Source organism: Mytilus edulis, chromosome 13 (genome assembly GCF_963676685.1).
Source record: "Mytilus edulis chromosome 13, xbMytEdul2.2, whole genome shotgun sequence".
In the NCBI taxonomy this organism is placed as follows: domain Eukaryota; kingdom Metazoa; phylum Mollusca; class Bivalvia; order Mytilida; family Mytilidae; genus Mytilus; species Mytilus edulis.
Window position 1 is genome coordinate 33489854 of NC_092356.1, and position 144179 is coordinate 33634032.

Genomic DNA, 144179 nt, shown 5'->3' on the forward strand with positions numbered 1-144179 from the left:
TGCCGGTAATTCCAGCATTCCATAATTTAAACAAAAGTCCGTCTTGCCAAATACGATCAAAGGCCTTTTCGTTATCTAAGAATATTGAAAAAACATAAGAGCAACGTTCGATATAGTACCTTATTGATTCTTTTAATGTATAAATAGCAGGAATTGATCCATGTTCCTTTACGAAACCAAATTGTAAGCCATGAGGTACGACATTGTTTATATTTTCCAACACATTTTGAATACGACACAAAAATATCTTTTCTAAAAGTTTTCCTAAAACGGATGTTAATGTCACAGCTCTGTAACTGTTGGGATTAGTTTTATCTTTATTACTCCCTTTATACAGCGGAATAATAATGCCATGTCTAAAACAAACAGGTAGATATTCAGTTTTCAAGATCATATTGAAAAGTGTACACAAACATTTAATCACTTGATCACCGCCATATAGTATATGTTCGTTAGTAATACGATCCGGGCCCGGTGCTTTCCCACACTTTAAAGTATTTATTTGTTCCCGAATTTCTTCTAAGGTAATTTCTTTTTCAAGTTCTGGAATAGATGCTTTATCACTATTTTCAAAGTATGTTTGCACTTTTGACGTAATTTCATGGAAAAAAGTTTCATTAAAACATTCAGTTGGTTGCTCAGAGTATAGATCGCGAAAATATTCACCCCATAATTCACATATACTACTATCGTTTGTAGCTTCAGTACCATTGTATGACAACTTTGTAGTTGATGGACCGCTTTTTCGCATACGGCGTACTCGTTGATAAAATTCGCCAATATCCATTTCAGCAGCAAGTTTTATATCCTCGAATTTTTCCTCTTGCCAAAGTTTTTCAGCGATTCGTTTTCGCTTACGAAATTCTCGTTTTTTATTTTTATATTCGATATAGCTGAGATCAGTTGTTTCCCTTGTTTTATTGTTGTTTATCCATTTACGTCTTGCATTTCTTTGCTCGAAATGACAGTTATTAAGATTTTGATTTTTCCAATAAGGTTTTAAGTACGGTCGGAATGTTCCAACTGGAATACAAGAATTTGCCGCCATATGAAGAGCGTTTATTAGAAGCGAGGAGAATCTATCAACGTCACCTTTTGATAAATTATCAGAGTTTGTCTCAAAGTTTAAAAGTTTATCGATTTCAGTTTGATACATCTTGAGTTCAAAATCATCTGCATTTGACCATTTCAATGTCTTTTTATTTATGTTGTATGTGTTTGACGTCCTACTTAGCAGATCAATATTCAACTGTACAAAAACTGGATAATGATCAGAAACTTCATAAGGACAATTTGATTTAACCTCTAAGGTAAAAATATCATTTGACAAATATTCAGGAACACAAATATAATCTAATAATGATCTTTTGGTTAAATCTTTACTTCTAAAAGTATATTTAGGACCGACTCTGCCCTGTAGTAATGGTGCAGGACATAAATTTCTATCATTCAAAAAATTTGAAAAGCATGTTAATTTACCACTTGTAGACATACTAGTTAAGTCAATATTACAGTCACCTCCTACAATAGTAGTACAATCTTCAGAATACATGTCATAGCATGTACATAACTCATCAATATAATTCATATAAACCTCCGAAGAAAAATTTGTGGAGGGTAAAAGTACACATATTAGGCAAATGTCATAATATTTATCTGAACAAAGTTTTACTCCGCACATTCTATCATTAATAATATTAAGATTTTGTATTTTAAAATTTAATGATTTTCGTACTAAAATAGCCGTTCCACCAGAACCTTTAACTGTTTTATTACAATTAATTCCAATACTGTATATCAAATGAAAATTATCTGCAAAAGTGCTCAAAAATGAAATATTGTTTTCGTTTAACCAATGTTCTGTTAATAAACAAACATCTGATTCATTTAAAACAGACTGAAAGTATGAGGTACCATACATTGCACCTCTCATATTCCATGTCGAAACCCGCAACATATGAGTAATTACAAAAAGTATTACAAAAAGTATAAATATTAGTTTAATTAGTCCCATTGTGAGTCTGGTTTGTTGTTGTTTGTATTTGAGTTGTAGGGGACGTAATCCCTCCAGTATATTCCTTTTGGCCAGAACTGATTGTCAGTTTCAATTTTATTGAAAAAGTCATCTTCATTTATATTCACACGCATTATATAAGTAGATTTACCCCTACTTTCTCGCTTTTTAAGCAGTTTCGTAAACGTAATATGTACATCTTTCTGTTCCGCATACGTTTTCACAGCACTACTTACTAGTTCGTATGGCTTGTCGGCAATAACATTGTATAAAACAATTCGTTTTGTTCGTTTTCTAACAACACCTCGGAATATAGCTGTATCATTGTCAGTTACTTTTGTCTCTATTGGTCGCACCATTTCATCATATTGGAGGTCATTTGTTAGTGTAGAGTAATCAACGTAATTTTTAGACGCAGTGTAAATTTTGTTGTCTTCTGTGTAATTATCACAATCATTTGAATTACTTTCATGAAGTACAATGTTATTTTCGCTTGTTATCGGTTGCTTGCTGATATACACAATGTCTGTCGATGTGTCATTTTTCGTTGATTTTTTTTCTGTTGCATTTTGTTTCTTTAATTTATTGTCTATAACGTCCAATCGGCTTATTATTTTGTCGTTAAGCTGCCTTTGTTTTTCGTTTTCATTAATGTTGTCGTCTTTGTCTTTTATCTGTTGTGCTTGTAACTTTACTTCAGCTTGAAGTTTACCAATTCTGTCCCGACTCTCGTGGATTTGGCTTTGTAAGTTTGTTATTAATATGTCTTTTTCGTATAATTTGTTTTTCAGCATTTTTGTTTCATTTTCAAAGTTTTTGTTGAGTTTGTCAATTTTGTCATTCATAGGTTTCATATTATCTTTAATCATCTGTTTAATTTCCATTAACATTGAAAGCACAATAGTATTTTCATTGTTTGTACTGGTTGTTTTGTTTGATAATTTGTTAAGAATATCGGACATCTTCGAATCCGTTTCATCGGATACTGTAGTCGTTCTTTTGCTCTTTGACACACATTGTCTCAGTTCAGAAGCATTATTTGCTCCTTCAAGATATTGATAAATGACATATATGTCATCCGCTAATTTTTCACCTAGTGGCTGACCATTGTCACGCTGTGTTCTTTCTACTAGTTTTGTATCACTGTATGTTTGCTCCCGATTCCGAATTAAATCAAATAAAGAATTTCTAATAGGACGGAGATCATCTGTGTCTGTATGTTTCAGGAGGTCGTGTTTAAATGTTTTTCTATCAAGTTGTCCAAAGCTGGATTTTATTAAATTAAACATGTCTTGGTCATTAAATTGGCTATCGGTAATACCATTTTGTGTATTGTCAATCATATCATTAGACAAATCGATTTCATTTTGTTCCGTTATAAACGAATCATTTTCACCTATGTCACTCATGTTGTATACACTGTCTACCTTGATTTCTACTCACTGTGTAGATAGTTTAAGATGTTATCATTTTACAAAACACTTTTACGTTGTGTTTTATAATTAAATGTTCATATTTCTACGAATATTGCTTCTTAAGCTATAATCTCGGAAAGTTTGAATATCTTACAGGTTATAGTTTTCGTGATATTTGAGAATAACTTACGGAGACTTTTTCAATAACATCTTCTATCAAGGGACATAACCCAATCATCGTCTCCTAAATCGCTTCTTGTATTTATAAAGCGAAAGTTAAAATCCCACCAATAAGATTCGGTATAATTATTTTAAAAAAAGAGACGCGAGATACAAAGTGGACTTTCAAACCTCGATGAGAAACTGAAAACACCATGTCAAATGCAAAATAAACAAGAATGTGTCCATAGTACACAGATGCCCCACTCGCACTATGATCATTTTTATGTGTTTAGTGTACCGTGAAATTGGGGTAGAAACTCTAATTTGGCATTAAAATTAGAAAGATCATATCATAGACTTCAACTTCATCAAAAACTAACTTAACCAAAAACTTTAACTTGAAGTGGGACGAAAGGACGGAAGGACAGACGGACAAAAGGGCGGACGAACGAACGAACGGACGCACAGACCAGGAAACATAATCCCTCTCTACTATCGTAGGTGGGGCATAAAAAAACGTCTACAGATCTGCGAACAAGTTTACAAAAAAATACATGAAACGTAACTTTATTAAAGGACTAAACGACACTGTTTGTATGAAATATTAATAGGGTGTATACAACTTGAAATAATGATATATCTATTAATATTTCAAAAGCCAAGATTTTCTTTTTCAGAGAAACTCAATCTAGGATTCGATCTAGTTTCACACGTCATCAATCAATCGTGTTTAGAATCTATTGAAATACAAACAAACTAGACAGGGGTATTGTACAGTTCTATTCCTCGAAATACAAACATGAAAAATCTATGATTTCCATACATGATATATTCCAAATTATAACAATGTATTAAGAAATGACAACTTATTCAGTGTAAAACTAATGAACTGATTCCTATATTGATAAAATGGACAAAAACATTCAAGGAACGAGATATATTTAAAAGTTAATATATGTGAAATACCATTACTTGAAACAACATGCACGAGGGTGTGGATGGGTTTCACAGAACAGAGAATAATGGGCAGATTGTGCAAAATAAAACGCATTAAAATAAAGAATAGAGAAAAAGTGCAAACCACTTAAGAATAGAAAATACTGGTTTGCTAAAATATGTAGAATAGAGAATAACAGGCAAAATTAATAAAGAATACAGAAAATGGCACAGAATTTTTAAGGGTAGAGAAATGAAGCACCCCTTTAAAATGATGGCACTGTTTTGTTTATGTTGTCCTTGTGAGTTTTGCTTTAGATGACATGCAATCTTTGAAAAAAAATTAACTGAACATTTAGGATCAGGTATTTCGTAATATGGATATAAAATTTCCATGACGTTAGAGCTCGTAAAAGTTTAGCGACTTTTCGGAATCAATTCCACGTGTATCTACAGATTAAATTACAACCGCTCAGACGAACTGCAAAAAATGGCAAAAGTCCAAAAATATATTTGTTTCCAAGATCAGATTCCGTTAAGTATGACGTAGTTATAAACCAAATTAACTTTACAAGAATTAAATGGATTGTTTTAATGCTCCCCAGAATCGATCTCTATCTTTTGAAACCCTTCAACTTCGTACTTTATTTGTTTTTCTGTCTAGCCTTCGGCTTTTGTCGAAAAAGCGAGACATAGTGATCCTACATTCCGTCGTCGGCGGCGGCGTCCACAAATATTCACTCTGTGGCTAAGGTTTTTGAAATCTTAATAACTTTCTTAAACTATCCTGGATTTCTACCAAACTTGGACAGAAACTTGTTTATGATCATAACACAGTATCCAGAAGTAAATTTTGTAACAAAAAATCCGTTTTTTCCGTATTTTATTTATAAATGGACATAGTATAGTTAAGGAATACAAGCAAGCAATTTTTATCCAAAGGTTTGGTTGAAATGTTTCACCCAACAAGGGAAGTGTGGGATTCCAAATCAACCAAAGGCTACGAATGAGTCTGAAATGACAACGAATTTATGTATGACGGTCGACAAATGGAGACATACCCAACATGCAGGTTGCAGTCGGGTTTTGAAAAAGTATTCAATATATCAGTTCTGTGAAACAAACATTCCGATTTCCGGTCAGATATGGGATTTACACGTAACCCCCCCCCCCCCAAAAAAAAATAAATACGCCAGTTTTTTATTCATCATGTTCATTTAATGCTGAATAATTCTGTTGGAATTTTTTGTTTCTAATAGCAAAAAAGTGGACAAGAGTACTGTTTTCGAACCAGATACGGCCAGAATATCTGTTTTCAAGGCAAAAAACAGGGTCAGAATTTTTCTCTCAAATATCTTAGACAGCCACTTCAAATCAAATGGTCCGTACGTTTGACTTTAAGTATATCTAGAGCTTAAGCCCCGGTCACAACAGATCGTACGATTTTTTGTCGTTGAAGATCTATTTTAAATAGTTGTCGTGGAAGTGTCGTGAAAAATGTCAAAAATATTTTTCTAGTGGTCATATCAGCTACGACATGTCCACGATGATTCCACGATGGGTACACGACAGAAAAAAAATGTAATATTGTACTGTCGCGGGTTTGTCGCAAGACGATCGTGCGACAGTCGTTCGGCAATCGTGAGTTGTTTGGGCTATATTTTAGGTTTTCATGTCATGGGATGCGCGTGTTACTATCGTGTCACTGTCTTGCCACTGTCGTACAACTGACGCACAACATTCGTGGGTCCCTCGCCCGTTGACACCGAACTACTAGTGATATAAAGAAGGCCCGATCTATAGAGTTAGTGGTGTGAGGGACGACTCTCAGCAAAAGTTTTTGAAACATACGAGGCTACATCCGCATGAATATAAAGAAATCACCGGCAGATTCCCGCTTCAACTCTTGCATCAGTGTACTAAACTGCCGAAACATCAGGCGCAGTTCGATACATGGCCTAACCCACCAACTTCGGACGTTTCCCTGGTTCCTATGCTGTTCACGGGATCGAATCAACGCTAATAGGACCATATTTTGCTCTTGTTGGATTCCGGTAAGGCGCCTATTTAGCAGGGCCACGCGTAATCGTTTTTGTGGAATAACCATCCTCTTTAAACGGCAGACTGTATGTGTTTTCCAAACATTCATTGCCGCCGAATTGTATTCTTCTAAAAAAACCAAACACATGTTGTTCGACAGACAATCAATGTTGTGCGAGCATCGTACGAAATTTGGTATTCATGAGACAATCGTGCGACTGAAAATTAAATACACGGGAAATGGTAAAGGTCAGAAAGTATGGTCTAATTTATCAATTTACAAAAAAAAAGTGCAAGCCAAGAATTTTGATAGTCGTGAACTATTGTAATTCAATGTTACAGATATAAAGGAAAGAACAGTGAGCAGTGGCGGATTCAGAAGGGAGGCGGGGGTTGGGACCCCTCTTTTTTTTTACGATCAATGCATTTGAATGGGCACATGTAGTTGGAACCGCTCCCCCTTTTTGCCCTGGGATAGGACCCCTCCTTTTTTTAAAATGGCTGGATCCCCCCCCCCATTTGTTCTGGGTTGGGACCCCTCCTTTTGTTAAATGGCTGGATCCGCCCCTGGACTGAGTTCGTACCAAATGTAGTTTATTTTTAGAATTGAATGCTTGATTTTTTTTAATTCATAGTGTATTGTTGTGTGTATATAAATGGCATTCTACCCATTAAGGGCCCTTAATTGGACAAAATATTTTTCTTTTAAAATGCTTAAGGGTAGTAGTTTTAAGCGTTATCCATATACTTCTTCGAATGTGCTTTTAGCAGTCTTTGGTCCAACAGAGACGAGCACTCTAATTGATTTTGCATTTACTTTATTTCCTTTACCACACAAGTATTCATGTGCAGCGGTATCAAATAGTTTTAACCATACGGTCTTCAACAATGAGACCGCGTTCTGCATTTTAGAACAGCCCGACCTATATTTGTTATTCTAAAACTAATGGTCAAAATATTATAATTATTGTTCAATATTTATCTATTGTTATCATAAAATTACCTAACTTACATTTTTAATTATCAAATTTAGTTGTTTTGATAAACTTTATCTATTATTTGTAAAGAAATGCTTTTCTTACCTGCATAGACAGATAAAATTAAAATAAGAAAAATCAAGGGAGATAATCCTATATTTTCAAACTGACAAAAATAAACTGAGTCGAAAATATGTCATCTAAGATCTCGAGTCTAATTAAGATTGTCGAATGTCTCTGAAGGTTAATGATACCACTTACTATACAAATCCTTGATGATACTAATATATAAAATAATTTCTGATCGGGAAACAAGATCGACACTAATTCATCATATAATTTGTAAGTGTGATTTTTTAAAACATGTTTTAATCTCGGTTTTAATCTCGGTTTTAATAGTTTTATAATTTTTCTTTCGTGTGCCCATCATTTTTTTTTATATAAAGTTTATTGTATTATTGAAACATTTCTAATACATATTTAAAACAATACCTATATGGTTCAAATACTCATATGCTCTATGGTCTGGCCCGTTAATAACCAAAGGATTATACACATTATAAGGTCTGACCATGGATACGCGCACGATCGGACCATATATGATTATACCGTTACGCATATATAATGATATGATATAGAGCATATGAGTATTTGAACCATATAGGTATTGTTTTAAATATGCATCAGAAATGTACATTGTGTATATAAATTTCTCAGCAATGAACTTGCACGCAAATCTGGTGACATGGCAATTACGAATGTAGGACAGAAAGTCACAGGACAAAAAGTCACGGACAAAAAGTCACAGGACAAAAAGTCGCAATTCATTTTTTCTGACTATTTTCTTTGAATAAAAAACGCTTATTTCTACAAAAATATTTTTGTTGAACTATTGTATAAAATCTAACTTTGTAAACAAAATTTAACAAAAAAATGTTAAAGTAAATTAAATAATTGTTAAAAAAAACAAAATGTCAAAGTGGCTTGGCACTTAAATGGCTTCATGGTGCCAAGAAATCTTTCTTTTGCATGATTAAAATTAAATACATCTTCATTTTTCAAGTATAATGACACATTTCCTAAACTTTAATATGAATATATGTATTAAAAAGTAAATATTTCAAGATATTTCTCTTATATATTAAAACAATTGTCAGAATATTATTTGTGACTTTTTGTCCTGTGACTTTTTGTCCTGTGACTTTCTGTCCGTTTACCGGCAATTACATGTAGGCCCCTACTCTATTGTACATACTGAGTGTACTGGAGTGGTGAATTATCATTTATAATCCTATCAATACAACTCGAATGACAAGTAATTTACTATACCGGATTAGCCTGGTACTTCAAATACTGACATGACATATACTGTACTAACTAGTACAGAGGATTAGCTAAAAGTAAAATATCATTGATATTCCTACAGACATGGCAAGTATTCACTGCAACAGTACCAATTCGAATTCAGGATGGGTGAACTGGTGGATTATCATTGTTATTCAAACTACGTCTGTTATTGCTATCTACAGGATGAGCTTCATTTGACATATCACTTGATATTCCAAATACGTCCTACATTTCAAGTACTGTACTAACTAGTATACAGAACGGGTGTACTGGTGAAATATCATTGATATTTCCTATAAATCCGACATGGCAAGTTTTTTTTACTAACTAGTATATAGGATGAACTACTGGTAAGATATAATTGATATTTCAAATAATTCTAACATGGCAAGTACTGTACTATACAGGACGACTACGCTGGTAAAAAAATTTGATATTTCTAATACTACTGTCACATCTAATATTGTACAGTTATACAGGATGAGTATTCTTCAAATATCATTGATTTTCCTAATACTACTGAAATGGCAAATACTGTACTTTACAGCATTGGCGTACTAGTGAAATATCAAAGATATTCCTGATACTGTTGACATTTCAAGTACTGTACTACACAGGATCAGTATACAAGTGAAATATCATTCATATTCTAGATACAGGTGCGTGGGGACATGACAAATACTGGACACAAACTATAGAGGATGGGTGTGCAAGTGGAATATCATTGATATTCCTAAAACTTTTAATTCTGACATGGCAAGTACTGTACATGACTGTATTACAAAGGATGGGTGTACTAGTGAAATATAATTATTTATTATTATTTATTATTATACAGTATTTATAACAGCGCATTATATAATATTAAAATTACCCTAAGGGCTTTACAATATATTTCCATATACATATATAAGTATTAACAATAAAATATAAAAGATATTCTATATATATATATATATATATAATTGATATTCTATTACTTAGAATTCTGACATGGCAAGTACTGTTCTACACAGGATTGTTGTACTAGTTAAATATCATTGATATTCGTAGTTCTGGTGAGTTGTGACATGACAAATACTGTACTGTTCAGGTTTGAGTATTCAAGTATAACATAATTTATATTCCTAATTCTGGTAAGTGGTGCCATGGCAAGTCTTTTATTATACTGTTATTGCATTGTCTTTTGATTGAGTTTAGCCATTTTAATTGATATTTCATAGTCTGTCTTTCTATATATGTTGGGATGTTACACTATTGTTTGAGATAAGGGAAAGTTGATACCTAATTAAACGTTTTCAAGAACCCGCTGCAATTATTTGCACCAGTCCTAAGTCAAGAATCTTCAGTAGTTATTGTTTGTTGATGTGGTTCATAAATGTCTCTCGTTTCTCATTTTTATATAGATTAGACTGTTAGTTTTCCTGTTTCAATGGATTTATACTAGTCATTTTTTGGGGTCCTTTATAGCTAGCTATTTGGTGTGAGCCAAGGCTCTGTGTTGATGACCGTACTTTGATCAATAATGGTTTACTTTTATTAATTGTGACTTGGATGGAGAGTTGTCTCATTGGCACTCATACCACATATTCTTATATCTATATATACAGGATGAGTGTACTTTGTAAGTATTAGCTAACTGAAACATTCAGTATTTTTCTGTTAGCTAAAATAATAGACAGTAGCCTGTAATGTTTGTTTATGGTTGTTGTCTTTCATATTATTTTTTTTTCATGGTTTATTGTTTCATCAGAATTCAAGCTGTTCTTTTAACTCTTTGTCATGGGTGGGCCTTTCATTATTAGAATCTGAAATGGCAAATTAATCCAACTTATACCCATACCTCAAAAGCTGAATGACTCTGGTATTAAAAATGATGCAACACAATATCAATTTCATCTTTTAATATTTTTATGAATGGTTTTTCATAATTTTTTTATATTCATTGTCCAGAATATCCTTCTGGTCAATTACATGTTTAACAATGATATGAAAATACAATAACTCTCTCTGCACTTATCATTCATACAATGAAAACTGGAATAAAATTATACACGTAAAACAAAAATGAACTTTTTTCAATAATACATTTGAGAAGTATTATTGTTGTCTTAAAATAACTTAACTGTTAAAAAATGTCAACTAAAATTCAATTTTCAATACTACTTTTGAGAAGAATTTTTCTTGTCTTAAAATAAATCAACTGTATGAAATTTCGACTAAAATTCAGCTTCTTATGAAAATTGTTGTTATAAATAACATAAAAGTTTCTATCTTAATTAAAACCTGTTAATTCTAAAGTCAAAAGCAAAAAGTGAAGTTTGTTACTAATTTAAATAAAGCGCTCGGTACTTTCCCATCAAACCTTAATAAAAAATATTTTTTCTTGACCTTGAAAAAATAAAATTAACCTGTTTTGAAACATAAGTTTACACCAGTCTGTTTAAATTCAGCTCATTCAACATATTCTACAACCAAACGATTAATGAGTATAATATTTGTTTGCATGTCAACGACAGCATTTGAAATATCAGTAAAAATAAAATAATATTTACATACATTTCATAGTACATAAACCTTTATATCTTTTTTGGGTTAAAGTTACACTTGTAAATTGATTATCTAATGATGTATAAAAGATACTGTTACAAAAAAATGAATATTTTGCAATTTTTTAAAATTATCCAAATTAAAAATTTAATTTTATCAAATTTTAAAATGTATATATATCTTAATTGAAAATTTACACAAAACTTAAAAAAGTTTGATTATAAAATTTCATAGATCAACCAAGAATGAAAACAAAGTTCAATAATTTTTTTGGAAAAAAGCGACAATAGGTTAAAACACATTTAGAGAAATCTACAGTAAAGCACCATGAAAAATACAAAGAGGTACAGAACTGGTTTTATAAACATAATTGCACAATAAACCACAAGGGTCTGGATAGGTTTAGAGAATTGAGAATGGGTCAATACAGAATAGAGGGGGAAATGGGGCAAGAAAAAAAACCAAAGAAAGAATTGAGAATAATGGGCAACAAAATGATGAATAGAGAATAATGGGTCAATAAGATAAAGAATTGAGAATAATGGGTCAATAAGATGAAGAATAGAGATAAATGGAAAACAGAAATTTATACCCAAATCTAGACCCTTAATTATCCATAACCTAATGTGCATTGAATACACACCATCAAATTGGTTTTCTGTAATCTGAATTCGCTTAAAACATCATTCAGCAGGTTTCGATATTGATAAAAAAATGTTGAAAGTAGATGAACAATAGTACATGTTCTTGTAAGTATTATCGAAAGTAGTGAATTCACAGTAAATCACAGGTTCTGTGAAGATTAAATCATGAGTAAAAAAAATACTTTTATTTAATAATGCTGAAATATACTTTTTCTTTAAATCTTTAAAATAAAACAAATTAAACTTGAACTTCTATAAATTCCTCACAACAGTATCATTGTTAAACAGTCCAAAAACCTAAGAACGATTTATTGGGTGCTGTTAAAACAAATTATCTAATAAATATTTAAAACTGGAGAATTTTATCAGCATTTTATATATAATTGTCACTTCATATTAAAACTGACTGCAGAATATAATCTGCATTTTATCACTTAATTTAAAAAATTATGATCATGTGATGTAATGATATATGAACAATTGGTAAAATATATATGGTAATGAAATCACTGATAAAAATGATTGGAAATAAAAATATTGATATGCTTACGATAAAAATAAAAAGAACACAATATATATATTATATTGTCAGCATTGTTTAGTAGTTCAGAACAGTATGAAATATGAGATCAATTTCTTAACTAGACATGCAAAAGTCTAAAATTTAAAATATGTGCAAATTAACTTATTTTATGAATTAAACCATGGCTACATGTATGAACTCGTCTTGTTTGTTGACATAGCAACTGTTCCACACCAGAGAAACATGAAGGGAATGACAATGGTTTCATTCCTTTTTTTTTAATTTATAAATTGCAATCGAATATCTTTACAGATTTTAATAATATGGACCCTCCAATTCTGTTACATAATTTTATTTTCATGTTAAATAAACCTCTTTTTTAATATTTAAATAAAACATTTGGATGATCCTCTCAACCATTTCAATTTATGATGCTTTATCTAAACAACAGTAGGCACCTAATGAAAATTTGTATTAGTGAAAATCGTTACAATCGATTGCACTTTGAATTTACAATCTATAAATCAATACTTGACAAAGTACTAAATATCAACATCACAAACTTTGAGTTGAAAACCAGTCCAAATAAATAAAATCCTTTCACACTGTCCTGAACTACTATATATAACAAATGACAGACACACGATATGATGACCCAGCACTGCATGTGCATTAAAATATTACAACAACCAAAACATACATTGTTTTGGCTCAGGCTAAATAAAATCAATACCTAGATTTTCATCTTAACCCCCCCCCCCCCCTAAACCATGCAGATGATTTATTACCATTTGGCCATAGGCATAGAGATGCTTACAGATTTTTTTTTTCTTTAATTTTTGCCATGAAAAAATAGATTCCCATCTTAGTTACATCCTAACCTTTCAGATTATTTACAACCTTTTCACCATCGACATGTCTAGTTTTGTCTGCAGAATTTTTCTGTTCGAAATTTTTACCTTGTAGAGAGGTCTTCTGTATTATATAAATGTACAGAAAATTATAAGATCCATTGCCTACTTTAAATAATCTGTTCAAAACTTACGACAGGAAAGGAAAAAGAAAAACAGCCGATCCACTGAAATTTAACCCAAAAAAACACAAAATACCCAAACCTGATGAAAATCTAGGTATCATAATAATATAGCCTATTTCAACAACCATTGTTAAATCACAACCATTTACATAAAATCACAGCTTTGTTAATGAATTATTTACAACATTGTACTATTTCTGGAAAATTATGCTACAGTGACCTACATATAATAGAAAATGCAACTGATGTTGGTCACCTTAACCTTTTCTGTATGTACATTTACAGCATTTATTACAATAACCTGAATTGTTGACATGACGGCATAAGCTTCACACAAACAATTTAAAAATGCTATTAAATTTTGTCCTTTTAGAAAATCTTAAGTAAAAACTAGGACTTGCAAGTGCAACATGTATAATGTATGTGTTATCCGATATTTTAGCTTTTACTTTTCAAATTGAAGTAATAGTTTAAAGAATCTAGCTCATTCATTTTATTTTTGTATTTCATGTATGCAGTCTTTCCAAACAATATTTTTCCAATCTTAATTGACTGATGTTTTATTTCAACTAAAATAAATTTAAAAGTGACATTTTATTTCAACCATAATAAATTCAAAACTGATGTTTTATTTAAACCAAAATAAATAAATTTTAATGTCACATGTAACTATTAAGATATAATTACCTCCCCTTTCACAAAGTAGTATTATCTCCCCTTAACTGAGATCAATTCAATGATTAAAGCTTTGTAGAATGATACATGTACATGTAAAATAGTATTAAATTATACATCATAGTCACAGGTTAAATATGGAATGTTAATATTACATAATAAACTCAATAAATAAGCCATAAATTTTATTTTATTTTTGATTTTACCTCACCAATTCAAAATTTAATTTTTAAAAAGATGAATTGGTGAGCTTAAAATATTCAAAGAAAACATGTTCCTATGTTGCAATAGTTCTAGGAATTAGAAAGTATCGTGAATTATCTCCCATATGCATGATATGACGTTAAACCAAAACATACCTGACTTCATGTTTCTCATTAGTTCTTTCAAATGACTTATTTATCAGTTTATTATTCATGCATTATTTAATTCTATGGCACTATATTACTTAAAATATTTACAACTAGATTCACAACTTAGAAACTGTACAACTATGTACAAAAGAGGACATTTACATCATGAACAAAACTAATGAATAAGCAACTAAAAGGTAACTAAATTACCTCTTTCGTTATAAATGAGGTTAACAGGAAATAAAATTATTACCCCCTTTTGTCAAATGTAGAAGTTTGTGTGCTGTAATATTTTTCTTTTTGTTTGAACTTTCTTCTAGCAGAGTTAATTTTTTTCTTTAATATCACATTTTGTATTGTAAATAAACAAAATCATCATGGTTATTAGTTGAATAATGGCTATTGGTCCATTACTTATGCACATCAAACAGTCTGTGAAAATAGCAAAAATGTATCACCATTGCAAAATCCCTCAGTTCAAATGGTACTTCAATATTCCAAACAAAAATTTAAGAGCAAAACTCTTTGTCACTAAAAATATTGATCAATTGATTAAACCATATAAACTACAATTTTTGACATTCAACTTGGCAGCACCATATTAAAACATATGTAACAAATCTTCATAACACATTAAAAACTTTGACATCAATAACAAATTATGAGTACATGTATAGCTACTTCACAATATAAACCAAAACAAAACAAATACTTAACAATAATTAGATGCAAGAGTTAGAAATCAACATAATACAAACAACAATTTAATGTCTGATCAACATGCAAATGAAAATGAATGGCTTAGGCTCATGAAAAAAAATGCTTAAGATCATGAAAACTACCATGTACACAATGTATATCGAACTACTATATTGTTCAGAAAAATGTAAGATTTCATTTACTTATAAAGATGTTAAACATTAAAAGATTGCTATTTTTCTCAGTAATCATGGTAATAGACATTTGCACATTTTTTAACCTTTCAGTCATAAAATTTTTATTTTGGTTTCTATTAATATTGCAGATATAAAGTTTTGTGCCATCCATGATGAATTAAATTTGTTAAAAATACACTTTGTAAATGTATAACTTTAAGTTTTATATTTCGTGTAGCAATTTCCAACATACATCATTTACATTGTATGCATAATGTTAATTTCTATCTCATGATCATCATGTAACAAAAAAAGTAGGACTACAGCACATAAGTAAACAGTGAAAAATGGAAGTCTTTAATTATGCGGTGATAGCTTGCCCTTCATGTAGTCTGTCCATCTCTTCGCCGTTGTTGTAAACAAAGGGTCATTGTCAATTAAACTAAGTAGATTAAGTTGATTAATATGCACTGTATGGTAATCCCATCTTGCACGATTAGGAGCTCCACCTAGTGTCAAATGTCTCAAGTCATAAAACGTCCCTGAGCCTGAATCAAACATTAGTAACATGTTTTTCAATGTCTTCATGCCTACATCAAATAGTCTTGTGGCATGTGCGGCACCCTTGCCCGATGCCACTTCCTTTAAGTCATATAATCCTAATAATGAATATATGAATCCATTTAACACATAACTTGAGGGTGTTGTTGGGTATTCTTCGTACCAATCATACACCCCGGCAAACTTTGTCAACACACCACCATCACCACTTTTAATTTCAAACACATCTAGCGCTCTCTCAGCAGCGTCTAAATATTTTTGGTCTTTTGAAACAATATATGCTCTCACCAACAATGATATTGACTGACCTTGACCCATGGCAGAGTACCACCCTGCATCAAGTTCAAGGACAGCAGGAACAAGCTTCCTTTGGACCATGATAGGCCAACCTCCCTGATCATCTTGTTGATTTACTAAATAATTAGCAGCATCAAAGAAATGTTCCAGATGAGCTGCAGACGACAGTGTAACATTATCAACCAATCCATGTCCACGTAAACAAATCGCTGCTATTCTTGCATTTCTTTTAAATTTTGCTACTTTCGATTTAGACATTGATAGAGCTAATCCTTTTTGAAAGTCAACCATTACCATTCTAGTAATATGTAGCCATTTACCTCTAGCCTTTGACCCCAAGCCATAATAAAGGTCACGTTTTTGAAGGTAAATTAAAGTATCTCCCAAGACGTAATGAATTCTGAATAAATTTCCATCTCCTGTCCGTAATAAGACAGTTAAACTACCGTTTGAAATAAATTTAATGTCTAAAGATAAAGTTGTCAACTTCTTCTCGTCCATAGAAATTGTAATTCCAGGATTCTTTAGGTTTTCTACAAAATATGAAAAAAATAAATGATTTTGCATTCAATAATATTCTTTACAGACAATGAAAGAATAAAATAGTACCACAAATCCCATCCACATTCAAAAACAAACCTGTTTTAGAAAGTGTCAAATTATGAAAATTTGGGATACAATTATTATAACCTTAAAATATTACAATAAAGTTCTTTTTGTGATCTTTATATATCTTTATGTTTTTCTCTCAACTCATGAGCCTGCTAATCAGTGGTTGTTGTTCATTCATGTCATTCATATTTCAGTTTTTTCATAAATTGTATTTATATAAAAATTAGTCTGTTAGGTTTCTCCTTTGAATTGTTTCATATTTTTTTATGTTTTGGCCTTTGAAAACTGACCATAGTATATATAATATAGTATGGGGTTTTCTTATTGTTGCTTTTACTTTGTCAATTTATCTCCAATTGAAATTTTTTCAATGAAAATCATACCACATCTTTTTTTTATATGTATTGTACAATACAAATCTCCAGTACGAAATGCTGGTTGTGACAGATCATAACCAATTTAACTGAAAATGCAAATTTCTTTTAGTGTGATGATTGTCCTGTAATATTTTTTGCATTACCTAAAACATCATTATTACTTTGGAATTTATATAAATTGTATCATCGCTATTTAGTGCATTTTTCCTTTGATCTTTTTTTGTGATAATTTTCATATCATGCTACTCGCTTGAGATGGAAAATTGTCGCTAGAAACTAAGCAGGCATGTGGCGTTGCTAACGAAATTGACATGAAATTGACAACGTCGTCATAGTTAAAATAGCAATAAACAGATTATCATTGATCTCAACTGGATTGCCTTTCTCGCTTTCGCCGTCCCAGCTTAAGCGAGAAAATCAATCTCGTTGAGATGACCAATGATAATCTTTAATTACGGGTACCATAAGTACAAAATGTATAAACAATTTTTACAATAAATAAAAAATGAAAGTATTATTTTTCTTTGAATCTGGTTTAAAAAAAAAACAACAAATAAACAGTATAAAGAGTGACCTTTCTTTACATGAAAAATGTTCAGTTAAAATTGTATTAATTTTACTATTTCTATACTTCACAAACAAGTACCTGATGTATCAAATTCAATGATGCTATTATCAGTAAAATCCACGTCAGTTTTAACAGCTAACTGTGATCTTCTGTCCGGTAAGAGCCATTCTGATGTATCGCCAGACTCTCCGTCTTCTAGGACCTGGACCTTTGGTTTAGGTCCAGCTAGGTGTTTACTGTAATGACTCAGACCAAACTGGGCTATCTGTATTGGATAGTAATGGCCACTTGATGTCCACTGAGTCGACATTGGGACACCTGTTTAGAAGAGTGTATTAAGCTTGGATTTAATTTATTAATAATTGAGGTATGGTCTCATGTATAGAAAAATTGTAACCTTTAAATTCAGAAATTATTGCGCTGTTTATATCATTGCGAAAAATGCAACAGGGTTATAATCGCAATAATTCAAACTTACATTTAAAAAAACTTTTTATATGAATTAAACAGGATTTGTCTCAATATCGCAAAAATATTTAATCCAATTTTGGTCTAAAATGACAAAATCGTAACAATAAATGCACACAATAATTTCTGAATCAACCAAAAGGTAATATTAGTGCAGAAAAAAATGATGAAAGATAAACAATAAGTATTCATGATAAAAACTCTCCCATTGGCACTCATACCACATCTTCTTTTTATCTATTTTGATTTTTATCATGTTTATGTTTAGTAAGTCTTTAATTTTAAGCTCCTTATTGTGATATATATAGGTACATTCAAGAATGAATTGAAAATACAAAGGAGGATTACCTCCCCTCACACAGTGTGAAAAAAATAGGGTATTACTAATAATTATCCATCTTGTATGGGAATGGATTTATATAGGCACTGGCTGAACCGTTATCCAATCCTTTTGTCTAAATCTAATTGATTTAAGCAATAAAATCTTTGAATTGAATTGTAATATTTAACCGATTATAAAGTGACATAACTAAATATGTGGTAAACATTTCTGGTTGATGAAACTAAGTTATCTTTCCTGCAGCTGACACACAATAATAAATGATTGAATTAATTTACACTCCAACAGGCATTGAAATGATCAAACATCTGAATGAAGGGCTTAAATATAATTGTGAGAACAACATTAAGTTTGATCTATAATATTTTATTCTCATACAAGTAGTTTACGGTAAACCTACTTATTTTTGTTGACGTTTTTTCCGCACTTGCACATTTAAGCCGATTTTAAAGCAGAATATTTTCATTTACTAGTGTTCTTGATTTTTTTAAAGGAAAATCAATTTTTCATTTATTAATCAACTCACAAAAGTTGCTTGAATAAAATGTTCACAAATACTAGTTGGTTCACAGTATCAAATTTTACCTATACAATATATTACAGTAGACTCCATCTAATCATATATCGATTAAATGGATATATCAATTTTTGTAATTTTATTTCAAAAAACCAAAACGTATATTTTAATTTTTTTACCATATTGGCCTGTGAGACATTTCACTCTGTTGCGCTCCTCTACATTATAGAACTCAAACGACATGAAGATGCCACCTGGCGAGTATTCTTCTGGGATGGGATGGACTTTGGAATAACTGTGCTGGAATTCAAATCTTTCATATCCATCATATGATTCTATGGATCCATAAACCTAAAACAAATTTTAAAAACATAATTTTAAATAAAAAAAAAATCTAAAATTTTGAAGTATTTGAAGGAAGTACAGTTTCAAAGTGATTTAGAGATTTGTTCATTATTGAGTACAATTTTTACCTAGATGTCATTTTATCTTTTTATATTGTTCAGTTCCTGTCTTTTTTTCTTGTCTGCACTGCTACTTTTGAATAGGTACTCTTTCTGTACTAAAAATCTGTAGTACTTGAAATTTACTTTTAATATTTAGTACCATTTCTTTACCTTAAAATTATTGTAATATTTAGGTACCTGTCTTTTACAGTACTTGATTTGTACTACAAACTATTGGTACTGATATAATACCGACAGTGATCTCAATATTCCATGTTCATGATGTTTGAAAATCATAATTTTAAGAGATTTGAAATGTAAACACTTTTAAAATGCTTAAAGTGTAATGATCGATGTAACCAAAAATCTGTACAGTAAAATACAGGTACCTATATATTACAATAATTTTAAAGTAGCACAATAGTACTGAATATTAAATGTATATTTCCAGTACTACAGATATTTGGTCAAGAAATAGTACCTATGCAAAAGTAGATGTGTACCTCATTATATAAATGATACTATAATTTAACAAAGTGTAAAAGCAAGATTGAATTATCTCCCTTACAACATAAAGAAATAAATCTATGCATGTGAAGTATTGTACAGATTGAGCACAGTTCTTTTTCATTTACTGCAGCAATTAGATTACTAGAGTTGTAATAAAGAGTCTACATTTTGAGTGTATTACACAAATGTACCCGTGGTATCCATTTCAGGGATTCTATTGTTCTTAAGTCTTAAGATCCCTTAAGATTAACAAGAGATGGAATCTGATGTTCAGTGGTTGTCTTTTGTTTATGTGATTCATAAGTGTTTCTTGTATTGTCGTTTTTTTTTACAGATTAGACCCTTGGTTTTTCCATTGGAATGGTTTTACACATGTCGTTTTTAGGGCCCTTTATAGCTTGATGTTCGGTGTGAGACAAGGCTCTGTGTTGAAGTCCGTACTTTGACCTATAGTGGTTTACTTTTACAAATTGTGACTTGGATGAGAAAGTTGTCTCATAGGCACTCATATACCACATCTTCTTGTAATATAGATGGTAACTTTTAAGTTTAAAACGAAAAAGTTGTTTACCTCAAAATATTTCTGAATAAATGAAAATGGCATGTAGACTTCTTTAGCTTCTCTGCGACATTTCTGTGAATCTTCTCCATTGATGACACATTCTATTTCCTTATACTTCAATGTGTTCTTGTTACTGTTTTCTTTAAAAGATTGTGCAACACGAGGTTGGAATCCGACATTTTCCCTGCAATTAAATAGTGAAAATTAGAGATTCTGGACTTAAATCATTACATATTGTTTCAAATCTCCTTATAAGTTTTCCTTACATAACTACAGGTACAAAATGTACAATTGTGTCAGGATAGATCTTAATTAACATTGTGTTGAACTTGGTAGGCAATGAGAGGTTTACCCTACATGCCCTATCAGATGGATGAAATTTGTTTGAAATACTGAAAATTTAGAAATTATTGCAAGGTTCTTATTAATGCAAATAATGGGACTCTTTGAATATTTTAAAAATAAGATGTCCTACATATGTTCTGATAAAAAATAACTAAGGTACATAAAGTACACCAACACATGTTGCCACAATGCAGGCTTTTTAAATTAATCCTACCTATGTCCAGTTTAACAGGCGTGCACTGATATACAGCAACTGGAACAAAGAAGTCAATAACATGTCTTACCATGCAAGACTCTGATCATGGGTAGTCAGTTTGTTAATCCACAAGGTCCAACAACTCTTCCCAACTAAGGATAATAATACTTACCGATAGAAATTATCATCCCTGTGTCCAATGTCACAGCTCCCCCATTGATAAACAGTGACCATCACAGAAAAAAAACCTAAGGATATTATAGCACTTTTTATTGACACCCGTGCCATGGTATGCTTATATACATCAACCTGAAAATAGAAAACAAATTCAAACTTGAGTAACAATGTATGCTTATATATATCATGGGAATGAATATTTTTGTTGAATCTAAATTTCAAGAATTTAAGAAGTAAAATTTCAAACAATAATCTCAGATAATATTCATGATATTAATGAAACATTCATGACGTTCCTTATCAGGCATTAAGAAAATACTGAGTTTTTAAACTTTATTTCCTACAATAGGGAAAAATCTTTTATTTAAGGTTGGCTCATACATGTATTTGTTAAATTCATAAGATTAATTGTGAAGTTAATTAACCAACTGTGTAACTTACTTACAATATACATGATGCAATATAAATGACGTAAAAGTTCATGATGTACATGTACATAAAAACATCATGAGTATGTTACAAAAAATGTGTATCAAGTATGTACATCTTATCGTGAAGAAACTATATTAGAAATGAAAATTTCATCATAAGTTTATTTGTGTCAATGACACTTGACATGTCAAGTGTAAGCATGATCAGTTAAAGTGGCTCAATAGGATAACTCTTAAAAAAAGTGTTGAATGACTTCCTTATATTTTTTCCTAAACATACTTGTTACAGTACACATGCATTGTGTCATTTCCTACTTGGGTTACTAGCTAGGTCAAAATGGTCTGTTTATTTTCAGACCAGGTTTTGTGAGTGATCGCTTGAACCAGAATACAGATCAGTTTCAGTACACAAATAAACCACAACATGTTAAATTTTTATGTGTTGCTATAACCTCAGTATTATAAACAACAATGAACAATATATAAACATTTTGTTTAAGTTTGTATTCATTTAAAAAATTCATATTTTATAATCGTTTGAGAAAGATGATGAAATAATATTTTGTAACTTGTTCCTTTTGACATATTTGACAATTACTTAATTAGTTACTTTCTCCATAACGAAATAAAAGTTTCTTTTTATTTTCTTGTTTCAAATGGAAGAAGTATTTAGGAATATTTATATTTCCCCTAAATAAATATTAAGTATTTGTTCCCGACGTATATATAATATTTGTTCCATCGGGAACAGATATATATACAATGTACAATTTTTACATGCGTACATTGTACCACATCTTCCTATATCTAAATGTATTTACATGTATCATAGACTTCTTGATTGTTTTATTGCAATTTTTCAGAGGAACCTCGATTTTCTGTTTATATTGTCTGTCATATACAACAATGTAAGGTGAAACAAATTTATCTGTTTATGTTGACGTAAATATAATATTTGTTCCATCGAGAACAGATATTCTAAATGTTCCATAGAATTCTGAATTGATTTATAACAATTTTTCAGAGGAACTTCTGTAAGGTAAATCAAATTTATCTGTTTATTTTGACATACATCATTTGTACATCACTACTTTTAATATTCTGGATGTCCCAATGAACACACTTATTATCCTAGACCACAGAATATCTACTTGATATACATTTCAAAATGAAAACAAACATATGATGCTGGAAATAAAATTGGAAACACACTTTTGACAGATGGTATAAATCTTCAAATTGACTGAATGTTGAATGATAACTGTATAATTAGAGACATATTATGTCCCTCTGGTATAATATGGGGACGAAGTCCCCAATAACAGTAGAAAATTCAATAAAAAAAAAAAAATCGGGAAAATTTCCCGAATTTTTCATTGTACTAATGAACTCAAAATCGTTCAATTTTTTTATGTCATGTTTTGAAATCCCGGACCTGCGCAGACATGTACAATGTACTTCCTTTTTCCGGTCTCGTTTGTATGAAACTTTGAGTAAAATATATATTTATCAGTCTAGTATAAAATAGGAAGGAACGCGCAATACCAATTTCATTCCTTGATATGAAAAAAACGTTACCTGATGATAGCGTTTCTTTGTTTACATTGCATATGACGTCATAATTTAAATAACGTCACAACTAAAATCCCTAACAACAGAACCAAAATCGGAAACGTTACGGTATTTCCGTTTCTTTTTTTTAACAAATATTTAGTTACAAAAAAATAATTCATACAGACTTCGTCCCCATTTACAGGTAATGCCTGTCTCATATTATTAATGTACACATCAAATGTAGTGAAATATAATGAGAAATACAGAAAAAAAAGTATTTTGTGCAGAGCAAATACATTAATATTAATGTACAGTGTATGTAACAGTGTCAGTGTACTGTAAGTGAAAGGTGTAAAGTTCATAAAGTTCAATATTCATTGATATAAATTTGTTCAATCATAACAACCATCTAAAACAGTGAAACTTAACATTCATAATCTTACCCATAGTAACATTGATTATCTGTCAAAATTTCAAGTGAAATAAAACCATCCTTTGTTCTTAATTCCTAATTAATTCGTTCAAAGAAAGAAATATTCCGCAAATATGTAATCCAGATGCCAGACATAACTTATACCTCCTTTACAGAAGAGTAAAATCGAAGGGAAGTAATCCATGTAGAAAAATTTACCTGCTTGAAACAGCACAGGTGTGGTCTTTTCACATTATGATGATTTTGGTAGAATGAAAACAAGTTAAATTTTCACAATAGCTCAAATACAATATAAAACATTTTAAATATATCTTTATTGCAAAATTACACCCATGAGGGTCAAGCAATACAATGAAACAATAATTTTATACTATACAATGCAATACAATGAAATACAATGTAATACTTATAGATTATTACATGGCATTTTCCATATGGCCCTGGTATCAGCCCTAGACTCCCATATCAAGCCAGAGGGCTTTAGCCCGAGGGCTTGATATGGGTCGTGGGCTGATACCATGGACCATATGGAAAATGACATGTTATAATCTATTTATCACATATTTTCAAGCAGGAGAAAACAAATAGCTTACAACAAATTATGTTTGATATTTCATCAAAAATCAAAAGATATTTAACGAAAAAAATAAATAAATGTATCAATGTGAGTTAAAAAAAAAAGTATCACAGTAGGTTAACAACGTTTTGTGAAAAGTTTCAGAAATAATTAACAATAAACATATTAATTCTAAGAATTGCAAATATTAAACGACTTTAAAGTGTTAAATTACAAATGTTAAAAAATGCTTAGGAAGAATCCTATATCGATACTCATTCTAGTGTGGCGTCATATATTTTCTAAATTCTTCATGACGTCAAAATTTTACGGGAACTTTTGTGATTTCTACTTTTTTCTTCTACAGCACATTTGTAACTTTTTAAATTTCTTTTCATTGTGTTCAACTTGTTTACAAATAGCCTTTGATTGACAGATTATCGGAAGTTAAACTCGGGGGCTTGATATGGATTTCGAGGGCTGATATCGATATCGGCCCCGAGGGCTGATAACCAACCTTGACTTCCGGCTATTATTGGCCATGCAAAAACGTACATATCAGTACAAAATATGTGATAAAATGAAATACAAAATAATACAATACAATATATAGAATAATAGAACATTAGAGTTCAATTATAAATGTATGTAAAAAACACCATCATAACCTTGCCTGACACGGGTCTGACTCCCTCAGTTCTAAAGACTGTTTAATGAAGACTCCAATATGACAAACAAGTTCAGGGATGGGGTTTAGAATGCGTTTAAGTTTATTGAATGCATCAAGATGCTGAAATAATGGTACATAGTCTTTTAGATAAGCAAAAAGATTAGAACGCAAAGATATGTTAATGTCACAATACAAAAAGAAATGATATTCATCATCTAGGACTTCACATTTTTTACATAATCTTTGTGCTCTTGGAATGTTTCTGTACCTTCCTAATTCAATGCCTAGGGAATGATCACTTAGTCTAAATTTTGAGAGTAACTGCCTATGTATAAAATTATTGCAATTTAAATATTCCTCAGACTGACAATTATTTTTTAATTTCCCATAAAGACAAAGTTTGGATGAGGAATCCATTTTTGAAAGTTTAATTAAAGTATTTTTTTCATATTCCTCTGAAACACACTTCTTTATATTACATTTTAACATATTTTTTGATTGTTTAAAAGGTACATTATTATTAGAGTAATTTTCTGGGTTAATTTTCATTTCTTTAAATGCCACGAAAAACTCAGGTTATATTAAATTGAAAACATTCTATTTTGTAATTGAGTTGAATGAAATAAACAATAGATGTTCTAATATGATAATGAAGGGGTAATTATACAAATGATTTTTATTTTTTGTGCAAGGCACCACTGTTGTATATTATTAGCTTTATCTCATCTGCTTGTCACCATATATCATAAGTAATAGATACCCTTTAAATAATCAATTAAATATGTAAAATAAGCAAATAAAGTATGACAAATGTTGCCTGCATCAAATTACTAGATATTTTAGCTGTTAACAAATGGTAATAATTAGTTGATATTACATCTGCAGTATTATGTTTTTATGGGACATGTTTTCTGAAAAGATTTATTTTATTTATTATGCATTAGATTATAACTGAAAAGATTAAAAAAAAATCAATTAATTTGATTTAATACCAGGTTTCAACTGATATTTAAATTAATCGTTTTTACTGTCCTTAAAATATTTCAAACTCATATCATTCACTTTGTTTAGGTAACTGTTTAGCTTTTTGTTTAAGAACTCAGAGCTAAATATAATTTAATACCCTTTTGTACTGAGCTTTTGTAGTGGATTTTTGGTCAAATTCATGTTTAACCCTTCAAAAATGTTTGCTTTTAAATTCCCTTTCAGATATATATTGGTATAAATATTTATTAAAAATAAATAAAAAAATGGAAATAAATAAATAAATTGAATTACTTAATAAAAAAACCACTTTGAAAGACTATGGTCACTTAAGTACCAATATTAAATATTACAAGCAGATATATCATCCTTAATTTGTCTGCTCCTGAAATATCTCTATACATATTACATGTACTAGTGTACATGTAGAGCTCTGCAATGCGATGAGACGAATAACCTGTTAAAGAACAATAGCTAGGCAAAGTTATTTCAATGACTGACCTCTGAATGTCTTAGTTAAGCGAACTTTTCAGTTACTTTCCTGCGAAACTTCTGAAAAGACATTTATCCATTTGTATGGTGACTTCTATCTTGGAGACTCTTGAAAATGAATTTCTCTCAATTGCCAGATGTTTTTACTTCTTTTACCAACATTTCAAAATTGTAAGTAAAAAATACTTCAAGCCTATTTTCAATTCAGCGCTACCGTAAAGCAGGGTCAGGGCTGCTTTTACTTAGTGACAAATAGGTGATAATAGGTTAGGTGGGAGGGGTAGTGTTTAATAACTTTCCAAACTTAAGATCAATTGAACTATTTTATCAGAGAGATACCATTTTTGGTTTGTGGTTGTCCCACAATATTGTTGACCAAATTTTACTCACATCAAAGGGAATATAATCTAACAATGATAGAACTTATCTTAATTTTCAAAATGATACTCAGAAAACTCCATAAAAATGGATAAATAGTTGTTGGCAATAATATGATATCTCCTTCATTTTACAAACAGTAGCAATGGTCAATATTTAATATGTTACATACAATCAAGACAAGAATTACATTTATTTATTTGAAAATATAGCTATATATGATTGAAATTAGATATTTATTTCTCTTAGGGGGATAAGAAAAATTCTATATAAATGCAACATTGCTATTTGCAAGCTAACCTTATACATTTTGTAATTCCTTGTTTGTGAATTTTATTATTCCATTTAAAAGTAATACAGCCTTTCAAAATTTAAACAAAGTTAGTTTTATGTTCATAATTTGCAATTATCCCTCTTAAACATGCACAATAAAAAATCTACAGATGAAATATCAACTTAATATTATTACCATTTGTTATTTTTTAGTGACATTCAGCTTAAATATCTAGTAATTTGATGCAGGCAACATTTGTCATACTTTATATGCTTATTTTACATATTTAATTGATTATTTAAAAGATATATCTATTACATATATATGATATATGGTGACAACAAGATTAGATATAGCTATAAATATACAATGATGGTACCTTGTACAAAAAATAAAACCATTTATATAATTGAAGATTATCATTACACCTTCATTATAATATAGGGCATCTTTTGTTTTATGGATCCAACTGAACTATTAAAAATAGAATGAATTCAATTTTATATAACCTTAGTAATTCATTGCATTTTCAACCTACATATATAAAGTAAAAAGCCGTAGGAGATGTGGGGATATTCATCCATGATTTTTGGACAACACAAAATGATTTGTAAAACGGAGATCATAAATTTATGTCAATTTTGCTCTTCTCAAAGTTAGAAAGAGGCAGAGACCTATCAACAAGAGTTTGACTTATGATATCACACAGCTTTCATGATTTGTTTGAAATTAGGAAAGTAGAAACAAAATTTTATAAAAAAAAACCAATTCACAATTTTTTTTTATCATGAGTGCAATATATCTAACAAAAAATTGTTTAGATTTTCCAGGTTTAATTAAATCATATGTGTACTATTAACTGCCTCATCCCTGTTGCAACTTTATCCCGTTGACAATATCCTGATGTAAATTTTTGACTTATATTAATAGTTCATAAAATCTTTTATTTAAAAAGACAAATTTTTCAAACCTTTTAAACCATAATATGCAAAAAAATTATAAAAATGAGGTATAATTTATTAAATGTGAATATGTCTACACATGAAAAAGTAGTTAGAAAAATAATGAGAGAACCAAATGCTATATGACTATTGAATGGTGTTACTAATCTCTTGTATTGTATATATCTCTGGAAGAGTACTTGAGTTTAGTTTGAAATCTTATCAATGAATTTTCTAGATAGTACATATTTTCCATATAGAAACATAATATATAGTCTCTCCATCATGAGTAAAACCCAGCAACACTTCAATAAATGATAGTTAAGAATTACAGGTAGCTTTTACCTGTCAATAATGACCTATTACTGATATATCTAGTAAGATAAAGTATACAGTGAATTATCAATTATTGTTAAAGTGGAGATAACTCCTCAGATGTTTAACATGGTCAATTAGGACCTAATTGACCAATGTTTAGTCAGACTGTAATATAAAAACGCTTGGCCTTGTGTTACCTTTCACTGTGTACTTAAGTCAATTAGTAGGTAATGAAAAGGTCAAGGAATGCCATAGATACAATATATCATGACTTCCTGTCTAAGAAGATTGATTTTTTTTGTAAAAATGTCTTGAAGAAGATATAGAGCTCTGATTGTCTTAACAGCTGAGACTAATTCATTAATCTTCCTTTTATACAAGTATTGTTAGACGTAAAGGTTACATTGAGATATTCTTGAAATATGGTAGATCTGATTGCTAAATATTATATTTGAAAATCATACATCAGCAGTTTATATAGAATTTTGCATTTATACATGCAGTTAAAATTGATGTAAACTTATACAGCTGGTGTAAAGGGGTAGATACTATCCCCGAAGGTATTTAAACTTTTTATATAAAGGTACATTTTCTACATGATACCATGTATATGATACGAAGATGAAGTATGATTGCCAATGAAAAACCTTTCCACTAGAGACAAATTCAAACTACATCAAAATTAGCAGCCCATTATAAGGTCAGCATGTAAATAGCCTTCAACAATGAAAAAACCCATGCCCCATAACAAACTGTAAAAGTCCACAACATTACAATTCTATTATATTATTATTTTCCTATTTTCCTCAACATCTGAAATTTCATCAATCTTCTCAAATCCTTCCCCCTGGTCCCTCCCTGGATGTGTATTGTTGTAACAATTTAATTTTGGAAAAACTTTGACCTGTTGACCTTGAGAAATCAAACATTGATACAACTGTCTACATGTCTTATCCTGAGACGGCAATCTAATAACAATCAGAATGAAAAAGATATTTTTTAAGGTAGATATTGACCAAAAACCCACACATTGAGTCTAAATAAATGAGATAGTGTCATATCTATTCATTACTCTGGTGTAGTTAAAATAGATACAAATTGTTTAATTATTATCTAATCCAGAATTGGCTCATCTAGTTCCCCACAATGTACCTGAATGTTTTTATGACACACACAGAGCTGTCATGTTTAGTTACATAATTTATTGATAGATTGTTTAAACATGATATAGAGATGTCAGTCAGAAACTGTTGGTCTGTTTACAAACTTAAACTTCATAACAATGGGAGGCAACTCTTCAACTGTCATATAAATTAAACAGTATGATTAATAAATCAAATTTAAGTCCCAATAAAATGCATGTGGTAAGAGGAAACTTCAGCGATTGTTATATAGTATAATAATTTATATTCTTAATATCTTTACATGAAATATTTTGTTGTGGCTGCTTTTTATTACAATGGCATTGACCTTAATTGACTTAAATGACCCAAATGAAGAAGGGAGGTATTTTTATCTGGATATTACTTTATCTAATACCAGGAAAGAATATATGTCTCCTAAATTTGGCAGTATCCTAGTCAGATTCAAAACCCTGACAGTGCTATTTGTTTAGGTCAAGATGACGACCATCTACTTTGACCAATTGTCACTTGAGCTGACCATTGTTCGTTTATGCATTAAAATTTATGAAGTTTGAAAAGAAACAAAAATAGTCAATAATTTTTATTGTGTAGAAATTTAGTGTGTATTTAGTATGCCAATATTGTGTTTCACTTTATACCATAATGGATAATTTTTTATTATATGACTAAAATTGTACTCAAATATGAATGTTTTCTCATTTCTGTTATTTTATGCAATCCTAAAAATGTTATATCATTTCAAATAATGGAAAGAAAATCCAACATTTTACAATGAGCTTCATAATCAGATGTATTGTAAATAAAAAAAAATTAAAGAATGCAAACCACTATTCATGATTGCATTCTAAATACGTACAATCGAAATGTATATCAGATGCATTCTTTATTATCGCTTCCATAGTATTATATCAATTATATCGCATAAATCAATGATGACTCAAATTTGTTTTCAATAAAATCTTTACATACATTCCTCAATCTTCTTTTCAAAAGCTTTTAAATGTGTTTACCTTGTATAGGTATGAATGTATACAGATCATTTCAGATATAATGTTGTTGACATATGCACAATTGCTGTGGACTTTATTAAATTACGTGCACATTTTTGTTTTCTTTCCAGGAAGAATAAAAGATTATATTCGTGGCCAAAGATATAAAATTTCCTGATAGAAAATTGAAGATGCGGTTAGAGGTCAAGATGAAGATGTAGAGGTCATGATGATGGTATAAGTAGGGTACTTCAACATTAATCTTATATAGCACAATAAAATAAAAAAATGAAACTTTCTGTACATATACTGTACAATAAACTTTAGTCGTTAGCATTTGAGTTGTGCTGCTTTTGTGATTCGAAAGCATTAATAGTGACTAGCTCACGATAGTTTTGAATGCATATTTACCTTAAGGCAAGGTATACCAAATTATTCATTCTAAAATAAAAGGAGCAATCAGTGGCAGATCCAGAGAAGGGGTTCCAGGGTTGAAACCCCCTTTTTTGGACGGTCAATGCATTTGAATTCCAATCTAATGGGGACATATAGTGAGATATAAAAAAGAAGATGTGGTATGATTGCTAATGAGACAACTGTCCACAAGAGACCAAAATGACACATACATTAACAACTATAGGTCACCGTATGGCCTTCAACAATGAATAAAGCCCATACCGCATAGTCAGCTATAAAAGGCCCAGATATGACAATGTAAAACAATTCAAACGAGAAAACTAACGGCCTTATTTATATAAAAAAATGAAACTCCTTTTGATCTTGAGTTTGGAACCCCCACCCTTTTCAAAATGGCTGGATCCACCCCTGGCAATGCACAAATCCTATTAATGTAAGATTTTTTTTATTATGAGAAATGCCTCATACCTTGAATCAGTTCCAACACAACCTAACAAAAGTTTACTTCATCATAAAAAAGAAACCTCTTTACAGCCACAGAAAATTAAATATATCAGATATGAGGAAATAATTATATAATAAATATATATTTATTATTGAAATACACAAATAGTTTTTTCTCAGTACTCGGTCGTAAATAGATTTACAATCTCACAATAAAAATTGAAAAAATACATTTTTATGCATCCCAACATGTTTTTACGATACTAGTATATAAAAGTAAAAATCAAAATATGTTAAGCTGTAATTATTTGTATTTAAGCATAAGAATTGAACCATTTAGAATAAATGTTAAATAATAAAAGTCAATAATGTTATATTATTACAGAATCAATGGAAGCGACCTTGTAAGAAGATTGAACTGTTGGATAATTCTGATGGTGAGCATCAAGTGTTTTGAAGCAGTTAAGAATTTGATGAGAACATTATAGTTTCTATTTTGGTTTTAAGAAGATCTGAGGTATATTTGTTGTGAGAATTTTCTGTTTTTCTGTTCTTTTTGTTGAAAAATAGCAATTTAAACGAAAATTGAGCTTTTAATTAAGTAACCAGTGTGATGGACTGACTTTATATTGCAATTAAGTTTTCGTTCAAATTCCCGATTCGTGTTTAAATTTGTGGAGAAGGAGTAATTGTAAAACTCATAATTTTCTGCAATCTGCATTTCAAAGATTGTTTGTTAAATTATCAAATGATAGCTTAGCATCTAGGATTTTCTTCAGAAATTAGTTAGAAAATTGGAGGCATTTTGTTGAATGGTTGAAGGCATTAAAGTTCTTTGAGATCAATTACGTGATAAGTGCTGCAAAATGCACTTTGGGTTTTCCCAGATTTCACTGAAATTCTAAATTCGTACAAGTGTTAACCTATGTTACAGCAACTGATAAATTTAACTTTACTTTTATCTAGAGCAAAAACATTTTATAAATTTGACAATGGAAACTGGGAAATCGTGTCAAAGAGACAACAACTGACCAAAGAGCAGAAAACAGCCAAAGACTACCAATGGGTATTTAACATAGAGAGAAATCTTTTTTAAGATACTGTAAGTCATTTTAAAATGTCAGTACTTTGTGGAAGGAGCAGTTGCTTTGGGTGACCGTATCCTTCCACCTAAAGAATTCCGGTTCTTGTGCACCAGGTTTTCTAAACAACTAAATTTAAATGACAACTTTCCAAATCTATGGTTTTGGTTGGAATTTGCCAAATCACATATTAGTTGACTTCTTATTGCTGCAAACAGCATGTGCATTAAAATTCAGGCTTTTGGTTTTAGTCAATCAACTTTTTTATTTTTTATGCAATTAATGTAATTTGAACATGATAAACATGAGAATTTAATGAGTTAGTTCATTAGATTTGTAAATTCAATATGAAATTTCAATTTAGCATGTCCATTATTGAATACAAATAGATACTGAATTCCTGATCTGAATTAACACATGATTTATAATACCCTTTTGTTTTCAATGTTTTATAAATAAAAATAAGCAAATAACATGCACAACAAGTTTGTTCCCATTTATCAAACTGTCAAATCTTAACAAATGCGCTTTTTTCAAAAGCTTGGATAGGAGCCAGTATAATACTTGTAGTTTAATAGGCTGAATATTAAATTTTGATAGGGTCTAATATTACACACCTAGACATATAGAAATATACGGAGATCCTGAAAAATGGTTTTATTATTAGGTATAAAGATCATCTTCAACATGCAGACAAAAGAAAAAGCACTTTAAAATGTTACACGTATCCGCTAACTTTTTGATAAATGTTGACAGGATTCCATAAATTAAATGCCTCATAAATTTGTATAAATTTGAATTAATAAGCTTGCAATTCAACACAGTTTTGAGTACCATTTAGATTCACGTTTTTGTTAAGATTTTAGCGAAGTAAATAGACAAGATACCCTTTTACCAACAGGGAATATCCATTAAAATGTTTTGAAATATTTGAATGTATGAGTCAAAGGTCAATTAGCCTTAAAATATATGTTTTAAATGACGTTTAAAATGGGTCTTTTTATTCTTTTAAGTTTTGTCATGTCCATTAAGCATGTAGAAAAGATAATTTATTATTTTTTACCTTAAAGATATTTTGTTGTGTAAACAGTTATTTCCTTAACTTGTAACACAGATTGAATATGTATAGATGGTACAATTTAAAACTGTGACTTTACATATGCTTAACTCATATTTTCCGATCTCTGCCTCTATTTTACTTCCTTAAAATAGTCAAATCAAAGTCTATAGAATGAACATATAAGATGTTACAATTTCAAGCTGTGACTTTACATATGATTAACTCATATTTCCCCATCTTGACTCGACCATTCTTCCTTAACATTATGAGTCAAGTCAGTCAAAATCTATGTAGCAGATATTTCATTTGGTTTCAGAATTTATTTCCCCCAAAAAATAATTAGGTCCTGATTGACGTATTTTTAGTACAAAATAAAACTTTCCTGAGAAGGTATTATGGTAAGTTTTCATGAGAGGATACACAGTTTGATGAAAAATATAATTTACATTTAACAATGAGCAGTAGCTCAATTGCTATGGAATTAAACTTTCTTAAAGTTCTTAACAGGTCCCTCTTTCCCTAAATTATGCTGTTTATTGTACTTATAATGTGTATTGGTCGATTGTTAGTGTTTATTGGTTGATTGATAATGTTTATTGGTCGATTGATAATGTTTATTGGTCGATTGATAATGTTTATTGGTCGATTGATAATGTTTAATGCTTGTTTCAGTACTTTTGGTTATGTCATGGCATTTGTATTTGTGGAAGAATCAAGAGAAACAAGAGAGTACCAAAACAAATGGCAACAAAATGGCAATTGTTGTCAATTAAGATAGGAATTGAACACACCTCGCCACGAGCAGGTTTAGGACTCGCAACTTTGGTGTTGTCTGGCTCATAATCACTGTAAGTGAACTTCTACACCACCAAGCACCTAGCAATATTGTTAGTTATATATATTTATTATACTTACAGTTCAAAGAATGAGCATAATTTCTTTTCTTTTCCAACTGAATTATTCCGTTTCAACTTAAATTGTCATATCATTTCTGTAAAGAGAAAGAGAGTAATGGTCAAGCTAGAATTAACATAAAACTTTAAAAAAAAAAAGACCTTTCAGATACCAAGTCTCAAGTACAGTGTATTGTATTCAGAGACATTTCAGTATTTATATATAAATGGCAAGGTGTACTCAACTGGTATAAGAAAGAAGTTGTAACTAATTTCTATGTTATTTTACACCTCGTAGCTGGGAATTGTCTCTTGTGGGTGGTTATTTGGGAATCATTACACTCCCAACTTTAACAAACGTACTTCAATCTAAATCTGGACTAAGATTGTCTTTAATAGTTTATATTTCATTTAATATCTTTTCTTTTTTTAGGGGGTGGGGGGTTGCAAACCCTCTGGCATGGGGTGTGAATTTTCCAAATTTATTGTCTGCCATGACACCTCTAGCTAATTTGCTCATCAAACTAATTAAATCTAAAATAAACTGCTTTGAGCTTCTATTCTAAACCTCCTTTTTCTTCTGCGATGTACTTAATTAGTGCATTGAATTAGTCTGGAAATTAACTAAGTAACCTTGCATCATAAACCAGATATTTGTTAACCAATTATCTTCCAAATGGTCAGTTCTATTTTTAGTTTCTGCTGTAACTCACCAAAGAACAGTTAGAATCATTCGCCTTAGTCAGATTTTAATTATTGAAAAATAATAAACCCCCAATATTAACTAGTAATTGTAGAATTATAGTCTATATGGCTCTCAGGGTGCCGAGAGATAATTGTTTTACTTGGTAATAAATTTGAATAATTGTTTTCAGAGAAATTGTTTTGACAAAGTAAAAGGGAAGCAGTTAGTGCAGTTGAACATAACACCCATTGCACAGTCTAATGCAGTTGTTTGAAATCACTTTTACAACAGCTGTAAATTCAGATGAAGCATAATTTCTTTAAAATGGCTAATATTTTCTCCATTTTCCAAAAGAAATGATTTTTCAGCATGGAAGAGTTCTGAAACTATATTAGCATGTGAAATGAAATAATGTATAGCAGGCATATATCATAATGTTATTAAATCATCCATTAGAAAACAGTCTTTTGTAGCATTGATATCATGCAATATAATCACTTGAACATTAATGGCATGAACATATTTCTTTATGAGCTGAGATTGTGACTTTTAAATTTCAGAAGACTGATAAAATGTCTTGCAACGGAGGATAAATTGTTATAAAGTTTGCTCTACTATTTTTGTTGTTGACCCTTACTCTTGGTTCCATAACCATCATGCAAGGCTTGCCAAAGGCCTGTTTACACTTTCTCCACCTTTTTTTCACCAAAAATTTTCAATATTTATATATAGAAATTAAATCATACTGTCTGTAAAGGCATTTCATTCTTCAATAATCACTAGACAATACTTGTGTCTCTTTTTAACTTAAGTTGTATAATCTCCTCTCCCCCTTTTTTCACCATTATTTCTCAATATATAGAAATGAATCATACCAGCTGTTCAGGCATTCCATTCTACAAATTATCACTGGACAATACTATCCACTTGACACATACCAACACAACCAAGTTTATAAATTTTCAAATAAATACACTACTTCACAAGCAATAGAATGAAAGGTCAGTTTAAGGTAAATGACCATTGAAATTGACCAGTGAATTGACCATGTAATTTATGTTAAGTCCATTTTGTTGTGATAAGATAGGCTCAGTAGATAATATACTGTTGTAGGTGTCCTATTAAGTGTTGACCAACAGGTCAGTTAAGAAGAAATGACATGATTAAAAAATTATGGCACATACAGAAGCTCAAGAAATATTGAATTTGATTACTGAAAATATTATTAATTTTACATGTATTGAAATATAATTGCAGGTTTCCACAAGTTTAATGGCACGTAGAATTTCCTTGACAGAAAAAGAAAACGTTATTAGAAGAAGAACTACCAGTATCCTATTTGCAGAATAATGAACAGCCAGAATCAGAATATTTGTTTCTTCTGTTGGTAATATCATATATAAATATCATTTCTTCTGAAGTTTTGTTTAGTTAGATCTGAATTTTACATTAAGTTTTACAATTTAAAATATACAAGTACTGTATTATAGATAATTACTTCAAATTCAAATTTGTATTGTCTTTAAACTTGAAACAATATTTTTGTGGAAAATTTTAAAGAGGTTGGGGCCAATAAATATTGTTTTTCTGATACATTTGTAAATGAGTAAAGATTTTTTTTAAATTTTTTCTATTCTATTCTACATAGCCAAACAGTTTGTCTTAATTGTCCATCTATATCCTTATCTGCCCTTTTGACCTTGACTTCCTATATTCTTGACAGAAGATTGTTTCATGTTTTATACTGTGCCAGATATGATAGCAGAAGATATCTGTTGTTTACAAAGTCTGCAACTTAATTAGTTTTCAAAACATCAGTTTGATTGAAGGGATGAAAAATGCATTAAATGCACAATATATCTGTTTGGTATTTCCTCCTGTGTTGGTGTAATATGTTTTCAATCTGTCCTGTCCTTGGAAAACTACCATGTGATATTATTGTATTATCCCATAATTTGTAGTCAGATATAGATATTGACAGATAATTTATAACTCAGGGCGATAATTTTGATTACTGGGCGATAATTATTACAATGTTACCCTGGAATAACCTCTTAGTGACTTTAATTATATAAATATGATGGATTGAGAAATTGGGCATCTTAAGATAAATAATTATAATGTTAACCCCTAAAATATATTGTCTAAGATGTAGTCATTGATGGAGAGATATTGGCAAGTCATCCAGTACGATTTAATTAGGTTAAAGTGATCTAAGAACATGAACATGTGAAGTTCAAATTTGCACTAAATCATTTTACAAGTTGTAGCTTCAAAATATTATGTAACTTGATTATTGTGTTCACAAGGGAGGCCAGTTTTCAGATTTTCAGTTCTAAAAATGTTACACAATTAAATATTGCAGCACTTCAGAAATAGAATAGATATACATAATAAGCTGTTATTACAGCTTGCGTTATTGCCCTTAAACCAATGCAAAAAATGTTACAAGATATTTATCTGATCTGATCTGTGGGAAACCATATTGTATTTAAATCGGTAGGATAAATGAATCTGTATTTTTTAAAACTGCTTCACCGTGAAAATATTATCTGTGGGAAACCACATTTTATTTTAAATTCCTAAAAAATTAAATAATCTGTACTTCACCTTGAAAAGGAAAATTACAAAAAGAAAAACAATATTTTCTTGAACTCGTAGAAATACGTAGATAATCATATATATATATTAGATTTACTTACATATCTCCATCATTAAGTCAGTCAATTTCTTAATCAATTAATTCATCAATGATAAATTTCTTAACCATCAGGTATATGACTTTACCATCAACAATAATTTTATAAAATTCCGATAAGCTGAACAACTAATTGCAAATTACCTAAAGACCTTTGTATAACAATAACGATTCTGCTGGTATAGTGACTCTAATCGATGCAAGCTTGATAGGTAAAAAAATATGGAGAACGATTCGATCTTATATTCAGGTTTCTATGCATGTTCGTGGTATATCGGCTCTGATTGTTTTTTTCTTAATTGTCTATCACATTGAAATTGATCTAGGATTTAGGTCATGGTGATATTGACTTTTAGAGATCACAGTCCATGATCAAAGAGATTTTTTTTCAGTATCTAAAAATGTTCCATTTACATAATTTTATCTAGGACAAAAATCAGAGGTTGTTTAATTGTTAATAATGGAGAAAACAAGCAATACAGGACAGATTACCAGTCAAAAGCAAAACAATAGTCATCCTGATTTTGATCTTTGATCTCAGGTAAAATATGTAATATATGTATCAACAAATTGAACATTTGGTTTGTCAGCATTTTTTCACAAATGTCATAACAAAATATTTACAGAGTCAAACATGAACGTGTCTTTCAATAGTTCATTTCAAATTAAGGATCCCCATTTGAAACCCCCTTTTTTTTAAATTTTGAATTTGATACAATTTTGTAGTTACTATTGTGAATATAAAACATCTGAAAAATATATCAGATTAATTTGGGTGATGTGATTTCTGTAGAAGAATACCAGCAAAAACTAAGATGTAAAATATTTTGTTATTTCATTGTTAGTACCGTAGCAGTGTTAGTATTCTTTTCACATTAATATATGACCATGTATTACAATTTTGACTTTATATTATTTTGTAAACCCGGCCTCTCTATCATAATACTTCCTTTTATAAGTTCAGTGTTTGCCTTTCTATATGGCTCACATCAGCAACCATGATGTTATTATTATTATTAAAAACAAGAAATAAGTTAATAAAACATGTATAATTATTTAAATCAAGGAAGTAAATGAAACAGGAAGGAATCAGGAAGGTTCTATTCCACCCCCCCTTTTTTTCCTTTTTTTTTTTAGTTTCATACCGTTTTGATATTTAACCATTTTCAAGAGCATTGTTACTTTTATAGAGAAACTTTTCATATAAAGTTCAAACTGACCTGATCTTGTTGTTACAAATGTCCTCCAAATTAAATCACAGTTCAAAAGTCACTACTAATACAACAACATGTGAACTCAGTACTGAATTGTATACATCCTAAATATATATTTTGATAAATCATAAATTTGACAAGTATACCCCTCAAGGTCATACAAGAACAAATGAACAATCCTAAAAGATGGACTATCATCAATTTAATTATTTTTTGGTCTTCAATTGGCCTTGAGTTAAAAAAATGTACTTTAATTGATTGTTAGTTAAAGTGACAGTAATTTTTCAACAGGTTGTCAAAAAAATTGAAATTGAGTACTAATTGCCTTTAAAAGTTATTAAAAGTAATTTGTTGCCAAAAGTGAAATATACATTTTTGAGCTGAAGGTGTTAACATAATTCTTTTGTTATATCATTTAAATAAATATAATGTGAGGAAATATTTCAACAATCTATTGTTGGTTTTAATATTTTATTTACACATTGCATTTATTTGTATTTTAATCCAATCTTTCATATAATTTGATCACACATTTAATAATTTACAAAAATGGAAAATATTTCACCTTTAAAAGCAATATTGGTTTAAAATCTGAAAAATTAATTTAACGTTTACTTCAATATAAAGATCTTATTATTGACACTAATTCAAGTACTCTTTTTAAATTCCAATGTATTTATTATTAAAAATGTTATAATATCTAAATATTGTAAGCATGCAAAGGTGAAAATGAGAATGAAGATTATGAATAATTTATGATCACATCTTTTTACACTGCACAGCAGCAGCAGTTACACAAAAATGTAGCACCAATGAATTGTTGCATAATTACTATGGCTGGCAAATATTTTCCTTGCTAAAATTTTAAATTTCCATGACAACTTATTCATATAAATTATATACAGTATCTAAAACAATCTTTTGTCAATGAAAAACTTACCACAAAATTTGTTTTAAATCCAGATATTAAATCCAAACATGTAACCAACTACAAAAAAATCTTTTCAATGTAAAGTTTCCTGTCAGAACTTTGCACTGAAGTCAATTTTGGACCTCTGTAAATTTAAATGATTATTTGAACGCATTCACTGACCCTATTAAGTAGTAGTTATGGCTTTTTAACCTGTAAATCTTCATCATGAATTCAATAATATAACCTTTTTAAATTTTTGGGAAAAAGATGAGTTTTTAATCCAAAGTCCTTATCAGTCAAAGCCCAATTCAACCTTAAAGCTAACTATGAATCCTGAACACTCTCCCTTTGACAAAGTATGTGTAAATTACTAGTTATTACACGTTTTATACAGTTTTATAGGTTTATATTCTATAATCCACACAGTCGGAGGCTTAATTTCGAATAAATCTCAAATTTGTACGGTCATTCAAAACTACTTACGTCCATCCCGACATCCCCAGGCTTTAAAAACCAATAAATAGATGTGTGAATTTGCCACCATAACCAGCAACTTAGTAGAGATTTAAAGAATATAAATTTGTTTGTGATTTTACGACAGATTTTTCCTTTAATCCTAACAATCCTTCCGGTATTAAATCGGCATAAACACATCTTTTTATGAGGCATTACATGGTCATGAAGTCTACAAGTTTGTGGGGGGACAAACACCGCTTGATATATGGTGACAAAACTTGATGACATTGATAAAGTATAAGACCTATAGTGTCACAAGGTTATTAGATGAAAAAGTACAAGACCTATAGTGTCACAAGGTTATTAGTTTAACTCTCTGGAGTTTTGTAAGATATGGTGTTATGGTGTTACCATTGTGTTAAAGGACCCTGTAGTGAAAAGACTGACCATGGTCTTTCAAATAGGAATTAGGGCCCCAAGTGCCTCACTGGAGAGGGCAGTCAAACATATCAAAATGCACAAAAAAGGACTAATTTTCTGCATTAAAGACCCTCCCTGAGACCACTGAATTGGCATTTGAGGTTCATTAGATACCATAGCATATTACTGTGGATTCATTATTATTTTTTGGATACCAATTCACGTTGATTTCATGAGTTGAGGTGAACCTCAAATTTAAATGTTGAAAGAAAAACAAATTTTCTATAGACTTGAAAGTAGACTTAAAAAACATGAAATTAATTATCCTAGAAAATACAAAATTTCTCAATCCACAAAAAAAATCCACTCTATGTTAATATTACTTATATGATTATAAATGCTGAACTGAAATAAACTGCTACTGATGTGATATATTAACATTACAGTATGTAATTTATAGCCAATGTTAAATCACTAAATTATATTCAAAGGTTAAAATTTGTCGTGATGAGAGGTGGTCTTCCTAGGTGGTTCAGATAAATTTGCATATTAAATTAGTTTAACTCATCATTTTTAAAATAATTATTAACACAGTCAGTCATTTAATTAATCAATTAGTAATTTTCTGATCATGAAATAAGTTATATTTGATGATGAATAATAGCTACTACTCACGTTTTCCCGATATTTTTTTTAAATCTCGATTACAGCCTTAGTATGAATATAGGTTTAGTATCCTATCCTCCTTTTTTCTAAAAACTTCTTTTGGACTTTACACCTCATTTTTTAAAATATCTGATTTTAAAGTCATTAGATACTTGATTTTAACATATACGTTTTAAATCTTGTTTACAGCAAAAGTACATGTATGTACAAATGTGTAAGTTTAGAATAAAAACCAAATATTCCTTTTTTTCTGAGAAAATTCAAAATTCAATTAGACCTCACACCAATTTTTATGAAAAACGTCAAATTTGTGATAGTCATTAGATACTTGAATTTATACAAAGTATAATACTAATAAAGTATACAAACCCTGGACTTTTATCTGTATCATCATATAATCTCTATAATGATTATGTCCTGCTGGTCAGAACTAACTATCATGTTTGGAAATTGATCTATAATTGTTTGTTACTTGTTTATCTATATAGATAACACTATTAACACCTAATCTCAATCTAGTTAAAGGGGCACATGGCGTGATGTGATATCAACAAGTCCGTTGACTGATAGTGGACAAGTTATGACACTTGTTTCATTTCCGTGGTTAAAACTGGGTGCACCCTTGGAATGTGCATTGACAGATTCTAATTCTTTATCTTTGAAATATGTTATCATTTACTAATACCATGGAAGTAATATTTAGTTCTTTTAATTCATTTTATTTACATTGATAACAGTGGCAGATCCCGAGGTTGGAACCCCCCCTTTTTTTGGAAGATCAATGCATTTGAATGGGGACACATGGATGGAACCCCCACCCACCCCCTTTTTTTCCTGGGTTGGGAACCCCCTTTCAAAAATGGTTGGATCCACCCATGGATAACTGCTTTAAATTTTGTACCTTTCCAGTCAAATTGGAAAAAATACAGTTTTCTGCCTGAAGAATTATATATATAACATTCTTTTTCTTAATAAGTTTTTTTTCTAGATCAATCCCGTTTCTTTCTTATTATGATAGAGTTACTATCTTATTTACTACTCAATTCACTTAAAAAAACATATTCATTTCATATATAAACAAAAAATAAAAGCTTGTTTAGTTATATAACTTAAGTATGATTAACTGATATTTACTTTAATAGAAAGAAAAAAAAAACAGAAATATAATATGTAGTGTAAGCATGAAAATAGAATGCAGAGGAAATTTTGCAGCTCAATGATTTCCTTACAATATTAATCATCCGTCAAACATTATTTAGTATGATTAATAAACTGTAATACTGTGGAGAAGGAAAAATTAACACATACATAATATATGATGTTTGCAAGAGAAAACATGCAGAGAAAATTTTGCATTTAACTGATTTGCTAGCAAGATTTATTATAGTAATCAAACTTTATTAGAAAGAAAAATTACCACATGCATTATATATTATGTTGGTTTGAAAGAAGATTACTCATTAATCAAAACTTTAATTGTCAACAGTTTGTCAGTTCAGTGATAGTTTTAACATATGTATGTGTATTCAAATTATGGAAGAAAGATATGCATAGAAAAAAAGGCATTTAATGTAGATCTAAGAGGCTTAATTACAAATTGAACATTAATTGTCCAGATGATTTATGATAATAATTTATGTAAATATTGCTAATTTATCAATTTTATGTGATTTCAAAAAGAAGTCAAAATATTCAAGTAGATCTATTCCTCCCAGAAATTTTTAGACTGTTAAGTCATGTATATGATTCAACAAGCAAAAACAAATTTTAAAGCATTGAACCAGTGCAATTGATGTAAAAAACTAATTAGATATTTAAGAAATAAAAAATTACTTGACGTTTGCATTTATTTTAGGGGGATGATCTTGCAAGCAGGCCACATAACTTTACAAAGTTTGGAATGGACAGGTAAAAATCTAGATTAATCATAAAGGAAGCTCCATAAGGGGGCCATGGGCACCCCAGCACCCACTAAATCCACCTGGACATGGCAGTTGCAAGATTTAGAATATTTTAAGTGTCTATACATATTTTGAAAATCTGATAACTATATATGTAGCTGTGTGTAATATTGGATAGATAAAATGATAGTCAAATTGAAATCTAAGATTTAACCATTGTTTTCTGATATCAGTATGAGTTTGCAAATTTTTATCCTAAATATATCACAGATGTAAAAAAAAAAATAAGTCATAAGTATGTACTTCAGATTAGATGTGTAAAAAGTCATGTGCAGTTTTAGAGCAATGGAATAGCAACATATCAACGGAAACAGACATCTATGACTATGCTGTTTGGTTTTGCTTATTATTAAAGGCTGTACAGTGACCTATAGTTGTTAACTTCTACGTCAATTGGTCCCTGGTGGAGTTGTCTCACTGGCAATCATACCACATCTTTCTATTTATATATATATATATATATATCATAATGTTCATAGCACAGGATATCATTCTTACCAATAAATAGTGAGATTCAATCCAAGAAAACAATATAAAATCAATTTTCCAATGATAAGCATTGAAATTGCAGTAGAATGGTTTACAATTCCAAATGTAAAGACAGTTCTACTTCTATTCAATAGTGACTTCCTTTAACAAGCTGACTTTAATTTACCACACATGGCTATAAATGAGTGGGAATTACATATATTTACACTATTTTGTTTTAGTTTATCAAGTTAATATATCAGATTTATACTTTAACAATTTTAGTTATTTATTTATGTTAAGATAAAGAATTTCACACATGATAATAACGTATGTATGAAATATCCCAGAACTTTTGTATCTTTCTTGAATTTTTAGTACTTAAGAACTTTAACATTAACAAATTCCAATACAGTGATAATGAGTTCTGTTAAAATAACTATGCTGTATGAGCTTTGAAATTTGATTTTAACTTTCATTAATGAAAAATGTTGAAACATTAAGAAAAATTAAAATAAATCTGTTTTAACTGTTTTACCATTGCTATTAATTGAAAAACAAAGCTTAAATTTTACCTTGATATAGTGAATAACACCATCACAGACAGTTTAGCACATAAAATCTCTGTACATTTTCCAAACTCATCAAATTTCTGACAGCATAGAAACAATAGTTACTTGATAAAGATCAATATCAGTGCATCTGTTACGAATGTTTGTAATTATAGCCAATTATCTCCCTTTCCTAGGTATAACAGCACTAGGTGAGGGTTTTCCAAACGCTGTAATCTTTTTTTGATACACTTGATTTAGACATTAAGTATGACAAGAAATACTCATGATGAACAAATATTGTGTAATAATGGTAGTAGAATTGTTTACACAAGGGGCAGACAACTCATTATTTTGTTTATTAATAGGGGTAATTACAAGCCCATCAACACTATGTATTTCTTTGCTGATGGGATTTGGTCCTTGAATTGAGAGATTATCACCATAAATCTAAGGATTAATGTGTTAAATAAGTTGGCATGAAATCCTCAGATTTAGTTGTCTGATTTAAATTGGTTAACATTATTGATTTAGCTTTGTGTTTGAAAAAAAAAAATTAAAAAAAAATGTTTAATTTTTATATTCATTGTTAGAAGGGGAATGTATTTTGAGTGGAAATATTTGTCCTGATTGTAAATAATTCATTGAAAAGTAGCAAAATGCAGTCAAGTCAAGTTCCTAGTCAATTGAATAATTATGAGCTTTCAAAGCAAAACTGGTTTGCTCTGGTTCAGAATCATGTCTCTGTGTAAAGTCACCTGTCTTCATGCTGGTTATATCCTTGAGAGACAGGATGTTGAAAATCTGCTGCATTATGTCAGACTGGTTAAATTTCATTTTAATATGTTTTCCTTGATATAAAAAAGAAGATGTAGTATGAATGCCAATGAGACAACTCTTTGCAAAAGACCAAATGCCATGGAAAGTAACAACTACAGGTAACTGTACAGCTTTCAACCATGGGCAAAGCCTATACTGCATAGTCAGCTACAATGTATAAAAGCCCCCAAAATGACAAGTATTCTATTAATTTGAATTTATTTTAACCACAATAACTATACATGTACAACCAGATGTCAAGAGGGAAACCATTGTTTAGTTTACTAATAGTTACATAATTACATGATGATTTAATTTATGTTCTTCTCTGTATGTTAATTCTTGCCACCGAAAAAACTAAAAATCATTATGATTAGACAAGGGGGTATGGAAGGAGATCTTCATTTCTCTATTCTTAGTATTTTTTGCGTTTTTTTTAGTATTTTTGATATTTGTTTTGGCCTAAATTCTATATTATTTATATTTTAGCAACCCATTATTCTCTATTCTTTATGTTTTTGGTAAATTTTTTATCTTTTCTTCATAATTTTTGCCATTTTTTCACAATTCTGTAAACCCCCATCCACATCCTCGATCATTTATGATTAGACAAATGAGGTCTAATTTGTCACCTATTTGTTTAATAACTTATATTATATAACTTCTGTATCGTACATATATATAGCATATTTATGTTGTACTATGATGCTAATTTGAGCTGCACATGTTGTGAAATATTAAGTGAAATGCTATTGTGCCAGAAGAAGTACTGCAATGTTAATTTAGTATGTTTTATATACTGTAAATTCAGGAATTATTGCATGCATTTATTATTTAGAAAAATCCTGTTTAATTCATGTAAAAAAAAATCAAAATGCAAGTTTAACTTATTGTGATTGTAACCCTGGACATTTTTCCCAATCAATGAAAAAATTTGGCAATAATTTCTGAATATACAGTAACTTGTAGTTCAGTGCAAACGATAGAGTTAAAATATGGGTGAAACTTTGTTTTCCAACAAACTTTGACTTAATTTTTTCTTTATAAAAAATATGAGACCAAGGCTTTTTGATTGGTTGATTTCTGAGTCTGAGCATAATAACCGTGCTCTAGATGTATATATCCCACAAGGCATAAAGAAAAGTATATATATCAGTGAAAAGATAGACATAAACGTGATTTTTGAATTTAACCTCTTGGAAAATAGCCAAAATTTCATTTCATGTCCAGAAGTCAGAAATCTCATTTTTATAGCCTACATAATTATGGTCAAACATATGTTGTACAAAATTTGTACAAACATACAAGAAATAATTTAATTTTCTGACATATGGCACATCTGCCTATGCAAATATCTATTAACTATGAATTTCAAGTGTTTATGACACTTAAAGCTCATCTTCTCCCATAAAAACACTTGAGGTTTTAAGAAATTAGAGAAATGATAGTACCATAAAAACCTTGGCCATTTGTCTTCTTATTTTGTAAATTTAATAGCCTTGAAAATATTAGCTCAATGCATATTTTCCATTGACATTTATTTCTTACTGAGCAGACCTGTACTTTTGTCCTGTACAAGAATAAAGTGTGCCTGACCGCTCAAATCTGTCCATAAGTTAGAGAAATGATAGTATTATAAAAACATTGGCCACTCGGTCTTCTTATTTTCTTATTTTGTAAATTTAATAGCCTTGAATATATGACTTTAGCTCAATGCATATTTTCCATTGACATTTATTTCTTACTGAGCAGATATTTTCTTTTGTTGGCCCACTAGTAAATCTGGCATGACTGCTCAAAATCTGTCCATAAGTTAATTTGCATAATTGATGACCACAATATGCAATGAATTATTTATACAAGTTTTGTTTATTTTGATTTATTATTTTTTCTTTTAGTTTGGAACTTTGGAGCCTATTGATTCATTATGCTGCTTAAATAAAAACATGTGCTGCAGGGTATAGTATGAGGAGGACAAAAAGTCACAGGACAAAAAGTCACATTTCATTTTTTCTGATTAATTTCTTTGAATAAAAAATGCTTATTCTTTAGAAACATTTTTGTATTTTTCTTGAAGTATGGTACATTAACCAACTTTGTCAGCAAAATTTATCAAAAAATATCAAAGATGATAAAAAAAATTGTTAAAAAAACCAAATTGTCAAAATATATTGGCACTTAAATGGCTTCATGGTGCCAATAAATATGTCCTTTGCATGATTAAAATTAAACAAATCTTCATTTTTCAAGTAATATGATAATTTCATTAACTTTAATATGAATATATGTATCAAAAAGTAAATATTTCAAGATATTTCTCTTATATATCCAAACATTGTCCAAAAAATATTTGTGACTTTTTGTCCTATCAAATTTGTGACTTTATGTCCTGTGACTTTTTGTCCTGTGACTTTCTGTCCGTTTACCTATGAGGAGACACCAGCTAGCCATATATCTTGATATTAGCTCAAATAGAATAAACCTAAAAAATGGCAAGTATTTTTTCAAGGATCAATGTTTTTGAGGACCACCTACAGCAAGTGCTCAAGACATTTTTACTCAACCCCTCTCAGCAGGACTGCATCAATAGTGCAATTATTTAATTGAAGTGCTTTTCTTACTACGAAAAAAGAGCCCATTGATAAAAACTTTCTCTGAATGAAAAGAATCGAAATGTCAATAAAATTGAATAAGCATTTGACCTTGGGAAAGACGTTATTAAACTTCCCTACTTTAAAATCACCCCCTAAAATTGAGAATGAATTTCATAGGGAATGTGTCAAAGAGACAACCCATCAAAAAGCAAATAACAGCAGAAGGCCACCAATGTATGTGCAATGACTGTTAACCAACTGTCAATATAATTTTAACAAAATCCTCCTGTCCAATCTCAATATATATAAAGTCATACATGTCCAGATTTAAGATCAGGTGAATAGAATTACTTATCATTATAATTAAATTTTACCCAATTTTCTGTGATACTGTAAGTTTTTATATATATACCAAAGAAACTGATAAGATACAAGGATTTTACCTACTAGTATATATAACACTAACAAATTTGGTCAGTTTTAATACATCTCAAAGTGCTCCTGAAACTCAACAGAATTCAAATTTGACGACTTTGATAAAAATTCCATTTAAGAACTCATTCCAAAATTTAGCAATTGAGTATCTTTTCATTTCCTTTTAGACTATATATTTTATGGTCAGCCAAAACCTATGTCAAAGGAAAGAAGTATCCGATACAGGAATGAGAATGAAAAAAAAAATATTTTGAAATTTTTTGCTTTCTCAATATTTATTTGATTGGGTCATGAACTATTTCAATACAGAGAAGTATCCAATTTAAAAATGACAATTAAAAATCAAATTAGTTATAATAAGTCTTACCTTACTGTGTTAGTCCAATTTACATAATAATTATATCAAAACAATAATTGATATTAGACATATCAGACCAGTCCAATATATCTTCTTATAAGTGTATATATCACCTTTGATATTGTATCTTGTTGTCCAAGACATCGATCACACAGCAACAATTTGATTATGTTTGCCACAGTTTTACCGTTCGATCATTTAAGTGTAAAGTTATGTGAATGAACAATAACTGCACTGTCAACTGTCGTAAATACTAAAATTGAATCAATAGGGACGTGTACCTTTAACAAAACTCTGACAAATTTAATTGTTGACCTAGGTAAAAAAATTATAAAAGTCCGTGGATCATTTAGTCACTTTATCTAATGTTTAGTTTGTTCATATTTATGTTGTTACTTTCGTTTTATTTGGTTTGAATGAATGAAAAGGTTAAAATTTTCAGGTAAATATCCTGTTTTCACACATAACGAGTTAAAATACTTACAAATTTATACAAATTTTCATAAATTTATTGATAAAGTTCCCGTAATATATCTCTGTAAACAGATAAAAGAATAGGTAAAAAGCCATACAAATCCATTAAAAGATTTTAAATGAAACGCTATCATTTTTCATTCAGAAAACAATTCTTAACGGTCATCTTTGTGCAAATATGAACTATAAACATGATAAATTACAGCATAGAATTTAAGTATGGGATTTAAAAATCAAATAAATTACATTGAAACCATCTGCTTTAATTCATATATAAAATGCATACTTTGCAAAAATTAAATTCTAACTAAGGATCTGTTTTCTAGGTCTATTTCATGTTCAGTGATGGTAATGTTTTAAATTGAAACGTTTCTGTGATACGTTAAATTGAGAATCCAAATGGGGAATGTGTCAAAGAGACAACAACCCGACCATAGACCAGACAACAGCCGAAGGCCACCAATGGGTCTTCAATATAGTGAGAAGCATGTATTGTAGCTCATCACATTTTGATGGTACAGTAAAATTTACAATCCATATTGGATACATGGTCATGGAAGTTCTCATTTAAATATTTTGATTCTCCTTTGCATTGCTTCTGGTTTATTCTACAAAATCTAGAGACCACAGAAAGAATGTCTATAAATCTAGTCCTGATCATGCATGTTTTATTTGGGCGGGTTGTTGTCTCTTTGACACATTCCCCATTTCCATTCTCAATTTTATGAACTATTTGCCACTGTACCTTAAGCAACCAACAATCAACCATCTATGAGGTGACTGGGGTTGGGGGAGGTTATTCAAGGTCATGAAGATATGACTGTCAATCTTCTAGTTTGTTTGGATGTGGGATGTTATTATAACCTCCCTCTCCATATTTGTAGAAATTGATATATCCCGGTACATTGTACTAATAAAAATAATGTTTTATTTTGTGTACTTATTGTCCATTTACAAATATTAAACTTTCTGTATTTTCTGTTTTCAAAATTTTGACAGGAAGAATTTCATCTATTTTGTCTTTTCAGTGAAAAGGTTGATCATGGAGTAAAAAACTGGCATCAAAAGACAATGTTATATTGTTTGTGTGAACTAACATCGTAGCAATAACAGTCAAGTGAGTATATGAGTAAATGTCATTTGAAGGATAAAGTTTCCAATATATAACAACTGTTGATGTTTAAACTTTTTCATGATTTAAGTCCCAAAAAAAATAATATTTTGAATGAAACAAAGAAGTAGGTTTAGAAACATAGGCGGATCTATGGGCCTCACTTTCGTGGGAAAAATTTGGTTGATTATATAGGGAATCACTGATTCATGACTGGAATGCCCCCCCCCCCCCCTTAGGTCAGTCAGCCCCCCCCCCCCCCCTTAGGAAAAGTTCTGGATCCGCCACTGACAAATGACTAAAATTGGCCTAAGATTTGAAGGTTTTTTACAAAATAGCCTAAGTACTCAACCTTTCACATAAATATTGTTGTGATATTACTATTACAAAATCATTTCTTTTTTCAAGTTATGAAGTTATGACCCCTTAAATATGCAATGTGTGTGTTGCAATGTCAGATTTGGTCCAATTTCTCTATAATTTGTGACAATTTTTGGCACAATTTAATTTTGCTGCCTTACTTGATACAAAACCACTAATTCATTTCCAAACTGCAAAAGACTGAGACAGACCAACAAAATGATTTAAAAAAAAACCTTCCGCTGATGAATTGATCAGTCTAACTATATTTTTTAGACCCTCCCAAACAAATGCTATTTATATCCTCCTGTTTGCATATCTTTTAAAACTATTTTCTATACATGTTCAGACTTATATCATTGTTTGTCTAACACCTAAAGGTTTGTCAGTTTTCAGCCTACTTCACATAGAAATATTTGCTAGTAATTGACTTTAAATAATTTATATACCTAAGTTGGTAGGTGTGATAATTTTATTGTAACAACTTCAAAATCTCAAACCACTTTAGTTATTGATAGTTTTTTGGAATGTATCAAACATAAAATAACTGTAAATGTGTGAAAATTTGAATGGACTAAAGTTTGTAACATCAGTTTTGGTTGAAATATCATCAAACTTTTATTGGGTAAAATTTATAATCTAAATGCCAGAATCTCTAATGAAGGTTAAACAGAGATATTTGGGATGCTCATCTGACAAGAATTTAGCCAGGGGTACTCTTTTCGATTAATGCTCCATACGTGAGAGTATAGAAGAGCAAGATAATTTCCATAGCACAAACAGATGCATTATGGTCTAAGATATCCATTTCTCATATGTTATTGTCCTTGTCCTCAGTTTCGTGGTATCATTAATGGCCACTTAAAAAGCTAAGCACTGAAGTTTTTTTTTAATCTTGATTTTTTCCAGTTATTATGAATAATGGGACAACTATACATATGTACTAGTATTTAGTATACAGATTAAATGAAAGGTTTCATGACCTTCAGACAGGGTTCAAATGACCTTGACCTTACTTTTAGTTTCAGTAATCAATGTTTATATAGGTTTACATGATTAGGTCTATAAATGTAATAGGTCAACTTTTTTGGGAGCATATGATGATTTTTCTTTGAACATGTCTTTCTGACCTTGACCTCATATTCAAAGTTAATTGGTCCACATTAAGTTTTATCATCATCACTGTGATTCGGTATTTCTCTCAGATACTATAACCAAGGAGGTTTATATATAGCAAAAGTTCAACTTTGTTGGGAGTATAGAAGGATTGTTAGGTGTACATGTATGTATGTCTGTCTGATATTATTTATGATTTGACCTTGAACTTATTTTCATGAATCATCAATTTGATGAGGTTAAGTTTCTGCTATACAGGTACATGTATTTCGACTTTTATATTAAAGACTTTCAACATAAAAGTCAATCATAATCAGTGAAACATTAATGACGCATTTCTGCACTGGCATATGCATTGCTGTTTTAGAATTGTAATAAAATATATACAGCTAAAAAACATTGACAAACGTGCTAGATGTAGACTGATATAGTATTTAAATCATGAGAATCTAAACTATTATCCCCCTAATTTTCTATTTAATATTGATAATCGGGGAACTTTTAATTCGATATGATGTTTTTCTACATGGTTTTCTTTAATTTGGCTGAATATCGTGTATATTCAAAGCAATCCTAAATTACCATTGACATGTATATCCCTTTATATATATCAATGACTAACAAATTTGGATTTATATTTAAACCTTGCATGTCCTTGGTGAATAAAAAATCGGTAGATAATATATGAAAGTTGTCACGATAATTCGTTGTAAAACACATATAGCTCAAACTAAACTGGGTGGTATATATAGCATTATCTTATTCTAAACAAATACACAAAAGAAAGACAAATTAACTTCTAACATTGTTAGATACAGAAAGTTACACTTTGCTCAAAATATTAACATTTTCAATAGGTTAGCTTTAAGCATTAAACGTAATTTAATATAATTTCAAAAAGAGTTTTTAATTTTATTTACATTAGTGTGTTACAATGCCCATATTTTACCCTGTATCAGATTTCTATCCCAGTTAAATCAAATATGTTTATCAGTTAGGAATAAATGATTAAATCGGGTGAGAAAACATAAATATTTATACAATATTTTGGTCAATGACGGGTGGCGCTACTTGTATTTGTTTTGTATTAGAGGCTTTTTCTTGTTAGTACATGACCACACTGCTTTCTTTTTTGTATCACATCAAAGTTTGTAATTATTACAGATTAATGTACGAGCATTCTTCATCAAACGCATGATGAGATCGTTAGTGACCTTGAACAAATAACAAATATTTGTGTTTAGAAACTTTAAATTAATTCAGTACGTTTCTTATTTATGGTGACCATAAAAGGAACAATGTCAAAAATCAAGATGTCAGTCAAGTGCAATCTCTATTATAGGGTATTATTAAGGTAATAAGGAAATCCTACTTCACTATGATGTAATTTAGTTGCTTGTATTATGCATTTTTTCTCAAGTGTTTAAAGAGAAATAAGGCTTCATCCGCCAAAAGTCCTAGCTATTATTATAACAAAAAAAAATGTTAAAAGAAATAAAGAGGAAATGGCTGTTAAAAGCAGTAAACAAATTTGAAAATTAACTTTAAAACAAATGGACCAACTAGAACCCTCAAAGGTCCAATATGCAGAGATATCCAAAATTTGTTTGTTATTATATAACAGATTCTGCAAACAGATATTTTTACTAAGGTATCTAAGTATCTTTAATAAATCATTTCAGAGCTCATTTCAGAGCTAAACTAAAGCACAAAAGACTAGAGGATTTGTTGACAGTTCTCCCCTGAACAGTTCTAGAGATTATTTTGTCATTTCCACGAGAACACACAAATCAAATCTATTGTAGGGCTGTAAAATACATGCCATTTATTTGAACATGATTACTAAATTTCAAAATATAACAGAGAAGCTATTAAATTTACAAATTCAAAATTTCAATATCATTTTAAAATTACAATCCCATCAGCCACTTGATAATAATAATTGAAATTGTTTACAGAAACAGGCTTGATTTAGTAAACAATTGAATAAGCCACAAGAATCCCATAGATTAAATTATTCAATAACTTTGGTTTATTTCTTCAAATTAAGTTGGGATGACCCTTTTATGGGATATTAGCTACTTTAATTCCCTAATCAGACTATGATATAACGGGTACTTTGAAGTGGGGAATATTTGTTTATATTTACAATAACCTGGTGTAATAACAGGGAATTATTGGGATCATAGGTAATCTAATGGTCTTTGGTATTTGAAGCTGCTGGTATTATAAATGTAACACCTAACCCACATGAGGCCTGGATAAGTTTAAAACAAATAAGTTATCTCCCCTTTGTTTAATAGCAATGGAATTTTTTTGATATTTTGGCTTTTTGCCTAAAAAGAATTAGTAAATGCTGATTAATTTGTGTTCGTCATAGTGTCTGGAAAGTGCTGAAAAATTGTTATAAACAAAAAACAGAAAGCAATTGAATGTATTTCCCAATCAAAATGAAAGGGATAAGAGGGTCTAGATGGGCAGTCATCCTTCACTTCTGAGTTCAATAATATTTAAGGTCATTTTTTCCTTTCTTTACTTTCCCCCTATTTTTCTGCAGTATTGGCCCATTATTCTCTTTTCTGCTATCCCCATTTAGACCCTTTTATAAGATCCTGGTCCCTCATATTAAATTCAAAATATTCATATATATTATTAACCAGTACTTTGATATTTTAATGGCTGATTTTGAATTATTTGATGTTCAAATTTTAAAGTCTACTGAGTTAACTGTTGTGTTTTTTTTTCTGAGTTTTTTTCTCTCGTAGTCATGGCACTATTTGACTAACACTATATTTATTTCATGTGTCTAAAGATTTCGATTCAGATTCTTCTGTCAACAATCAATGACCAGGATTTTGGAATGTGACAAAAAGGAATTCTTTACACCTGTAATTAAAAGACCTGCTTGTATTACACCTGGAAACCTACTTATGTAATATGTATGTAGGTGTTGGATATTAAACTGTCTATACCGCTTTCAATTGGCTCAATATCTAAAAAATTTAATTACTGCACACAAAACCATTTAAAATGCACTGTATATAATTTAGCTAGTTCAATACGTTTAGAAACGTTGCCAAATATTTTCAGTAGATTTCATCTCCATAATAAAAGTATTCAGAAGTGATTAAAGTTGATATAAAAATAAGGAGATATGCGTTTTTCTATGGTGAATAATATTTATTTTATCTCTTTTCATTATAATACTGTCATGAATTTCTGTTTGACACATGCAATTCATTTTTTTATGAATCAAAAGAATAGTTATTTGGGTCTGCATTGCATTTCCCTTGTAGTGGAGGGGGGTCTGGTGTTGGAATTCCCCCATTTTTTGACAATCGATGCTTTTGAATGGGGACATATGGATGGAACACCCCTTTATCCTGGGTTCGAAGCCCCTTCTAAAAATGGCTGGATCCGCTCCTGCCCTTTTATGTCACACTTTTCTCAGGTACAAATAAACAGAATAGTCAGCATTCAGACAGTGATTGGCTATAAGGTTTGAGCACTTTTAAAATTTGTCAGACATCAACTGTTTGTTTTCCTATACTTTAATTGTATTATGATTCAGGGTATACTTAATGTGATGGTTGCTTGATGTCCAGTGGCAAATATTTCATGCATGTTCAGGACTTTGCATAACAATAGGTGCATTCTTGTTTTTAAAATTAAAATTAATTTGCATACATAGCATTGTCTTTATGTTGAATGATATTCAAGGCTGATATATATACACCCCCTGGATCTGTCACTAGAGAGGATTAAAAACTCCATATTATGTATTCTTAACATGTACAGAACACCATTCTATGTTGTTGTGAATGTAACCTTTCATTATAATCTTTATTTTTATGTACCAATAGTCATTAGATATAAAGGTTTGAAAAATGAAAGAATTTTGTTGTTCAGTGCAGGTGCAACAAACATGAGAACACTGGAAATTAATCTTCGAAATATTAAAAAAAATATGGCAGTAATCTAGTTTTTCTGTTAAGTACGTAATTCTAATAAAAAGTAAAAATTCTTGTCAGTTTTAACAAAGGAAATTAATCCAGAACTAATGAATTTGTGTTGGAAAATCTGTTTTTGTCGCGACTCCTTAAGCTTACCATTTATCTTAAATCATATCCTACAGGCTTTACATGGTATAAAACGTATGACAAATTATATAAATACTATTACATTCACAAAATATAAAAGTGGGACCACAGTTTACTTGTTTAATACAGTTAGCCCATTGTCATACCGGGATTAGGACCAGGGTAAAATAGTCCAATATATCATAGGATATTTTGAAAGGGGAAACTATATCCAATACAAGAAAAGTATTTAAGGCAGCGATTAGGTAAAAGGATTGAGGAAATATATCAAATCTTTGAATTGTGCACCTTTTAAAAATTACACAGTGAAAGAGAATTATCTTTTCATTGCTTACGAAGCTTTGGTGATCAATCAGAGTTTAATGCATCAAAATCTGATACAGTTCACAGGAAGGAAAAGAATTTGTTTGGGGTCATTTTAGGTCATTTTTGTATAAGAGAACTTTGAACTACTATTAGGGGTGTAATTTAACATCCTCCTATCAATCAAGGATAGGAAAGATTAATGTTTTAGACAAAATTCATAAAATTAAATAAACTTTTAAAATATTTTTTTGCTTTTGATAATTTTAGGTCAAATTTGTACAAGAAAATTTTGAACTCCTAGCAATAAGGATGTAATATTATACTTCCTTTCAATAGAGTAGGATAAATATTTATAAATAAGACCATATGATTAAGTAGTAACTAATTTTCAAATGTTTTAAGATTTTGTGAAAACTACTATATAGATGCATGTACTAGAAACCGCTTCAGCCCTCAATCCCTTTTCCTAGAATCTTGTGATCTCTCTCCTCAGCTGCTTAAAATTCTCTTTAATATTATCCAGTATATATAGCTTTTATAGATTTTTAAAATGATGATTAAAGTTTTGTACTTTTACATAGTACTGCTCTAGGTAGGATCTTACATGTTAAAATATAGTGTTAATATTTAAATAAATGGTGATTTGGGGCTAAAGTAGAAGAGACAGTGACCCCACAAAGCAAAAAATAATAAATGAAAAACTTTGTAACTTTCTAAAATTGATCAATTTAGAAACAATTAGGAAACTATAAGGTTATAGAACTTCCTCAGGCAAAATTTACCTTACATGCAGATCTTGTTTGGGAGGAAACTTAATAGAAAACAGATGAATTTTGGCTGCCATAAATGATTACCAATCTATCATTGTCTTTTATATTGGTGTGATTCAAAACCTACACTGCCTAAGCCTCAAGGCTTTACTTGGGTTTGACTGTACTATATCCTAATTTATAACTTATAAATTGTAAAAAAAATGTCAATAAAATATAATATACAATTGTTTAATTATGCTGATACTTTGATTTTTTCAGGGATGTAAGGAATTGTCAACAGCCCATTGGTAACGCCCTGGAGGAATATTGGATGATACTTGTGATACAACACAGCTGAAGGAAATATATACAAGTTATAAATCATAATTTTTGCATTTAAATGTGATTACTCATATTTTAAAATCATTTGTTTTTTAAATTGAAATAATAACTTGACATTGACAATGCGTTGACAAGAGATGAATGGGTATTTAAGTATTGGACACATTCACAGTGAGGCTGACGATGGGTCTGCTCAAAAGTTAGTGTTAGTTAGAGACGTATCCAGAATTCCAGAAAGGTGGGTTGGAACCCCATTCATTAAAACTTTAATTTTATATTCAAATAAAAAATTATCAAAATTTGGGCATGTACATGGATAAGAATCTTTTAAGAAAACCTACAAATGGTAACCCATAAATTTGTAGCAATTCAAGAAAGTCTTCAGTTTTAAAATTAGATGATTTATTGTTCATGATAAACAGGTATAAACATAGATACCAGGACTAATTTTTTTTATATACGCCAGACATGCGTTTCGTCTACAAAAGACTCATCAGTGACGTTTGAATCCAAAAAAGTAAAATAGGCCAATGAAGTGAATGTAAGCAATTATATGCAACCCAATTGCCTTAAAACAATGAGAAAAATCCATACTGTGTAGTGTGTAGTCAGATAAAAAGGCTATATAACACCACTTTCAGCACTCTTGGCTCTTTCATAGTGGCCATTTATATATATGCTCGACTACCATCAGTGAACAATGGACATTTGGCAGGAAAATGGCAATCCTAGTCAATTAAGGTGGTACCTAAAACTACAGGGAGATAACTCTGTGAAGTCAGCTAAACGTTTTAATTATGTTGTGTTGTAAAAGGAATATTAAGCTTCTCAATGATCAAAATAGGTGTTTTTCAAACTGCTGTATAACCAGTGTAATTTATCTGACAAAATGGTTGGTTAAAACTTTTTTATAAATTTTTGTTAAAGGGTAAAAGTAAATACTTTGACAAAATTTTATGAAAATTAAACGGGCCAAATTAATTTTAGTTAAAGTGTTGGGTACCACCTTAAGATGGGGAGTTTAAGGTAGTGGCCATGAGCAGGATTTGAACTCACAAACTTAATGTTGATATGCTAGTGATCACTAAAATTATCTCATGTATATCGCTAGGTTCCAAAAGTAGGTTGTAAATAATACAAAACATTTGAAATTTTGCACCGTGGCAGTCCTCACGTCCTGTTGATTCCATATTTTGATATACTAAAATTTGACATGACACTAGATTGATGATAAACATGGTGGCAGGATAAATTCTGTGTTTAATTTTAAAAAAGTCATCTATCTTATATAAATTAAAAATGTCTCATGTACTTTTCGGCAGGAAATGCAATCTTCTTTTGGAACAGAAATCATTCAATGACAAGGACTATAACATTGTGTTATATAAGAATTTGAACCAAGATGTACTTTTGTGACTAACTTGCTTTTTAAAATATTTATTTATGATTGTTGTGGGCATATTTTTAGCCTTTTAAAATTTTGATGGATAACCTCTTGTATGTCTAAGAAATAAATCATACAATAAATACAAAACATATATTATATGATGAACAAGCTACAACTCATAGCAACAGAACAAAAATGGAGAAGTTATTGTGGTTCTTTCAGCATTGATCATGCACCCAAACTTTACTGCAGGCTAAAATTTGACCTATATTTTGACAATTTAAGAGTGTCTCTAATTGAACAGAGACATCAACTCACAAAAAAAATCTTTCTAATTATATCAAAAGCAATACACTGAATGACTGAAATGTCCAGTATTTTGCCCTGATATCTTTTATATGAAAAGAGTTGAAAGTTTATAGAGTTTTTAATGGAAAGTTATTTTTAATAGGTTATCCTCATCTTACCTTGGTCAGTGACAAAAAAAAAAGGCACATTCAACCTCCTCTTAATTACTTAATCAAAAAAAATTTTAAATTGCAATATTTTTACTTTATTTGAAATATTTTTATAGTTTTAAGAAAATGTGCTTAGAACTATTATAAAAATGACTTACTTATTACAAGGGGTAATGGTTTATCTATTGATTTTGATCACAAATTTACCTCTTTTTCATTTATACATGTATTACATTGTAATTATTAATGTAGGAAAGAAAACCATACAATTTTTCAATTTATTTATATTAATTTGACCAATAAAATTTTATAAAAACCAGTGTGCATAATATTGGTGACACTTTTTTTAAAAAGGAAAGTAAAAATGTCCTACCTTAAACAGAAGCTTTCTATAATAAGTTTAAGCATAAAAACTAGCTCTTTATGGACTGTTCAATGGTCATTACAAATTGTCACATTTCATGTAAACCACTTGGCACACATTCATATTAAAGACAAACATTAGAAGTAAAAGTATACATGTTTATATAAGTAAGAATAACATGAAAAAACTTGACATGACTTTATTATTAACATAAGTAGTATTTTGAGTAGGTAAAATTAATTGCTAAAACAACAAGTTTGTGGTTGTGATTTATTTAAAGAAAGTGTACAGTGGGATTAATGAAATATACTCTTGGGTAACATGAATTGAGAGATGTATATGTCAATTAACATATTAAAAATTGCATACAAAGTCATCGAAATCATAATCTTACACCTGATATTAAGAAAACATAAATTATTGGATATTGTATAAGATTATCCTTATGGAAAACATTATTATATTTTTAGATAGAATTTTTTTAAAGTTGTGAGGATCTAGAAGGGGTTGATAGAAATAAGAATATTTTACCAAAATTTCAGATTTTAGAAAAATGGACCAAAATAAAAAGGAAAGAGAAAAATAGGCAAAAAATAATAAGAAAGAGAAAAAAATTGTATTTTGACACAAAGAATTGAGAATAAAGGGCATATTAAATAAAGAAAAGATAAAAATGGTAAACAAAAATAGAATACAGAAATGTGGGACCCCCATCAAGACCATAAGTTATAATTTTCACACCTTTGACTTTGAGAAAAATGATCAAATTAAAAAAGTATTACTTGCTAAAAACTATACTGATGTTGTATTTAATGCAACAGATGTATCACAATATTAATGGTATTAAGACCCAAAGATCATGCAGAAAAGTTCTCTATCACTTTTATTAGACACAGGTGTGTTTTATTAGGGTAAAACTGCATTTATATGATTATTCTGTCTATATATAAATAATATTGTTTTAAATGATGGATCTTTTGTCTGGTTTAAAAAGGAAATTACTTGTTTGCTTAAATAGTATACATAATGATGTATAAAAATAAGGGATTCTGATTGCAAATTTCGATTTCACTGACATGATGTCTCTTTTGATGTTGAGCAATTTTTACTCAATCATATTATGTATATTTATGTTTATGTAGTTAATATATTGTATTATACATGCATGTCTTCTCTGTACCTATGTATTTGGTGATGAGAATAAAGATATATATAGCAAATTTTACTCAATCATAGAAAAGTACATATAATGTAAAAATAAGAAAATGTGGTTGATTTCAAATGAAACAATTCTTCAGATGCAAGAAACCCAATGACGCAGAAATTAGAAACTATAGGTCATTATACAGCCTTCAACAATGAGAAAACCCATTTATCACAGCAAAATCATTATAAAAGGCCTGTAAATGACAAATGCAAACCAATTCTAATAATTAAAATAATTCCAGTTACAGAAAAATACTGAATTAACAAAATTCTAAATCCCTGTTGATTAAATAACTTTTCTCTTTTAGCAATAACTCAAAATATAAAAAAAAAGGAAGATGAAAAACATACCTTTAGCATCCCATCTTTGGGTGGTTTATAAGTCCAAGTTATCTCCTTCGATGCAAGGTCAACAATTCTTGAATGAAATATCTCAGTCCTAAACACAAATAATAGTCTTTTCACAAAATGCAATTAATATTCCTTGTTTTTACCTGTTCACACCTGTAATTAAAAGGAAACAAAAGATAGATGATTGATTAGGAAATGACTGTCTACCTGGTGGCTTTTGATCTATATATTTGTCAATGTACCTGTTAATTAATTAAGTCTGTCAGTCACAAATATTTTGAGTGATTGGTATATTCAGGGTCTAGTCTTGTCAAAACACAAAGAATATTTATTTTTTGAAAGAAAGTACCAAAAAACAATTTCATGCAAATATTAAATACATTGAGTAGAGGTTGGAATTAAATCTTAGGGAAAAAATAAATTAATTTGATTACCTTTATTGTGACAATAAGCTTTTGTGTTAATCGTCATCTGTTAATTTTTTATGCAGTTATTTCAATTTCTTTCTTAAATATATAGCAGTTTATATCTATAAACAGATAGATAACTTATGTAATTTTTAATCGAAATGAATGATTAAGGCGTGAATGGACATTAATTTATTTCATAAAAAATGCTTTTTATACCTTTGTTTTTCTATAAACACTTATTTATATAGTTTATTAATAGAGAACCTCCCAAATTAAACTGTAATTTGTATTCAAGCACACCTATGATAGGAGTCAACTGTAAAAAGCATATCTGTCAATTTACGAAAACAAAATCATAAATAATATTTTTATGATAAATATTAACATAAAACAAAAATAAGTTCGAAAGGACTTTAATATATTTCTTATAAATTGGAAGCATAGCTAGAGATTTCAAAATAAAAAAAGCAACGTTAAAAATGATTGACATGGACGACCATCTTGCCTTCAATCAATTGTGAATTTGTCTTAAAATCAAGAAGTTTGAAAAGCCAAGGACACTGACTGTCTAAGAGGAGACAAATTTCTACAACAAAAAGGAGGGGCGACCACCCGGGACCCCTCCCCCCGCCGAATCCGCCTCTGCTTAACCAGAAGACACACACGTATCTAGGTTCAACGTTAACCATATAGGAGTGCAATCTAAGAGCTTGTTAAGTTTTTTTTACTACAATAAAGGCGAAATGGCCTCCTGTGTCGAATCTATTTTATGATTAAATTAAGGTTGCTTGTAAACTAAAATAAATATTATTACCGAGATGAAAACTGAAAATATAGAAAGGTGCATAAGAGTTTATTAGTTGTTTATAAAATGAACTTGTAATCGAAGGACCAAGAAGATATGCAGATACATGTAACTCGAACTTAACAATGAAGCAACCCGGTTCAAATGGGGACAATTTGAGAAAGAAGGACATGAAATTAAGATTACAACTGAAGGAAGGGATTTCCCAGGTGCCCTTTGGGTAGTATCTGTACACAAAAATCCCACATAATAAACAACAAAGAATGTTCAGATTTGGCACGGTTATATACAAACCGTTAAATCAGATTAGGCTAAGCACACTTGAATTACACAAATTTGATGAATTTAATATGACATTAAAGAGTCAAGTTGCTAGAAATCTGGATTATCCTAAGTTGACTAATCCTTTGAAAGAAATTGAAAAATAACAAGTATTGTATATCCTTTTGATATTAGACAATAGGTTTCCATTCGGGAAGATCGAAATGGCCATAACGTACCCTTGAATGATACTTTACCGTTTTAAAAGTTCATCGTGTTATATTTTTTTTAGCCTGAATATAAATGAAATATTTGCCACTGAACGTTCAAGAAGCATCAATAATTACTAGTAGTTCGTTAGGTAAATAGTGTGCGTTTTTACTCAGAACGAGCGTATACCAGAATTATGAAAACTTGCGTCTCCAAAAAAAAAAAAAAAAAATCAATTCTCTTGAGTGTACTTTTCTGCAGGTGACCTTTCTGCCTTGTTTTCACACCAATACTTGTTCTGCATTTATCAGAATATAACTTCCTGCACATGTGGCGAAATTATGTTGATATGTGATAATTAAGAACATTCGAAATATAAGTAAAACATCTATGTCAAGTGATTCAAGTAGCATCATTTTTTGCCAGTGACTACTATAACACAACATAGTAGTCTCATTTTTTTTGGCAAATAGCAAAAAAGAATAAGACAAAAAAATCGTTCAAGTGCGAATTTGTATTTTTATCTTGTTTGTGTCAAACATAAAAAAAAAATATGCCAGGACGGAGACAGTGGTATATAGATATAAGATGTGGTATGAGTGCCAATGAGGCAACCCAGTCTCTATCAAAGTCACAATTTGTAAAAGTAAACCACTATAGGTCAATGTACGGTCTTCAACAACAACACCGAAACCCGATGAGGTTTAAATAATGCTGTAATAATATATATAGGAAGTTTTGTTGGGAAGAAAGAAAGATCTGAATCGTTTCATGTGTCAACATCGACAAAAACGTTCTTTTTTTCTGTAACACTCATATATGCATAATTACCAACTTGTTTCAGTTTCTCGAAATATTTTGCATAATTTATATGCAATCATTTATACTTATGAGTTTGATCAGTCTCTTGGTTAGATACCGCCCACGATCCCTGCAGCAGAGATGAACACGGTATCATATGACTATCTTGGATATTCTTTTGTAAAATGAGATATTAAGCCTTTAGTCGGAACGAAGTTCGTTCAGTTTAAATAGTACACTGCGTATAACAATACGTTTGAATTTTGAGCGAGGAAAAAATACGAACGAAATTTAATATAGAAAAGATATAATGTAATTATGAGATGCATTGAAATGGAGAATACATGCACACATAATGGTATATAGTATAACATTACAAGCATGTGTGTGAACAGTACCCTAACAATTCAGCCGTGATACTCCGATTATTTTATGCAGTCCAGTCCATTCAAGCGTGGCTATTGACCGAAAAAATTGCACAGAATCATATAGGAAAAACACAATTTATTTAATTACCAGAATCATCTTCACTAGGTACTTATGAATTTAATACTTTATGCATATTTTAACTTATATGACAATACAATTGAGAAAGGAAATGGGGAATGTGTCAAAGCGACAACAACCCGACCATAGAGCAGACAACAACCGAAGGCCAAAATAGTATTTATTTGAAAAGGGAACAATTCACACTGTATTGGCTTACCGTGTCTCAGCATTCGGTTAAATTAATTTTCAAATTAGGACATAAGCCTGTAGGCTAATAGTCTTTTCGAGTACACCCATTCTATCTCGAAATCTCATTTAAAATTCATTCATCGACATAAGTTTCAAAATAAATACTTCTGGAAAGAAGTTTGAATTAAAATCAAAACTATTTACTAAAGACTTCAAAGTACTTATTAGAACCGGCGGTATACTTCAGTTAACTACATAGCCGCCAAGATGAGGCCCCTCATGGGGGGGGGGGGGGGGGGGTCCTAGTAATCACATAATCACCATTTTTTTGCCAATATAATCACATAATCATTAAATATTTGCTTATCTTTAGTAATCAAATAATCATAAACTAAAAATACAGTCCTAGGTAATCAAATAATCATGAAATATTTGGCTTAATAATCAAATAATCATTAAAAAAACGGCCAAGTAATCACATAATCAAAAACCCCATGAGGGCCCTCCAAGATGAAATCCGAAGTTACATCACGATACCCACCAGGGCCATTCGGAAGGGTTATATGACCCGAATAAATATAATATTTGGATTCGTTTTTCTAAAGATGACAATTCAATTAAAATTTGATAAAAGCAATAGTTTTGTCCTGATTTAAAATTATTCTGTAAAGAATATACACCTACTTGGAAAGCCGCATTTCAAATGTACCCTTATTGTTAACATTGTTAAACAAATCCACTTTCATTACATCATATATACTTATAGGTAAATACAATTTAAATTCCAGCTTTAATCATGTTAATTTAAATTTTTGCGAAGTTTCAAAAGTAGTAATTGTCCCGACGGAATCTGACTCGATTACGTTCGTTTTTGTATAGGTATATTGTTCTTTTGAGGACCGTTGAGAGATTGAGCCTTTCCCCTATCACAATTTAATCTCTGGGGGAAATTGTAAGTAAACTGAACTGATATAATAGAATATAACATATCAATCCGATGAACAATTAACAATTCATTTTTATTGAGACGTTATATATATTTGTCAAATATATACTGCACTTAGATGATATATTTTACATTTTTCTCTATTGACCGTGATTTTCTTGTATATAATCAAGTATGTAAAAAGTACTGTTTGAAGTCTTGTAACTAAGGACTATTCATAGTTGTATAATAATGAGATTGTGTAAATTTAACACGATATTAAACTACTTATTATTTTGGATTGACCTTAAATTACAGGCTATCAATATGACTTTCTGATGGTTCGTGTTACTCAGTCTAAAGTTTTCTATGCTTTGTTTGGTATACTGTAATTTGTCTTTTGGTATTTCTCGGGTTTTTTTTGCCATGTCAATTTTGAGTTCGTTTTCGACTTATGGACTTGATTATACCTTTGCTATCTTTTGCCTCTTCTGATCATCTGGAAACTTCAATAGAAAGCTTTTGCTATTTTTACCTTTAAGTTCTTAACGATTTATCAATATATCTCTATAAAATTTGTCTCAACTAAAACAATCTAATGAATGCTCTTCATGGAGCTTGTGTCGTCTGCACTTACATCGGTCTCTATCAGAGAAGGATTTAGGGGTGGGGTAGGGATGGAAAGGACCCCCTTACCTAGCATGAACATTTTACTCCTAACTTCTTATTGCCAGGGGTCCGTCATATTTTTTTATCCTTTTTCAAAAATACTTGATCCGCACCTGTCTACATAGTTTATAGCTATCGTTTTTATATGCACATGCAAACGTTCGTTCCATGTGTTAAATATTATTAGATAGAATTACAAAAAAAAATAACATAAACTTAATATTAGTACCATATGTCTTATATCAAATTATTACTTTTTACGGTAATTCTAATTCGTAATTTATCACTTATACACCACATTGAGTAAATGTCTATTTTATTTGTAATCCATGCAACTACCTCGGTTTTTACGTTCGATTTTAATCTGGTTCAAACCATGGACTTTAATTGGATTTGAGACCTCTCAGCGCTTTAGTAGTTAGAGCAAAGATGAGTCTGTTCGATAGAAGAGCGAGAGGATTTTTTTTTGCGGAAAGGTACATTGTGAATTAGCACTCGAGTTTCGACACAACTCAAATAATAAACCCAACACAGACTAGTACAAAGTAGCTCATCCCTCTTATCTCATCAATACAATATGACATGGTCTTGAATATGCATGAAAAGTTTACCACTGGACGCCAAGCAGCTACTAATAAATCCATCAATTAATCAAAGGTTACCAGTTGATTTAAGCATAAAAGCTAACAAAAAATCATGCAATAAATATCTATTTCATAAAAATATATCTGGAATTGCGATGGTAAGACTCCCGATCAATTAAATCTTATTTCTTACAATTCTACATCAATAGCTTCAGACAGAATCGTGATTTGTTCCTTCATATGTTATAATGACCATAATTTCCGGCTTACTGAAATCACGTTCTAACAGACGATATTCCCATAAGTCTACTGTGTACCATATTGATGACCATGTAGGTTACAAACGAACACAAAAGGCACATTATAGATATGAAATATTACAAACAATAATCATTTGTCCAACGCTGTCATCTGGTCCCATCCTACTTTCGTTTGACCTTCGATGTACCGAAAAGTATATTCATGATTTAATTCAAGAATTTTTTAATGACGTGAATGTTTGACCACGAGAGTTTGTTGCTAACATCAACGATTTGTATAGTAATACTACATAATTCCTTGCTAACATCGAAACAGCTGTTTCTTTACCATTTCCCACATCAAACATTTAGCGTATATTTTTCACAAACAGTTTCTTTCTAATAATATGGAAATGAATATGTGCCAATCATAAATGATACCAAGACATAGACAAAGCCAAAAACATTGAATGAAAATGACATAGAGTGTATGGTAATATGATACCAAGCATGCAACAACACCGATACAACATTTAAAAACATACAAATACATTACGAATGTTTACCATGCACCCATTTGTGCCGAGAATGAAAAGTTCCTGTTCCAACTAAAACGTATAGTCCAGCCGTAAATACAGAGCACCATATTACTTTCAAACAAACTTTGAAACTAAGAAGTTGAGAAGTTTAATATATATGTGACAGATATTTTCATAGTTGACAGGTCTTGATCTTAAAGGTTTTTGTGCTATTGTAATATGCCCTACATGCTTACACGCCTTTAAACATTACGATGAACATGATTATTGTTGTCGTATTAAAGTCACTGTCAAAATTTAATTGTTAAGTTTAAGGTTGATTAGCAAAAAGACATTTAGTTTATAGTCCTGACGTACGGTCTTGTTTTGAGAAAACAACCAGTTTGACAATTCCATTATAAGGTAAGGCACGGAATTAGGAAGACCTGTTCGGTTAAAAATCTTTGTTCGAAGCTATCATATATATACCCCCTTTTCCATTTTTAAAAAGCAACAATACAACAGAGTAAAACCTGAGTCGTCCTAGCCGTAACATTTTCACTTTTCTCGTTTAGTGTAAAAGAGGGACGAAAGATACCAGAGGGACAACCAAACTCATAGATTGAAAATAAACTGACAACGCCACGGCTAAAATAAAAGACAAACAGACAAATAATAGTACAGAAGACAAAACAGAAAACTAAAGACTAAGCAACACGAGCCCCACCAAAAACTGGAGGTGATCTCAGGTGCCCCGAAAGGGTAATCAGATCCTGCTCCACATGTGGGCTCCGTCGTGTTGCTTATGTCATTACAAATCCGGTAAAAAGTATAATCCGGTAGGTCACATTCGTTAAAAACGAAGGGTATTGCAGTTACACTGCAAATATTGCGGACGCCTGACGCGTCTAGACGCGTTCCATTTTTAAACACAATATGTTCAGTTATTAACATTCGTGTTCCACATTGAACGCCAGCGTTAAAGAATATAACACATTGTGTTCAGTCTTTGAACGCACATGTTCAAGACAAGTGTTCTAAATTGAACACTAGAAATGTTCTAATATTGTAATGGGGAATGAACAAATATTTCATCGCTTCAGAGTCAAACAAACGATGAATAAGGGTGATTCGCACTATAATTTGACGATAAATGTATTTTAGCTGTATCAACATAAGCAAATTATAGTTTGGTAAAAAAAAAATGAAAGAGCGTATTTATATAAGCGTGCAAATGATTGATTTTTAGTATAAATCTTCTTTCTAAAGGACTTAAGTTCTTTGGGTATATTTTTTTACAATGTAAATGTGTAAATGCTCATGAAAACGTTGCTATTGTAAAAGCGTTCTGGCGTCGAACATGATGCGTTCAAATTTACCATTTCCCCCCGAACGCCATGTGTTCCAAACATGCCAGCGTACATAACAGCGCGTGACATATTTAATGTACCGGAAGTTTGGTTTTTGATCGTGATTGGAGAAGCTTCACTGAAGAAAATTACAGCAAAACTTGATTTAATAGGTATGTTTAATTATCTATATTTATCACACATTTTTTTTAGTATTAAATCAACAAATTTCTACTTTCACAGGACACACTGAAGTATAAATGGAAGTAGAACATTTTGTGTCAACACATAACGGTGCTGTTATGCCATAATTCGATTTAAAAAGTAGGAGGTTCGTTGAGAGAATATATTTAGATGATTATATGTATGCTATAAAAAAAAAATAACCAATGTAAATTTATACGTAAATGTTTAATGATATCGTTGCTATTGTAAATGTGTTCTAGTCTCGAACATGAAACGTTCCAGCTATTCGTTTTCTCTGAACACCATGTGTTCCAATGTCAAAACAGAAGTTTGTAAAAAGGCAACACTAATTCTAAATTTCTTATGTATATGTTATATTAATAGCTTTCTCATTCTTAAATACTTAAATCTTAGTATTTCATTTTAGCAAATGTCCACCGTTCATACATGTATTGTTATGTATTCTTATGTTACTTTTATAGGGTACAAACACAACTACAGTACTGAGGGGTAATTGTTCGTGCATACCTCGCCGAGAATGAAGAGAAAATTTCGCAGTTCAAGAGATGACTACTTATCCTGCACCATAAAAGTACTTTATGTAAGTTTAAGAATTTTAGTAGTGCCCATTGACTTCTTACAAGTTTTGTTATTGCAGATTTGTCAATGAAATGTGCACCATTCACTGGAGTTCATTATAATCCGAAAACTATTTGAGCTAAATTCGATATAATAACATCAATTTAAATTGGAATTACCGTATACAGATCATAAGTGAAATTACTACATATCTTTAAAAAAAAAGAGGCAAAAGGTAGTTAGTTTCTAGATATGTGAGCAGTTAGTTTAGTGACAAGTCTAACGACAAAGTTTTGCCTAAAACACCTATGAGCATTTGCTGGACACTTCCTACCATCTTTTTTTAAAAGCTATAGAACACGAGGGCCCATATACTTGAAAATGCATGTATACCACTCTTTAACAAATGCATCTTATCTAATAATGCTGACAAGTATAATGGAATTACAAAAACGAAATAAGAGTTTAATTCTAATTCTTAAGGAATATCGACATGATCCATAATTTGTTTACTCATACACTTTATATTTTATATTTTAGAACTCACAGTTGATGGATAACAAGGTTTAAGAGTAGTTATAACCCAAGGAGACGAATGTTCTAAAAAATGGAAGTTCAAAAGACGAATGTTCTAAAAAATGGCAGCTCAAAATCAGTTGTAGACGACTACAATCATGTTAAAAAGTACCTAAGGTAGCAGTGTTACATGAACACCGACTCGACTAGTAGCAGCATATACACAGGGTATTTTATGTTTGATATTGACTATCTGAGTGCTATGAAAGCTGTGGATCATCGAAAATATTGGTGATAAACGAGTCATTGACATAAGTATTTTGTAATTCAGGACAGTGCTTGACTTGAGAAGTTGCAAACGATGAGTTAAACTGTGTTCATAAGTCACTAAATTTTGTTGTTACATACTAATTTTAAATATGACGAACATTTTGTTTATGGTTAAATATTTGGACACATTAATTTTTGCAAATTACAAATGTTATATGTTTAACTTGTCTAACTTGTCATTTTAAAGTTGCTTCAATATTTCACATTGTATTGTACTTTTTTTTTTAAATTTTGCCTCTTTTAATCAATTAAAGATGTTTTTAATCAATTTAATTATTTGTTTTACAAGACCACAATAATGTTTCAGAGAATAGAACACTTTTTTCTGGAACATGTAAAATTATGTTCCACTAATATACACTATGTGTTCTGGATATTAACACATACTTCTGGAACACAGTCCAAGCGTTCCAGAAGTGTTACAAGGCTTGGAACGTGTAACGGCATACAAATTTGCTCACAAGGTCATGTTCCAGATTCAAACACTAGGCGTTCAAGGAGTACACACTATCCGATCAAGAATAACACACATAGCGTTCGAAGGATGCACACATGATGTTAAAAACTGGAACACCAAATTTAATATTTAGAACACTGTTACGCGTTCCAGATTCAAACACTCGGCGTTCAAGGAGTACACACTATCCGTTCAAGAATAACACACATAGCGTTCGAAAGATGCACACATACTATTAAAAACTGGAACACCAATGTTAATATTTAGAACACTGTTACGCGTTCCAGAAGTGTTACAAAAGGGTGTTCAAAAAGTGTTCAGATTCTTAACACTTTTATTTACAGTGTACGACATAAGGAACATATCCGATATCATCTGTGAAACGGTTATTCCATAACGGTTAACCAACTCGTGATGGCGTCCGTAAAGTTTACGAAGGGATGATTTCAACTTCACCATTTGGAACTCTTCATTTAATAACATGCTTGTGAGCAACAATCCTCTATCAAGGAAATAATGATAGGAAAAACAAGCCCGGGAATATCGTATCAACTGGTAAGACCTCTTTGAATGTTCACTTGGTTTGTTTGATTCTTCGATCTTGTTTTTATCAGTTTTGCTCTGCATGGAATAATCAGTTTGCTATTTACATTGAAAATTGCAATTCTTTGACAGAAGTCCCCGAATCCATTAAAAATATAAATGATCGCTGATTTATCGATAGATACAGATTTTTTAAATGATGGATAATTGATTGATTATTGGTGCTATTGACACCACTTTTAGGAATCTTGGCTAAAGCACGGTGGTCAGATTGGTCGAGGGGATAGGAGTACCTGGAGATAACCCCAAACCGTAAAATAATCAGCATATTTGATTGGAAAGAATATGAATATGAAATTCACATTTCTTTATTGACATAGACGTTAAGCCTTCAACCTACCGATTACGCTTGTAGCCGGCTATGAAATAATTTCAACGAACAGGAGACTCAATGATATAAACCGAACGATGATTGTTGTTTGATGTAATACCACATTACAGTAACCAACAAAAGACTTGATTTAAAAGAAGTTAATATCAATATTAGTATAGATATCGTATATTGAAACTGAATACCCATTGTAGGATTCCGAATGAAATAAATTGCAATTTCTTTTTTTCACAGCTGGAATTTATTCTGAAGAATAAAAATTGAATTTGCAATAACAACAAGTAAAATACAAAATTATTTGTCGATCCACACCCTCATACATCTGCACATATGTTTAATCTAATATAAGTACCTATATTGGATTGCCATCCACGTTCTTGTGGAATACAAAATATGCGGAAGATTAATGCATTTATAAAAAATCCTATCATAAATTCTATTCAAGCTTAAAACACTGACGCAAATTTTAATATAAGATTTACACATTTGACAGTTTATCAATAGACACAGACAACTTATTACGAAAAGATTACTTCATATGGGTATTTTGATCTCCTATATACAGGAATCTTGTAAAAAAATAAGATAAACATAAGTAAAGAACAAGTATCGTCATACATCACGTTCAGGCTTGTCAGTGAATCAATACAATACAATTGCTCTCCATAGACCTGAACACTTCTAGATGGCTTGTTTTTGATAAGAAGACTTTTAAATAGATTTAAAGATTTGAAATTATACAATTTAAACTCAAATATGCGCTTCTTCAAATCGTAATAAAGTTCGCAAATGATAAGAAGATTTAACTAAGACTTTTTGCCCTTGAGGTACTAATTCCTAGAAGAGAATTCTCTTTCATTCTTGTTGATATCAATACCAGTCTAGTTTGCACTTCGCTATATGAACTGTAATATATAACGAAAACGATTATTTCTTCGTCCAGTAATCGTGTAGAAATCATGTTTCATTGCAATTTAAAGTTAACTGCAGGGTAATTTTCAGTTAAAATATACGATAATTGTGACTTTTTTTTTTTATCACAAAAACTATCCACCAAAGACATGTAGGTACTAGTATATAGGAGGCAGCGATAACCGACAGTTTTAGAGACATCAGTAGTTTACTAGATAGTATTCAAATCTTAACAATGCGTAGAGAACATTCAAAACAAAGTAAAACAATCTAAATGTTAAATACTTAAAAAAAAATACCATTCTAAAGCCAATCATAACGAAAATTGTTATAGGTAAAAAAAAAAAGAAGACAACATTAGAAAATCCACAAGGAATGGGTATAAACAATAATTTAACTTTTGAGACACATTTTGAATAAGCTCATCATTATTACTCGGCTTATTAATTTGTATCTCATCAGTGATGCTAAAAAATAAAAAAAAGATCAAACGTAAAAAAAGGCACAAAGTTGAAGAGCATTGGGGACATCTATAAAAAGAGTGCACGCATTTCCTTCTCGCCTATATTTGAGCTCATTTACAGCGATTCAGTTTTTGCCAATTTGTCCCAAATTTTGTCGTAAATATTTTTCAATTGTTCACAGTTTGCCTGATTAACGTATGTTCTTAAAAATATAATATGTAAAATAATACATTCCTACCTCTATGTTGGCATTATTTCATTCCATTATCGATAATGCACTGTAAGATTAAGACTTATAAATTGACATGCACGACTAAAAAGTCGATAAATACCACGATGCTCGTGGTCCAATAACACATAAGTAGAAAAATAATTTGTAGTAACGGATGCTAAGATCATTTAATTTGTATGATTATTTTAATCATACATAATTTATACTCTTTGTTAAAGATTCGTTTTTGATTACCCCTATTTAGTAGTTTGGCTCATATAACACAAAAAGTAAATAGACTTTATGGCTAACTGGTACACCTGTCCATAACACCTGACTTCAGATATACAAAACACTACACGTATACTACACCGTTATAATTATAGATCTGAAGTATTGAGTGCTATTGTAGAAGTTTGCAGGTACTGAAAAATTAGTAATTATATGCACCACATCGCTACAGTGACAGCTATACTCGAATTTTCGAAATTCTGTCTGTACGAAATAAGATTTTGCCCTGAGCTTATAGTTTAAGATGGCAACATTTTTTTAATAGAGAAAAAATAACCCAGATTTTATGATAAGAATCACAGCATTTTGATATATATATAGCTTGATTTTAAATAATTTATAATTGAGACATATTGAGTGATGACTTATAGCAAATGAACAGAAAACGCTTTGGTTAATCGTATGATTAGGTTTGTCAGAAACAGATACAGATCCAGACAAGTCTAGTCCTCATAAACAATACTCGCCTCTGTGTTCAGACAAAGACATTTTGACAACAACTCTTCTTTAATATCCCACAGGAAACAAAATGCAGAAAACACTTAAATCTTGTCTCGCCAACCCACAAATCCTCAAATGAACTACATAACTAAAAAGCAATCGACAGATTTTCGTTCTGTAGTTTATGAGACGGACATTGATTGAATTATACTTGAATCTCAACCATCAATTCTTTAGAAACCAAAAACAGGCTGCACGACTACGTTTAACAGTTGAAAAATTAGCATTCCTATATTTTCGAATTAATAGAATTGGTTTGGAAAAGACATGAAATGCAAATAAATTAGTATGTATGGAAGAAGTTGGGAATCCCTCCACAGAAAACCAAAAACACAAAAAAAGAGAGAAATCTAAATGAAAACAAAATGACCGGACGTATAACTACACAGCATGTGGAATAATTTTGAGTGCAATCCATATATAAGGTTGTAAATAGCCGATGACGCTATATTTTCATATTTTTACTATCGGGGAGTATTTCACAGAATCTTAGAGTAAGTAAATCAGATACACCAATTTGATATAAAACAATACTAAAAGTCTTTATTAGCGACACTTTTTCTTCAAAACCAAACTGTCTATGCACCTATTGACCAGACAATACATATAACAGCAAAAAGTGTGACTTGAATATACCTACATTAATACCATAAACTCATAATGCTCATCATAGATATTAGGAGTGAAATTTTATATTTTCGCAATACGCGCGTTTCGTCTACAAAAGACTCATCAGTGACGGTCGAATAAAAACAAGATAATAAAAGTACGCAGTTGAAGAGCATCGAGGACCAAAACATAAAATCATTCATAAGTAAACCAATAAACATTCTCTCATGGGAGTATGCATATTGTATATAAGATGATGAATAAGTGATTTCGTGTTGAACTTAACGCTTCTTACTCAGACCATAGTGTTTTCAAGAACAATAATCCACTTATACCTTACATTTAACCTTGAACAGTGTCATACTTTGAACCTCTAATAACCAGTTCACGGTAAATGCCCAAACGAAATGCATGTAATTTGTTGATTGTACCTACATTGTGTTAAATAATTAAGATATTAATATGTCACTACATAATTGTAAACTCTATTATGATGACAGATAATTGAATCCCCAGTGGAACTACTTCTTCAATAGGTTAGATGTTTATCTTACACACAAGGGTAGGGTTCAGGAGGACAAACATATATGTTTCTTTTATTGCAGAAATCGATGCTTTGATTATGGTAATCTTTATAATGACAAGGCGTCTCTATATACGCATACCATGTTTTATCTAACAGGCTGCATTAATAATCATTTATGCACAACTGATTTATAATCATACATACTTAGATGTTCTTCAACATAAACACCAAAATAAAACGAAGCATTGAGTACAAAACAGTATTGAAAAATATTAATTAACAGACGTTTTGCACTACTTACACATGGTTTATAAAACGTAAATACCATTTTGGTGCCATGTCGAACGTCTTGATTCATATACTTATATGCTTATCTTAAAAGTTGCAAATTGAAACAAAGTGTCTTAGTTGTGACGACTGAACATGATCCTTGTAATAGATGGAGCAGGACATATTTATCTTTTAGGGCTTCTTATGTCAGATCCCGTTTCATGTTACTCAATCTTTTGATTTCTATATAATGAGTGTCTTGTCGCGTTCCTTGCGACATCGTTCTAACTATGATATGTTTGCAGACTATAACTGGTTTGTTGTTTCCCTTTCTGATATGAGTGGTCGAGTTTTCGAACACTCCGGTCACCCTTACCAATAACACTGACCGTCACGATATAACCAAGTGCTAAATATGGCGTTAAACATTAACAAAAATATAATCCTTTTGATAGTTATTGTATCTATATCGTGTTTTTGTACTGCTGTTTGCAGTGTCGATTTGTTTTTATGACGGTGATGTCTTTTGATGAATACCATTATGGCATTTGCCCGGTTTTGCTCGTGAAAACATAGGAGAAACCTAATCGGGTTGACCAATGCATTCATAAATTGCAAGTGCTGAGGCGATTCGAGAATTTACATGGGAAGACAGTGTTTCGTATTGAAAAGAACAGTTTTTAGAAAAATGTGAAAAGTACGACTGAGAACTCACCGAACAATATCATAAACAAATGTTCAACAAAGTCACAAGTGATAAATCTTACTATAGCCTAACATTTTATATACTTTAAAAATTCTGGTTGCACACATAAGCAATATTAGCTAAAGAATTCAACACAACTGGATTTATGAAAGGTTATGTACAAGGTTTTTCGGTTCAAGGAAGATACAACTAATTGGTCAGCAAACAACTGAAGATAGAAACAGGTGGTGATCATGGACAACACACTGTAAGAGTTCATCGACCAAAAGCAGGTAACAAAAGGTGAAACAAATGTAGTCTCTATAAGTTTAAGATTCATTCAAGTATACCTAATTGATAATGATGTTTTATTTTCAGATGTCTAACTGACAGATAATGGTGTTTTGTCACCTCCCTCAAGCCAATTAAATAACAACTTCATTCATCTCTTAACGGACTTATTTGACAAAGTCGAAGATAAAAATAGAACTAAAGAACTACATGTCTTTGATGATGGCAAATTCTGACGAAATGATGTACTCGAAATAGAACTGGGTCAAATGTACACAGAAAATCATCAATTACTCCACATAATAATTACTGTCCATCATAATAGAAATTAATAAGATATTAATGAAATATATCTGCATGTATGACTCTTCGTTTAACATAAGTCATTTTGTATATAAAATGAACAATTATAAAAATCTAAGAAATCGATCGAATAGTTATATTTATCATATGATGACCCTGCATGACAAAAATCAAATATGCATTTACAAAAATAATTTGTGTTTTGCAAAAATAAAAATAAGATGATGATTTTCACATCTTCCTATCATTAGGATATGGACAGTAACCGTAGATACACAAGATGTAAACCATGCAAACACCACAAAGAAACAAATGTGAATATAGAACTAGAAACTAACTACTTAGTAAAATCCTCATTGATAGCAGGATTTAAATTTTATATAGGCGATATGAAATTTTCAACATGAACGTTAGAGTCTGCTGTCACAAGAACTGATTTTGAGACCCTGGATGAAATTTAAAAAAACAACTATTATTGAATTAAACATGTGCTACAATGCAAAAACCTAACCATTTAGGAATTCAAATGTAAGTCTGTTGTCTCTGGTAGCGTAATAGTAGTCTGTTCTATTAACAAGACATCAAGTATGCACTTCACCTGATTCCTTTAGATGTAAATTTCTAAGTAGGTTCGAACCTAAAGCTATAAAGTTATATATAGTTATTCTCCTGAAGACGTTGGGAGGTGCATTTATTATGATTGACCGTTTTATAACAAAATGAAGGCAACAATAGCTTACCGATGGTCAAAAATAGTAAATCCATTTTTAAAATGGAAACCAATGGGGAAATAGTAAAAAAAATACAGAATTTAATTTTTCTAGAATATCAGTATCACCTCATTAAATGATTAAAATTTTAAAGTTATATACTATTGTACACGTATTTATCTTATTAATGTAGAAAGTATCCCCTATTTATCATATCAACTTTTTAACTTACGATTTTATTTGGTCGAGGTCTTTGTCCTGATTTACGAAAGAATAATCCTCACATTCTAACACAAGACATGAACATGTAATCGCCACAAAGTATACATATCGTTTTAATATACAAGTTATGTTGACAAAGGAATCCGATGTTTTAACAGGTATATTTAAAACACCTGTACCAGGTAGTTCACGTGTTAACTACATAATATAACACAAGGACATAGGTATATGTAGGTACCATTTCATACCTCATAGATATAATCATTTTAATGGAAAGGAGTGCTATATAGGATACGACTACAGAATGAGATGTTTCTAAAAGATAGGTTGAATTACTAGTAGAAGAATTTACTGACAAGATCAAGAAAATCAATCATCAATAGAATATAGAACTATCGCATCCTATTACCGGCTATAGGCACGGAATATGCAATTGGTTAAAGATTACTGTACTCGATATCCACAACAATTGTGTTTCATGCCAATTTGGAACACCTATTCTATTGAATCTGACAATACTGAAAGACGATAATAGGTCATGCTGTTTGAATATTAAATGAAAAAGAAACAATAACTTTATATCAATAATCTAAGTTATCCTATCTATACAACACAATATGTTCGAAAAAATCCTGTATACTATCCATATTTCAGTTAAACTTTTTCTACGAGAAAGATATTAAGATATATTAATATGTAGACATCTAATTTTAGTATAATTATCTCATTCTTATACCAATTACTTATCAAATTCGAATGAAAAGTCTCAATACATAGTTATCAAATGAACCAGGCTTATAATTTAATAGACCAGACGCGCGATTCGTCCACATAAGACTCTTCAGTGACGCTCAGATAAAGATAGTCATAAAGCCAAACAAGTACAAAGTTTCAGTAAACTATTGGTATATGAATAATAAACTCACCCAAGACTCCAGCATTTACAATTGTGTACACAAGACGAGCGTTTCGTTTAAAAATAACATCGCCAGTAACCACTGGGGTAAAGCTGATGACCGTAACTGCATTCACGGTCATCCCAAGATGTCGGATGAAAAATTAGGTCAGTTTCTGTATTGTCTGTTTAAGTGTTTCTATATCATTTTCTTTACAAATCATACATTGAAACGATGTAAATTTATAAAAGAATCACTCGAAAATCACTAATTACTTCCGAGAAATGTGCATGAAACGGGAAATTCGATTTGAAAAAATCGTTAAGATGACCGTAAATCATAATCAAAATATTTTCAAGATGACCGTAACATAAAACAAGGATGACCGTGATTGGTAAAAAGATGACCGTAACTTGTAAATGATGACCGTAATTTGTAAAGACTGACTGTAATTTATATAGGACGACCGTAACTTTTATAGGATGACCATCAATTCTAAGAAATATCCGTATTGTATTCAAAGCTTTTTTGTTGAGTTTGTCGATCTCAATAGGGGCTCGGTTAGCGGATATAAATATGTTCCATAAATTTCTTTTTTTAAACTATAATAATATAATTGGCCATATTTAGGATTTATAACAATGATAGTAAATTGCATATTTCTCGTAAACAATGAAATATTTATTGATATCGACGTTAAAATTTTAACACAAATTGACAGCGATACGACGAAAATTTGAAGAAACATGAATGTGTCCCTAGTACACGGATGCCTCATCTACACTATTATTCTCTATGTTTAGTGGACTATGAAAATGGGATAAAACTGTAATTTGGCATTAGAATTATACTATCATACTATAGGGAAAATGTGTACTAAGTTTCAATTTTATTTAACTTGAAGCTGAACAAACAAACAGACGAACGGACGAACGAACGTACGCACAGACCAGAAAAACATAATGCCAATAAATGGAGCATTAAAAACATTAATAATACATACGAATATTTGGTAATCGGCGTATGGTTCCAGAGGAAGCAGATTAAAATCTTAATTTGTCTTGATATATGCAGGCGGAAACACGTTTGAAATAGAACAAAAGAATCGAAGCTCTGTGTGTATCGAGCAAGCGATAAATGTTAACTGTAATGTTTGATATAGTAACAAAATTTTAAAAAGTTAATAGAAACAAATAAAACGACAATTTTCTTATTTTAAAAACACCATTTGCATAAGTTTTCAATGTATCTATTACATAGTAATGCAAAACAATAAGATATCAAGTCGACGACATGGTTCTTATCGGGGCCTTTTATAGCTGACTATGCGGTATGGGCTTTGCTCGTTGTTGAAGGCCGTACGGTTACCTATAATTGTTAATTGTTAATGTTTGTGTCATTTTGGTCTTTTCTGGATAGTTGTCTCATTGGCAATAATACCACATCTTCTTTTTTATATATAGTATCTATAAGTTGGATGTAGAAAATGCATAACCTTTTTTTTTATCACGGACGGAGAACATATCAATCTTTTAGTTCAGAAATTTTCGTGTCTGCCCTTCCATTATGTGAATCAAGAAAAAATTCCCCAAAACAGGTAACGATTGTATCGAAAAGAGAAAAATCGAGTGCACCTTTTTATGTTAGGGCATGTTTGGGTGTATATTTTGTCTTTAAAACTTACAAAGCAAGAGTATTTTATATAGCATCTCGCTTCAGATTCTATCATTATTATATATCAAAGCTACAGGTTGACTTTATAACGTAAAAAAATGACGGTACGAAAAGATGAAGTATATGGGTCAAGTGAGATACCTATCTAATGAATCACAAAAACAGAGTAGGTGTGTTCGAATAGCTATTTTTTCTAAAAGTACTTGACGACAGTCTTTTAATTTGGATGATGAAAATGGATATCTTCGAAAAAATATTATTTTCTTGTGTGTGATAACTGGGGTTTATAATCTTCAACCACTAAAATTGTTTAGTCTGCCCTTCCACGAAATATTTAATTAGAATTTTTTTAAATGCTTAAGAATTTTCAAAAATTCCATCTGACATCCGAACAGACAATATTTTTAAGTTGAATCAATGCAGACAAGATCATTAACTAATGCTCATTAGCTAGTAGATACAGTTGTCTTTTAAAATATAACTGACATATATAACGATCGATCGTAATGGTGCTATGTGGATAAATTTATCAGTTTTCAAGAGCAAAATTGGCAGAGCGTCATCCCTACAATGGCTTCCATTTCTACGATTGTGAGCATGAACTGGCGTAATGGGGAGATAATTTTGAAGAAGTAGCATCCTGACTGTATGAATAACATTTCTGTATACATTGTATATACAAATTGACAACGTTCCGCCTTGTGATACGCTTTTCGTACAATACTATTTTAAGGATCTACTTTGTTGGAGCTCACCTTCACTAGTTTATTCGAATGATATTTTCAAAATATTTCTGTTATTTTATTTGCACGACAAAATGAAAGACGATATAATATCAATGGGTGTACATGCAATTTTTTGGCATTTTTAAAAATGTGTTTTTATTATATGTCATTAAAAGGAATCCCAGAAACAAAAACAAATCTTTTGTCGAGCAGTTGAACTGTGCATCGCATTTTTTTCATTATGCTTGTAAGGTGTCATTTTATCGCGCTTTTGTAGCATGTTTTCCCTTCCTGTTCATTTGCATGTCTTTTGGCAAATTAATTTTAAAAATTAAACCCTCTACTGTAAAAAAGATACATATGGTAATCTTTGCATTTGAAGCACGTCTTATTTTCTTCTACCTATAGGATAAAACTCTTAATATGTGTATACCAACACGATTAATCATTTGATACAAAAAGATAGTTATATAAATACGGATATTTAATAGAATTGAGGGTCATCCTTTAAAAGTTACGGTCATCATTTACAAATTACGGTCATCTTAAAAGCAGTTACGGTCAGCCTTGTTATGAATCGCTGATTCTGTTACGGTCATCTCGATTGTGATTTACGGTCATCTTGGCGATTTTTTCAAATCGAATTTCCCGTTTCATGCACATTTCTCAGAAGTAATTAGTGATTTCTGATTGATTCTTTTATAAATTTACATCGTTTCAATGTATGATTTGTAAAGAAAATGATATAGAAACACTTTAACAGACAATACAGAAACTGACCTAATTTTTCATCCGACATCTTGGGATGACCGTGAATGCAGTTACGGTCATCAGCTTTACCCCAGTGAGTAACGCTTGAATTAAAGAAATTATGAAAAGACCAAATAAAGTATGAAGTTGAAAAGCATTGAGGATCCAAAATTCCGAAAGGTGATGCCAAATACATCAAATTGTATCTATTCGTGTGGTCCTTAATATTTTGAAAACATTAAAAGTTTTGTAATATTCAAATTTAATTAGAAATTTTAGTTTATATGCATTGTTTTGTTCGACTTATGTTCGTCTTTTCGTTTTTTGTTATGATTATGGTGTTCACTGTTTTTTTATTATTTTTTTTTATTTCACCATTGAATCTTTCTAATCGTCACTTAACAATACTGAAAGTCAACAAATGAACTCATGAAGCATAACTGCGGTATCAAGTAAATGTAAGTAAGTACACGTTATTTCTAGGTATTTTTATAGAAACTTGAGTATCATAACACATCCTTATGTAAAGAAAATTTCAAATGAAACCATCAAAATTCATTGAGGTCATTTCTAATCGCCAAAATCTGTAGTGATATAGCATAATAATGGTTACTAACAAGTGCAAATAAGTATAAGTTTACTTACATGTAATTGAAATCTGAGCATCAAAACACATCCATGTATAATGAATATGCAAATATAATTTTCAAATGAAACCTTCAATTTATGAAGGTCATTTTTAATCGCCACTTGTGCACACTAAGTAAACTCATCGATGTTTGAACAGCATGAATTTATGGAAATGCACTTTCCTTTGATAAAGAATAAACTGAAATGCCAGCTTTATGTTTTACATTTATGGAAATAAAATCCGAATTATAACACATGGGATTTTAAATACATGATATGCATTCAAATGGTAATGAAACTACTTCTGTCCAACAAACATATTGTTGAAGAAGGATTTGTGTCTCGTGTCACACCCCAGGGACGGTGCAGATAATGGTAAACATTTTACATCAATACTTAGTTGATATTTTGAAAACGGTAATTGATGCAAAATATGAAGGTTATATAGAAAAGATGTTTTTCATGTTTTCTGTAACGTACTCTATGCATGTAAACAATGTGTATTTGAAATACTTTTTTAAAGATATAAAACCATTTTCATTTTGATGAAAGAACAACGTCCCTTTCTTTTCTTGATGATGATTATCACTTAGGAATTAGTTCAATAAAGAAAGTGCTTAACTTGTCTTTTTAATTTCGTGTTTATTTTTGGTTGTGGAATCATACAGATACTAACATCAAAGATATAATTAAGTCACTGTCATTTTATTTAGCTTACATTTGGAGAACACACAAATCGAACATCACTTGTATACTAAAACTAAGGCGGCAACTATCTTTAATTCCTTGGTTGTTTCATTTAGCAAACCAAATGGATGTATGTGTACTGAGCACGGAATTCGCTTTGATGTGAATTTTCATTCCTTTATACTATTTTTTCGTAATCTCTTTTATAATTTCCCTCATTTTCCTTTTCAACTGTACCATTACATTCGAATCTTTGTATACTTAATCTAAAGCGAAACAACATTCCAATTTTATTATGTGCTATCAAAATTTGATAAAAACGATATTAAATAGATCAAAAAAGTTTCACTTATCTACAACATCTACATTTTATTTTTATATTCATGTAAAACATTAACGGATATCAACATAGAACCAATTTACCTCTCTTAATTCATCCGATTGACACACGCATGCAAGAAATAGCACTCAATCAGTAGACTGTATACTTAATATTATATCACGTAAACTAAACTTTGACAAATATGTTTATATATACAATTTAAATATTTAACTTTATGAAAAAGGCACTAATTGCTGGACACGAAAATTGGTTTACAGTCAATCAGTGATAATTACGTTAAGGTTGTACAGACAAACAAGTGCTAAGTATTCAAATACAGTAGGGGTATGTATTAAATGAAAAAGAAGAACAATATTTGATTTTCAACTTATCTTTGAATAGAATGATGGTTTTGTCATACAAATATGAAGACTATTCGCCGTTTCAGAATCTAATGCATCCTGGGTAATATTTTCAAAAGCGTACACCAAAGCGTTTTGATTGGTTTAAAACGTCCTAAACAATCGAAATTCAACCAATGACGTAACGTTATTTTCACTTTGGGGTACGAACAATGAAATTACCCATGATGCTTTAGATTCTGAAACGGCCTATTGGAACCTCAGATTATCTGACTATACGAGACATGTCAATAGTAAAGAGAAATATATAATACATTTGAAATACATATTTAGTTCCAAAGGAGAACAAAATAAGCTGTTAACTTTAACTGACAAAAATGTAGATAGAGAGAGGGTTTACTACACAAGGATATCAGGAAGAATTTCAGAGTGTCAATAGTGAATGTGCAGCAAACTTTATAACTGAAGTGGCAGAAAACATATTTGTTCTGTCATATAAAATTAAGACTGACTCGACGATCCGAGTACTTTAAACATATTTCCATCTGGTATGATTTTTTATATTGATGTTTTTATGATGTCCGACAGTATGTCTTTTATAAGTGAAATCGTTTTTAAATAAATGAATTCCAAACAAGAACTTTTGACCCTCCTCGAACAGAACTTTATACGACTTTTTAAGCATATTTCTATTGTTACTTATTTGTATGCCTCAGTAGAGATATGCAATAAAATGTTCCACCCCGAGAAGATGTCTTATAAATAACCACAACATTACAATTACTTTATGGTAATTAAATATCCGCAAAATATAGCATTAACATAAAATCAACCCCTTAACATTGAAACTTGACGGGCACCTGTCCACTTACAGGGGTACTGACATGTGCGACATGTGTCAAATCAAGAATAACTTTACTGAAGTAAGGACAATGAAGTAAGGACATGGCAGGAAAAAACAGCCTCTTACCTGTTGCCCAAGGGGGGTTCACCAATAAAGTAAAGGTAATTGCCTGTCTGAATTATATTGAGAGTCTTTCATACATTAACACTGACAATTCTTATGAACGTGTTAATATGACACGAAGATGATGAGAAAAAGGGTGTCCTCTAATACTTAAAAAGATGAACGCGGTATTCTCTATACACTTTGCAAAGTGAATGCAAATAAAGCGCTTAATTTGTAGAGGACAGTTACAACAATGAACCAACTGATATAGAAATGCAAAAATGTTTAAAATAGTATATCTCTAAGAAATGGTGTGAATTATTTGAAAAATTAAAACTACACAAGTTAAAAAGAAATAATAAATTAAGGCATAGTATATCTGATTCTCATCTCAGGTGTATTGAACTTATTTATCAAACTGAAATTTTGGTGATCAGGTAATAAACTTTATTTTCTTCGAATACTAACAGTTCATTTACATTTAAAGGTGAGAATTATAGAATTCAAATAGAGAAAAATATTCAACGAGTGACCGAACAACACATTAATTCACGAATGCACGTAGCGCATGAGTTAATTATCAGTGTTGTTCGGTCACGAGTTGAATATTTTTCGATATTTGAATTCTTTAATTAGTTATTCTTTTTATTACATTGGCAAATGACTTTTTTTTTTTAAAAGGAATTAATGTAAAACATGTAAGGAACTATATCTTTTATTCTACGCATTCACAATTTGTTTTGATCCACCGTTATCGACGTCTTGACAACGCCTATTGTTGTATGACGTCAGAGAGTGAAATGACCACGTTTATTTCACATGTGAAATTATCGGTTTTTATTTAACTGGGAAATCAATGTAATTTATTGCAGCCAATGTAATAATATGATTTTTTCACAAACATTATGGATGCATTATCTGTTGCTTGATAAATAAAACTACACCTACTCGAAATGTACATCATGTTAAATGGAAGAACAATTTAGTTTTATTATTTTTAAGAGTTGGAAAATGTCAATCGCTTCGTTTGTACACTCATTTCAACATACTAAAATACAGTTTCTTCCATGAAAAATGTTTTAAAATGTCTAACTTCCATTCATAATGTAGAAATAAGAACAAAATTGCCATGTACAAAGGAAATATGTCTATATTTAAAGAAACATTCTGCATATTTGAATGCTTAATCTCCCTTTTTCATATATATTCTATTTACATATTTTCTACATTACAGATAAAATGAAAATATTCTATATAATATGGATTTCTAAAATGTTACATCCCTTATAATAAATTGATGCTTGACAAGTATACAGTTATTCACATCAAAGAAGAATAGTAGATAAAAAGTCACTATCCAGGTCTTTTCAATGCGATCCTAGTGTTAATATCCTTATATAGTAGTTCAGAGTTAATCGAGCAAGGTATAATAACTGGATGAATGGGTTCCAGTAATGTTAATATAGCTATTGTATAGTGAAGTAAATGTTCATGTGATCCTATGTTAATCTGACGACGGGTTATCTAAGGACAATCTTGGCACACCTATAGAGTCGATGAAACTTTACACTAGTAAACTTTATAGATGAAGTTTAATGATTTGATTCAACCCAGGACAATAGTCTAAAATTAATGTGGGGTAAAACATCAACTGTCAGGAAGATAAGATGTAATGTTTGGTACTTTTTTAGTATACAGCATCCATAAAAAATACTTCTATCCACTTCGGTCAGCATTTTTTGCTGATAATCCCTGGACTGGAAACTTTCTCTCAGCTGACAAGCTAGTGTCTTAAAATTTGCTCACCCACCGGGTCAACATATAGCTTTAAACAAAAGACAAGTGTCCATGCACTATGTCAAGCTTTAAATCGTTCTGAGTTTAGACAAATTGGTAACAGATTTAAAATATCAATAATATGCTATCAACACTCAACCCCTTAAGGAGAACAAAACATTAGGGGCGGATTAAATATAAGAACTGAAGGAGTTTCCGACATGAACAAGTAGCGATGTAAAACTATTTATTTAGCATTCCAGTCTCCTCTTCATTAGTGGAAAATAATACCCTCACGAATGTTCAATAAAAATAAAGTAAAAGACAATTAATAAAAAAGCAGATTAATGAACAATAACCTCGAGACAATAACACTTTACAAGTACAGTTGGTTTCACACTAGTAATTTGTTTGGCCCTTTATAGCTTGCTGTTTGCTGTGAGCCTAGGCTCCGTGTTGAAGACCGTACCTGACCGATATTGGTTTATTTTTTTTTTATAAATTGTGACTTGGATGGAAAGCTGTATCATTGGCACTCATACCACATCTTCCTATATCTATATATGTAAAACAATGACGAATATGACCTGGTTATGCAATGTTCACAGACTCTTATATCAACATTAATGTACTTCACCTACTGATGGGAAATCATGCTGCCTGAATATCTGATTATTTGTTATAAAATGACGTCACAAACAGTACAGGAAGACACGATGTATATTTTCATCATAATATTATTACTGGAAATGACTGTCAATAGTATTAAAGCTATTTATAGTATAAGTCACTGTGTTACCAAGATAACTTTTCTCATTTACTTAATATTTCAGTTTTTAAGAAAAAGTACTAAAGGGATATAACTCTACTTGAAGTCATTGCTTTTGAAGAACAATTTTGAATGCGCAAATGAAAAAAAAAAAGAAAAGAAAAATAATTGACGGCTCTTGTAAAAAAGAAAATAATAACTGACAGGTAATGAACTGTTATGTCATGATGAACTGTAAAAATGTTCAACAGTACCTTTCGGTAGAATATGCAAGATGTTTCATGGTAAAAATTTCGAAATTTATGAAGCCTCAAAGCCAGTCAAAGATCATTATCGACAATTGCAGCGCCAAACAAATTCATTACATGTCAAGATACCCCACAACAGACTGTAACATGCAGCACGCATTGTTATAAATCACTGGAGAACTTTAATTAGGAAAAGCTTTTTAACAGATGATGAATATCTAAGTTACAAATTGTCTGAAAGAAACTTAAACTTTTTCTTAAACGCATAAGCAGAACAAATAATTAGTAATAATAGAAAACGAAATAAAAAAGATGATGATAATTTTAAAGTTAAATAAAGGGATGGCATAGATGATGTCTTCATTTGAGCTACGAGATATACTCACATAAGACAAAATGAATCTCGAATCAATCTCATGCAAAGTAATTAATTCAAAAGTGTCTGAGCTAAAACAATAGGATGAACCTTTATACAGGCGTTAGTTCTCCACGTAATGACATTCAAACATATAGGAGGACAAATGAATGTTATTGAACAGTCTTACAGCTGTGATTAAACAGTATATCGAACGGAAGAATGATATATGATATCTGATCCAATACTATATAACTTCATAAATCAACATAGAAATAATTTGTTTGGTGAACTATTAGTTTACATGATATAATATATCTTGAGATGGTAAAAACACGTCTAGTTTATAAAAATTACAGTAATGTTTACTATGGTCATGATATATTCGACTTTTCATCAAATTAATAAGGAATTTTCGGGTATTCAACATGAGACAGAGGAGAGAGAGAATTTCTTACCTCACAATTTCAACAGAAACAACGTGGCGTTGATTGCAGTACACATCACGGAAAATCCCATACATCGTTCATCATAACACCCACAAATTGCATTTACGTTTAATTTCATGTTACATGAACAACTAATTCGTCTAGTTCTTTCATGGAAATAATTGTCTCCATTCTCATATTTGAATACAGATGGTGTTTTACCGATGAGACTGTTTAATTTATTTTGAAGAGGGATTCTAATGACAGTTCGCAGACAACTATTGTACTGAAAATATTTTTCTATTCATTCCTGATTAATAGAAGACGATTTTGATAGACACCTTACCATTATCTAACTATTGCTTAACTAGACTTTAACCGATTATACACAGCGATGCTTTTCAACAATACGACAGAAATGACACTGACGAAGAAAAGGAACCCTAATGATATCCTTGAGACGCACGTAATTTCATTTATATTTTTTTGTCCTCAAAGAATATATTTATTTATAAATGGTTTGTGGATGACACCTATTGCGTAAGAATGTAATTGGTATCTTTAATAATTTGTCACTTTCAAAGTTCTTTACAAATTACGGGGTTTATATTTGTTTAGATGATTTATTATATTACAAACAATTACAGTAGAATCCTTTAAAGTATTACCTGTCTTTTGCAACGAAAAAAAAAGCAGAATGTTATAAAGTAGATTGATATACATATAAATTGTTGGTGTTAAACACTCTAATTGGTATTTGCTATACTCTATGTCAGTAGTTATTGGTGGAAAGAAACCAGAATGCAAGATCGAGTCAACAACATGTGGTAAGAAAACATACAATTCCTTGTCGATTAAGTTTGGAGACAAACCCAACTGCCACGCGCGAAGTTGAAACTAAAAAAAATCTTCTTAAGATAGCGATGACCTACTTGGACCACTCGGTCAGCGATTCCCCATAATAAGTTGACAATACTCATTTAATAACAGCTGGTTTCTGGTCGCATCAGAGTTTCTTGAGTGATTCAAAATATTAAAGATATCGCGACTTATAAATTTGACAAATGTATCTTGTGATTTAAACTCATACTACGAATATTGATGACTGTTGTTAATAAATACAACTGATAAAAGACATTATCTTCAATAACTATATGAATGAACCTTTCAATAAATTAATGGATCTGAAAGCACAATGAAAGATTGAAAAAGAATAAAAATATCGAAATTTCAAATAAGAAACCTCTACACGTTAAGTATTTTGTAAAATCCTTATAAAAATCGGCCGACGGAAAGTACAGACCAGGCACGCTTAGAGCTAGATGTAACAAGAAAGCAGAAAGTTAATTTTGAAATTGTCATACCATATATCGAGTTAATACAGTTATTATTGTCATAAAACACTGGTTTTACCTTTATTTACCTTTTCTTTTTCTTTCGCTTGGTGTAGTGGTAAACACCATACTAGTACTGAGTTCTACGAAAAAATACTTTAACACTGTTCTACAGACACTTAAAACGTGACTTACAAGTCAGCAAATAAGACATACATTGTAATTTACCAATCACACCATGTAGTAGTTACTCTAATCATTGAAGTATTATATTGTCGATATATTACTTCCATGGTCTAATTGACCACAAACAAAACACTAGTTTAGTTGTAGAAGTACCGGTTGTGATTTGACTTAAATAAACTAAACGAGGAGATTTTGCACTTAAAGACGATTAGTTGGACCTGCTTAAGTACAATATTTACAAAATCGTTATAGACCATACATAGTAAATGCAATTTAATATTACGTATTAAAATTCAATTTGCACAGTGATATTTGAAAGGCATTTATAAAGATATGTAAATATATATTTCGTATTACGTAACGTATGTTTGTGATAATTACAGCTATCAAACCGCCTACTGCTTCATTCTGTATTATTTCCCACAATCAAACTTAGTTTTTTTCATCTTGCATACTGTGAGGCTCGTCATTTTAAATTCCACAGATGCACATTTAAATATTAACGAACGTTCATGTTAGCGTCTGTTACTAATATAGCGAACCACACAACGTATTTGTTCGTCGAATATCATAACCTTTCGTGCAATATACATGTACTTGTATGTACATCTTATGTTTACACTACCAACCATGTACGTTTCAATTTGACCCTAAGCCAATTTGAAGGACGAAAAATACTTTCTTCTGCACAATAAAGAAATGTACTATTTCAATAGTCTGATACTCGAATCAAAAGTACTTAAGTGATCTTTTGAAATAAGTAGTTCCCGTTTAAAATTCTGGCACATATTGTGAGTTTGAAAGACTATTCCGAGATACTACACAGCTAATTTATATCAAACTTGAATGAAGGCGCCCATCGTGTGTGTGTTTTTTTCGAAGAAAAATATCCTCAACAAAGATACCAGGCTTATAACTTTGAACGCAAAACGCGCTTTTCGTCTACAAAAGACCCATTAGTGTCGCTCAAAACAAAAACTTCAAAGGTGAGTACATGACAAACTTGAAAAGATTTGAGCGTCAAAAATTCCGAATAAATTTTGGCAAGATATATTTTCAAACTTTCATTCCTGAAAGTTTATCCCCAACTTACATCAGATGCAAATTAAAGAATTTATATGCAAGATCCATTATTCTAACCCAACTATTCGTGATATATCATCTGTCTCATAACGCCATTGAAAACAGGAACATATCAGTTATAACACGTACGAATATGTCATCTTAATATTGAGTGTGCCTGAGGATTAAATAAAGTGGCGATAATGAAACTGTCATACTTTTAATATTGTCTATCTTATAAGTATAGTAATAATGATAGACAACCACTACGGATCATTACTGTTATGTTTCGCTAATGGAAGGGTCATTAATTTAACTAATGCTATTCTTTTCCGTTATGTTTGCGTTATAGATAAATCTATAAATTTGCAATTAACTGAAAAGCATGAACAATGCTTAAAAGTTTATGAAATTTATGAATATTGAAGACTGTCATTAAATAGACAGAAATGGACTAATGATGGCTTTTAATGTTATTCATAACAACTGATTGTTCTATGTATAGAGGTCAAATTAAAAAACAGCATTTTTCAATATACAAAAGTCAACAGAATTTACCGGTATCTAGTTAATGTGGAGCTAAGAGGAGTTGAAAATAAGAAAAATCACAAAAATACTGAACTCCGAGGAAAATTCAATCGAAAAGTCCCTGGCAAAATCAAATGACAAAACACATCAAAAACGAATGGACAACAACTGTCATATTCATGACTTGGTACAGGCAATTTCAAATGTAGAAAATGGTGGATTGGTAGCAAGATAATATCACCAAATATCACCTTAACCACGTCAGGTATATGACTGTTGTTTTCTATTCGTTCCATAGGTTGATATAGTCTAACAGTTGATTTTTCATGTTTAATGGACGTCCCCCGTGTTGAATTTAGTTCAAAGTTCGGTTTGTTTGTTAATCCTTTTTTTATTATTATTCATGTCATGGTAAGGAACTGATTTACTGTTAGGTTCAGTAACTTGCATTCAAAGAACCGGTTATTGCTTTAATCATAAGTTTTGCATTGAACATATTGGTTGATTTTCTTTCATACATTCGCCTTGCAGCACTGTAGCACAATCGTGTGTGAAAATTCAGTATGCCTAATACAGATCATTTTGAAATGACTTTCCAACCGCCTAATCAAATAAAGTGTTGATTATAATGTGTCTGTTTACGACGTCTGAATTATACAACATCTAGCGTTGGTAACCTTAATAATCAAATCATGGTATTAGCCGCTGTCCGTCTGATACAGGATTTAATGAACACTTCCTTTGAATTAAGATAAGACGTTTTTCTTTCTTTAGTAATCATTAAGTGTTTTGATGAAGACTGTTTTCACTCAATCCAATCAGTTGTTAATCGTTAGGTTCTTATTTAGAATCCCTAGCCATCTGGTGCTGGATGCACTGAACAAATACTTCTATTATAGAACAGCAAACTTGCTAATTGTATGAAACTTATATTTTATAAGAAATATAGCTTCCATTTACCATTATACACAAAATAATATGAATAGATATTCATATAATGCTAATGAAATAAAATGTCAAGTGTGTCTTTATATAATCAATTAAATAAAATGAGAATGGAATGTGTGAAACAATCACCATTCAAATAGAAAACAAAATATGCTACTATTTCCCTATTTTTTTCTAGTATCTATTTAATGTGTTTACTATTTGAATTGTTTCTGCAGTTGATTTTTTTTATATAGTCCCGTTGATAAAAAGCTGTACATTTATGACGATTTTACGTAGAACTCACGATGTATTTAAGTTTTTAAAGGGTGTTTGGTTAGTCTTTCAATTACGTTTATCCTGCATTTATTTTTATTCATGCGATATGATATTCACTAGTAAGAGTATGAGATTAAGATGCACATCGGTGTTATTTTGTGTAACGACAGTTATTTTTGCAATAAATCTTGTGTTTTCAAGTTCAGTTTTATTTCATATGAAATCGTTTATTATCCATTAAACCATTTACTAAAGCAATTCCATTACAATGACACAAATCGGTTGGTTAATTCCAAAATCGACCCTGTTAACTGTCGAACTTAATTAAATTTGGTTGCATATTCGTTGCACATTTCACACCAGGGAAATCTACTAAACTTTCATTTCTTGCTTCGAAGACTGTCAATGAAATGGTTATAAACTTTCCCCCGTTTGATCGACATTTTGATTACAGTAATTGAACCTTTGATGCAGTGCACAACTTCCTGACATCTGGCAATACGAAAGCAATGGCTAGAATAAATTTTAATCAACGGCACTACAACCTTTGTCATGGTATGTTCACACTGCGTTTTTACAATATGGAGATTAATGCAAGGTCAATTATCGATTTTTGATGTACTACATGATAATATTAGCAGATGCACCTAAAATCGTTTTACTTTCATGTAGTTTATCAAGTGTGACTTCCGGTAGCACGCTAAAATCGCGACACACGTAGTCATAGTCTAGTGATAGCAGGTATTGATCGTCGCTGGGGGTCTGTATGACAGGTATGTAGGAAGAACATGAAAGAAATAGTGGCAGTATATATTGTTAGATACACTGGTGGAAATCAAGTTGAAGTGTTGATATTAGAAATGCCAAAATAGTTAGAAACATAGAAATTATGACCAGATCCGATTAAAACTCACCTGTGTGGGCACGATTTAACTCATACTTACAAACAATATATCAAAAGCATGTTGGCACAAGAAAACAAGATCCTCGGCAATGATTGCAAAACACATGTACAACTTCAAAGAAAAAGCTAATCAGATGGGATAAAAAATGGAAATATTACTAAGTTTGATAGATTGATGCCAACAGCAAGGGATTTAAACTGAACAAAAGTTACTGCACAAATAAACAAATAATATTCATATTAATCGTTTTGAATAAAAAAAATCACGTAAAAAACTTATAAAAGGAAATGAAACAAAATCTGAACAACCAAAGCCGACCAAACTTCTTGAATTTTAGTATCCTTATAATGCTTGTTATTTTTTTTTAAAGTAGAAATTAATAGTTTTCCGCAAAATAACTCCTGAAAGCTTTTCTCTGTCATTCAGAGTGAATTTCGATTTTTGAGTTTGACTGTCCCTCTTGCATCTTTCGTCCCTCTTTTGCAACATCTCATGTTTTTCATGTCATGTGTCCTTTTATTAGTTGTCAATAGTTTCGTTTTACTTTGACCTTCTTATATCACCGTCTTTGTATTCACGAAACGCGCAGTTAACAATTACTGTTTAAACACTATTTCAATACGAAAGTGATGTTTTTCTACAACGATCCAAGCGGCTTTTAAAAATTCGGTGGGAGAAGAACGAGAAAAGTGGATCACTGATGCTACAATGTAACATATCAACTGACGAGGAACATAATAGAGGTTGTGAATCGGGGTTACAGAAAGGAGAATATATGACAAAAGAAATAAAGAATAGAGAATAATGGGGTGCTAAAATATTTTGTAAATATAAAAAAATGCCTTCAAAAATTGAAAGATTGGGTAAATATAATGAGTGATTACAGAAAAGAACAACGTCCAGAATGTTGTTATTAAGTAATCACAGAATATATAGGCATCATTTTTACAGATAAAAATAATGCGAAAAATATAAAAGGATACGGAAAAGAAGGACCCCAACCAAACCTTTTATACCAGATATTAACAGAATAACCGGAAACAAACCGAACATTGCATCAACTCATGTGCTCCAGAAATGTAAACATATCTTGGTCTACGGCGTATTGCTCATGTGAGCTTAAACCCGGGTGTAAATCTGATTCAGTAGATCACATTTGAGAACAAAGGACATTATTTTGGTTACTAGAATTTGATCATATTTGTCGTCATCAGTGAAAGAGATATTCCATACTTATCAACTAACTCGTAAGTGCATAGTTGATTCGCCATTAAAAACTGTCTCAGACATCAGATCATTATTTGTTCCAATTGAAGGGAATCAAAAAGTATTGGATATTTTCAGCAAAGTCATAAGTGTTCATTTATTATGAATTTTGATGAAGGAATTCATCAATAAAACCCTTTTATCTAATGCTTTTCCTGATTGTTTATTAGTGATTATAGGGAAAGGACATTATTGTGAATGGAAAATAATTGTAAGGTTATGGAAATCTGTGGTGGATTGTTACACGATTTATTGACAGAGACAAAACACATCTGACTTACTAATGTTAAATGTTTTTTGCCCACAAACAAATGATGGAATTGCATTTTGATTAACGAAAACAAGAAGAAGACATCGTGTTCCGTTTATCAGAATATTTCGCGTGACAAACTTGAGAAAGATATTCTTATACAAGGCACGGCGATTGACTTTAATAATTTAAAAAAAAAATAATAAGCGCGAAATGGTGCAATCTTAATGAAAGTATGGTTAGTAGCTGATGTGAAGATGCGTTACAATAATCGTTACATTATAACGAAATGTAAAAAGGACTCGCCAACAAAAATGAAATGTTTAAATAAATCTGTAATGGTCTTAATATCTCGTTAAATGGCTGTAATATGTCATTTAGTTTTAAAAGTAGTTGTAAAAGAACAAACAAAGCAATACAAAATTAGTACTTGATAAATAGCATATCCAAAGTGCATTTACATTCCCCCGGAACGCTCAAAGTTGAATATTTAAAATCTTGGTATGTATAAGAACCAAAACACATCAAGAGCCATCTGACAATAGAGAATATAAACCCAACAACCAGATGCATATAACGTCAACGTTGCCCGAGGGATTTGAAAATTTAATTTCTTGATAAATTGATCAAAAGTTACTCCTATCAAATAATAATGTAAACTTTATCAAAACAGGAAAAAAATAAAGCACAACTTAGACTATTGAAAATTAGTATCGTCATTTTGTGTGTGTTTATCATCGTAAATCAAATAGATAAGTTGACGTTTGGTCACCTGATGCCAATTCAAGTATCGCAGTGAGGACAAGAATTGCTATTGATGAACAATTGATAGTACCCTGGGAAATACACAGGTGTAAAAATCGGAACGACGATATCATAGTTGGTACGAACATTGCTATTTAATAATTCTTTAAATAAAAAGAAATTTTCGGCTCTCCCTTGCGAGTATGGTCTTGTGGAAACGATGATAGTCCGTTGGAAGGGGACGATAAATGCCTGACCCGTAATAAGAGAGAGTCATATCTCTTGCACGTTAACGACACCCTTGTAGATTTCGAAAAAAGAGCAGACTAATGCCGCTACAGGGCAGCACTCGCACCCGCAAAGTGGAAAGGGATTAATACAAGTTGCAAAACTTGTTTTCCAATCCACTTTGAATAATATGTTTAAACTAAACTAAATAAAAGGAAAAACACAGGGGTCAAATAATTCCTTGCTTCTTCTATAGAATACTGTCATCTTGACTTTTCTTACTTAAATACTAGTATGAAATGATAGTGTATGCTAATTAAGGAACTAAATAATCAGATGTCATATGTCCTAACAAGCTTTATTCTAAATTACAATGCAATTGTGGTCTTAACAGATGGTCAGAAGGGTACATTGTGTCAACAGTGAACACATTATAAAGATAAAGTGGAGATCCAAATATGCAAACATAACAATAGACAGATTACATAGAAAAACTGTATAATGATAGTTACAGAGAATCTGCTTTCAAGTGTTGATTTAATGGGATTACTCTAATAGTGTGCATTGAATGACCACCCTCCAAAGGTATGCATGCATTTGTGAACACCAACAGGTTTGAATCTTTTGTATTTTACAATTTATTATCTCCACTCGACAATATTCAACAATAGACTATCGGCGATTGCTTTTCAGATCGCCCAGAAGGTCAAAAGGTGAGTGTTTATTGCATTATGGGTATTTTCAATATGGAGGAAGAAGATATTTGACAATAGACCATCGGCTATCGCTTTTCAGATCGCCCAGAAGGTCAAAAGGTGAGTGTTTATTGCATCATGGGTATTTTCAATATGACGGAAGAAGAAACAGATATTCGTGCTTTACAAAATGGCCACCTTGTTATAGTGTCTAGGATTTCATTATTTAATGACGAATGTTCATGGGTGTTTCAAGGGTCAGGAATGTTCTCATTGTTAAATAGAATATGCTTTTGGTGTATTCATTTTGGTACTTATTGCTTTCAAATTCACTATTCATAATCTATTTTCTGTATTTAAATAAAATTATCTTAATGATAAATCTTTTATTGCACAATGCACGCAAAGTATTGTTGATAATCGGTTTCGGTGGTCCCTTTAAAAGATGAGATTCTTCATGATAAATGTAAATCAAGAACAAATAGACTGATGGAGTTGTTTCAATAGGGTACTAATAAACTAACAGGGAGGTAAAATAATATTATTTTTTCGTTAACATTTTGCGTATTTATGTGAGTAGAAACGGACATATTCATTTTTGTAGAAAGAAATGTCGAAAATGGATTTATACTATATTTGAATAAGTTTATATAAATAAGATATTTATAAAATGTAAACCATTATGTGTGTAACATTTTATAAAAGAAGCTATTTGAGGAAATGCATTGATTAACTACGGAGACCAACTTTAGAACAGATATATTCATTTAAAAATGAGGTATGAGACAATTCTCTACACGAGACACTAAAGAAACCTTTTAAGGCCAAAGTCAAGCTTCAACAGGGAGTCTTGGCTCACACTGACCAGCAATAATCTATAAATGGCTCCTAAAAAGACTAGTGTAAAACCTTTCAAACAGGAAAACCAACGTACTAATAAAAAACCCCGAAAAACAAGAATCACTTATGAACAACATCAACAAACGATAACCACTGAACAACAGGTTCCTATATTGATTTAGCTTTATAGACCATTCCGTGGATACATGTCAAACCATTCGAATAACGTACTTTCAGTGTTTCTTAATTCGACCCGTTGAATCTGTTAGTTGTAGGTATATCCCTTTATCAAACCTTTATTATATTGATAGTTCAGACCTTTATTGAAATCGGTGATGTTATCAATGCTGCTTGTGTATTTCATTATGTGAAGATCCTCCTAGATATCGATACAAATATTCGATCAAAGAATCTGTACTTAGAATAATAAAACACAACGAAGATCGTCTCCAATCCTTTAAAGAACCTCTCTTAATAAAGGTAGATCTACCTGTGAAAGATGATGTTTACCACCCTGGAATCATTAGGTCACATCTAAAGGTCACATTCCAGACGACTGATCTCCGTGATAATGTATGTTTTTACGTTGTTGCAATACACCGATAGTCTTGTGATAAGTATCAGAGTTACTGTTGGTATTACACTATTAAATGTTCCCGATGACATAATTGATACTAGTAGATCTCATGAAGATCAATGATCGGCAAATTTTATACAAAGGTTATACAGGAAGAATGTAATATGTACAGTCATAAAAACAATTGAAATTAATCTCTGTTCCTTGTTTTATTGACATTAAATCTAAAAAAAAAACTGTACGCTTTGACGTTTTTTAAACTTTCTAATATATCAATATAAAGAATAAGAAAAATGTGCTATGTTTTTCAACTCTCCACTAGAGATCAAATGAGTTAAATGTACGCAACAGTGGGTAACACGAATCGAGTCTTTGCTGATATCAACTTATATATATATGAGAAATATCAACGAGTTTTGAATTTATAAGAAAGATGGTGAATTACGAATATGTATAACTGACTGGTGTTTGTAAGTGTACTATATATGTCATTCGTTATAATTTGTACGTATTTGATAGCATCACAGATACCTTTAAACATTAAAATATCAAATGGTTCCTACCAATTTGTGAATACTATTGTATCATTAAATGAGTCGGATGTTTCCCTATCTACGTGGGCAGATAAAGATACTAACATTTGTGCTTAAATGACTCAGAAAAAAAGTTTTATGTGATCCTGATCAACCGATTTCTAGTTAATTTGATTTTAAAAGACACCAGAGAATAAAGATAGCGACGAAATAAATAATTCATGGGCTTAAGCTAACAATATCATTTCAAATGATTCGAAAAAAGTTAAATCACAAAATTCTCCGAAACATAATCAAAACTGAAAGTCCGTAATCAAATTGCAAAATTCAAAGATTGAACACATCAAACGAATGAACAACAACTGTAATATTCCTGACTTGGTACAGGCATTTTCCTATGTAGAAAATGATGCATTAAACCTGCTGATATATAGGAAATTGATTTAATACAATGCTACATAGCCTTTACTGTTTTAAGATTGTCTGCTGACAGTAAAGCTATTTGAGGAATAATTTTATGCTTATGACCTATGTAGAAATTATCTTTTACGTCGTTTGATCTATGGTTATGGGTTGTCTCATTGGCAATCCTACTGACATCTTATTTTTATATAAGATTTAGAAATACTACAGAGGTGCGTTCCGTGCTGAAAGATGATGATGACAAAAAGAAATACCTGATACTGTATGCTACTCATTTAAAATATAAGAATAATTCAATATAAATACATATCCACAAATGAGGGACAACATATCCAACAGTTTGGAGTTGCCAGTGACATGTCTCGTGGAGACTAGACTAACGTTTGTCTCACTCAAATACCAAATAAAGAATCAATAATGACTTTTACCCTCGCCGCAAAAACACTTGCTTCGACAAAAGTTTGTCAATTTTAAAACATCAAAGTGATGAAGATAAAGTTTTATATTTTCATTATAGCCTAACAGGTGCAAAATAACGGTACAATTGTTATTCAATCATTGTGAGATTCCAATGTGAACACAGTTATAATCAAATCTATTAAAACATAAAATATATTTAATGAAAAATTTATATTTTTAACAGGACTATGATTATTTTGGTATATAGGGATCTAACAATTTATTTTAAATTGCAGTTTTACAGGGTATTAAACATGAATAAAGACATCATATTTTTAATTTGCCTTTTTACCTTTACATTAACTTGTTACAGTTTCTCAAGCAATTAACACTGCTCACTTGATATAAGTTTTATATAAAAGTTTATATTCAATACAAACATGTAGTCACACTTTTGTTGATGACCTTACTACTGATGTTGAACTCTAGATGTCTTTGTGTTTTTTGTTTACTTCTAAACAGCAACAATAAGACCTTATCAGACGCATTAACTGGGGTTATATCAATGAACATTTTTAATAATCGTTTAATGAGTTCTATAATATAATCAAATGTATTGCAATTCAGCATAATGATAAGACTTTAGTTCCATCTTTATTTAAAAAATTCTTTCAAAGCAGAAAAGGTGTTTTCTCATAAAAATCGCCTTATAAGTTTACATAAAGATGGTTCAAAGGTAACTAGAAGTAACAACATGAAAATTAATAGATAGGTATATATGATGTCTCTTGCCTGCCTCTGACTTAAAGTTGGACTAAACCTTTAAAATCTCAGCCACCAAGTAACTGAAATACACTTTGACTGAAACTGTATTTCTCATTGTTAGTTTACAATATATTATCGTATGCAGATATGATTAATCTTTTCCATTTGGATATTTACTATTCTTTGAGTTGACAATTTTGCAGTCGACACCATATAAACGTTAACAAAACGATACTCTACCATTAATCCGTGCATGTTCTATTAATGGTTTTGGTAAACTTTCTTCAAATGATTGATGGGTAACGGTACAGGAAGTCGGAATAATTAAGAAACTGTCAAATCCTGATAAGGAGCCCATGTAAATTAAATCTGAAGACCATCGGGATTCAATAAACGGAGAAGAGTCAAGACAATTTGTCAATGTCACTAACTTTTGCAATTGCGTACTCATAACAACCTATGATAACAAGCAAAAGCAGAATTATCTAACTCATGTGAAAGAACGTTAAAACGACACCAATGGTTATATGTAATATGTTTAATTTTCAATATGAAATTTGCATTGCAATAAAGTAAATACGATTTGTCAAGGTTTCTTACTTTTGAAATTGCATATAAATTCAGACCGCCTATAACAACCTTAAGGAACGAACAAAACCCAAGTTCTTTAATTGATCATGTGTAAATACGTATATTCAACACCAGCGGTAATATGCAAAATATTATACTTTTCAATATGAAATTTGCATTGCTATAAAATATATTCCAATTTTCATTAGAAATAACTGCATGGTATACCCTTTGTCACTCAAATTATACTGAAATAGATTACGCAGCTTTTGCATTCTTCAGAAAAGCGTAAGTTTGATAGAGTTTAAAAACTGCATTCAGCTGCAGTGAGTTTGTTCTAATTTAAAAATATGCATTGAAATGCACCGAAATGCATGAATTTACAATTATGTCATAATACATTAAGGACGTTTTAGTTGATAAGATGCCAAACTTTACCAACTATATATTAAAAGTGATTTACGTTGATACATGGAAATAATAAGCCTTCTTAATCCTTTAAATACATGCTGACTTATTTCAATATGCATCAATATCGTTTATAAATAATTTCAATTTTTGAAAAGACGTCCTAGTAGCACATAGGTGTAATTTATGTATAGAAATTTTGTCCTCAGTTATTTGATTTTTTTCTAGTAAGGTTCTCTCATTTATTCCTATTCAGATAATACTTCTTATCAGACATTATGCCATTAATCATTCAACGAACACAATTATCTCTTCGTAAATTGTTTAATATTTCGGTTAAACAGAAATTAAAAAAAATATATAATGTTATAGTTGGTTCACAAACAAACACACATTTAATCAGTACTGCATACGCAATAGAAATTCACTGCGTATAGAAATATATTTATATATTAAGTGATTGAAGGGTAGAAAATGGATTACAGCAATAATACCATCTAAATGAAACATTTACTATACGCTTAACCAGACCAGTGTTATTGCAAAATAAACTGCTTTGACCCTATTTTTTTTTTGGCAAACAGTTATATTAAATATTGAAATTCGAATTCAGATACAAATATTGATAACACCAAGCGTTTTCATCTGGCAACTGCAAAAGTATCATTCTGTGTTAGAGGTAAAAGAAGTAAAGAAACATATGAATGACTTGTTTATAAATAGACGTAAGTACACATGTTTTGTCATTATATATAAGAGTTAATAAGTAGGCAAAATATTCATGGTATTTACTGGAGTAATAGGATCTGAAGCATGATGTCGATAAAATAAAACACTTACCGTTAACCAAGTTATCCGAGGTAGGTATGAAAAAAATGTATTGAAAAAAATGTCAACTTCTTTAACTTCCGACTATCTTTCACAATAACAATATTGACAAAAAATACACTTTATACAAACTACAATAAATGTTTACATGAGCTGAAATCCTTAGCCTACAAGTGACTATCGCATCAACAGTATTCTATTGTTAAAAGTTTCAAAACAGTCACAAGTGGTCAAAAAGCTCGAGTTACTTCTATGAATGGAAAGAGGAGGATTTAAATCTTCCCTGTGCTCTGATTGGTGAAACATCCCATATAGTAGTATGGATTAAATCCTTACAAGTAATACATTCATTGTAATGGGTCTATGATCATCTTTAAGCTTGATTAAGACGTTATATATCTTTATAATAATACACGTATAAAAGATATTCACATAGTGTAAAATCCTTTCCATAATTTAATCATCTATTGCACGTGGACTTCTATCTCCGTCTGCTAACTCTGCAGAAAACTGCAAAGAATGGACAACGACACAACGAAATGGTTTTGACAAAAAATTTTAGATTTTAAAAGAAAATAGAAGGACGAACTGAAAAAATGAGATTCAACGCATTGAATTGAAAGTGCTATAGTATTTCTAACTCTTAACAGCTTGTTATTTTACGCGATCTCTTGCATTCCGCTGGTGATTGAAATATCTTTTCATAATTTAGTAATTGTATGTAAGTATGATATATCCACTCCCGTTGATCGAGTTTATTCAAAACCTAGCATTTTGAAGGAATATTAATTTAAAATGTTGGTATGTTGCTGTGGTTTTATGACAGAATATAATCCGTATATATTTCAAACTTTAATCAACTAGCGATATATATGCGGTATAGCATTACTTAAAGTATATTTTATGGATAAAGTTGCATTTTAATGACCAACTTAATTTCGAATGAATATAATTTAAAACCAATTATTTTAAGGTGTATATTACTTTGTTTAAATAATAAGATCAATATAAGTATATGAATACATTAACATCAGTTTTCAATATAACTAATATAATAATATGCCTCTAAAACAAATAAACAAATAAAAGCAATTATTTGACTTCTACGTCATACAGAATTAAGAAGATCTTTCATCAATGACATCCCAAAGTCAGGTATGCGCAACTATGCAGATAATAATTATCAAAGGTACAAGACTTATAATTTGATACGTCAGACGCGCGTTTCGTCTACATGAGACTCATCAGTGACACTCGGATCAAAATAGTTAGAAAGCCAAAAAAGTATAAAGTTGAAGAGCATTGATGACCAAAAATTCCTAGAAAGATGTGTCAAACAGGCTATAGTTAAGTATGCCTGGGATAAAAAAAATCCGAAGTATTTCGTATGATTCATACATTTCCAAACAGAAAGTTTATTGAAAAGACCATATGATTGATATTCATGTCAACATCGAATTGCTGATTACTGGGCTGGTGATACCCTCGGGGGCGAAACGTCCACCGGCAGTGGCATCGACTACGTGGAGTAAATAGTTATCAAAGGTACCAGGTTTATAATTTGATACGCCAGACGCGCGTTTCGTCTACATGAGACTCATCAGTGACACTCGGATGAAAAAAGTTAGAAAGCCAAAAAAGTATAAAGTTGAAGAGCATTGATGACCAAAAATTCCTAGAAAGATGTGTCAAACAGACTATAGTTAAGTATGCCTGGGATAAAAAAAGTCCGAAGTATTTCGTATGATTCATACATTTCCAAACAGAAAGTTTATTGAAAAGACCATATGATTGATATTCATGTCAACATCGAATTGCTGATTACTGGGCTGGTGATACCCTCGGGGGCGAAAAGTCCACCGGCAGTGGCATCGACTAAGTGGAGTAAATAGTTATCAAAGATACCAGGCTTATAATTTGATACGACAGACGCGCGTTTCGTCTACATAAGACTCATAGATCAGATCACTCAGATCAAATAAAGTTAGAAAGCCAAAGCAGTACCAAATTGAAGAGAACTGATGACTAAGAATTTCAAGTACATTATTGTCTGATGAATCCGTAAGACTTTGACAAACATCTTCTCAGACAAAGTAAAATTTCTCCTTGTCTTCTAGGAAAAGCTTTATGTTGTTTTTGCACAGAGACAGATTTGTCGCCCGCAGAATTTTTCACCGAAAATGAAATTCTAGTAATAGATTGTAATAATAGTAATCAGTCTATTTTTAATCTAAGAAATTCGCTATAAATATATACAATTTATATACAGAACATGTTATGACAGATTCGCATGCTGTGTTAGTTTGTTTGTAACATGTCTTCTGTACACACAACGTGTGAGGGCAAAACAAATATTTTACACTTCTGTTACATTTGTATTAAGCATGTGACGTGTGTTCCTAAAACATCATCTGCATGTGATATACCTGGGTAATTTCACATATTGTTTTGATATATATTTTTGCCCCAAAAGTTCAAATCTACTTGGTGCTGTTGAATCAAGTGGCTCAATAACATACATATGCATGCTGTATTTTATACATGTAACATAAAACTGTCATGTCGTATAGAGTAACATTTTTTGGAATTTAAACAATGTTTATGCTTGTTTCTTATGATATAATTATTGATTTTCGAACGATAAGAAATTAAGATCGACAGAAAAGACACAACACTTGACTAATTGGCTGGTTCATTGATTAATGGTAAAATTGTTCAATATCCGCTAGCAATATGTTATAAACACTACATCAAAGGAACGACAAGATACATGGGTATGCGAGTGGAAGTGGTAAACATTTGGAATACCTTTTAAAAACATTTTTTAAACTGGTGTACAATAAATAATACTACGGACTAGTGAGGGGAAGCTGCTCACGTTTGAGAATTATATTACATGTACAATCTTGTATGATATCTGAGCATGAAATTACGATTTGCCGAGCGTGTGCTGTATTAACCAAACAGAAACCTCCGACTCATTATTGGTCTTACAACAGTGATGCAGATACTGAATTGTAGGTTTCATTACGTGTGAAGAATTGGATATCGCTGGAAGCCAACCGTTATTAAATGTTTTATGAGTTATTCAATCTTTTTTCTTAAATTGAAAATAAATTGTATCTTGGTAAAATATTTTATTATTCGCAATCTCACTTTTAGAGTATGACGGTAGTGGTCATACAATATAAGTAAACCCTGATTTTTTTTAACATCAGACGTGTTTAAGTCTTTTGTTGCTTCAGAATGGAATCAAATTTGACTAAAAAATATTCTAAGGTGGAACATGTCAATGTCTGTGTATTTTTGAAGAAATGAAGACAAATCACTTTGTCAAGGAGGAAATGTTACCCTTGAAAGTCATCATCAACCTTACACGTAGCGGATGGAAATGTCGTAACTTCGTAACACAATGCAGGATAGACCAATTAAATTAACGAATTTTTCACATGACTTATTTATATCACACTCCGTTTAGTATAAAACAGGGAGTGTGTGTTTACAAGAAATGCCACTTCAAGCGCAAAATAGATAATCGGCAACAACCCTAATAAAACTGTATTCAGGCATTTTTGAATGGTTAAGTGTAATTAATAATATATACTAAAGGGTATCCACGCTGTCAATAGACTTATATCTTTCCACACATCAGAGACGTTATTAAACAAAACTTAAATATTGTCATTATTCATCAACCTTAACCATTTATCTTATGATTTATTGTAAATATTTTAGATATTTAACTATGTCAGAATATATTAAATTTTCTTCATATTACACGACATGAAACCTTTATAAAATTGATGATGTGAAAAAAATATATTTAACAAGTTCCCTATCTGTTTATTTTATCTTCCAAAACATTCGACAGGTTCATACCTGCATGTAAACAGCGAGTAAGACAAGCCGATGTCAGCTTCCGTATCTTTATCTCCGTATCAAATCACCAAATACGTTTGTAAAATGCATAACCTCGCCACTTGTAGCACAAATTGTTTACTACTCTCGGCGTGTGTTAAGTATTAAAAAAACTAAGTCATGAAATTAGTTTTTAAATGGCTTCTAATAAAACAGCTGTTTCTGTCAATTTCATTTGAAAAAATGTAAGATATTTACTTTTTGTATAAGTCGGTTGCATCAATAAGTTAAATTAGAAAGTTTTTTTTTAATACTTTAAAATAACCCGTAAAAATGTACAATTTTCATTAATAGTAGTGACTTTGAAAAGAAATGTAAAAAAGATCTTAAGAAGCATTTTTTTTTGTAATTTGACCAACTCTTATTTTTTAATAAGTCAGTTCCACCAATAAATTTCGTTAACGAATTTGAAATATTAATAATATTTGGAAATTAATCTATAAAGATATACAATCTTCATTTTTAATTATGTCTGTGAAGAAACATATAAAAAAAAAGAATTTTATTAAAAATTCTTTAGCAATTTGACGAAATTTAATTGAAAAATAAAAAGTACCGTCATATGAGCGTAAGATTCACATTAAATATGTAAAGGCCATAGTAGGTACATTTTATACCATACAAACTAACTTAAGAAAAAACCTGGTCCGATTTGAAGCATTTTATGTGTTTATAATCCCTTCCATCTTCCTTTCTTGCTACCAATGTTTAAAGATATGTTGCTACGGCTTTTTTTTTTTTGCCTTTTTAAAGAAAATTTTAATCCAGGAACAAACTTTTGGCTTATTCTACACGTTTTGCCTTCTCAATGTTCTACCTTACACCTTAAAAAAAATAACGACTCGGCTGTACGAACCTCATCAAAAACTAGGTGTGATCTTAAAATATTACTTCATAGATTTGATTTGAATATAACGCATAGGGAAAAAAACCTGGCGAGTCATACACTCTCCTATTCATTACCATACCCCTACTAAAAAACGTAGTGTTGGTGAAAGGAAGATGAACAATTCGAATCTACAATCAAGTTTGGTTGAGAGAATAACAATACATGAATCGTTCAAAACTGACTCACAGAATTGCAACCTTATTATAAAAAAGAATCACGGAATAGTATATTTTTGGACGTCATTTATATTAATCAATGCCAAAATATTGACAAACGGGCGGGTTTGTCTACCAACAATTGTAGTAAATAAATGTTAATCAAACAAAAACAAAAGAAGACGACATAAAAAATACAAGAAGATTGCCATGCAATCGCAGATGACTGATAGATAAGTAATATAGCAAAAAATACATCACACAATTTCACGCAACATACTAACTTATCAACCCTAATTACATGTAACACACGCTCCGAATCTGTATGCATCATATGCATGTTTTCAATGTTACATTCTTGATAAATATACAGACTCTAAACGCTATTACAGAAGGTAAAAATACAAATGTATATTCTTTACAGTTAATAGAGAACATTGACTAGCAATATTATGTAAATGCACAAAAATGTCAGTATTCTCCTCAGAAACTAACAAAACCTTTAAATAGACTTATTAAAAGGGGATATAGTTACGATACTGTTGTCAGGTCATTAAAGATTGCATATTTTGGCTTTAACATTGATTCACTGATAGGGTCTTTGCATCGGAACTAAACACATTTATTTCTTAAAAAAACAGTTGTTGGCATGACACGGGTTATGTTCTTCTCATATATTTTATGATAGTATGATACTAAACCCCTAACGGGAGGGATTGTACCTGATATTCATATGATGAAGACATAATCTTTCAATCAGTTTAATTGAGGTCTGGAGCTGGCATGTCAGTTACCTGCTAGTAGTCTGTTGTTATTTATGTATTATTGTCATTTTATTTATTTTCTTTTGTTACATCTTTTGACAACAGACTCGGACTTCTCTTGAACTGAATTTTAATGTGCGTATTGTTATTCTTTTACTTTTCTACATTGGCTAGAGGTATAGGGGGAGGGTTGAGATCTCATAAACATGTTTAACCCCGCCGCAATTTTGCGTCTGTCCCAAGTCAGGAGCCTCTGGCCTTTGTTAGTCTTGTATGATTTTAAATTTTAGTTTCTTGTGTATAATTCGGAGTTTAGTATGACGTCCATTATCACTGTACTATTATGCATATTTTAGGGGCCAGCTGAAGGACACCTACGGGTGCGAGAATTCTCGCTACATTGAAGACCCATTGGTTGCCTTCGGCTGTTGTTTGCTCTATGGTCGGGTGGTTGTCGCTTTGACATATTCACCATTTCCTTTCTCAATTTTATGTTGAAATAGAACAGAACAATAAGTTTTACATGCGGTTTTCATGATCCTAGTGACACTTGTTAAATGCATTGTGTTTGTTTTAGTTCTGTATTCATTTTGTATTCATCATCTAACATCCATTGATACTTTCAAAATAAAACATCATTAAAATAGATGATTGAACAATTTTAAATTTGTCTATTCATAATTACGACATCTTTTGATCTTATTATGTTTTAATACTTGTGGTATTTTGCGTAATATGTATACTAATAAAGAATTTGAGGGTTATATGGCCATGAGGCAGCAATTAAACAACAAACTATAAATACACTCATCATAGATACAAGGATTAAATTTTCTATTTACGTCAGACCCGTGTTTCGTCTACAAAAAGACTCATCAGTGAGGCTCGAATCCAAAAATGTTTAAAATGCCAAATAAAGTACGAAGTAAAAAATAATGCTAGAGGTCACTATATGGTAAAGACTGGCATATTAACAACATTTCATGATTCAATAAAGGCAACAGTTGTATAACACTGTTCAAAGTCAGAAATCAATTAATAGTAAACAAATACGGATTACAAACTTAAACCAAGGGAAACGCACAAACCATAAATAAAGACAACAGTAGTATACCGCTGCTCAAAATTCATTAATCGATAGAGAAAAAACAAAACAAATCCGGGTTACAAACTAAAACTGAGGGAAACGTATCAAATATAAGAGAACTACGACACAACAGAGACAAAACACCGAAATGTAAAACACACAGAAACGAACTATAATATAACAATGGCCATTTTCCTGACTTAATATAGGGCATATTATAAAAAAAAATGTTGGGTTGAACCTGGTTTTGTGGCATGCAAAACCTCCCGCTTTAATGGCAGTGTTTATTATAACATTGAAATGACAACATTACACGACAGGGCTACAATAAATAAATGGGAGAAAATATATGACAGAGAAACAAACGAATAATGGCCATCAAAAGGTAACAGGTTAAAAAATATCTGTATACGCCAGACGCTCGCTACGTCCACACAAAACTATTCTCAGATGAAAAAAGTTTGAAAGCCATAACAACTACAAAGTAAAATATCGCCGAGGACCAAAAGTTACAAAAAGTTATGAGGCCAGAGTTATCCGCCTGGGACAAAAAAATCATTAAAATCAAGAAAAATACATGGTTTTGCAAACAGTAAATTTTATAAAATGACTATATAATACATGATTAAACGGAAGTGGTGACTAGCTAAAGAATAAAAACGAAAACATGACAATCACAGTCGTGTTAGCCATAGTTGTTGCAACACCCAAAGTGACGTGACGTCACATTTAAATTTCTAAAACGTGTTCCGAAAATCAAGAAAGAATTTGAATAAATTCAAGATAAGATTTGTATGACTTATCTAACTATTAATAACAGTGAAAATTAAAATACTAATTAATATTTAATTGTAGTAAATAGTAATTAGATAATAAATTGTATTATCTAGCTTTTTCGGTGTTTCTTCTGATAAAACTGCAAACCAAATATATCGTGTAAATTTCGTTGATCCAAAATTAAGTCTACCAAAACTGGATGAGTAGTTATCCCCAACACAACACACGAATACAACAGAAAAAATACGATTTATAACTACAAACGTTAAGATATTTGACAAAATTCGATGACAACAACAAACACAACATCAAAACCCAATAAATTAATTTGGGATGGAAAAGTACCGTGCCACGTCTTAAGGCAATACGAATTCACACTCAGCAAAACAGTCACATTCGGGAATAAGTCACGTTCGGTAATAAAAAGATCAGACGACACAATGACAAACCACAATCTAACACGTGGTAAAAATGTCCATAGTTAGTTTGGACAAAGATACATCGTATGGATCAACCAATTCGTGATGGTGTCCGTAAAATTTACGGAGCGTCATTTTTAATCTCCTCATATAACTTTGTTGGAGCAGTTTCTGCGTTAGGAGCACACTCCTGTATATGAAGTCCGTATAGTGTGAACATGCACGAGAATAACGTATCAATTGAGATATGTAAACACCATACGAAGGGGCAGAGGGTATGTTACTGCTGAGAAATGGAAAATTGATAATTGGGAAGTTGAAATCGTCCCGTTTATCATAGAATTTCGTGTGAAGTCGTCCATCTGTGTCAATAATGAGGAAAAGATCAAGGTATGAAGCAGTCCTTCCAGTATCAGTAGTATCCTTAATTTCTAGTTTATTGGGATATATGAGATGCAAGTACAGGCTGAAATAGGGGTTATTTAATGACAGGACATCATCAATATATCGGAAAATGAAATTAAAGAATTTAGCAAGGTGCTTTTTCTGTTTGTCTTTTAGAAGGTTTGAAAGAATTCTGCTTCGTGCGAGTACACAGACAAATCGGCTAGTAGGGGTGCACAATTAGTACCCATTGGAATACTGATTGTCTGTTGAAATATGAATCTTCCAAACTCAACAAATATATTGTCGATCAAAAAGTCCAGCATTTCGATAACATCATCTTCAGTATATTTTCTGGTAGATTCAGTGTGGTTCTTCGCAAAATATGAATTATTATAACCCAAATAAGAAATTTGTATCTACGATTCCCATTTTATAGAAATAGCTTTGTTTAATGAGATGGTGGAGTCGATCTTTTAACTGAGCCTGTGGAATAGTAGTATAAAGCGTAGAAAAATCATAAATCTTTATGTTGCTGCAAAATTGCAAAGATTGTGATCGGAGATTAAGCAGTAGATCTTTCGAATTTTTGAGAATCCACATCTGGTTCAAGCACTGGTAGAATATATCTCATCACAATATTTTTGAAGCCCATCTTTGACTGTAGAAAGAATAGTAGTCATAAAGTATTTTAGAAAGATGTTTAGTCGAACATTTTGACGATCCAGCTATGTATCGTTCTTTATATGGAGTTTTGTGTAGTTTTAGTGTCCAGTATAATGATGGTAAATTTTCTTCGTTTTCTTTGATGTTGATACCAAAAGAAAGAAGGACGGATTTGTGATTTTGTAAAATCTCGTCCTTGGTAAATGATGTTAAGGAATATGTAGGATTACCAGTTGTTCTATTTATTCCAAGCTCTGTCGTGAGACTTTGTAAATAATGGTTTTTACCTAATGCTTAGTCCGTTGCTGTGTGTATTACATTTTAATGTTGTGTCGTTGTTCTCCTCTAATATTTAATGCGTTTCCCTCAGTTTTAGTTTGTTACCCCGATATTGTTTTTTGTCCATAGATTTATGAGTTTTGAACAGCGGTATACTACTGTTGCCTTTATTTTACATATGGAGACAATATTATAGGAGGCTTTATCTGCTGGAACATTGTCATGCAAAGAGGATAAAGCATCCAGAACATCCGGATTCTTGAAAGGGTAAGTAACTTTTGTGTTCATAATACATCGTAATTCTTGAATGCGCCTCTGAATGCACGATCGATTCAGACAAAGTGTCCAGTTCTGGTTCGTCTGGTTCGCGCTTTACTCATTTTGTTGCATAGTCCTCAGCTGCATCCATCAGTAACTTGAAGTCCTTTTTTCAGTTGATGAGCTGGAGAATTCTATATTTTGGTCCCTTGGCTAACAACTCTCTTAGTTGCTATTAGAGTAACACAACGAAAGTACAGAAACAACGAAGTACAACAAAACAAACGCCAATGCAACATACATAGAAACGAAATATTTGAAAACAACTGCTTTATTCCCGACTTAGTACAGAACATTTCAAGAAAGACATGGTTGTTGACCTTGTTTTACTCGCGGTTATAAGACAACGTTGGAAATACCGTTAAAATGACAACAGTGAGGTGAGAGGAATACAGTGCAAATAAATGCAAGAACACACAAATTATACGGAGACTATACAGAGTTGTGAAAAATTGAAACATAGAATATCAGTGATGTAACGTGAACAAGTTATTCCTGAAATAGAAATACAAGGACATTAACAAAAAATATTTTGGGATAAATCTATGTTATTCAGAGTTTTGAACATTTTCTGTTGAATAACGGAAGCAACATAAAAGAATACAGTAAAATCAGTACTAAACTTTATAACACCAGTTTGATATTTGAATTAGAATTTCCTCGTTAAATTAACATTTTGATATCATATTCGACGAAATAGAAGAATCCGCATATACATGTCTTTGTTGACATAACGCAAGGGAAATTATAGAGTTTATACATGTAATTGTAACAAAATTACATGTTCATAGAATCCTTGAAGATTAACAAATATAAGTGAAGCCAGGGGACAACCTCATAGTAGAATGATTGATGTCCTAAGCTAAAGTTGAATTCAATACATCTCCAAATTGTCTTGGAATATATTCAATTTTTCTATCAGTAAGCATGTTTTATGTAGTAGGATAAAAGCATGTTGCATTCAGATTCAGTTAAATATCGTGACCCTTTCTTCATATCTATTCAGATAAATTCTTAATATTTTTAATTTCACATTAAACACTATATATCTCTTCATTGTCTTGGATGTTATCCAATTTATCTATCAGTAAGGATGATAAATGCATGTAGCAGTCAACTTTAGTAAAACATCGTGAATTTTTTCCTATATATCTGTTCAGATCAATTCTTAACATTGTTTAACATCTGTTTACTGTATTCTAAAGAATTTTCTCACTGTTTTTCTCTATTGTGCTTTACGTTTGATATCTTACTTGTAAAGAATAAATTGTACTTTTTTTACAAGAAAGAAATCAAAATATTTTCTTCGGATTTTATATAATGATAACGATATAGAGATACAACTGATAAACGTAATTTATATTAAAAAACATCGACAGAACATAAAGAAAGTACATACTTTAGTTTAAATATCCCAACAAGTAATCGAAATATTTTGTATCTGTTTACTTCAAAGAAACCATTTATGATAGTCAAACTTTTTTGTCTTCTTTAACCAGTTCTGTATCTTATCTGATTTGCTTTATTGGACCTTGTAAGATTTATAGTTTTGACCAGTGAGCAGAACGATACAGATAAGGTTAATTATAATGTTTGTTACAAATTGAAATATTTCACACATATTTTAAAGGTAAAACAGTACTAAGTTTCAACACCAATACCGGTAGACACAGTATATACGCTTCGATACTTTTAAGTGTTGCCGCGTCTCACATTTTTACACGTTTATTAACTCCTACGTTTTTTTTAGCAAAAAATCATTGTCACATAAAAAAAAAACCCAATTACTTCTAATAAAATTTCATTTAATTCTTGTCTGTTTCTTATATAGTTTTCGTAAAAATAACATTAATTTCTTCCACTGCATTTCATACAAAAATGTCTGCCAAAAACTTTATAAATGCAAGTACATGGATTTCTGTTACGTTTTTACAAGGTTGTAACTTTAAACATTTTTATTTAAAAAAGACGTCACATATGAACATTTTTTTTGGAAAAGCAGCAGCTGACATCCCTTAGGTATCTGAGCCACATTGTTTCTTGTGTTCACCTATTGTCCGTTTATTTGTTGGGTTCTAGATACCCGTATGATATTGATTCACCCTCAGCATGTTCTGTATCAACATACACTGATAAAGAGGTTATGATGTCATTGCCGATAATATTTCGGATGAGAAATGTCCTTCATCAGTTTCAGTTGCTTAAAACATTTAGCGCATACTATTATTCATCGTTAACCTACTGGACATCTAACAAACAGAATATCGTCACCTAAAATACAAGGACCAATTAAAGTTACAAGCCTCAAATATTATAAGAAATAAGTCAAATTATACACTTTGTTGACAAATTATTTTCGAAACAAATTCGATTGTAATGTTCCTTTTTTGTAAATTTATTGGGGTGTAAATGCATTGACCGAAGTACATTTTGTATAAAAATTGTCCTAAAACACAAAACGTAGTATTAGATCTTCTGTAAAGAATTCGTTTCCGTAAACTTTACCGCTGATCTGTATTTGACAGGCAGTGACAATTACAGAGTCAAACATTGAAGTTAATAACATATTATAGGACTTCGTTAACTTTTGTTTGTAATTTATCAGAAATGAACACGAAATAAAAAGGATTTTTACAAATAGGCGTCATTGCTTAACAACAGTATTGCTTATTTCAATATCTAAGAGAACATTCTCTAATTAGTAGAGATTGGGAACAGACGGATGTCTACAATTATTATTTTATGTGGAGAAGGAATCTACTGAGACATAATAACACAATAAGAGACAACAGAAGTCAATCGATGGTCTAAACTCGTTAACACATTTACAATATATAAAAAGTACCGAACTTCCAGGAAAATTCAAATAGGGACAATCTATATGAACTGTGGAAATCAACACAACGGAACAAGAAAAATCAACTAGCATATTCTTGATTTGTACAGGTATTGTTTAAAGACAATTGTGGGCTTAACCTTATTTATAGCTAAGATAAGACGATACATGATAATAGGTACTAGGCTTATAACTTGATACGTCAGGTGTGCGTTTCGTCTACATAAGACTCATTAATGACGCTCAGATCAAAATAGAAAGCCAAACAAGTATACATCTGAAAAGCATTAAGAACAAAAAATTACAAAAAGTTGTGCCAAATACGGCTAGGGTAATCTAGGCCCATGACAAGAACATCATTATTATTTCGAATAATTCATACTTTTAAAACAGTTAATTCACAAAACTGACTATATAATTGCTATTCATGTCCACACGGAGTACTGACTACGCAGCTTGTAACGTCCACTAGCAGTGGCATCGATCCAGTGATGTAAAAAGTTATTATTTGATACGTCAATTGCGTGTTTACATAAGACTCATCAGTGACGCTCAGATCAAAATAGTCAGAAAGCTGAAGTTACAGAATACTGGGCTGGTGATACCCTCGAAACGCATAAAATACAGAAACGTTTTGAAATTTGCTGTTGGAGTATATTTATTCTGAAGATATGGTAAAAAACTTCAACAATACCGGCTTTCTTTTAAACTCAGAAGTGGCACTCAAATCATCACACTTTGTTGGTCAAATCAAATACCGAATACGGCTAGAAATATATCCCTGTGTGTTGCAAACCTTATTTTATTTTTATAATTATTATAGCATTTAATCATCTAATTGTACATAAACAGTTCATTTACTAAAATGAAGACATGAATGATATTTCATGTTGAATCAAAAATATTATCTACCTGATATAAACAAAGGGTAATATTGATTACTTTTATTGAACACCTTTGATAAACCAAAAATTGAATATGATATAGATTAATAAATAAACATTATAAAACTTAAACAGAACAATAATATATTTTATTTGGAAACACTCAGACACATATTTACATGTGCAACAAAATGCAAAATACATAGTCATTATTATGGTTACTACAAAACAGTATATATAAATGTTAACATATAATCATATAAGTTACAATATTTTAACTAATTTCTTAATAAACAATGATAAATTTTTAAGAACTTTGATATTGCAAAATGAAAGTAGTCCCTTCATTTTCACAACACATGGATAAATGCGGTAATATTCTGAAATATAACAAAGCATACCATTACAAATGTATTTATATGATCAAGCCTACAAATTTCAGTAATCATTGTTACTGGACAGGTGCGATTTGCCTATACGCCATATTGTTTATTTTGCTAACAAATCTGTTTGTTTATAGTGATTTAGATAATATTCACTGCTGTACCCCTATTTTGCACATTTTAACTTATTATATCTGTCTGGTTTTTTTCACATATGTTGTCAGTAGAAGGGAATTTTATGCGAATGTCATACAAGTCAATACACCCTTTTCTACATAAGGTAATTCTTATACTAAATTAGGAACATGACATTTGATGTGTTTAGGCTTTGGTTTAGCCATTTGTGAATGCACTTTCCAATTTCAATTATCCTTCGAGTTCGGTATTTTTGTTATTTAACCTTTTTTCGAGATATTGAAAAGTCTAGACACACATTTTCCGTTTAAACTCTTTGAGCATTAATCCTGTTTAAGTACAAAGAGAACAGTGCCTAGTTATTAAGTATAATAACATAGAAATCTTTTGAACGAAAATAATGATAAATAGATGAAAGTAATGCTAGGCCATTTTGATTTGCCTTTTTTTTTGTTTGTACCCCATAATATTTTTATCGCCATTAACGCAAACATTCTTAATGATCATTAACCGAAAAAAAACCAATTTTATCTATATGAACAGAAATTTGGCAGAATAAATTTTAAAAACATTCAGGTATGTTTCAAATATACATAACAGATATATATATATATTAAAAAAAGTCTTTGATATAAGTCGTGTGCCATTCGCGTGACACAGAGTGTATAACGAAAAACCGATTTATTGTCTCATAAAAGTAGAGAAATAAATATACGTATCTAAAGAAAATGTAATATCATGATTCTATTAATCGATATTAATCATATCTAAATGATATGTTTTATTTGAAGTTTGTTTTAAATGAAAATATACACGTAATTAGAGCCTTGTGAAATAATGTTGTTTGCTTTCAAGGCGACAAATATTTTTTTTTTTTATGAAGTCAAATAAATGTGTTTGGGTAATATTTGCAAGAGCTTTTCTTTTGTTAGTTGAAAGTTAAAAATGAAAGATAAAATCATACTCTACGTACATCATTTGTACATTGTTCTGTTAATTATTCACGTATCAAGTTTAAATGATCTAAACCATAATGTCACTACGACAAAAATATATGAAGTTAATGCAAGGGACAAGTGAACGGATACAATCATGAAATCAAATTGAAACAATGTTTATGTACTTTTTGACAACCTGACTTCGTATTACAGCAACCAAGGATTCTATAATGTAATACTATAATACAATTCTAGGCATTTGCGTAGAAACTTTGTCAAAATTACATGCATTATTATGTAAAGGCAGACTTTTGTCTGGTAAAGTATATATATTGACATTCAATATGCAACAGAGACTTCAAGTGTAGCAATTTTATACTTCTTAATTTGCTTAATATGACTTATTTGATGTTTCAGTCCTCTTATGTAATGAATAATTTATATGGTTGATAATGTACAACTTAACTGTTATCCGTGCAATACTTAAGGTGTTGCAAAGATATAAGAAAAAACGAATAGTCATAAAGGGATACTCATGTGCAATAAATATGTTTAGTTTTTAAATAAACGTCTCAATTTAGGGCTTACTTGTCATTCAATGAAATAATTGTTCAAAACAAAACAACCCACATCTTTATCTGTCATGCTTTTAACATTGACCTAATATATTTACTTTTGGTTGGATCACAACTTCCCTGTTAAATATAAATGCATAACATGTACTTCAGTAGGTATGAACCAGACATACGAGGAGGTCGATGAAGGATTCGTCCATTCGTTCTTCTATAAAAGAGAGGCAAAAGATACCAGAGGGACATTCAAACTCATTGATCGAAAATAAATGACAGCACCATATAAAAAAAGAAAAAAAAGCAGACAAATAATAGTACACAAGACACAACATAGAAACCCAGACACTTAAGCAACACGAACCCCACCTAAACTGGGGGTTATCTTTAATCGTTTAAACATATATCTCTCTATTAAATTGTGTTTACCATTTTTCTCTATACTTTAAGTCTCATTATCCCATTATTTCCTTCTCTTTCTTTTGCCTTTTTGTTCTCTCTCTTTTTTAATTGTGCATCTTTTATCCATTGTTCTGTATTATGTAAATCATTCCAGAACCTCATGTAAATGGAGATTGTAAGACTAAAAGTGTTTTTCTCTTACTTCTATTAAAAATCTAGTATATGTAAAATATGAATTTCATTCTTGCATTTATTGCATATGGAGTACATAATTCCTAGTTTGTATTATATTCCATCTAGCTTGCGGTTCCGATCGATCATGACTTCATTAGTAGAATGTTGCTGCTTACAGGAAAGATATTGCACCAATGCTAAATTTGAAGCTATACCTTTATACATTTTACGGACGCACTGATGAATTAGTAAACCGTTAATGAATGTATATGTCACATATGATCACTGATATGTTCAAATTGTCGTTGATATTCTCTCGTTTTCTTTTTTACGATTGGAAGATCGCCGAATGAGATTTAACAACAAATGAGATCGTTTAATGAAAAACATGGTTGGTGCTAAATGTTGAGTATAATCTGCTACTCTCCAGAAATGCTATAAAAACCTGATTTTGGTGGGGATTATGCACTCATTTATTTTGTTTTTAAACGTGTCTGCCTTTTATCGACCTATGCATTGAATATTTAATTTCACTGGTTAATTCAGCCTCTTTTTCGATATAAATGATCTAACACAAATAATATTTTGAAAACAAATATATTTACAAAGGAGAGCGAGATGTGACTATGAAATTAAATCATTTTTGGTATCTTGTGGAGAGTTGTCCCATTGGCAATCATACCACATCTTCTTTCTTTTATGTCAAGGAGATCCTGATATCAATGCAAAATGTGAAATTGAATATAAAGTGATAATGATATCAGATGTTGTGAAAGTATATATATTATTGAGTAATAAATGAAATATAAATGTGACACGCTTCTGAATTGAAGAGCAGACAGCATGATAAGAATTTAGTTTAAGAAATATTCACATTTAGAGTCGTTGGAAATTGTTTCTTAGCGTATATTAAATTTCGTAATGCAGAATTGTTTAAAAAAGAGGGACGAAAGATACCAAAGGGACAGTCAAACTCATAAATCTAAAACAAACTGACAAAGACAAACAAAGAACAGCACACATGACACAACATAGAAAACTAAAGAATAAACAACACGAACCCCACCAAAAAACGGGGGTTGATCACAGATGCTACGGAAGGGTAAGCAGATCCTGCTCCACATGTGGCACCCGTCGTGTTGCTTATGTGATAACAAATCCGGTAAATAGTCTAATTCCATTCGGTAGGTCACATTCATGCAAGTGAAGGGGATTGTAGTTACGACGTAAGGAACATATCCGATATCATCATTTAAGTTGTTGCATTATCTATATTGTTATATATCTCATATATAAAAAAGTCACTAATTTTTAAGAGACGTTTTATTTGAAATCACAACGGGAAACCAGAAAAATGTAAATGCCATGCAAAGTAGTTGATATCTTATGTGATTAAATCAATGAAATGTATAACCATTTTTATTCTAAAACAAATTAGATATTTTTTTGTTTATTAACATTGTCGATAATAAATTTAAATATGCTATAAAGGCGTTACAATACATTATGCAAACAATCATTAATTTGTCGTTGATTGGAAAAAATATTATAACACAATTAAACAATTTCCGTTTTTTGTTTTTTATAGCTTCCATTTTGAATCAAATTTACAGAGCCTGTCTAATTAATATTCACTTTGTTTGGACAACGTGTGATAGTATTCGCCTACTCTTCGTTTTAAAGTCAACATGATCATGTTTTTAAGAATCAGAATGCGGTCTAAACGTCAACTAGACAAGAAAATTTGAAAAAAGTCGATTTGCATATTACCGAAATAGTCGATTTGTTTCTTATATTTCACACTTTTCCCCTCGTATCCCTTTGCTAGTTATAGACTGGTTTTTAACAAAATCAACTGATTTATACTATTGCAATCTATTTAATATTTGAAGAGCCTTTAAAAGTCAAAACGATATGCAACATATTGAAGGGTCTAAAATGACCTTGCATGTTGTAATCAACCAGAAACGATCACATCAGTCAATAAACAAACTAAATTGAGAGAAGACTGAATACGTTAGATTGACTAGTTTCTCATCCTATATGCATATTTAGGCAAATAAAATACGTTTAACTCTACAAACTGAACGATTCACTACGTTTAAAAGACACAGTTGCATAAAGCGATGTTAAATTGTTGAATTGGCATTTTAAGCAGTCTATTTCATTCCTCTAACACCCTACCTCCGAAACAATTAAAAAAAATGTAGAAAAATGCACAATGAAAAAAGGGTTCATGCACTTACTTCACAAATACTTTTGTCACTAATAAAAGAAATAAAAAAGTGAGCACAGAAATATAGATACGAAATTGTCACATACCACTGCATAGTATACATGCACCATTTGTATAATATAGTAAAGAAATTTTGTCATTGTGTTTCATTGACCTCACCTAAAGAGACATAATGTTAATGGAAACAACTCATTAAAAACAATATTTTATGTTGTCATTTTAAATTATTGTTTTAGGATAGGATGAAGATTGGCGCCAATTGAAACGGTCCAACCCGTTGCATTTAATGGTTGTCGTCTGTTGATGTGGTACATCATTGTATTTCTTTTTTTTAATAGATTATTAGACCGTTGGTTACCTGTTTGGATAATTATACACGAGTAATTTTTGTGCCTTTTATAGCTTGCTGCTCGGTGTTTCTTTGACCTATCATGGTTTACTTTTTACAAATTGTGACTTGGACGGAGAGTTTTTCATTGGCATTCATAAAACTCTTCTTGTATCCATTAATGAATGACTGGCATGTAGTATGAAGCTAAACTAACCCATCTGTAAAATCTCTTTCTTATCCTGAATATGCTCCACTTACTGAACTCCAAAGGAAAGTTAATACGAAGTGTCCATAATTTCTTGGCGAAACATCAAAAGCTCAAACACATTAAACGAATGGATAACAACTGCCATATTCATGACTTGGTACAGGCCTTCTGTGATGTAAAACCTGGTTGATGAAACCTAGTTTTACAGCAAGTTACACTTCTCACTTGTATGCGAGTCGTACAAAGTTCCATTTGTTGACAACAATTTGAAAAGAAAACAACATACAAGGTAAATATGTAAAAATAAGGGTGTAAGAGAGACAGCAAACTGGATTTTCCTGCAGAGGTCAAACCCTGAACAGTTGAGCAAGTATAGACACAACATTTAAGCTTAAAACAGCTCTGAATTTGAATTATGATTGAACATTTGATACAGCATGGGTTTGTGACAAAAAATTAATGTGGTCACAGAACTGAAAAATTCGAAACTGAATCTTTATTTCTATTATCGTCCAATATCCAAAATATAAGTACATTGCTAGAATCAGCATTTTACGTTTCCGAGTAATGGTTCACAATCTTTCAAGAACCGTAACTAATTTTTTTTATCTTTCGAGAACCATTCTCCTGATCGGTAAAAGCGAATATCGTGAATATAAAATGTGACCTTCTTTTTGTCATCAGTAATATCATATTAAAATGCAATAAGCATTGGTTGAACGGCTCGTGGGTTAATGCACAGACACGACTGAAAACAACATTTTGTTTTCAATATTTCAAGAACGGTAACTCCTGAACGGATCAAGTGAAATCATAATTATCCTACTTGACCTCCATTTTGTCATCAGTACCAACATTTGAAAAGCTTTGGTTAAATGGTTCATCAGTTAATGCAACGAGATGACTGGAATTGCCATTTTACAATCTTTTCAAGAACCATAACACCTGAACAGAAATAGTGAAAATCGCAATTATTGAACTTTACCTCAATTTTGTCATAAATAACAACATATTCAAAGAAACGATTTGGCTCAACGGTTCATCAGTAAATGCACGGATAACATTTGTCTGCCCCCCGCTGGCCGCCGCCAGCCCGAACGCCGGCCCACCGTACATCCTAAAATCAATAACAGAAATTTTCGAAGAAAATCCGTTTTAAAACTGCAAAATTTCCTTAAAATAACCAATTTAGTGGCATCAGCCTAACAATGGGTTGTTCGGTTTGTCTGAAAATTTCAGGCTGATTGATCTTGACTTTTTGAACATTTTTACCCAATGTCAGATTTGCTATAAAAGCCTTAGTTTTTGAGATATAAGCCAAACATTGTATTTGACCCCTATGTGCTATATTTATCCATGGCAGCCATGTTTGTTGATGAATCAAAACTTCGGATAAGTTTTATAAACTATTTTTCCTAAGGGACTTTTCGTTAAAGTTTAAAGGAATTTGGCCCAGTAGTTTCAGAAGAGAAGATTTTTTTAAATAGTTTACGATGACAGACGACGAAGGACGACACAAGACGACGAGGACGACGAAAAACGACGACAGAAAACGGACGACGACGGACGACAAGTAATGGCATAAGCTCACATGGGACCCTTCGGGCCCCGGTGAGCTTAAAACAAAGAGGAATAGGTCAAAGCACATAAGATTCAGAATAATTATGAAAGTTGTAACAGATTATTTTTAATTACTTATATGTTGAGATGACTGAATAGATTCCTTAGATCCAATTTATATTCTGAAGCAATCAAAAAGGGATTCGTGAGGTTGTTTTGTTAAGTTTCTCAGTTTTTTAATGTAAGTCAGATATTTATATGTGCTACTTCCAACACTATGTAAATGTATTGAAAAGTTTTAAATAAGAGATTTTATCGGAAATGTTGGTTATGCCTTTTATATTTATCATGTTTATTTGATCATGTCGTTTTCACGGTAGAGTGTTCAAAGCATTATTTAATTGCATCCTGACACACGACTGGCAGAGTGCCGACTTTAAAAACCTAATAAAAAGATAGAAAAATATTAAAGAAGAAGATGAATGATGTTTACGTCTTATTTCATATTCTGTAAGGTAATGTGTAGAGTTTGAGTGCAGAGCCATCACGTTTAAATCTTGTACAGGACAAAACTTTTAAAATTACCTGTTAATAAATTTATAAATTGGTTTAAGGTGGTATGGGTGTCTTCCTCCATCTTGGATTGTAAAAAAACAGAGAACCAAAGGTCCAGATTTTCTATCAAGTTAGCAAAATTTGATGCTGGAATGCAGATATTTAATGTGAATTTTCATTTAAAAGAATCAATTTATAAGAATATAACTTATAAATATTGATATTTTTGCAAATGATGATTATGTTTGGTTGTTCTTAAAAATAAATTAAATTGGCATTTTAAGGGGACGTAACTCTAAAACAGTGCATTTTCTAAAGGATTCTACATGGAATTTTCCTATTTTGTATTTTAGCCGGAAAAAAGGTACGGTGACCTTATCTTTTCTTTTGATATTCTCAAAGCATTGTCTGAAAGCTATTTTTTCCTTAAGTATTGAACAATTTTATCATTTTGTTTAGTTTCTAATCACAAAATTGTGTTTTTTCCTGTATAATCCATACAAAATGTGTCATTTTGTCACGCCCTGTAGCTTGAGACAATGCGCGGGGACCAATCATTTTTATAACATTTTTCAACATACATCAATAGATACTACGTTTTGGCAAAGTATGAACAAATTCTATCATTTTTATTTTAGACTCCCATACCACCTTAAAATGAGATTCTAGCTCTCTTAGGCAAATTTGACATACACCTCTTATCTGTTGCGGTTCCTGTACATCTTTGGCTTTCCACCTTTCGATATTAGGGATCTCGAGGAAGGTAAATCCAGAAAAGCGCGTCTGAAGCATAAATATGTATAAAGTGTGTAAATGTTTGGATATTTTTAAAATGTCGTGTACCTAGTCATAAATATGGCAATTGTTATCAAATGGTCCATTTCTATGTATGTTAACGTTTGCTTTGTAAGGTTAAGTGTTTCTTGTGTTCTGTAGTTTTCCTCTTATCGTCGATGCGTTTCCATCGGTTTTGGTTTGTGACCCCAAATTGTGTTCGCTGAATCGATTCATGACTATGTTAAGCCGGTACACTACCGTTGCCTTTATATAATGTCTTTTTATACAACTGTTTTAACAATTGATATTGGACCGTTCTGTGAATGTTTTCCGAAGGCTACTCACTTGTTAAAACCCGATCTCTTGTTATCTCCGTTATTTCAAACTTATCCAAACAACATCTTTATTCAGATAAATTGTGCAACTTGACGCACCATGGATGTGCTGCTATCTTATTAACTGTTTGTCTTTAATTCAATGATCATAGTTATTCGTTTAGAAATATATATTTTTTTGGCAATAATGTATACGAAACATTAAAACAATTCACAAACAAAAATCTTTTATCATTTATGTTTTATTAGTTCGTTTAGCTCTAGTCATATTTAATCTATCAAATGTATTCCAACAAACGTTCTTTTAATCACAAACAGATCCTTTCCATGTTAAAATATATTAAGCTTAATAATAATATTCAAAGTAATATCAAATAACATGTCGGTCTGGAATATACGCAATCTAAATTCGACCACATTAAATATAACAGCAATCAGTATGTTTCATATCATTCAATTGTAGGTCAAAAAATATAAATCGACGTTTGGTCAAAATTTTCTATTCTAATTAATCAGTAAATTTATATACTTACTGTTGATATAAATTAATAAAGGATATCATCTGTCAAATCATTCCCATCATATTAACAATAAATGTTTGAGTGAACCAGCAAACAGAGCATTTAGTGTTGTCGATTTGCATGATTGTGTTATATATGAACTGCGTCGGATAGCAATCGACCTTATGCAAATTAATATCAATACATCTGTGAACCTATTTCATATTGACAAATTATCTATGTAAAGTATGTAACTGTTTGCAAATTTGAGTTGCCATTTACTTCGTAGCAAATTGCATTTTTTATTTCGTAATTGAATGTTCCAAAATCTATCAAAAGTCTAATACATGTACATGTATCCGTGCAGTTGCTAAAGGTCAATGTGACGCAGCTCGTATTTTACCCTTTTTGAATGTGTTTCCCTTTTTTAAAAATGCCTTCAACTAATTTGTTCAGTGAAAAAAAAGAAGAATTAAATCAAAATATTTTCATCCGACTTATTCTTATTCAGATATAAAAAGATGTGGTACGAGTGCCAATGAGACAACCCTCTCGTCCAAGGCACAATTTGTAAAGGTAATTCATTATAGGTAAAAGTACGGTCTTTAACACGGAATATTTATTTGTATGCATGCTCGTTGAACTAATTACATTTAGGTTGTCCATGTACATTAAGAAAAGACATGCATATTCTCCAAAAAGTACAATTCATTCATTGAAAAAGAGGCGACAGATATCAGAGGGACTTTCAAACTAATAAGTCGAAAATAAACTGGCTTTCTCCGTTGGTAAAAAAGACAAACAGACAAATAATTAAACACAAAACACAACATAATTCTCCATAGTAATTCAATGTTAACATGTTTGCATTATGATTAGAAAAACACGTAAACTTACATGAATGCCTATTTTTTATTTGTTTGTATTCGATAATCCATACTGTTAGTTAGGGACATACAGTTTTGCAAACCAGGACAGATGGAGTTAACTTCAACATTTAAGTAAAGACAAATAAATAATCTAATAAACTTTTAAAATGTAGAGAAAGTTTTTTCTTCTGAATCCTACTAAAACTGAGGCACTGTTAATTTATAATAGATAATGAAAACGAGGAATGTATGCAGGTTAAGCATCTACAGCTATAAAGGCACCACTTACCATGTGAGTTCATAATCAGTCGTGATTATGACCGCTGGATTCATATAGTGTTGTTTGTGTTTAAAAACAACAGACGGCAGAAACAGCACAGGAAAACTTCAATAAGTTGATTATCTTGTGCAAGAAAGAGGCTTATGTATATAATTTTCACAAGTATTAAACTAATTGAAAAGGCTTCTGTTACATGATGTTGCGAATTATAAAGTAATATGTAAAGATTAAGATAATTGACAGATGCATGTTGAATTTTATTTATGATTTTGCATCGGTGCAGTGAAAATTAATGAAAATATTCCATTCATACCGTTACAATTAAGATTACACCAATTCACAATAACAAATCTTCACTTGAAACTTACCAAAATGTTACTTATGTCATATTAGTGCCAAACAGTTGTCTATGCTATGAAAATATATACAACAAAACAGGGGGTGTGGTAGCTCATTATGTCTTTTAACAGTAAATTGGTTCTTATTTTGGCTGCCATGACAAGTGTTTCTGTAATGCCTATTTTGTTAAACAGTATTTTTAATAAAATAAATCATGGAACCGGTAAACGAAACACATCCAAACATATGGTCAATTCTGACTGAAAGTAGATGCATTAATTTTTTTACCGAGTATCAATATGCAAACTGTAAAGTTATATAGTAACTGACTTTTATAGGTATACTTTTACAAGATCATTTCAATTCATGCTTTAAATTTAGTTTAAAAACAATCAATTGTTTGGAGTCTATGGGATTCCGACAGTTTTTTTACATTGATATGTATGTTCTGAATGAAAATTGAGATTTAATCATCATTAAAATAAGTTGATAATTATTTATAATGCACTGCTTGTCCCGACGAAACCACTCTTTAAATTGCATGTTTATTTTAAAGAGGGACGAAAGATACCAAAGGGACAGTCAAACTCATAAATCTAAAACAAACTGACAACGCCATGGCTAAAAATGCAAACGACAAACAAAAAACAGTACACACGACACAACATAGAAAACTAAAGAACAAACAACACGACCCCGCCAAAAAAACTAGGGGTGATCTCAGGTGCTCCGGAAGGGTAAGCAGATCCTGCTCCACATGCGGCACCCGTCGTGTTGCTTATGTGATAACAAATCCGGCAAATAGTCTGAACGTTGAGCTATTGCATTAACCTATTTATGTGTTAATCATTTTATAAGATATATCGAAACATTTTGTGAAAAGAGGAATGAAAATATGGAATAATATTAATAATTAAATTTGAGGAATATTTAAAAAACACAAAACATACACGTTTGGTTAATCAAGAGTATTTACAACTTTATATTAAGCTTTCGCTAACACAAAATCCCTGGCGAATCACCTAGCAGAGATGAATAATAATTTGTTATCGTCCTATATATGAATGACAAATTTTGGTGACGCCTGTTCAAAAATGCTTCTTAAGTATTGTCAAACTACCTGACTATTTTCTGATTTGATCAAATGAATATCTGTTCAGTTTCTAAACAAGACTAACTCGGCCTATTTCATTCATCCATTATCATGGGTGTCATATAATCAACTGATTATGATTAACCTATCAGAGCATCTGATACCCCCTTTTTGGTAGGTGTATTTTGTCCACTCTAACATTTTCTATATTGCATTTCGCGTACTTTTATTTTTCTTAAACTTTGAATATCCCTGTTGTATCTTTCGCCTCTATTTTATCAGATATAATCTGCGACGAAACATTTAAAATATTACAATTTGTTCATTTCAATACCATATCTTGCAATTGACGTTTTTCCTGTAACACCGAAAAATCTTGATTTGTTTTGTTTCATTCCAAAAAAATATGTTTTCAAGTCCTTTATTGGTCAATTTCTTTTCTATGTTCGTAAATGTTATAGTTGTTAATAGATTAGTTTATTCATGATTCAATCACATATAATTTAAATGTTATTTATCTTTTTTTCAACATTTTCATTGTAAAACATCTACTGACAAATATTACTTCAAAATGAAATAAAATATCTTTAAATAATGTGTCAAAAATGATTCAAATCAGACACTGATTATCTTACACGAATCTTCACACCAAGGAGCCAGCAGGTCCATATATTATACCAGTGTTGGCATTTGGTGAATATTCTTATCTTCCCGGGAGTCTTAATGATCATAACTTATTATTCTTTATATTTTTTAAACACTATTCAAAATAATCTATGGAAACATTTATGACTTGTATATTCTTCCTGCAATTTCCGTATACGGTCTTACATTGGATTTTACGCAAAGGTTTTGCTAAACAAATAGATGAGAAATAGCTTTACCATATATATAATTGTAAAATATTTCTTAAACTAAATAATTCTGACAATTTCAAGTGTATCGTTGAAGTTTTTCCTAGTTACACTGATTGAAAAATAAAGGCAACAGAGGTCTACCGCTGTTCAAAAGTCATAAATCGATTGAAACAAAACAAATCCGGGTTATAAACTAAAACTAAGGGAAATACATCAACTATAAGAGGAAAACAACGAAACAACAGAAACACTGAAGTGCAACAAAAAACAAACTACAATGCAACATACATAGAAACGAACTATTAGATAACAACTGCCATATTCTGCAATTGGTACAGAACATTTTATTAACAAGTTGTAGGTTTTATATGGTTTGTTGCTAGCCAAACCGCGCATTTTATGGCAATTTTAAATATACCAGTAAGGTGATAACATTAAATGACAAGAATAGAGTAAGAAGTTTTAATGCCAATATGTAAATATGAATATTGATGTCCGACAGACTTATGTCTTACGTACACCCAAAGATTTATAGATTTAAAGTATTTTTTAATTTTCGAATTCAAGGGTCCAAACCAGTGGAGTGATCATACCCTTACGTATAAAGTACAACGATAACTTTTCGTTTTGTTTCTTTCATTTATGTACATTCATTTATAATCGGTGTTCAGACTTATGCTTTGGAAACTGAAACATGATGGTACGAATTTTGTTTTCATCTACAAACCTTACCACTGTTCACTAGATGATCAGTTAGAAGTACAACATGGAAAATCCTTTGTTATAATGAATGGTCAAAATTCATTAAAATAAGGACAGAAAAACATAGTTTGATGTTTATCTATTCTAAAAGAAAACATACAAAGCGATGACGTGCAATAACAAATAGCACAGGATTGGTACGTATATCCGATCAATTTATCAACAGTATACAATTACACTCACTTATTTGATGTACCAGATGTGATACTGTGAATGGTGACCTTATTATGGCAGAGATATATATGCTTTGTTATGATGCATATGTGTTACACCAGGTGTCGACTCAAAATGAAATAATTCACACATTTACACAAAAAGATCAAAGGTTAATCTGAAATTCAATTTAGACGATTCTAGTACGTCTGTTTCAGAATCAGATTTCAATTCTTTTTCCCAGGTAACATAAAAGAGGAAAAAATCCAAATGCTGTAATCTAGCCATCAGTAGTTTATTGATAATTAATAATAATTTATACATCGAATGCTAAAACAAATAAGATACCAATCAAGATCACTAACAAAAACTTGCGGAATTGCATGTAACACCGGGACGTGACTTGATGCGTCCTAAGGTGCATATACCTCCATTCGATTTAACATTCACTTAAATTGTCATGATAAAAAAGAACACATTCGGTAAAATGTCAGATCAGACAACAGTTTGTAGATCGGAGCAATTGAGATAATTCCCTACTTTTTGTGTGTCTCTAGTCTTTTTGTTCCGTTTCTTATCATAAAATCTACTTTTTGTTTTTATTTCAATTATTCCGTTCATTATTTTCATAATCATTCTCATTTCTATTTTTAGTTAGGTTGTTTGTACTCGTTTTCTCTTAGATAGCAAGGGATTCAATTTCTAAGTGTAATTTCTTATTGACCAAAAAATCGGTTAAACAATTGCAACATTCGGATTGAACTTTCATTAAAACAGAGAGAACACGTTGGACTCTTTATTGTTTATTCTATTCTATTTCAAGAAAAATATTAATCGGTATAACTGGTCACGCCTTTATCTTAAACAAACAATGCGACCATAATAAACATATAACTCTGATTCCTGGAGTAAAAACAGTAGATTTGACGTATGTTTTAACTTTATCTTATACATCAATTTCATTGGAGTTCAAAATTGATAGATGTTTTGAAAGTACAAAGATAATTGCTTAATTAAACTATTTTATGTTTGCTTAAGTGTGTGTTTATCTAGGTCGGTATATGTTTCTTTTTTACTCATGTAATATAGTTTCTATGGCAAAAGTATTACGTGGAATTATAGGTAAATGATGTTTCATTGGTGAATTGAGAGGACAAAGAATGATAACAAAGAAGCGCTAAACTAGCAACAATTCACCCAAAATGTTCGTAGACTAAGTCAAAGAAAATTGTTTCAAAATTTATAGTACATGTTCCGAAGTCAAGACTCTACATTAACATCTGATATTTCATATGCAAAAAGGGACGACAAAGAACCCAAAGGAACATTCAAACTCATAAATAAAAAAAAGACAATGTCAAGACAGAAAAACAGCAAAAAGGGGTGAGCAGATCCTGCTTTACTTGTGACACATGTTGTGTTACTCGTATAAAATGTCTTTTTACAATATGTCAATTAATTTGGCATCATGGAATAGCAGATTAGTCAGTGGCTCTTATCTAAGTAATATACAACACTAAATTAATAAAAAGTATCGGTCACATAAATTTGTTAACACTAACGTTACAAAATAAATTGTGAAATTTTGAAATTAAAACAGTTTTGACAAAAAAAAACATTTCTTAAAGAATCAAAGCGAGTACAACTATAACTATAACGATAAATGCACACTATAGAAACTGTGAGGTGGTCTTCCAGATACCAAATGTTGTCATGATCATTTAGACTTCTGTGTTGACATTAATTGTCAATAACATGGTCTTACTTATGAATTAACTATTTATGAATCTTATAATATTTGAAATACTAAGGCTTTTCTGCCGAAATAGATTACCTAAACTGTATTTAACAAAATCTTTAGGAAATTTTGGTTGTCAATGCTCTTCAACTTCGTACATTTTTTACTATTTAAACTTTTTTCGAATCGAGCTTCACTGATGAGTTCTTTGCAGACGAAATGCGCGTCTGGCGCAAATACAAACATTTCATTCCTGGTATCTTTGATGAGTTTACTTAATACGATATAAACCTCAAAAGTCATGATTTTATTTTGGGAAACTTTTTAAATGTTTGTCGATCACTATCAAGCATCATTTGGAGTCATAATGACGCCATAAGTATAGACAGTGAGAAAAGAAAATTTCTTAATTATTTAGTTGTAGCGCATCTTAATTTAATGAGACACTCTATTAACTAAACGACAGCCCTTAAGAGAATAATTTAAAAAATAGATAAACTTGAACGATAACTTAAGAAGTTCTTTGAAGAAACCACGTTTTTTAAACTCTGAAATTCGATATGGCTTTCAAAAATCAATTTGTGCTCAAATAGATAAAACAGACTACAGTTTGTCCTTGTAAAACTATTAAGTATTTACAATTCATCTAACGTAGTACAAATATAAACAAAACGACTGTTAAATCAACACAGGAAGGGATTTATAAGAGTAATTAGTTTATAGCCGAAATATCAAATATAGTAAATCTCCAGTTCTATCAAAATCCGTTTTTATTTTCGTAAAAAAAAGAAAAGAATATATAGCTTTGTTAATCTACAGCAAATGATTAGTTATGTAACTATGCATTAAAATAGAGAGAGATAGGGAATTAGGTCCTATGCTAACTTTCGTATCTCTTAACCAACCCGTTATGACGTTTAGAAGACTGTGGTCTTTTTTTTATGATTTCTCTAGATTATATTACTTCCAAATTATGACAGTTATTGTCCATATAATTCTTAAATGATTTGCATATTATGGAATACGCTGATATGATTGGTCGAGAGATTTTCCGGTAGTTGATCGTCACGTGACGTTGGTTATTTTTCGATAGATGACGTTGACCGAACTCCCTTTCATAACCAATTTTAACAAGATGGCGGCGATAAAAACACCAACATAATATTTTCACTACACGAAATAATAAGCACAAAAACGTTTGTTAGAATGATAATAAGAGTTTTTGCAGTGTAAATTTTTTATCAGATAGCAAATTTCATTGAATACATACTTTTGCGTTAACCCACAAATATATTCATGCGCCAGGCCTATTCATTGACATTAATATACAATTTACGTATGATAAAGGTAGCGAGTGTGGAAAAATATATTCCCTATCTCCATTTTAAAGAATTATAAGGATAAAACGCCTGTTTAAAGGAATTTATAAGTGTATAAACTGGACCAAAATCACTCACAAACATATAAAAAAAACTCGTTCGGACTTTTATTTGTTTATGAGTGAGTTGGTCGAGTTTATACACCAATAAATCCCTTTGAAAAGGCGCTTAATCCTATGATATAGCTATTTGATTGATGTGTTTGAGCTTTTGATTTTGTCAATGGTTAGTGACTTTCCGTTTTGAATTTTCATTCGAGTTTAGTATTTTGTGAATTTGCTTTTTCCAAAATGTATGTTATCGCCTTTGTAGGTGAATACGTATTTTTTTCTTTAATTTCAATACTAAATGCATATCATATTTTTCACTTTGTTTATATAATTGTTTCTTAAAAGGGTATTTCATTTATCTGAAATTGATTGTGGGGAAATGTGCTATATCCATGTTGTTCTGATGTAATGCTGGTAAGAAAAAAATATTAATTAAAATTATCAAACTTTAAAGGTTATTAAAAATAAATTCATAAAAACAAACAAAATAAAACGAAAGACTCAATCAACTATGTTAATAAATGGAAAACAACTTTCAAATTCTGACTTGGTACAGTGTTACTTTTGCATGTGTGATAATAGTCCAGTCAATCTAGCATAAATTTGACCCTAACTTTAAAGTTATTGCAACAGTTTAAATCTTTAGAATTATACCCTAAATATACAAAGAAAAAAGTCCCATAAAATCTTACTTGGGGAAGACTTAAAGAATCACCATTTAGAATTCCTATGGAGATTTGCATTGAAAAGGGAGATAACTCTGCAAAAATGGCAGAAATATCAATAAAAATTGATACAAAATTATAACTTTACCGTTTCTATTCATCAGAATGTATAGACTCTTGATTTTTTAAACGTCTTTAAAGTATAACAAACAACTCTTAAAGTGTTTTCATATCTTTTCTGTTATCAAGCTATAATCTAGATTTCGTAATTCATTAGTTGACCATTTATTGAATTTTTCAACCTGTCGAGCTAAAGAATCTCAAATTTAATAAAAAATAATTAAGCATGTATTCTTCTTTTTGTGGTCTAAAGTTTCTTTAGACAAATTAGATGCTGAAAAATATAAAATACAGATATAAACAATACCAAATTTTCACATTATTTTTTCAAAATGGTCACTTAGCCACAAATTTGCAATTTCTTTAATGAAAAATGCACAAAAAAATAAAACTACCCATAACACTTCGGATTTGTCCATTTCATGAGCAGAAGATTATATAATTTATTTAAATATAAACTTGTAACAACATCAAAGTATCATACTTTACATAAATTTTAAGAAAATCAACGAAAAACTGACCAAAAAAAAAAATCATTTTTACGGAGTTATCTCCTCTTTCAATGTTAATTTCCATAGGAAATTGAACATGCTGATTTCGGGTTTTCCTCGAGTAAGATTTTATAAGACTTTTTCTGTGTATATTAAGGGATAAGTGCTATAGATAAGCACTAAAACATTTTCTGTTGCAATAAATTTGAGGTTAAATCATAGTTTGACTTGACTATAATGATAGAATTAAATAATGCAAATTTCATGAAAACACAATAAACTCGGTAACTTACTTGAAGATGATTTGTTATAACCTTAAAAACAAGATATTCAACATGGTCTACATCTTATTTCATAAACTCACAGTGTAGCAGTTTGAACTTGCATGTGTAACACTATAGGTCATACATGTGGAGCAGGATATGTCACATACCCTTGCAGAGCACCTGCGAACACTCCTGGTTATAGGTTAGGTTCCTGGAGCTCTGGCTTTAGTTTCCTTTATTGGGTTTTGTAGTCTGCTGTTGTTTTTTTTTTTATTTTTTATTTGTTTTGTCATGGCGCTGCTACTTTGTTTTCTACTAGATTTGAGTTTGAATGTTTCTTTGGTTATATTTTGCCTCTCTTCTATGCATTAATTTGGATTTTGTCACATGTCTTATGATACAATCTTAGATTTTATTCTACTAAAACCTGAGTTTAAAAATTCTTACCTCACAAGTTACAGTACTAAGGGATTTGGAGATCTGATTACTATCTAAGAGAGTAGTTAGACTTTGAATGACACTATTAGTCAAGTCTTTAAAAGAGGAGATCTTTTAGTCTTTAATTATAATTTTTACAGATTCTAATGACACTTTTACCATATCATAATAGACTTTGAGTGGCCACTCCAAAAATTAAAAAAAATATTTGAAGAGAACTTTAGCGAAACCCTGTTTCTTAAGAAGTGAAACCCAATCCATTATTGAAAATCTATTAAATCCTAACAACATAGATAAGAGATGCACGAGTTATGGGATTTATAAATAGAGGCTCTAAAGAGCCTGTGTCGCTCACCTTGGTCTATGTGCATATTAAACAGAGGACACAGATGGATTCATGACAACATTGTGTTTTGGTGATGGTGATGAGTTTGTAGATATTACTTCACTGAACACTCTTGCTGTTAACAATCTATCTATCTTTAATGCACTTTGCCCAGTAGTTAGAGAGAAAAACATTTTGTAAAAATTTCCCAAAATTTCCAAAATTTATGAAAATTGTTAAAATTGACTATAAAGGGCAATAACTCATTAAGGGATCAATTGAAAATTTTGCTCATGTTGACTTATTTGTAGCTCTTACTTTGTTGAACATTATTGCTGTTTTAAGTTTATTTCTATCTATAATGATATTCAAGATAATAACCAAAAACGGCAAAATTTCCTTAAAATTACCAATTCAGGGGCAGCAACCCAACAACCGGTTGTTCTATGTATCTGCAAATTTCACGGCAGGTAGATGTTGACTTGATAAACAATTAAATCATTTCAGATTTACTCTAAATGCTTTGGTTTCAGAGTTATAAGTCAAAATCTACATATGTTTTATTTTTAGCCATGGCGGCCATCTTGGTTGGCTGGCCGGGTCATCGTACAAATTTTTTGAAAGAGATACCCCAATGATGATTGTAGCCAAGTATGGTTAAATTTGGCCCTGTAGTTTCAAAGAAGAAGATTTTTGTAAAAGTTAACAAACAACGCCGGACGACGACGACGACGACGACGACGACGACGGACGACGGACGCCAAGTGATAGGAAAAGCTAATAAGGGTATTTATATTCTGGAAAAAAAAAGGAAGAAAACGTGTCCTTAAAAAGTACTATTCATTTAAAAATTAGGAGATGTAGTATGATTGCCAAAGAGACAATTTCTCTCCAAAAAACAATAGTTACAAAAGTGAAGGTGACTTATATATTCAAGTTGTATTATTTTAAAATTTCATGTGCTATCTTTTGAGTTACTAGATTTATAAAATTAAGTCGACATACAATTTTATTCTTGAAAATTAAAATTCTTCAATATAGAAATTAGTAGATGATGTATAAGACAGCTATCCACAAGAGTTCATCTGAAGTGATGTTAGCAAACAAAGGCCTTCAGTAATGAGAAATACCTATACTTTATAGTCGTCTATAAAAGATCGCCAAGTGCAAAACTGTAAAAAAAAAAATACAAACATAAATACCCACGGCAAAATTTATATACAAAAATATGACCGACGCGAACCAATGACCATAACTGAACTATAGGCTTCAGACTTCTTGGGACTGGCGCATAACAAAAAAATGACAAAAAATCAAAATGTTAACATATTGCGCCATCTACAATTTGCGGTCTCATTCTTTTTACGCTAAGTCTTTGACCATTATATAGTGTCCCCTTTTTATATATTATTTAAATTGTTATTTGAACCTTATTTTTTTCTTGCATATAGTAGAGTGATGGTTTTGGCCGGCCACTCTGGCTTTCTCCATCCATAAAAACTGACCGCCACATAATAGCCCAAAACGGTGCTAAAAAGTGATATTAAAATACCTTAATTCATACCGATCAATCATATACAACAACAACTATTGGTTTTTGATTGATATATTATTGATACGTTTTCAGTTGAACTAGATTATGAACCATCTAATTGTATTGTTAGATATATCATTTGTGTCAATTTTCAAAGAACTATTAAAGTATTTCATTACTTGCCTGATGTTTTATTTATGTTGTTTAATGATCTGAAATACTGTATCATCTAAAAATTGTATTGGTCAACTGTTTATTTGAACGCTTAAACACTTCGATGACATTATAAAACGAACCCTGTAATAAAACTGATCCAAATGGTATCATAGAAATCATCAATGGATTTACTCTAAATTAAGATTATTTTCTGTACTTAACTTTGTGCATATTTAAGATAGTTCTTGAACGTAAAGGTAAACATGGCTAAACGAAATGGCAAGTTGAGAAACACTTGAAGAAATACCACAAAAGTATGATACATATACTTAAATGCAAATGGGTAAAATAATACCATGAAAAGCGACCGGTACAAGAACGAAATGTATGTATATTTACAACAACACAAGAAAAGCATTATTCTATGAAAGAGCAAAAACAGTTGTTTCAAGCAACTTAGCAATAAACACTAGCTGGTATAGTTACTTATAAGTCTTAAGTGGAACTTCTATAAGGCGGAACAAATATAACTTGCTGTATTTACTCTCCTTTTTTAAAAGAAAATCCATTCATCAAGTCAGGAATGCATAAATGAGGGGTTAAAGATACCAGATGGACATTCAAACTAATAGATTGAAAGCAAACTAACAACGTCATGGCTAAATAAAAAGACAAACAGACAAATAATAGTACAGAAGACACAACATATAAAAAAAGGTAATAAATTAGTTATCAAAGGTACCATGTCCACAGTGTAATACACAAGACGTGCGTTTCGTCCTCACATGACCCATCAGTGACGATCAGATCAAAATACATGTAGTAATAAAAATTGTTATTGTTGTCAAATAGAAATTTAGCTGTTTTTTAGATTTTCTGCTGTGTTTTGTTTCGTTTTTAGCCATGGCATGTCGGTTTATGTTCGATTTATGAGTATTATGAGTATAAATGTTCATTTGTTATCTTAAGCTGAGAATTCTCATAGCGTAATATACAAGGAAATCAAACATTCAACGTGAAATAATATTTCCTTTACGATTTTGACAAGTACATATCTATTTTGAATTCGGACGCAAATACGAGTTATTTCAATAGAAGCAGACTTAACCTTATTATTATCAGATTACTGGCCAGCTGTCAACAAAACATAGATATAACGACAGTTGAATACTAATAAAGAGATTACATATAAACAGATGTAAATAGGTTACTAGTACTAGTAGAAACTGTGTTTACAATTTTACTATTTAAGTTGATACGTGGTTTTATATGACACCATGACACATAAAAAATTTATCCTGCTTGATTTCTACTATGTGAGAAACACGAATAATACGCAGTTATAAGGGAAACTTTACATACACTCTTATGTATTTTATGGAAATACCAGAAAACTTGAGACAAACACTTTTTGTTACCACAAAGCTAATCATAGATTCACACATTTATCGTCTCCTTCCAACGGACTATAATCGTTTCCTGAAGACCATACTCCCAAATGGTGTCATTACTTTATTTATAGAAAAATAAAAGTAACGAAAGTCTTTCTATTGTATTAAAAACTATTACAGTAATTAAACTTGAGACAGAATAATCTAAATCAATCTAATATACAGATGATAGAAATTGTTGTATATGAGCTTATACACTAAATTATTCAAAAAATGTCAAATGGCTTCACCACCAACATGAACAACTTAATAAATTTGTTTTAACATTTTAAAAAAAGTTAATGGACTCTTCGGCCAAATGACTGTAAAGTAAAAGACTTTTTGAACGCTTTTATCTTTTTTGCGTTTTTCATGGTTATATAATTATTAGGTGTACATTGAAGTATACTACACATTTAATACTTATATGTATTTGGTCGGAATTATCCAATTTTACTTTTTACTTTTTGAACTACATCAAACATGAATTACAAACAACATCAGAATACCGTTGTTTAAATTTCGTAATTTCATTTTTTTAATATAAAATTCAGGTTGAATACAAAGCTCGGAAAAAATCTTGGAACTTCAAACGGAGCGAAACATGGACAGTGTTCTTGATCTGTGTACATCACCGGGAGTCAGTGTAAATGTCAGTAATACATCTTTTCTGAAAGGTTGAACGTTTACAGTCTAAATAAATATATATCCATTCATATACTTGTCCCCTATAAAAGAGGGACGAAAGATACAGAGACAGTCATATTCATAAATCGAAAATAAACGGACAACGCCATGGCTAAAAAGGAAAAAGTTAAACAGACAAACAATAGTAAACATGACACAACATAGAAAACTAAAGAATAAGCAACACGAACCCCACCAAAAATTAGGTGCTCTGGAAGGGTAAGCAGATCCTGCTCCACATGTGGCACCCGTCGTGTACACGTCCTGACGTCATAAAATAGGAAATTTACAGATCACTTCCAAATCAGCTATGCCTACGGGGGAGAAGGTAGTTATGCACATACGAACAAATTGATAACTTTCCCTCTTTTTTGGGTCTATTTGTGGGTCGAGAAATGGCATCACTAGGCTGCTGTTGTCTGAATTTTTGACTAGGTATTGTTGACCTAACAGTGTTTACAAACGTGAGAAGTTTTTAAAACGTTTTAGGAAGGAATTCACATCATTATACAACAAACGTGATAAACGAAGGGAACATTTTTTAGGAATTTTGGTTCTCACTGCTCTATAACTTCGTTCTTCATTTGGCCTTTTTAACTTTTTTGTATTTGAGCGTCACTGATGAGTCTTTTGTAGACGAAACGCGCGTATGGCGTATATACTACATATAGTCCTGGTACCTATGATGAGTTTATTTATAACATTTAGACACAATTTAACAAATCCAATCTTGAAAAAATATATTTCTTAAAGTGCTAATGGAATAACACAATCGTTGAATTATAGATAACACCATTAATGTACATGAAGATAAAATAAGTAAAACAACTGTTTTATATGTTGTAGAGAAACCAAATAAATGATCAAAACATAAAATCAAATTAGTTAAGGTTTTTGCAAATTTATTGAACGACAAACTGTATAACTAAAGTCGTCGTAAAATGGATGGTTGCATGCAGGAAATAAAATCAAAATAGCAGTGAACAGCAATAAAATTAATTATTTACAGTGTTAATGTAGTTTCATTATATTTTTAAAATTTCATTTGGACATACACTTTTTAAGAAATAATGGTTTTAGCACCATACCTTTTGCACTATTGGAATATAATAAGTCTTTTATCCAAGATTGAAATTTAAACTGAACACGGTTTAGCATTGACCTCAATAATGAATACACTTATGGAAAAAATTCCTCCACATTAATACCACATTATGTACTTTAAAAAAGAACGATTCTTTTTTTTATATAGAAAAAATGGATAACGAACAAATATTTTAAATGAATGTCATCTTTATAAAAAAATTAGTAAATACAATAGTCTTTATATGGGCACTACATGTAACCAACTACTTAATTGATGAATAAATAGATGTAAATAAATAGTGCAAACAGTGGTGATAAAGTTGAATGATGGGCTCTTTATAACATAATTATATATTAACTCTATTAGAGATGTGCTATACTGTGCATGCTTACAAATATGTCTTTAATATTTTTTCGCGTGTCTGTACATTTTGAAGACTGGTATGTTTCATGAGATGAACAATTGAACTCTTTGAGATAAAAAAAAAAACAGGGGTTTCTGACAATTGTAAGTCTTTTATGATTTTAGTATTAGTTTTTGAGTAAATTTCACTGTACTAGTACATGTTTTTGTTAAAGGGCCCGCTGAAGCCCGACTCCGGGTGCAGTGTTTTACCGAAGTGGTGGCCTTCGGCTTTTTTTCTACTTTTTGGACAGGTCGTTGTGTCTTTGACACATTCCCCATTTAAATTCTCAATTTTTATTGTACCAGTTACCAGTTTATTTCTAAAAAACTATTTCAAAAATTGCATTTGTATTTTTTTCGTAAAATGGAACAACGGTTGTCACATGTGGAGCCGGATCTGCTTATCCTTCCGGAACACCTGAGATCACCCCCAGTATTTGGTGGGGTTCGTGTTGCTTAGTCTTTAGTTTTAATTTCTTTGTTGTGTCATGTTTACTATTATTTGTCTGTTTGTCCTTTTTATTTTCATCCATGGCGTTGTCAGTTTATTTTCGATCTATCGTTTCGACTGTCCCTATGGTATCTTTTGCCCCTCTAGCCATCTATCAACATTCAATTGGGATTAGCAATAATTGTTTGGGGCAATTTAGAATAATTGTTGACCTACAACAAGAAAAAGTTATCTGCGTGTACAGTTCTAATTCTGGAAGCGTTGTTCTATGAAAACGTTTAGGAGTTCAAACCTTTGTTGAACAAGAAACCATGCATTTACTCATATCGTTCTCTCACCAACTATATCAACACTGAGTTTTTATAAAGAAATAATTTTATATTAGTTATATCAATAAACTCATCATAGATACCAGGACTAAATTTTTTATATACGCCAGACCCGCGTTTCGTCAACAAAAGACTCATCAATTTGCATTGCATATGATAACAACATACCCCATGATATGCTTATTTATATAGTTGCCAACGTATAAAAACGTAAAGTATTTTATCATTTTCCAGAATACAGAAATTCCTGATATTTCTACGATACAAGGGAACTGTTTTCTGTCAGTCACACATCGTTGTCAATTTAATGAAATTTGATGCCACTGTCATAAAAGTGTGAGGTTGAGATTGCTATAAAACCAGGTTCAATCCACCATTTTCTACATAAGAAAATGACTATACCAAGTCGGAAATAATACAGTTGTTATCCATTCGTTTGATGTGTTTGTGCTTTGATTTTGCCATTTGATTAGGGACTTCGTTTTGAATTTTCCTCAGTATTTTTGTGAATTTTCTTTCTTCAAATACATATAATACTAAAAGTAAAACATTCTGATATCAAGGTGATACTTACGCATGATTAGGAACATGTGTTTTGAATGATTGAAAACGCAATTATTTGCACCATGACAAACACATAAAAAAAGGGTTTACTTAGATATCGATTGAAGAAAAATAAATTATAGTCGGAGAAACAAATATAGTATTTGCAAATTCTATAAAAACGTCTTACATCACATTAAAAAAACACGAACATTGAACTGCATGAAACACAAAAAATAATAATAGTAATAACTTCTAAAATCATTATAATCCGGACGTAGTTTAGTTTATTTACCATCCTTGAATTTAATTAGAATTAATATACGTCAATGGAATATCAATCGATCAAAACAAAACACAAAAAGATTTCAAGACGACCATATAATCTTCAGCAATCGAAGAGTTTCTATGAAATATGTTAATCTTTAATTCTCGTGGGTATTACAATATGTTTCTCCTTTTGGTAAACTGCATTTTATTTCTAATTCTAAATGCATATGTACCATGCTATCTTCTTGTATTACATATTCATATTGTTTCTGTAGATGTGTAGGTGGGATCACATATTATAAATTTCTAGAAGCATGAAACCAAATGGAAAAACACTCAAAAATGTATCTTAGAAATGTCCTTGAAACAATTGTGATTTTCGTAAGATCCGAAATTAAGCCAAGCAAAATATTTGATATACATGTTCTCGTCATTATCAACCGAGTGGTATGAAAATATTTAATTGTATGAATCAATCTCACATCTTTACTTTCATACTTTAACAAAATTGAAATTTGCTGACCTAATGGTGAAAAAACAACCATAATTAAACGGAATTTTATTTAACTGGTATTTTTCCGACATTGATTGGGGTGTAAATCTGATTTCTACCCTAAAGTAAACTACCACTTTCGACAAAAATTTAATCAAACTTGTAGTCTATACATAATACATAATACATATTTACGGGCTCTTGTGAGCATTTTCTAAGGGCATAAAATGACATAATCTATTCGTTATCATGGGTTTATATTAAGAAACATATTAGGGAATAAGGCGAAAGACGATACAACATTAAATGAAACATGTAAAAAGTAAAATCACAATAATACTAAAATCCGAGGGAACTTCAAAACGGAAAGTCCCTAATCCAATGGCAAAATCAAAAGCTCAAACACATCAAACGAATTGATAACAACTGTCATATTACTGACTTAATACAGGCATATTCCTATGTAGAAAATGGTGGATGAAAATCTGGTTTTAAAGATAGCAAAACCTCTCACTTGAATAACAGTCGCATTAAATTTCATAAAATTGACAACGTGTGAACAAAACACAATAAGAAGAAATGTCACAAAAAAGGGTACAACAGCAACACGAACCCCATCAAAAACTGGGGGTGCTCTGGAAGGGTAAGCAGATACTGCTCTACATGTGGCACCGGTCGTGTTGAATATGTTATTTCAAAGACGGTAAATAGTCTAATTCGGTAGGTCACATTCGACAAAAAAGGAACGGGATAGTAGTTAAATATGAAAACAACATCAACGTTACAATGAGAAAAATCTCTACCATATGATGGCCAATAAAATGCTCAAACATATAAAATATGTAACAATTCAATGTTGAACATTGAACCATTAACGAAAAACAATGGTCTTGTTAACATTGTCTTCAAGAAATATGTTTCACAATTTCACATAACTTTTTACTTTCATATTGGGACATCAAGTGATATCCGTTATCTGGGTTTTAACTAAGAGTACTGTCAATGGGGGAATTCGTAAATGAAAACAAGGCAGTGAAGTACTATGGTGTTCTTCGCGTATGGCTATGCACATTTTAAATTCATATTTCTTTTATAAAATTCATGTTACCTTTTTAAAAACGACAGCAGATTTACAATGTATTTTCATGCTGTTCTCAATTGTTGAAGCTAGAACGATATATGATGTTTAAGTAAAGTAAACATGTTATACTCTTACATGGAAAAAAATCATCTGCACTTAAGATTTTCATGCCATGTAATTATAAATAAGGTTATCTCTCAGCAGGGGATTTCAACGGATTGACAAGTAATAACAAACTTGAGACACTATTTTCAAAACTAACTATTTTAGATTAAGTAATATTTCCTATTATGGTGAAAGGTGTGAATTTGACTAGTTTCAATTTTTTTTTCTACATGAAAGCTTTTTCACGACTTATGCTTAGATTTTTGATTAAGAAAACATTTGTTGCGTTTGGAGGCTGGTTTTTTTAACGAATAATCGGCATTCTTGTATTCTTTTTCTATTCAACATTTTACATTCCTCATAGGAGGCAGACTTTATACAAGAGCTCTCACTAAGTTGTGCTTTTGTTGTGATAATGTTGATATTAAAACCTTAAAATTAAAGGAATTTTCTTATCTTCCCAATTAGGATCATTCCATTTTTATGTTAATACATTCAAGTTGCATCTACATAAGGTTGATACGATATTTTTTCAGGTAGTATCCTGTTTTTGCGAAAGAGGGTTTCCGCTAACAAGGAAGGTAATGATTCTACGTGGAAAACTTTAAGTTTAAGGAACGACATCATAAGTCGTTTTCGGTTAATAAATATTCCACATGACCATATGATTATGGAAATTGTCCGTCTTTCCCCGATCAGGACATTACCGAATTAAGATTTTAACAAAGTTTGCACATATCATGAGGAACATGATGTTAGGGTAAAAGAGACCCACATGATTAACAGGCTAAGTTTATCAGATGGATTTATTGTTGCTCAGTTAAGTGATAAGTTTCTTTTTAGAGTTTGTTGACTTTAGTTTTTTGTTGTTGTATTTTTATTTGTCATGGTGCTGTTGATTTCTCTTTGACTTTTGAATTTGAGTGTACTTTCAGTATGCTTGTATTACCCCCCCCCCCCCTCCTTTTTCTATCATTTCAAAATTGTAAATATTGTAATTGATGAAAAAGGTGATATAATCTGAAATTGCTAGCGCAAAAAATGTGCGGTGAGATGCACAATAAAGGCAACAGTAGTATACCGGTGTTCAAAGGTCATAAACCGATTGAGAGAAAAACAAATCTGGGTTATACACTAAAACCGCGGGACACACATCAACAATAAAAGGAAAACCTACGAACAATGGGGTCACTAAAATAAACAAAAAAAAACCGTTTACATACATAGTAACACACTATTTGATAACAACTGCCATATTCCTGACTTAGTACACGACATTTTAAGAAACAATTGTTTGGGTTAACCTGGTTTAATGGCTAGCAAAACCTCCTGTTTTATGACAATGCTAAAAAATATCGCTGAAATGACAACACTACGTGACAGAAATACAG

At 30.8% G+C, this 144179-nt stretch overlaps 2 protein-coding genes and 3 long non-coding RNA genes across 13 annotated transcripts; 3 read left to right on the forward strand and 2 right to left on the reverse strand.

The window, feature by feature from the left end:
• Positions 1-2004: 2004 nt before the first annotated feature.
• LOC139500253 (putative leucine-rich repeat-containing protein DDB_G0290503) lies at positions 2005-3423 on the reverse strand. The gene has a single exon (XM_071288993.1). It carries the CDS (start codon positions 3421-3423, stop codon positions 2005-2007), a length of 1419 nt encoding a protein of 472 aa, XP_071145094.1.
• A 7357-nt stretch (positions 3424-10780) lies between these two features.
• On the reverse strand, positions 10781-102525 carry LOC139500898 (D-glucuronyl C5-epimerase-like). Of its 8 annotated transcripts, none has more exons than XM_071289797.1 (8): positions 101926-102525; positions 61150-61302; positions 34607-34682; positions 21519-21655; positions 20815-20989; positions 19467-19638; positions 18041-18280; positions 10781-16938 (listed from the first exon to the last, which is right to left on the reverse strand). In XM_071289797.1, exons 4-8 carry the CDS (start codon positions 21632-21634, stop codon positions 15905-15907), a joined length of 1737 nt encoding a protein of 578 aa, XP_071145898.1. In that variant the 5' UTR covers positions 21635-21655; positions 34607-34682; positions 61150-61302; positions 101926-102525; the 3' UTR covers positions 10781-15904. The 8 variants fall into 8 exon arrangements, with proteins under 8 accessions (XP_071145898.1, XP_071145899.1, XP_071145900.1 ...); XM_071289798.1 differs by lacking the exon at positions 101926-102525 and adding an exon at positions 88197-88613; XM_071289799.1 differs by lacking the exon at positions 101926-102525 and adding an exon at positions 82286-82602.
• On the forward strand, positions 30776-36656 carry LOC139500906 (uncharacterized). 2 transcript variants are annotated; one of them, XR_011658400.1, is made up of 4 exons: positions 30776-30934; positions 31935-32066; positions 34364-34539; positions 36527-36656. It is a non-coding gene; the product is annotated as an uncharacterized lncRNA (long non-coding RNA). The 2 variants fall into 2 exon arrangements; XR_011658401.1 differs by having other exon boundaries at positions 30776-30923.
• On the forward strand, positions 47321-57810 carry LOC139500905 (uncharacterized). The gene is made up of 3 exons (XR_011658399.1): positions 47321-47393; positions 50325-50413; positions 57321-57810. It is a non-coding gene; the product is annotated as an uncharacterized lncRNA (long non-coding RNA).
• LOC139501807 (uncharacterized) lies at positions 68718-70325 on the forward strand. Its single transcript, XR_011658663.1, has 3 exons — positions 68718-68771; positions 69267-69385; positions 69904-70325. It is a non-coding gene; the product is annotated as an uncharacterized lncRNA (long non-coding RNA).
• Positions 102526-144179: the final 41654 nt, after the last annotated feature.

Excerpts from the sequence above, each read along its gene's own strand:
- LOC139500253 (XM_071288993.1), bottom strand. The coding sequence starts at position 3,423 with ATGAGTGACATAGGTGAAAATGATTCGTTTATAACGGAACAAAATGAA.
- LOC139500898 (XM_071289795.1), bottom strand. Across the intron at positions 20,990-21,518 it reads AGGGATGATAATTTCTATCG|GGAAAATGTCGGATTCCAAC; the intron begins GTAAGTATTATT and ends ATTTAATTGCAG. Across the intron at positions 16,939-18,040 it reads CATTGAATTTGATACATCAG|AAAACCTAAAGAATCCTGGA; the intron begins GTACTTGTTTGT and ends CATATTTTGTAG.